General features: G+C 50.8%; 1 protein-coding gene across 9 annotated transcripts; it reads right to left on the bottom strand.

Moving 5' to 3' along the window:
- Window positions 1-32,397: 32,397 nt before the first annotated feature.
- LOC140720762 (NACHT, LRR and PYD domains-containing protein 3-like) lies at window positions 32,398-115,391 on the bottom strand. Of its 9 annotated transcripts, none has more exons than XM_073035596.1 (16): window positions 115,284-115,391; window positions 113,120-113,323; window positions 111,911-112,142; window positions 110,028-110,231; window positions 106,041-106,137; window positions 103,283-103,714; window positions 102,548-102,714; window positions 95,104-95,275; window positions 94,944-95,009; window positions 91,656-93,390; window positions 34,376-34,462; window positions 34,051-34,221; window positions 33,725-33,895; window positions 33,399-33,569; window positions 33,076-33,243; window positions 32,398-32,911 (listed from the first exon to the last, which is right to left on the bottom strand). In XM_073035596.1, exons 5-16 carry the CDS (start codon window positions 106,048-106,050, stop codon window positions 32,824-32,826), a joined length of 3,438 nt encoding a protein of 1,145 aa, XP_072891697.1. In that variant the 5' UTR covers window positions 106,051-106,137; window positions 110,028-110,231; window positions 111,911-112,142; window positions 113,120-113,323; window positions 115,284-115,391; the 3' UTR covers window positions 32,398-32,823. The 9 variants fall into 9 exon arrangements, with proteins under 9 accessions (XP_072891697.1, XP_072891699.1, XP_072891701.1 ...); XM_073035598.1 differs by having other exon boundaries at window positions 113,120-113,320; window positions 115,284-115,356; XM_073035600.1 differs by having other exon boundaries at window positions 113,120-113,320; window positions 115,313-115,328.
- Window positions 115,392-141,602: the final 26,211 nt, after the last annotated feature.

Below are 141,602 nucleotides of genomic sequence, written 5' to 3'. Positions count from 1 at the left end.
CTGAAATACCTTAAAAAGAGAGAATAACATGACAGGTAAAGGAACGGCAGTAGAGATTCTGAGCAAAAAATTCCCGTTAATTAAAAATGAGATCACAAAAACTTCAGAAAAATGGGAAAAATGAACCAAAAACCTGGTCACAAAGTGGCCAAGAGAAGGAACGTTTGATGTAAGTTTGTGCGAAGAAATGGAGGGACTAATTAAAAATTACAAACCAAAAGATAAATCTAAGAAAAGAGGGCAAAAAAGAGAACGAGAAATGGAAGTGCTAAAACTCTTCAGAACGGAGGGGGAAAGGCTGAGGAGGACAGGTAGAATATTGATTACAAGCGAGGAAGGCACTAAGGTGCTGGAGAAACAGCCTGTTAGAGAGAGAGGAGAGTACGGTGAGAAGTTGGCTTCAGCTCCGTACCCGGATGCGAAAGAAACAGAAAAGCCCCCTCCCTATAATGAGGAAGGAACCCCTAAGCAGTGCCCTCTGCTGACGGGAACAGTAAACATGCAGGGAGAAGTACAAGTTTGGGATAATGAGGAGGAAAAAAAAACAATACGAGAAGGAAAAAGCGGCGATATGGAAGGAGATACAGGCAGAAAGGATAAAGATAGAACAGGTACAGAGAGAAATGGAAGAAGGGATTGAACGGATGAAATACTTAAGAGAGAAAAAGGAATATGAGGAGTATCGGTTATACTATAGAAATAAACAGACTAAAAAGGAAAGTGGCTCATCAGGGCAGGAAGAGATGAGACATTCAAGAGGAAGTGGAAAAAAGATAGGAGATGAGAGTCTTGGAGAAACACAAGAGAGAAGGGAATCAAGCACGAGTAAGGATCATGAGGAGTCCCTGCCACAGGTGTACAGACACAGACAGGAAGAAAGAGAAGGTGACTCATTGGAGGGGCAAGAGTTAAGTGGAAAGAGAGAGGATGCGAGAATCTGTGGGGAAGAGGTAGGAGGCAGAAGCCTAGAAGAGCAGAAGGAGGCGGTAGGGAAGTGACTTGCGGAAGTAGAGAGAGAGCTAGATAAGTTACTGAGAGGGGATTGCCAGAGGAGATGCGAAAAATACTCCAGGGGCCAACCAAGTATTGAATCAGGACAGAAAGGAAGGACTCCACAGGGAGACCGAGGGAAGACGAGGACCCCGGAGACATTTGTGTGAGAGGCAGTAAAGACATACCCTGAGACAGATGGGGAGTCAGGCGAGGAGGAGAGCCAGGGCAGGTGGGAAGAAGGAGGAAAAATGATGCCGTTGTTAGTTAAAGGATCAGGACAAGTGCAGTATACTCCTTGGGGATCCCAGGACCTAGAAGGGCTGAAAAACACTCTGCCCAATCTACATGAATGAGCAGGGAAATGGATTAGAGCCTTTGAAGAAGAAACGGCGGGACTATTATTGGCTATGGGAGATTTGAAGGCACTGTTGATAGGGTTGATGGGAACCTCCAAATTTAACGAACTAATGGAAATGGTTGGCCTAGTGAACTCGAACGACCCGAGAACTGATGGAGACGGGTTTGACAGAGTGAGGCAGAGGGTTTGGCAGGCCCTCAGGAAGCTTTATCCACCCAAAGTGGACCCCGAAGCCTTAAAGGGGGAGCCACTGGGAGACACTGAAAACCCAGCAGCCAACGTAGAAAACCAGTTGAAAAGGTGGAGACTGGAGACTGAGCAAGAGGTGGAGAATAGCTTATTCATCACCACACTGTTCCAACATAGCATTCTGGATGCAATGCCTCCGCAAGTTAAATCCAAACTAGAGGAAGTGGTTGGGCTGACGTCAATGACCCCACAAGAATTTAGAGACCACGTAATCCATGCGGTTGAGAAATACCGGAAAGACAAACGAAGGTTGGCTGAGCAGCAGGAAGAGGTGCAAAGAAAGTTAATACAAATGCAGCTCGAAGAACTCAAAAAGAAGGAAAAAGAGAAAAACAAAAAGATGCTGCCAGCAACCACCGGTTCGAGTACAGCCATCGAACTGGATGAAGCACCGCTATATGGAGGGACCGATCATACTGTTAGACAAGGGCTGGAAAACCCCATGCCAATAATTGTCTTTGAGGGAGCATTCCCACAAATGCCCTATCAGGAACAGGCTAAATTCAAACAGCCCAGACAGGACTGGAAGTCCCAAGGAGGGGGACAGAGGAGCTATGGGCAAAGGAGACCAGTGAGAAAACAGTGGGAAAGAGAGGTAGAGAGATTGTGCTGGGAATGTAATCAGCCAGATCACATGAGAAGAGATTGTCCGTTTATACTATGGCCTGTCACACACCAGCAGGAACCGATAAGAAGGGAACCAAAGTTTAGCCAAGGACCAGCCCCCACAGGCCCAAGCGGACCTGTGAACCCCTATGCGAGGTATTAGGGGTGCCCCGAGAACTTGAGTGGGAAGGGACATTACCCAATGATAACAAGGGAGGCAGACGAGGAACCCATTGTTCAGGTTATGTTGGAAGGGCAACTGACACCAATGATGATAGATACTGGAGCCACGTACACTTGCGTACAGCCACAGTATGCCCTTCACCTTCCCATGTCAGGAAAGTTTATTAAGACGGTAGGGTTCTCGGGGAAAACACAGCTGACACAGTGCACGGCTCCAGTGCGGTTGAGAATGGGAAATAAGGGAATTGTTTTGCCGGTGCTAGTATTTAAAGGAACTCCGATTAATTTGTTAGGCAGAGATGCCTTATTGAAACTGGAATTAAAATTAGAATGCACCAGAAATGGGCTGAGTGTGGAAAGAGCAGGGGCTCAATTGATAGTGCAAGAAGACAAGGCTAATGTCTTTTGGATAGGAGACATCGCAGATCAGATTCAGGAAACCTGGGAAAAATGGAAAAAGGACGTGCAGGCTATATTACCCAGGGCTGTCATGCCCAAATCTGAGCTACATTGTACAGTGATTTTTGACGAGACTCAGAACAGGGAGTTAGAGGAGAGATGGCACCCGGAGGCATGTACCCAACAGCACCTGGAAGGGGAGGCTGTGATAATTGGAAAGCCAGGGGCAACTTTACAAGTTAAGTGGAACACCTTTTTAGAAAAATGGTACAGGATACCGGAGGCTGCGCCCCACGTAACGTTGTTGGTAAACAAGGGATATCAGTCTAAAGACTTAGGACCCTTAGTTAAGAGTGCTGAAACCGTAACAGTGTGGAGGAAAATCACGCCAGAGGTGTGGATATCAGAAGACAACAATTGCATTAAAATAATGGTAAGTGTAGATATGGTAGGGACAGTGAGAGAGGTCGAAATAACTCCCCAACCACACATGCCATTGCTGGGAAAGGAAAGAGGCCAGCAGAAAGATAAAAGGTTAGATGAGTTGCCGTCTATTCTGTGGTCACAGCATGACACGGACGTAGGGAAAATAAAAACAGCTAGTCCGGTGGAAATAAGGCTGAGAAGGGGAGCAATTCCACCCAGGAGACCACAATACCCTCTAAGATCAGAAGCAGAAGAGGGAATAGCATCGACAGTGCAGGGGTTGTTTGGAATAGGAGTGCTTAAAAGAACAAACAGTCCATGCAATACCCCGTTGCTGCCGGTCTTAAAAGCAGATAAATCTAAGTGGTGATTGGTGCATGATTTGCGAGCGGTAAATGATGTGGTAGAGGACTGGCCAGCGGTAGTCCCCAACCCACACACGCTTTTGACTAATGTTCCACCAGAAGCAAGTTACTTTTCAGTGATTGATTTGTGTTTGGCTTTCTTCAGCATTCCGCTGGCCGACCAGTGTCAGTATCTGTTTGCATTTACTTACAGAGGTGCTCAGTATACCTATACCAGAATGCCACAAGGGTTTAAACATTCACCACACGTTTTTAATCAGGTGTTGAAGGCAGACCTAGAGGGCATACCATTGCAAAGTACATTGATACAGTATGTGGATGACCTGTTGATTTGCTCCCACAGTAAGGAACAGTGTGAGCAAGACACTATAACTCTGTTAGAGAAGCTGGCGCACGGAGGACATAAAGTATCCAAAAAGGAACTGCAATTTTGCACGCAGCAAGTGGAATACTTAGGCAGGGTAATATCCAAGGGAGTGAAGGCGATAGGACCAGATCAGATTGAGGCAATAACTAAGGCCCCAAAACCCCAGACTGTAGGGCAGATGATGACGTTTTTGGGAATGGCAGGGTACAGCTCAGATTGGATAGGAGAATATGCTGAGATTGTGGCACCTTTGAGAAAGATAATGAAAGAAGCAGGACATACAAATTTGAAGAACGGATTACAGTGGAATGGAGAGGCGGAGATAGCTTTCAATACTATTAAGCAGGAATTGCAGTCAGCACCAGCATTAGCTTTGCCTGACTACGAGAAGGTTTTTCATTTGTATGTATCCAACCGACAGGAGGGTTATGTCACAGCGGTTCTAACACAAGAGACAGGCACAGGAAAAGCAAAGCAGCCGATAGCATACTACAGTACGAGACTAGATGAGGTGGCTCAGGGGTATCCACCCTGTTATCAGGGATTGGCGGCGCTGTACTATGCATATGAAAAGGCATCATCTGTAACCCTGGGCTATCCTGTAACTCTGTACACACACCACAAAGTAGCAGAATTGCTGGAAAGAGGGAAATTTGCGCTGACGCCAGCCAGGATAGCAGCGTATCAGATGCTATTGACATTTCCAGACATAACAATACAGAGATGCACTACCAGTAATATAGCCGATTTTGTCCCTTTGGGCTATGAAGGAGAACCCCATGATTGTGTAGGGAAGACGATGGCCAAATTGAGAGCAGATGTACGGTCAGAACCACTAGAGGATGCAGATAAAAAGGTTCTGGTCGTAGCTGGCTCTTGTTATAGGGATTACGATGGAAATCATGCAGGGTTCTCAGTAGTGCAGCGGGATCAGTCGAGCTATAAGATTATTAGGATGGAGTCCTGTCCCCAACCGTGTTCCGCCCAACTAGCGGAAATCAAAGCCCTGACAGCTGCGTGTGAAATGATGGAAGGTGAGAAAGTAGACATCTACACTGATTCGGCATATGCTCATGGAGTATGCCATTTGTTCGGGGCAGTGTGGAAGCAGAGAGGTTTTAAAAAAAGGTAATGGAGATCCCATACAACAATGTCAGCAAATTCTAGACTTAATAAAAGCCATAATGAAACCTAAAGCATTGGCTATAGTAAAATGCCAGGCACATAAAAAGGGAAATGATGTAATAACAAAGGGAAATCAAGCTGCGGACGAGGCAGCCAGAAAAGCGTCTGGGTGTACGTCAGTTGTCATTGCCCCCCAGGTAAGCCTATCTCCAGAACCTGTGGTAGAGGACCTAATTGAAATACAAGGTAAGGCAACTTTGGCAGAACAGACAATGTGGAGACGAAGGGGGGCCAAGCAGAACCCGGAAGGATTGTGGAGCACGGAAGACGGTTTGTTGGTAGCGCCCACCCCTCTACTGACGGTCCTGATTTCAGAAGCGCATGGGATTGACCATTGTGCAAGGGGGGAAGTGATAAATAAAATAAAGAAGGATGGTTTTTGGTCGCCTTATATCCAGGCTTCAGTGGACTTTGTCTTGTCACAGTGCAAGGTATGCACACAGAATAATGTTCGGAAGGGAATTACAACCCCAATAGGTCACATTCCTGTACCTGAAGGACCATTTAAACATCTAGTGATCGATTACGTAGACATGATAAAGACAGTGAGAGGGAAGAGGTACATGCTGGTAGTAATTGATCGATTTAGCAGATGGGTGGAGGTGGTACCTTCAAGAGATCAAGGGGCAAAGACAGGGGTAAAATTTCTGACAACTGAAGTGATCCCAAGGTTTGGAATACCTACAGAAGTTAGCTCAGACAATGGTTCAGCTTTTATCCAGAAAGCGGTCAAATTGGTATTACAGGCGCTGAGGATAAAGCAAAGATTTGGATGTGAATACCACCCTCAGTTGCAGGGCATGGTAGAGAGAATTAATGGAACCCTGAAAGCCAAACTGAACAATATCTGTGCAGACACTAAACTTAATTGGGTCGGTGCTTTACCGTTAGCATTGATGAGTTACCGCACGCAAACTAATCGAATGACATGCCTGACACCGCATGAGATGCTCACTGCGAGGCCCATGCCTGTGCCCCAGTGGAGAGGGCCGTATAAGGGACCTAGTTTGGAACAATTGGAAATAGAATTGAGACAATACCTGCAGCAGCTAACTATGATACATAGGTCTATTTATGCACAGGAAAAACAGAAAGAGCCGGAGACCGTACAAGGGGAAGGACCGATCAAACCAGGAGACCAGGTTTACGTGCGAGTTTTTCTGAGAAAGTGGAACGAGCCGAGAAGGGGGAAGGACCCTTTACGGTGACCAAGGCGTCACCCACCGCAGTTCAGGTAGAAGGACGCTCCCACCCGGTACCATCTGAACCACTGCACGAGGGCAGCCCCGCAAGGGCAATCAGGTGAGGTGTCCGAGGTAAGTGATGCGGACGAGCAGTTAGGAGGAGACAGACGGGGGAACAAGAAGCTGACACTGCACCTCAGGAGTCTGATCAGTTGGTAAGGGAAATTTTTGGTCCTGAGGACGGGCCTGAAGACCCTCAGGATGTGGTGGTGGACAGTAGGGCTTCTTCAGATAATGGGGATGAGCTGGGAACGACCGGTCGTACCCCTGGGGACAAAGCACCCACATACTCCAGTGCAGACTTGGGAACCATTAGTGTGGCAGATACGGAATGGGACCGTTAAGTCCCCACAGAACCTACAGAAAAGAAGTAAGAGGAGCACAACACTTACCTCCTCGTCATGGTTACAGACACGTACTAATCAGTGGTATCAATGGGCAGCTTACACGGCAGGAATGATGGAGAGACAGAATTGTTACCTGTGCTCAAGGGAAAGCCCCACTCAGCATGTAGTTCCCATGCCTTATAACTCCCCCACTTGCACGCGGTGGCGAAGAGAGCACAGGGGAGCAATGTGAACGACAGTGTCCAGGTCCGATTAAGGCTTGCTTCCTGAAGCTTTGTGTTATAACAGACCCCTGCTATCAAAGCTGTATGGGGAACGCACCAGTGTGCCCATATTGGTGTATGTTCTATCAGGCTTCCTCGCAGTTTGTGTGATGTTTGGAGAGAAGTGCTGTACTTTTATACCAAATAACACTAGTCCGGAAGGATCGGTTACTAAGGCAATGTATAAGTTGAAAAGTCTAAGAAAGGAAGTTAAACAGAATGCAGGGACCGGACATCAGTTATTTGACTGGTTAGACAGTAGACTCGGAGGATGGGGAGCATGGCTGACTAAGATGGCAAAAACTGTCAGTATTGTATTGTTGAGCTGTGCTGTTTTCCTCCTTGTCTCAAGTCTCTTGTAGTGCGTGCTGCAACCAAACAATTTCCGATGCTCGTGGCAATTACTGAAGCAAGCTTAGTGGAGAAAGACACACCGAAAATGTATCGTTACAGCCTACAACACCTGCAGGATGAACAGGAGCAAAACGACAGTGTGGGAGTAGATTGCAAGAGCTTCTGAGTTTTTTCCCCCTGTCTCAGGTACAAAGGGACAGGTTTTTGGCTCAGCGGCCCAGGGTAACGGGGAGAGAATACTTTGAGGTCTTGGCGCAGAAAATTATAGTTTAACCCGAGATTTGGGAGTAAGTGCTTGAGTATATTGGGGCTTTTGTGCGCGGGCTGTTAGTCATCTTTCTCTGTGTGAGACCCTATGGGTCTCAAAGGGGGGATATACTGGAGTATAAAAGTTGCATTGTTTGCTGTGTAATCAATACTATGTAGTTAGCTTTGAACTTGCTAGTTGCTATGCATGTATCCAATTTAGTAGGAGAATGAAATATTAAGAATGTAGAAGACAATGGTGTGTTAATGAGAAGCAGCTAAGAGATGTAGATTAGCAAACACGAGGAAATCTGCAGAAGCTGGAAATTCAAACAACAACACACAGAGAATGCTGGTAGAACACAGCAAGCCAGGCAGCATCTATAGGGAGAAGCGATGTCGACGTTTCGGGCCGAGACTCTTCGTCACGACTAACCTATCTTTCCTATCGGATAGTCCTGACGAAGGGTCTCGGCCCGAAACTTCGACATCGCTTCTCCCCATAGATGTAGATTAGAACAGGATTAAGTCAATGGGTAGAGACAATAGTGGCGGATGTACTTGTGATACGCAACTGTAGACCGATTGGATATGCTAATACAACTAAACCAGGAGATTGCTATAAAAAATGCTATGCACAAGGATCGGTGGGCAATCGGCGACTAGCTCAACGACTGTCTCAGCTTTGATTTGCAAATTAAAGTTCAACACTTCTTGAAGAACCTTCTGCGTCTCCTGGTCGTTTGTGAGGCAAGAAAAACCACGACAAAATTGGCGACCGCGGCACGACCGGAACGAGACCCGCGGAAAGGAAACGGCAGATTGGGGACGCTTCCCAGTCCTCTAGGGACCCCCACAAGGCTAACAGAATTAAGGGTGCACCCAAACAAAAGGTAAGCGCTTTTTGCGACAATTTGGACTAAGAATTCTGTTGGCTTTGGGAGGGGTCTTGGAGTCTCAGAAGTGTGGAACCACTGCCGAAGTGTCTCTCCGGTCCAAAGAATCTGGCAGAATTGGGGGTTAACAGGAGGCTCAGAGGATTGCTCAAGAACACTGCAGTGAGGGTAAGTACAAATAAGTTAATAAGACGTAAAGAAAAAGTCCACGTGGTGTTGGTAAATCCCTGTGGGTACCGCTTCGTATAAAACGAAGGGCTGAACGGGCAGGGAAAGGAAAATAGACTAGGCGTAGAATCAGAGTAAGTTTAGTTAAGAAAAAGTCCACGTGGTGTTAGACTAGAGTAAATAATATTATCCAGTAAACAAACTGTGAATCTCTGAAATACCCTAAAAAGAGAGAATAACATGACAGGTAAAGGAACGGCAGTAGAGATTCTGAGCAAAAAATTCCCGTTAATTAAAAATGAGATCACAAAAACTTCAGAAAAATGGGAAAAATTAACCAAAAACCTGGTCACAAAGTGGCCAAGAGAAGGAACGTTTGATGTAAGTTTGTGCGAAGAAATGGAGGGACTAATTAAAAATTACAAACCAAAAGATAAATCTACGAAAAGAGGGCAAAAAAGAGAACGAGAAATGGAAGTGCTAAAACTCTTCAGAACGGAGGGAGAAAGGCTGAGGAGGACAGGTAGAATATTGATTACAAGCGAGGAAGGCACTAAGGTGCTGGAGAAACAGCCTGTTAGAGAGAGAGGAGGGTACGGTGAGAAGTTGGCTTCGGCTCCGTACCCGGATGCGAAAGAAACAGAAAAGCCCCCTCCCTATAATGAGGAAGGAAACCCTAAGCAGTGCCCCCTGCTGACGGGAACAGTAAACATGCAGGGAGAAGTACAAGTTTCAGATAATGAGGAGGAAAAAAAAACAATATGAGAAGGAAAAAGCGGCGATATGGAAGGAGATACAGGCAGAAAGGATAAAGATAGAACAGGTACAGAGAGAAATGGAAGAAGGGATTGAACGGATGAAATACTTAAGAGAGGAAAAGGAGTATGAGGAGTATCGGTTATACTATAGAAATAAACAGACTAGAAAGGAAAGTGGCTCATCAGGGCAGGAAGATATGAGGCATTCAAGAGGAAGTGGAAAAAAGATAGGAGATGAGAGTCTTGGAGAAACACAAGAGAGCAGGGAATCAAGCACGAGTAAGGATCATGAGGAGTCCCTGCCACAGGTGTACAGACACGGACAGAAAGAAAGAGAAGGTGACTCATTGGAGGAGCAAGAGTTAAGTGGAGAGAGAGAGAGGATGCGAGAATCTGTGGGGAAGAGGTAGGAGGCAGAAGCCTAGAAGGGCAGAAGGAGGCGGTAGGGGAGCGACTTGCGGAAGTAGAGAGAGAGCTAGATAAGTTACTGAGAGCGGATTGCCAGAGGAGATGCGAAAAATACTCCAGGGGCCAACCAAGTATTGAATCAGGACAGAAAGGAAGAACTCCACAGGGAGACCGAGGGAAGACGAGGACCCCGGAGACATTTGTGTGAGAGGCAGTAAAGACATACCCTGAGACAGATGGGGAGTCAGGTGAGGAGGAGAGCCGGGGCAGGTGGGAAGAAGGAGGAAGAATGATGCCGTTGTTAGTTAAAGGATCAGGACAAGTGCAGTATATCCCTTGGGGATCCCAGGACCTAGAAGGGCTGAAAAACACTCTGCGCAATCTACATGAAGGAGCAGGGAAATGGATTAGAGCCTTTGAAGAAGAAACGGCGGGACTATTATTGGCTATGGGAGATTTGAAGGCACTGTTGATAAGGTTGATGGGAACCTCCAAATTTAACGAACTAATGGAAATGGTTGGCACAGTAAACTCGAACGACTCGAGAACTGATGGAGACAGGTTTGACAGAGTGAGGCAGAGGGTATGGCAGGCCCTCAGGAAGCTTTATCCACCCAAAGTGGACCCCGAAGCCTTAAAGGGGGAGCCACTGGGAGACACTGAAAACCCAGCAGCCAACGTAGAAAACCAGTTGAAAAGGTGGAGACTGGTGACTGAGCAAGAGGTGGAGAATAGCTTATTCATCACCACACTGTTCCAACATAGCATTCTGGATGCAATGCTTCCACAAGTAAAATCCAAACTGGAGGAAGTGGTTGGGCTGACGTCAATGACCCCACAAGAATTCAGAGACCACGTAGTCCATGCGGTTGAGAAATACCGGAAAGATAAACGAAGGTTGGCTGAGCAGCAGGAAGAGGTGCAAAGAAAGTTAATACAAATGCAGCTCGAAGAACTCAGAACAAAGGAAAAAGAGAAAAGCAAAAAGATGCTGCCAGCAATCACCGGTCCGAGTACAGCCATCGAACTGGATGAAGCACCGCTATATGGAGGGACCGATCATACTGTTAGACAAGGGCTGGAAAACCCCATGCCAATAATTGTCTTTGAGGGAGCATTCCCACAAATGCCCTATCAGGAACAGACTAAATTCAAACAGCCCAGACAGGACTGGAAGTCCCAAGGAGGGGGACAGAGGAGCTATGGGCAAAGGAGACGAGTGAGAAGACAGTGGGAAAGAGAGGTAGAGAGATTGTGCTGGGAATGTAATCAGCCAGGTCACATGAGAAGAGATTGTCCGTTTATACTATGGCCTGTCACACACCAGCAGGAACCGATAAGAAGGGAACTAAAGTTTAGCCAAGGACCAGCCCCCACAGGCCCAAGCGGACCTGTGAACCCTTATGCGAGGTATTAGGGGTGCCCCGAGAACTTGAGTGGGAAGGGAGTTTACCCAATGATAACAAGGGAGGCAGAGGAGGAACCCATTGTTCAGGTTATGTTAGAAGGGCAACTGACACCAATGATGATAGATACTGGAGCCACGTACACTTGTGTACAGCCACAGTATGCCCTTCACCTTCCCATGTCAGGAAAGTTTATTAAGATGGTAGGGTTCTCGGGGGAAAACACAGTTGACACAGTGCACGGCTCCAGTGCGGTTGAGAATGGGAAATAAAGAAATTGTTTTGCCGGTGCTAGTATTTAAAGGAACTCCGATTAATTTGTTAGGCAGAGATGCCTTATTGAAATTGGAATTAAAATTAGAATGCACCAGAAATGGGCTGAGTGTGGAAAGAGCAGGGGCTCAATTGATAGTGCAAGAAGACAAGAAGGCTAATGTCTTTTGGATAGGAGACATCGCAGATCAGATTCAGGAAACCTGGGAAAAATGGAAAAAGGGCGTGCAGGCTATATTACCCAGGGCTGTCATGCCCAAATCTGAGCTACATTGTACAGTGATTTTTGACGAGACTCAGAACAGGGAGTTAGAGGAGAGATGGCACCTGGAGGTATGTACCCAACAGCACCTGGAAGGGGAGGCTGTGATAATTGGAAAGCCAGGGGCAGCTTTACAAGTTAAGTGGAACACCTTTTTAGAAAAATGGTACAGGATACCGGAGGCTGCGCCCCACTTAACGTTGTTGGTAAATAAGGGATATCAGTCTAAAGACTTAGGACCTTTAGTTAAGAGTGCTGAAACCGTAACAGTGTGGAGGGAAATCACGCCAGAGGTGTGGATATCAGAAGACAACAATTGCATTAAAATAATGGTAAGTGTAGATATGGTAGGGACAGTGAGAGAGGTCGAAATAACTCCCCAACCACACATGCCCGTGCTGGGAAAGGAAAGAGGCCAGCAGAAAGATAGAAGGTTAGATGAGTTGCCATCTATTCTGTGGTCACAGCATGGCACAGACGTAGGGAAAATAAAAACAGCTAGTCCGGTGGAAATAAGGCTGAAAAGGGGAGCAATTCCACCCAGGAGACCACAATACCCTCTAAGACCAGAAGCAGAAGAGGGAATAGCATCGACAGTGCAGGGGTTGCTTGAAATAGGAGTGCTTAAAAGAACAAACAGTCCATGCAATACCCCGTTGCTGCCGGTCTTAAAAACAGATAAATCTAAATGGAGATTGGTGCATGATTTGCGAGCGGTAAATGATGTGGTAGAGGACTGGCCAACCCACACACGCTTTTGACTAATGTTCCACCAGACGCAAGTTACTTTTCAGTGATTGATTTGAGTTCGGCTTTCTTCAGCATTCCTCTAGCCGATCAGTGTCAGTATTTGTTTGCATTTACTTACAGAGGTGCTCAGTATACCTATACCAGAATGCCGCAAGGATTTAAACATTCACCACACATTTTTAATCAGGTATTGAAGGCAGACCTAGAGGGCATGCCGTTGGAAAGTACATTATTACAGTATGTGGATGACCTGTTGATTTGCTCCCACAGTAAGGAACAGTGTGAGCAGGACACTATAACTCTGTTAGAGAAGCTGGCGCACGGAGGACATAACGTATCCAAAAGGTAACTGCAATTCTGCACGCAGCAAGTGGAATACTTAGGCAGGGTAATATCCAAGGGAGTGAAGGCGATAGCACCAGATCAGATTGAGGCAATAACTAAGGCCCCCAAACCCCAGACTGTAGGGCAGATGATGACGTTTTTGGGAATGGCAGGGTACAGCTCAGATTGGATAGGAGAATATGCTGAGATTGTCGCACCTTTGAGAAAGATAATGAAAGAAGCAGGACATACAAATTTGAAGAGCGGCTTACAGTGGAATGGAGAGGCGGAGATAGCTTTCAATACTATTAAGCAGGAATTGCAGTCAGCACCAGCATTAGCTTTGCCTGACTACGAGAAGGTTTTTCATTTGTATGTATCCAACCGACAGGAGGGTTATGTCACAGCGGTTCTAACACAGGAGACAGACACAGGAAAAGCAAAGCAGCCGATAGCATACTACAGTACGAGACTAGATGAGGTGGCTCAGGGGTACCCACCCTGTTATCAGGGATTGGCGGCGCTGTACTATGCATATGAAAAGGCATCATCTGTAACCCTGGGCTATCCTGTGACTCTGTACACACACCACAAAGTAGCGGAATTGCTGGAAAGAGAGAAATTTGTGCTGACGCCAGCCAGGATAGCAGCGTATCAGATGCTATTGACATTTCCAGACATAACCATACAGAGATGCACTACCAGTAATATAGCCGATTTTGTCCCTTTGGGATATGAAGGAGAACCCCATGATTGTGTAGGGAAGACGATGGCATTTGCCAAATTGAGAGCAGATTTACGGTCAGAACCACTAGAGGATGCAGATAAAAAGGTTCTGTTCGTAGATGGCTCTTGTTATAGGGATTATGATGGAAATCATGCAGGGTTCTCAGTAGTGCAGCAGGATCAGTCGAGCTATAAGATTATTAGGATGGAGACCTGTCCCCAACCGTGTTCTGCCCAACTAGCGGAAATCAAAGCCCTGACAGCTGCGTGTGAAATGATGGAAGGTGAGAAAGTAGACATCTATACTGATTCGGCATATGCTCATGGAGTATGCCATTTGTTCAGGGCAGTGTGGAAGCAAAAAGCTTTTAAAAAATGTAATAGAGATCCCATACAACATTGTCAGCAAATTCTAGACTTAATAAAAGCCATGATGAAACCTAAAGCATTGGCTATAGTAAAATGCCAGGCACATAAAAAGGGAAACGATGTAATAACAAAGGGAAATCAAGCTGCGGACGAGGCAGCCAGAGAAGCGTCTGGATGTACATCAGCTGTCATTGCCCCCCAGGTAAGCCTAGCTCCAGAACCTGTGGTAGAGGACCTAATTGAAATACAAGGTAAGGCAACTTTGGCAGAACAGACAATGTGGAGAAAAAGGGGGGCCAAGCAGAACCCGGAAGGCTTGTGGAGCACGGAAGACGGTTTGTTGGTAGCGCCCACCCCTCTACTGACGGTTCTGATTTCAGAAGCGCATGGGATTGACCATTGTTCAAGGGGGGAAGTGATGAGGAAAATAAAGAAGAATGGTTTTTGGTTGCCTTATTTACAGGCTTCAGTGGACTTTGTCTTGTCACAGTGCGAGGTATGTGCACAGAATAATGTTCGGAAGGGAATTACAACCCCAATAGGTCACATTCCTGTACCTGAAGGACCATTTAAACATCTAGTGATCGATTACGTAGACATGATAAAGACAGTGAGAGGGAAGAGATACATGCTGGTAGTAATTGATCGATTTAGCAGATGGTTGGAGGCGGTACCTTCAAGAGATCAAGGGGCAAAGACAGGGGTAAAATTTCTGACAACTGAAGTGTTCCCAAGGTTTGGAATACCTACAGAAGTTAGCTCAGACAATGGTTCAGCTTTTATCCAGAAAGCGGACAAATTGGTACTACAGGCGCTGAGGATACAGCAAAGATTTGGATGTGTATACCACCCTCAGTCGCAGGGCATGGTAGAGAGAATTAATGGAACCCTGAAAGCCAAACTGAACAAGATCTGTGCAGACACTAAACTTAATTGGGTCGATGCTTTACCGTTAGCATTGATGAGTTACCGCATGCAAACTAATCGAATGACATGCCTGACACCGCATGAGATGCTCACTGGGAGGCCCATGCCAGTGCCCCAGTGGAGAGGGCCGTATAAAGGACCTAGTTTGGAACAATTGGAAATAGAATTGAAACAATACATGCAGCAGCTAACTATGATACATAGGTCTATTTATGCCCAGGAAAAACAGAAAGAGCCGGAGACCGTACAAGGGGAAGGACCGATCAAACCAGGAGACCAGGTTTACGTGCGAGTTTTTCGGAGAAAGTGGAACGAGCCGAGAAGGGAAGGACCCTTTACGGTGACCAAGGCGTCACCCACCGCAGTTCAGGTAGAAGGACGCTCCCACCCGGTACCGTCTGAACCACTGCATGAGGGCAGCCCCGCAAGGGCAATCAGGTGAAGTGTCCGAGGTAAGTGATGCGGAGGAGCAGTTAGCAGGAGACAAACAGGAGGAACAAGAAGCTGACACTGCACCTCAGGAGTTTGATCAATTGGTAAGGGAAATTTTTGGTCCTGAGGACGGGCCTGAAGACCCTCAGGATGTGGTGGTGGACAGTAGGGCTTCTTCAGATAATGGGGATGAGCTGGGAACGACCAGTCGTGCCCCTGGGGACAAAGCACCCACATACTCCAGTGCAGACTTGGGAACCGTTAGTGTGGCAGATACGGAATGGGACTGTTCAGTCACCACAGAACCTACAGAAAAGAAGTAAGAGGAGCACAACACTTACCTCCTCGCCATGGTTACAGACACGTACTAATCAGTGGTATCAATGGGCAACTTACACGGCAGGAATAATGGAGAGACAGAATTGTTACCTGTGCTCAAGGGAAAGCCCCACTCAGCATGTAGTTCCCATGCCTTATAACTCCTCCACTTGCACGCGGTGGCGAAGAGAGCACAGGGGAGCAATGTGAACGACAGTGTCCAGGTCCGATTAAGGCTTGCTTCCTGAAGCTTTGTGTTATAACAGACCCCTGCTATCAAAGCTGTATGGGGAACGCACCAATGTGCCCATATTGGTGTATGTTCTATCAGGCATCCTCGCAGTTTGTGTGATGTTTGGAGAGAAGTGCTGTACTTTTATACCAAATAACATTAGTCCGGAAGGATCGGTTACTAAGGCAATGTATAAGTTGAAAAGTCTAAGAAAGGAAGTTAAACAGAATGCAGGGTCCGGACATCAGTTATTTGACTGGTTAGAAAGTAGACTCGGAAGTTGGGGGGCATGGCTGACTAAGATGGCAAAAACTGTCAGTATTGTATTGTTGAGCTGTGCTGTTTTCCTCCTTGTCTCAAGTCTCTTGTAGTGCGTGCTGCAACCAAACAATTTCCGATGCTCGTGGCAATTACTGAAGCAAGCTTAGTGGAGAAAGAAACACCGAAAATGTATCGTTACAGCCTTCAACACCTGCAGGATGAACAAGAGCAAAACGACAGTGTGGGTGTAGATTGCAAGGGCTTCTGAGTTTTTTCCCCCTGTCTCAGGTACAGAGGGACAGGTTTTTGGCTCAGCGGCCCAGGGTAACAGGGAGAGAATACTTTGAGGTCTTGGCGCAGAAAATTATAGTTTAACCCGAGATTTGGGAATAAGTGCTTGAGTTTATTGGGGCTTTTGTGCGCGGGCTCTTAAGTCATCTTTCTCTGTGTGAGACCCTATGGGTCTCAAAGGGGGGATATACTGGAGTATAAAAGTTGCATTGTTTGCTGTGTAATCAATACTATGTAGTTAGCATTGAACTTGCTATTTGCTATGCATGTATCCAATTTAGTAGGAGAATGAAATCTTAAGAATGTAGAAGACAATGGTGTGTTAATGAGAGGTAGCTAAGAGATGTAGATTAGCAAACACGAGGAAATCTGCAGATGCTGGAAATTCAAACAACAACACACACAGAATGCTGGTAGAACACAGCAGGCCAGGCAGCATCCATAGGGAGAGGCGATGTCGACGTTTCGGGCCGAGACCCTTCGTCACGACTAACCTATCTTTCCTTTCGGTTAGTCCGGACGAAGGGTCTCGGCCCGAAACGTCGACATCGCTTCTCCCTATAGATGTAGATTAGCACAGGATTAAGTCAATGGGTAGAAACAATAGTGGCGGATGTACTTGTGATACGCAACTGTAGACCGATTGGATATGCTAATACAACTAAACCAGGAGATTGCTATAAAAAAATGCTGTGTACAAGGATCGGTGGGCAATCGGCGACTAGCTCAACGACTGTCTCAGCTTTGATTTGCAAATTAAAGTTCAACACTTCTTGAAGAACCTTCTGCGTCTCCTGGTTGTTTGTGGGGCACGAGAAACCACGACAGTCAGCAGTCGGCAGATTTGAGCCTTGGTTTCGTTGAGAGTTCTGTACTTCAATTCCAGGTCATTGAATCTGTCTCGGAGATGAGTTTGCGCTGGATGCTGAACAGAGAGATCGGTGCTCAGGACCGAGAGGTTCCTCCGCAGGGCGAACAATTCGTTTTCGAGGGTGGAGCGGTGGCTTTCGGGGACAAACAGTTTGCTCTCGGGGGTGGAGGCGTTGTGGTTGAGGGCCGGAACATTCCTGAGACGGGGATCCGGGCGGGAATCCTCGCCTGTCCTGGATTCAAGGGCTGAGATCGTCTCGTCGATCTGCGGTCGACATGGGCGCTGGCTCCTGTTCGCCTCCTGATATTGTTCCCAAAGGCTCCGGTATTTTTGATCGGGGGCGATCAGAGACTGACGGATCTGTAACTCTGAGGGAGACGGTGAAGGGGGTGTCGGTGATGCTACAGAGAGCGGGGTGTCGGTATCACGGTGAGGGCTGTGAGTGGGAATAAAAGGATCCTTTTCTGGTCGGCTGCCAGTGACCGGTGATGTTCTGCCGGGGCCGGTGTTGGGACCGCTTCTCTTTATGCTGTGTTCCAGTGATTTAGATGATGGAATAGATGGCCTTGGTGACAAGTTTGCAGCTATGGAGAGGGTGCAGAGGAGATTTACCAGGATGTCGCCTGGTTTGGTAGAGAAGTCATATGAAGCAAGGTTAGCAGAGCTGGGACTTTTCTCTTTGGAGCGAAGAATGAGAGGGGCCTTGATGGAGGTCTAGACGATTATGAGAGGCATAGATAGGGTGGATAGTCACTACCCGTTTCCCAGGGCAGCAATAGCAAACACCAGAGGGCATAGGCACAAAATTAAGGAAGGGAAGTTTAGGGGAGACATCGGGGGTAGATTTTTTACACAGAGGGCTGGGAGTGCCTGGAATGATTTGCCAGGGATGGTGGTGGAGGCTAAAACATTAGGGGTGTTTAAGAACCTCTTAGACAGGCACACGGATGAAAGAAAAACAGAGGGTTACGGGGTAGTACTTTTTTTAAAGGATTATATGGGTCAGCACAACATGGAGGGCTGAAGGGCCTGTACTGTTCTATGGTGTGTCAGTGGGAACATAATGGGACACGGGACTGTGGGGTAAGCGATTAGTTTGGGGACTGACATAAGCCTGAGGGAGAGTGTGGGTCAGTGGGTGTATTCCGGAGGCTGACACAGGGCTGTGTTGGGGAAGTGGGAGATGTTGGGGTCTGCTACAGGTCAGTGGTGAGGGAGGGTGTCAGTGACTTTGGGGACTGACACAGGGCTGTGTTGGGAAAGTGGGAGATGTTGGGGTCTGCTACCGGTCAGTGGTGAGGGAGGGTGTCAGTGACTTTGGGGACTGACACAGTGCGGTGTTGGGGAAGTGGGAGATGTTGGGGTCTGCCACAGGTCAGTGGTGAGGGAGGGTGTCAGTGACTTTGGGGACTGACACAGGGCGGTGTTGGGTAAGTGGGAGATGTTGGGGTCTGCTACAGGTCAGTGGTGAGGGAGGGTGTCAGTGACTTTGGGGACTGACACGGGGCTGTCTGCCGGAGTTGTCATTTGAGGTGGTTTTCCCCTCCTTGACGGAAAAGTAGCCTCTCAGGTCGTGTACGGGAAGAACGCTGGAGAGTTCGAATGCAAAGGATGTACATGGTACACTCATCTCTCCCGCTGCAGTCCGGTTCGCCATCGTTCCATCTGTGAGAAGCCTGCACCTCTGTGCCCGGATATTCCTGAAAAGATCCGGGATCTCAGTCAACAGCCCGTGGGTCCGACTCCAATCACATGACAACACCCTCGTTCCCCCCATCTCCCTCTCCGACTCTCACTAACCCATCCTCTCTGCCCCTCGTCCCTAACCTATACTCCTCCCTCCCTCTATCGCTCTCTTACTGGCCATCTTGCTTTCTCTTTACCCTCGTTCCTCTAAACTCTCTCTCTCTTTCTCATCCTCCACCCCTCCTCCCCTCCGCTGTTACATCCTCATTTTCCTTCCTCTCGCTACCTTGCCTCCATTTCCCCCAACTCTTCCCCCTTCCGATCATTCTCTCTCTTCCCATTCTCTACTCCCTCCCGACCCCGCTCTCCCTTTTATCCAACCCCTCTCGCTCTCCCGCTCCCCTCTTCAGCTGCTGTCACCTCAATCACGTGCGCTGCTGCTCTCGATACCCCAGTCCCGGGGGAAATAAAGCGCACGCATTCGCCTGATCTGTGCCCCCCGCGTGCTTTCATACGTCTCTGAAATGTCACAGAACAGATCCTCAAAATTCCCGAGCTCTCTCCGTATCCCAGTCCCCCGAGTCCTGGCAAGTTCCTCGCAAATCTGCCCCCGCACTCCCTCCAGCTCAGGGGCATCTTTCCCCCAACAGGGCGACCAGAACCGAACACCGGACTCCGAGTGCGGCCTCACCCACGTCTTGTACAGCTGGGACGTGACCCCACCGGCTCCCGTACTCAGTGTCCCGACTGACGGACGCCGGCGTGTCGAATGTCCAGTCCCCATGTGTCGCATCTCTTCTGCCGGATTCACGGTCCGATTTACCATCGGTGATTTACACGACCTGAGATTTGTTCTTTTGCGCAACCGGTAAAGCAAAAAGGATGTAAAGTTAATGGACGGAGGGGGGATATAAAGAGAAGGGTGGGGCAAAGGAGTGGAAGAAGGGGATTAGAGGAGAGGTGAAATACAGTGGGGTATGTATCACTCATGCTGAGCCTTGTTGTCCTGGGGAACTGTGTCCCATCGACGCACACCCCCCCCCCCCAACCCACCCGCGGTCGGTTCCTGGTTTGATCTTCTGACCCTCCCACTGATCTGCTCATCGCCGGGGATTCAGACCCTCTGTGCGGGGGAAATCACGACCCCAGGGACAAACACCCGACACCCACCGAAGCAAGCGAGCACTCTCCCTCCGAGTGAAATGAACAACTCCTCACAGTCTCTGTCTCCCCCTCCCTCCGAGTGAAATGAACAACTCCTCAGTCTCTCTCACCCCCTCCCTCCGAGTGAAATGAACAACTCCTCAGTCTCTGTCTCCCCCTCCCTCCGAGTGAAATGAACAACTCCTCAGTCTCTCTCACCCCCTCCCTCCGAGTGAAATGAACAACTCCTCAGTCTCTGTCTCACCCTCCCTCCGAGTGAAATGAACAACTCCTCAGTCTCTCTCACCCCCTCCCTCCGAGTGAAATGAACAACGCCTCAGTCTCTCTCACCCCCTCCCTCCGAGTGAAATGAACAACTCCTCAGTCTCTCTCACCCCCTCCCTCCGAGTGAAATGATCAACTCCTCAGTCTCTCTCACCCCCTCCCTCCGAGTGAAATGAACAACCCCTCAGTCTCTCTCACCCCCTCCCTCCGAGTGAAATGAACAACTCCTCAGTCTCTCTAACCCCCTCCCTCCGAGTGAAATGAACAACTCCTCAGTCTCTCTCACCCCCTCCCTCCGAGTGAAATGAACAACTCCTCAGTCTCTCTCACCCCCTCCCTCCGAGTGAAATGAAAAACTCCTCAGTCTGTCTACCCCTCCCTCCGAGTGAAATGAACAACTCCTCAGTCTCTCTCACCCCCTCCCTCCGAGTGAAATGAACAACTCCTCAGTCTCTCTCACCCCCTCCCTCCGAGTGAAATGAAAAACTCCTCAGTCTGTCTACCCCTCCCTCCGAGTGAAATGAACAACTCCTCAGTCTCTCTCACCCCCTCCCTCTGAGTGAAATGAACAACTCCTCAGTCTCTCTCACCCCCTCCCTCCGAGTGAAATGAACAACTCCTCAGTCTCTCTCACCCCCTCCCTCCGAGTGAAATGAACAACGCCTCAGTCTTTCTCACCCCCTCCCTCCGAGTGAAATGAACAACGCCTCAGTCTCTCTCACCCCCTCCCTCCGAGTGAAATGAACAACTCCTCAGTCTCTCTCACCCCCTCCCTCCGAGTGAAATGAACAACTCCTCAGTCTCTCTCACCCCCTCCCTCCGAGTGAAATGAACAACTCCTCAGTCTCTCTCACCCCCTCCCTCCGAGTGAAATGAACAACTCCTCAGTCTCTCTCACCCCCCTCCCTCCGAGTGAAATGAACAACTCCTCAGTCTCTCTCACCCCCTCCCTCTGAGTGAAATGAACAACGCCTCAGTCTCTCTCACCCCGTCCCTCCGAGTGAAATGAACAACTCCTCAGTCTCTCTCACCCCCTCCCTCCGAGTGAAATGAACAACGCCTCAGTCTCTCTCACCCCCTCCCTCCGAGTGAAATGAACAACTCCTCAGTCTCTCTCACCCCCTCCTTCCGAGTGAAATGAACAACTCCTCAGTCTCTCTCACTCCCTCCCTCTGAGTGAAATGAACAACTCCTCAGTCTGTCTACCCCTCCCTCCGAGTGAAATGAACAACTCCTCAGTCTCTCTCACCCCTCCCTCTGAGTGAAATGAACAACTCCTCAGTCTCTCTCACCCCCTCCCTCCGAGTGAAATGAACAACTCCTCAGTCTCTGTCTCCCACTCCCTCCGAGTGAAATGAACAACTCCTCAGTCTCTCTCAACCCTTCCCTCCGAGTGAAATGAACAACTCCAGTCTCTCTCACCCCCTCCCTCCGAGTGAAATGCACAACTCCTCAGTCTCTGTCTCCCCCTCCCTCCGAGTGAAATGAACAACTCCTCAGTCTCTCTCACCCCCTCCCTCCGAGTGAAATGAACAACTCCTCAGTCTCTCTCACCCCCTCCCTCCGAGTGAAATGAACAACTCCTCAGTCTCTGTCTCCCCCTCCCTCCGAGTGAAATAAACAACTCCTCAGTCTCTCTCACCCCCTCCCTCCGAGTGAAATGAACAACTCCTCAGTCTCTCTCACCCCCTCCCTCCGAGTGAAATGAACAACTCCTCAGTCTCTCTAACCCCCTCCCTCCGAGTGAAATGAACAACGCCTCAGTCTCTCTCACCCCCTCCCTCCGAGTGAAATGAACAACTCCTCAGTCTTTCTCACCCCCTCCCTCCGAGTGAAATGAACAACTCCTCAGTCTCTCTCACCCCCTCCGAGTGAAATGAACAACTCCTCAGTCTCTCTCACCCCCTCCGAGTGAAATGAACAACTCCTCAGTCTCTCTCACCCCCTCCCTCCGAGTGAAATGAACAACTCCTCAGTCTCTCTCACCCCCTCCCTCCGAGTGAAATGATCAACTCCTCAGTCTCTCTCACCCCCTCCCTCCGAGTGAAATGAACAACCCCTCAGTCTCTCTCACCCCCTCCCTCCGAGTGAAATGAACAACTCCTCAGTCTCTCTAACCCCCTCCCTCCGAGTGAAATGAACAACTCCTCAGTCTCTCTCACCCCCTCCCTCCGAGTGAAATGATCAACTCCTCAGTCTCTCTCACCCCCTCCCTCCGAGTGAAATGAACAACCCCTCAGTCTCTCTCACCCCCTCCCTCCGAGTGAAATGATCAACTCCTCAGTCTCTCTCACCCCCCTCCCTCCGAGTGAAATGAACAACCCCTCAGTCTCTCTCACCCCCTCCCTCCGAGTGAAATGAACAACTCCTCAGTCTCTCTAACCCCCTCCCTCCGAGTGAAATGAACAACTCCTCAGTCTCTCTCACCCCCTCCCTCCGACTGAAATGAACAACTCCTCAGTCTCTCTCACCCCCTCCCTCCGAGTGAAATGAAAAACTCCTCAGTCTGTCTACCCCTCCCTCCGAGTGAAATGAACAACTCCTCAGTCTCTCTCACCCCCTCCCTCTGAGTGAAATGAACAACTCCTCAGTCTCTCTCACCCCCTCCCTCCGAGTGAAATGAACAACTCCTCAGTCTCTCTCACCCCCTCCCTCCGAGTGAAATGAACAACGCCTCTGTCTTTCTCACCCCCCTCCCTCCGAGTGAAATGAACAACGCCTCAGTCTCTCTCACCCCGTCCCTCCGAGTGAAATGAACAACTCCTCAGTCTCTCTCACCCCCTCCCTCCGAGTGAAATGAACAACTCCTCAGTCTCTCTCACCCCCTCCCTCTGAGTGAAATGAACAACTCCTCAGTCTCTCTCACCCCCTCCCTCCGAGTGAAATGAACAACTCCTCAGTCTCTGTCTCCCACTCCCTCCGAGTGAAATGAACAACTCCTCAGTCTCTCTCAACCCCTCCCTCCGAGTGAAATGAACAACTCCTCAGTCTCTCTCACCCCCTCCCTCCGAGTGAAATGCACAACTCCTCAGTTTCTGTCTCCCCCTCCCTCCGAGTGAAATGAACAACTCCTCAGTCTCTCTCACCCCCTCCCTCCGAGTGAAATGAACAACTCCTCAGTCTCTCTCACCCCCTCCCTCCGAGTGAAATGAACAACTCCTCAGTCTCTCTCACCCCCTCCCTCTGAGTGAAATGAACAACTCCTCAGTCTCTCTCACCCCCTCCCTCCGAGTGAAATGAACAACGGCTCAGTCTTTCTCACCCCCTCCCTCCGAGTGAAATGAACAACGCCTCAGTCTCTCTCACCCCCTCCCTCCGAGTGAAATGAACAACTCCTCAGTCTCTCTCACCCCCTCCCTCCGAGTGAAATGAACAACTCCTCAGTCTCTCTCACCCCCTCCCTCCGAGTGAAATGAACAACTCCTCAGTCTCTCTCACCCCCTCCCTCTGAGTGAAATGAACAACTCCTCAGTCTCTCTCACCCCCTCCCTCCGAGTGAAATGAACAACTCCTCAGTCTCTGTCTCCCACTCCCTCCGAGTGAAATGAACAACTCCTCAGTCTCTCTCACCCCCTCCCTCCGAGTGAAATGAACAACTCCTCAGTCTCTCTCACCCCCTCCCTCCGAGTGAAATGAACAACTCCTCAGTCTCTGTCTCCCCCTCCCTCCGAGTGAAATGAACACCTCCTCAGTCTCTCTCACCCCCTCCCTCCGAGTGAAATGAACAACTCCTCAGTCTCTCTCACCCCCTCCCTCCGAGTGAAATGAACAACTCCTCAGTCTCTCTCACCCCCTCCCTCCGAGTGAAATGAACAACTCCTCAGTCTCTCTCACCCCCTCCCTCCGAGTGAAATGAACAACTCCTCAGTCTCTCTCACTCCCTCCCTCCGAGTGAAATGAACAACTCCTCAGTCTCTCTCACCCCCTCCCTCCGAGTGAAATGAACAACTCCTCAGTCTCTCTCACTCCCTCCCTCCGAGTGAAATGAACAACTCCTCAGTCTCTCTCACCCCCTCCCTCCGAGTGAAATGAACAACTCCTCAGTCTCTCTCACCCCCTCCCTCCGAGTGAAATGAACAACTCCTCAGTCTCTCTCACTCCCTCCCTCCGAGTGAAATGAACAACTCCTCAGTCTCTCTCACTCCCTCCCTCCGAGTGAAATGAACAACTCCTCAGTCTCTCTCACCCCCTCCCTCCGAGTGAAATGAACAACTCCTCAGTCTCTCTCACCCCCTCCCTCCGAGTGAAATGAACAACTCCTCAGTCTCTCTCACCCCCTCCCTCCGAGTGAAATGAACAACTCCTCAGTCTCTCTCACCCCCTCCGAGTGAAATGAACAACTCCTCAGTCTCTCTCACCCCCTCCCTCCGAGTGAAATGAACAACTCCTCAGTCTCTCTCACCCCCTCCCTCCGAGTGAAATGAACAACTCCTCAGTCTCTCTCACCCCCTCCCTCCGAGTGAAATGAACAACTCCTCAGTCTCTGTCTCCCCCTCCCTCCGAGTGAAATGAACACCTCCTCAGTCTCTCTCACCCCCTCCCTCCGAGTGAAATGAACAACTCCTCAGTCTCTCTCACCCCCTCCCTCCGAGTGAAATGAACAACTCCTCAGTCTCTCTCACCCCCTCCCTCCGAGTGAAATGAACAACTCCTCAGTCTCTCTCACCCCCTCCCTCCGAGTGAAATGAACAACTCCTCAGTCTCTCTCACTCCCTCCCTCCGAGTGAAATGAACAACTCCTCAGTCTCTCTCACCCCCTCCCTCCGAGTGAAATGAACAACTCCTCAGTCTCTCTCACCCCCTCCCTCCGAGTGAAATGAACAACTCCTCAGTCTCTCTCACCCCTCCCTCCGAGTGAAATGAACAACTCCTCAGTCTGTCTACCCCTCCCTCCGAGTGAAATGAACAACTCCTCAGTCTCTCTCACCCCCTCCCTCCGAGTGAAATGAACAACTCCTCAGTCTCTCTCACCCCCTCCCTCAGAGTGAAATGAACAACTCCTCAGTCTCTCTAACACCCTCCCTCCGAGTGAAATGAACAACTCCTCAGTCTCTCTCACCCCCTCCCTCCGAGTGAAATGAACAACTCCTCAGTCTCTCTCACCCCCTCCCTCAGAGTGAAATGAACAACTCCTCAGTCTCTCTAACACCCTCCCTCCGAGTGAAATGAACAACTCCTCAGTCTCTCTAACCCCCTCCCTCCGAGTGAAATGAACAACTCCTCAGTCTCTCTCACCCCCTCCCTCCGAGTGAAATGAACAACTCCTCAGTCTGTCTACCCCTCCCTCCGAGTGAAATGAACAACTCCTCAGTCTCTCTCACCCCCTCCCTCTGAGTGAAATGAACAACTCCTCTGTCTCTCTCACTCCCTCCCTCCGAGTTAAATGAACAACTCCTCAGTCTCTCTCACCCCCTCCCTCCGAGTGAAATGAACAACGCCGCAGTCTTTCTCACCCCCTCCCTCCGAGTGAAATGAACAACGCCTCAGTCTCTCTCACCCCCTCCCTCCGAGTGAAATGAACAACGCCTCAGTCTCTCTCACCCCCTCCCTCCGAGTGAAATGAACAACTCCTCAGTCTCTCTCACCCCCTCCCTCCGAGTGAAATGAACAACTCCTCAGTCTCTCTCACCCCCTCCCTCCGAGTGAAATTAACAACTCCTCAGTCTCTCTCACCCCCTCCCTCTGAGTGAAATGAACAACTCCTCAGTCTCTCTCACCCCCTCCCTCCGAGTGAAATGAACAACTCCTCAGTCTCTGTCTCCCACTCCCTCCGAGTGAAATGAACAACTCCTCAGTCTCTCTCACACCCTCCCTCCAAGTGAAATGAACAACTCCTCAGTCTCTCTCAGCCCCTCCCTCCGAGTGAAATGAACAACTCCTCAGTCTCTGTCTCCCCCTCCCTCCGAGTGAAATGAATAACTCCTCAGTCTCTCTCACCCCCTCCCTCCGAGTGAAATGAACAACTCCTCTGTCTCTGTCTCCCCCTCCCTCCGAGTGAAATGAACAACTCCTCAGTCTCTCTCACCCCCTCCCTCCGAGTGAAATGAACAACTCCTCAGTCTCTCTCACCCCCTCCCTCCGAGTGAAATGAACAACTCCTCAGTCTCTCTCACCCCCCTCCCTCCGAGTGAAATGAACAACTCCTCAGTCTCTCTCACCCCCTCCCTCCGAGTGAAATGAACAACTCCTCAGTCTCTGTCTCCCCCTCCCTCCGAGTGAAATGAACAACTCCTCAGTCTCTCTCACCCCCTCCCTCCGAGTGAAATGAACAACTCCTTAGTCTCTGTCTCCCCCTCCCTCCGAGTGAAATGAACAACTCCTCAGTCTCTCTCACCCCCTCCCTCCGAGTGAAATGAACAACTCCTCAGTCTCTGTCTCCCCCTCCCTCCGAGTGAAATGAACAACTCCTCAGTCTCTCTCACCCCCTCCCTCCGAGTAAAATGAACAACTCCTCAGTCTCTCTCACCCCCTCCCTCCGAGTGAAATGAACAACTCCTCAGTCTCTCTCACCCCCTCCTTCCGAGTGAAATGAACAACTCCTCAGTCTCTGTCTCCCCCTCCCTCCGAGTGAAATGAAGAACTCCTCAGTCTCTCTCACCCCCTCCCTCCGAGTGAAATGAACAACTCCTCAGTCTCTCTCACCCCCTCCCTCCGAGTGAAATGAACAACTCCTCAGTCTCTCTCACCCCCTCCCTCCGAGTGAAATGAACAACTCCTCAGTCTCTGTCCTCCCCTCCCTCCGAGTGAAATGAACAACTCCTCAGTCTCTCTCACCCCCTCCCTCCGAGTGAAATGAACAACTCCTCAGTCTCTCTCACCCCCTCCCTCCGAGTGAAATGATCAACTCCTCAGTCTCTCTCACCCCCTCCCTCCGAGTGAAATGAACAACTCCTCAGTCTCTCTCACCCCCTCCCTCCGAGTGAAATGAACAACTCCTCAGTCTCTCTCACCCCCTCCTTCCGAGTGAAATGAACAACTCCTCAGTCTCTCTCACCCCCTCCCTCCGAGTGAAATGAACAACTCCTCAGTCTCTCTCACCCCCCTCCCTCCGAGTGAAATGAACAACTCCTCAGTCTCTCTCACCCCCTCCCTCCGAGTGAAATGAACAACTCCTGAGTCTCTCTCACCCCCTCCCTCCGAGTGAAATGAACAACTCCTCAGTCTCTCTCACCCCCTCCCTCCGAGTGAAATGAACAACTCCTCAGTCTCTCTCACCCCCCTCCCTCCGAGTGAAATGAACAACTCCTCAGTCTCTGTCTCCCCCTCCCTCCGAGTGAAATGAACAACTCCTCAGTCTCTCTCACCCCCTCCCTCCGAGTGAAATGAACAACTCCTCAGTCTCTCTCACCCCCTCCGAGTGAAATGAACAACTCCTCAGTCTCTCTCACCCTCTCCCTCCGAGTGAAATGAACAACTCCTCAGTCTCTCTCACCCCCTCCCTCCGAGTGAAATGAACAACTCCTCAGTCTCTCTCACCCCCTCCCTCCGAGTGAAATAAACAATTCCTCAGTCTCTCTCACCCCCTCCCTCCGAGTGAAATGAACAACTCCTCAGTCTCTCTCACCCCCCTCCCTCCGAGTGAAATGAACAACTCCTCAGTCTTTCTCACCCCCTCCCTCCGAGTGAAATGAACAACTCCTCAGTCTCTCTCACCCCCTCCCTCCGAGTGAAATGAACAACTCCTCAGTCTCTGTCTCCCCCTCCCTCCGAGTGAAATGAACAACTCCTCAGTCTCTCTCACCCCCTCCCTCCGAGTGAAATGAACAACTCCTCAGTCTCTCTCACCCCCTCCGAGTGAAATGAACAACTCCTCAGTCTCTCTCACCCTCTCCCTCCGAGTGAAATGAACAACTCCTCAGTCTCTCTCACCCCCTCCCTCCGAGTGAAATGAACAACTCCTCAGTCTCTCTCACCCCCTCCCTCCGAGTGAAATGAACAACTCCTCAGTCTCTCTCACCCCCTCCCTCCGAGTGAAATGAACAACTCCTCAGTCTCTCTCACCCCCTCCCTCCGAGTGAAATGAACAACTCCTCAGTCTCTCTCACCCCCCTCCCTCCGAGTGAAATGAACAACTCCTCAGTCTTTCTCACCCCCTCCCTCCGAGTGAAATGAACAACTCCTCAGTCTCTCTCACCCCCTCCCTCCGAGTGAAATGAACAACGCCTCAGTCTCTCTCTCCCCCTCCCTCCGAGTGAAATGAACTGCTCAGTCTTTCTCTCTCCTCCCTAATATCTCTCCCTTCCTTCTCTCTCCCTCCCTCCCTCTCCATCCCTCCTTCTCTCCCCCCCCTCTCTCCGAGTGAAATGAACTGCTCAGTCTCTCTCTCTTCCCTAATATCTCTCCCTTCCTTCTCTCTCCTTCCCTCCCTCTCCATCCCTCCTTCTCTCTCCCCCCTCTCTCCGAGTGAAATGAACTGCTGTCCCTCTCTCTATTCCCTAATAGCGCTCCCCCTCCCTCTCCATCTCTCCTCTCTCTCTCCCTACCTCTATCTCTTCTCTTTATATCCCCCTTTCCTATTTTAAAGGATGTAAGGTTAATGTAAATTACAAATATATATATATATAATAAATACGGCAGAAATGTCGGTGGTGCTCTGACGCATCCAAACACCTGATGGCGGAGGGGAAGAAGGTGTTGCTGAATCGTCGAGTTTTCAGGCTCCACTCCCTTCCCCGATGGTGGCAGTGAGCCGGGAGCCTGTCCCGGTGCTGAGGGAGTCACGGTGATGAGGATCTCCATCATCCAGTTCCAGAGGGAGGTTCGCTGGCCCAGGATCCGGAGCCTGTGGATCAGAACGGAGGGGAGGATGATGCTGAACGCCGAGCTGGTCTCAGTCATCAGCAGCCTGGCGTCGGTGTTATAATGCCCAGGGACCAGGGGAGAGCGAGTGAGATCGTATCCGCGGTAGACCTTTCGTCGAGTTTCCCCAAATCACAGCGGGCCCACGTCCTCTCTGGAGAAGGGGTCGGCTCTGGGTATGACCAGCCTCTCAACCAGATCCCCACACTTGATTCCCAATCGTTCCCAATTCCTCTCAATCACCAGCACCTGGTTTCCATTCGCCACCAGAGGATAAGACTCCGACAGCTCCGGTCAGCCCTTGCCGGATTGTTGGTCGACTCTCAGAGAGAGAGGAACCTTGCTCCAAGTCATGACACAAACCTGGGTGGCAGTGTGAAATGTATGGAAGATGTTATGAGAATGCAGTGTGACTTGGACAGGTTGGGTGAGTGGGCAAATGTATGGCAGATGCAGTTTAATGTGGGTAAATGTGAGGTTATCCGCTTTGGTGGCAAGAACAGGAAGGCAGATTACTATGTAAATGGAGTCAAGTTAGGAAAAGGGGAAGTACAGCGAGATCTAGGTGTTCTTGTACATCAGTCAATGAAAGCAAGCATGCAGTGAAGAAAGCTAATGGCATGCTGGCCTTTATAACAAGAGGAATTGAGTATAGGAGTAAAGAGGTCCTTCTGCAGCTGTACAAGGCCCTGGTGAGACCCCACCTGGAGTATTGTGTGCAGTTTTGGTCTCCCGATTTGAGGAAGGACATTCATGCTATTGAGGGAGTGCAGCGTAGGTTCACAAGGTTCATTCCCGGAATGGCAGGGCTGTCATATGTTGAAAGATTGGATCGACTGGGCTTGTATACACTGGAGTTTAGAAGGATGAGAGGGGATCTGATTGAAACATATAAGATTATTAAGGGATTGGACACGCTGGAGGCAGGAAGCATGTTCCCGATGTTGGGGGGGTCCAGAACCAGAGGCCACAGTTTAAGAATAAGGGGTAGGCCATTTAGAACGGAGATGCGGAAAAACTCTTTCACCCAGAGAGTGGTGGATATGTGGAATGCTCTGCCCCAGAAGGCAGTGGAGGCCAAGTCTCTGGATGCATTCAAGAGAGAGTTAGATAGAGCTCTTACAGATAGCGGGGTCAAGGGATATGGGGAGAGGGCGGGAACGGGGTACTGATTGTGTATGATCAGCCATGATCACAGTGAATGGTGGTACTGGCTAGAAGGGCCGAATGGCCTACTCCTGCACCTACTGTCTATTGTCAAAGCAGTTAATCCCAGTAGGTGTGAGTGTCTCTGGGCGATTGTTGTCGAGGCAGCTCTCCCTACTCTTCTCCGGCACTGGTGTGATTGTCGCCTTTTGAAGCGGGGGGGGGGGGGGGGGAAATTCAGACTGCAGCGGAGAGACACGTCCTCGGATACTCCAACCTCCGCTGCTGTTCTCCTCACATCAGTCGACACATCCCTCACCTGCACGCCTCTCCGTCTCCTTCGACCCTTTCAACATCTACCACATTCCCCTTCTCCGTCATCGCCTCCCTCCCCGACACCCACCACAGCCCCCTCGTCTCTGTCACACCCCCTCTCTCCCCAAACGCCTCCCTCTCTGTGTTGACAGGGATTTGTGGAGAGAATGGGGGAGAGTTGAATTCCGGAGTTAGACTCCCCCCTTCAACCGCATTTCAATCTCTCAGTTCTGAGCCTATACTGAATGGTCAGAGAGGGAGATTGGGCAGAGAGGGAGATTCGCTGTTTCATAATACCTCACTGTGTAATCGGACCGTGTGGAGGGAGATTCACTCTGTGTCTGACCCCGGGTGTAAGTGTGATGGGACAGTGTGGAGGGAGCTGCACTCTATGTCTGACCCCGGGAGTGTGTGATGGGACGGTGCGGAGGGAGATTCACTCTGTGTCTGACCACAGGAGTGTGTGATTGGACGGTGTGGAGGGAGATTCACTCTGTGTCTGACCCCGGGAGTGTGTGATGGGACGGTGTGGAGGGAGATTCACTCTGTGTCTGACCCCGGGAGTGTGTAATGGGCCGGTGCGGAGGGAGATTCACTCTGTGTCTGACCCCGGGAGTGTGTGATGGGACGGTGTGGAGGGAGATTCACTCTGTGTTTCACGCCGGTATTCCATCCTCCATCCGTCTCGTACTCCGGACCTCAGTGACTCACGTCTGATATTCGAGCCGATATTAACTGTCTGCGGGGTACAGGAGGGGGACGGTTAGCCAGGAAGGGGGTTAATTTGAGACGAGATGCTGGGCACCCAGACTCTGCCAGTCCGACCTCCCTCAGCCTGGAGCTGAGACGCTACTGTGTCAGTGTGAGGAGCTCCGACCCACTGTTACAGTGCACAGGGTGCGGGGGGCAGCGGAAACCTCAAACAAACTCAAGTCCGACACCAAGGCAGGAAGTTACAGCGGTTTATTGATTGCATCATGATAAATGCAAATTAAACAGTATGTGAGCTGCTGACTTGCGGGAATAAATACACTGTTGTAGCGATGTACTACGTACAGAGTTAGAGACAACGACACGCAGTCGGTGAGTCTGTTCCAGACTAGTTTATTCAAACTTCTCGGCGCTGGTATTTAATCCCGGGCTATTTGTGAGCCGATGCGCCTGCGCATTTAATCCCGAGCGCCCGCCCTCTCCGAGCGGAAATGACGTCAGAGGTGCTCACCGCGCTGGCTATTTGTGAGTCCATGCGCCTGCGCAGAAAGTGGGTCGCCACACTGTTCCCGACTCACTCACAATTAACTGACCGGTAACAACGGGTGACCGGTAGATTAATCAGTCCCGTGTATCACCGTCACTCTGCATCCAATCACACTTCAGGGCCGTGTCCGGGATCGCTGCGGATCCGAGGCCATTGCCGAGGGATTTGTCAATTTAACACCATTATATCGGCCAGACTGCCGAATGCACCGTCCTCGGCAACGGGAGCAAAAGGATTCTCTCCCGGGACACCGGAGTCCCAGACTGAGCCCCCCCCCCCCCCCCCCCCCCGGGACACCGGTGTCCCAGACTGAGCCCCGGACCCCCCGGGACACCGGTGTCCCAGACTGAGCCCCGCCCCCCCGGGACACCGGTGTCCCAGACTGAGCCCCGGACCCCCCGGGACACCGGTGTCCCAGACTGAGCCCCGCCCCCCCTGGACACCGGTGTCCCAGACTGAGCCCCCCCCCCCCCCCCCTGGACACCGGTGTCCCAGACTGAGCCCCCGCCCCCCCTGGACACCGGTGTCCCAGACTGAGCCCCGGCCCCCCGGGCTCCTCCTGTCCGGGTAATTCCCCGGGGTGTCACGCGGGAGAGTCTCGATCCCGCACATCCGGCGGAAGTGCGTCACCGCGGGAGCGCTTCCGATATCACCGAGCTCGAGACCGCAGCCAGTTCCGTTAAAACCGTTGGGAATCAGCCCCGGCGCGCGGCCGTTAAAGGTAAGGGCGGGAGTTAAAGGGGAGGTGTAATTAAAGGGGAGGGGTAGTTAAAGGGGTGGGGGAGTTAAAGCGGATGGGGAGTTAAAGGGGTGGGGGAGTTAAAGGGGAGGGGGAGTTAAAGGGGTGGGGGAGTTAAAGGGGAGGGGGGATTTAAAGGGGAGGGCGGGGAATCGGCTCCATCCCGCGGGCGGGGATGTTCACACATTCAGATGTTCACAGATCCACTCTCAGTCCGGGTCTGACTTCCCGCAGAGATCTCAGTTCCTTCCTCCCGGTCTCACTGAACCGATTCCCGTCCAGCCTGAAACAGACGGGAGAATGAAGATGGAATAAACAGATTACACAACAGTGTCAGTAACAGGGGACCGGGGTTAATGTTTCAACAACACTCACAGACAAATATCACCAGAAAACCCGCGGATCCGCTGACATTTTATCACATTGAACATTAACACAAACACTCACCAGATCAGCTTCAGACTCGGGAGGGTCAGTATGAGGCGGCGGAGACCGGGGACAGATCCGTCTGTCAGAGAGTTGTATCCCAGGTTCAGCTCCGTCAGTGATGGTTTTGTACTGAGAGCGGAGACGAGATCCTCGGCCCCAGAATCTGTGAGACCGACATTGTACAGCCTGGAGATGAGAGAGAGTGAGGGTGAAGGACACAGAGAGACAGGAGACGGTACAAATCCCCAGTGTTTATCAGTAACACTATTACTGATTACATTAATATTCAGTGTCAGACACCCAGTGACTGTAAACACAATCTCCCACAGTCTGGTACTTACCGTAGTCTCTGTATTTTACACTCCGGGTTCCTCAGAGCTGCAGAGACCAGTTTCACTCTTGAATCTTGCAGTTTATCACCACTCAGGTACAGCTCCGTCAGTGATCGATTTGTACTGAGAGCGGAGGCGAAATCCTCGGCCCCAGAATCTGTGAGACCGACATTGTTCAGCCTGGAGATGAGAGAGAGTGAGGGTGAAGGACACAGAGAGACAGGAGACGGCACAGCTCCCCAGTGTTTATCAGTAACACTATTACTGATTACATTAATGTTCAGTGTCAGACACCCAGTGACTGTCAACACAATCTCCCACAGTCTGGTACTTACCGCAGTTTCTGTATTTTACACTCCGGGTTCCTCAGAGCCGAAAACACCAGTTTCACTCCAAAATATCCCAGTTTATAACAATTCGAGTCCAGCTCCGTCAGGGATGGGTTTGTACTGAGAGCGGAGACGAGATCCTCGGCCCCAGAATCTGTGAGACTGACATCTAACAGCCTGGAGATGAGAGAGAGTGAGGGTGAAGGACACAGAGAGACAGGAGACAGTACAAATCCCCAGTGTTTATCAGTAACACTATTACTGATTACATTAATGTTCATTGTCAGACACACAGTGACTGTAAACACAATCTCCCACAGTCTGGTACTTACCACAGTTTCTGTATTTTACACTCTGAGATTCTCAGAGCCGACAACACCAGTTTCACTCCTGAATCTCCCAGTTTATTACAACTCAGGTCCAGCTCCGTCAGTGATGGTTTTGTACTGAGAGCGGAGGTGAAATCCTCGGCACCAGAATCTGTGAGACCGACATTGTTCAGCCTGGAGATGAGAGAGAGTGAGGGTGAAGGACACAGAGAGACAGGAGACGGTACAAATCCCCAGTGTTTATCAGTAACACAATTACTGATCACATTAATGTTCAGTGTCAGACACCCAGTGACTGTAAACCAATCTCCCACAGTCTGGTACTTACCCCAGTTTCTGTATTTTACACTCCGGGTTCCTCAGAGCCGCAGAGACCAGTTTCACTCCTGAATCTCCCAGTTCATTCTCCCCAAGTCTAAACACAAACAGACAAATTGATGAACAAAGTGATACAAACCGTGGGTCTGAGGGAAATTCTCTCAAGCGGATATTTCAGGAAACATTAAACCCTTCCGTAAATCACTGATCAGAGTTCCCATCACTGTCAATGTCCCTCACTGCCCAGCTCCAGGGTATTCACCCAATGTCAGTCATTTAGTCTGTTGCTGTGACCCTGTGAACTCCACATATTCTGTGTCGTTCTCCGTTGGCTAGAAAAGTGTTACTGACCACAGAGTGTCAGAAGGGGCAGGGATGAAGGTGATATAGCCCCACAGTGAGGAAGCTTTGTGAATTGGGAAATGTCGATGGGAGATGGAGGAAGAGACCCCACCTGAGGGAACGGATGGAAAGACACAAGAGGAAAGTGATGGGGAAACGAGATCCCACAGGAGGAAGTGGGATGGGGAAAAGAGATACCACAGTTATGGGGGGATGGGGAAGAGAGATCCCACAGGAGGAAGGGGATGGGGAAGAGAGATCCCACAGGAGGAAGTGGGATGGGGAAAGAGAGATCCCGCAGGACGAAATGGGATGGGGAAAAGCGATACCACAGTTATGGGGGTATGGGGAAGGAGAGATCCCACCGCGGGATGGGAAAGAGAGATCCATCAGGAGAAAGGGGGATGGGGATGAGAGATCCCACAGGAGGAAGAGGATGGGAAAGAGATATCCCACAGGAGGAAGAGGAAAGGGGAAGAGAGATCCCAGAGGAGGAAGTGGATGGGGACGAGAGATCCCGCAGTAGAAAGCTGAATCAGGAAAAGAGATCCCACAGGAGAAAGGAGATTGGGAAAAGAGATCTACAGAAGGAAGGAGATGGGCAAGAGATATCCCACAGGAGGGAGGGGATGAGGAAATGAGATCCGGCAGGAAGAAGTGGGATGGGGAAAAGAGATCCTACAGGTGTTTGGGGTATTGGGAAGGAGAGATCCCATAGGAGGAAGGAGATGGGGAAGAGAGATCCAACAGGGGGACAGGGATGGGGAAGAGAGATCCCACAGGAGGAAGGGGGAAGGGGAAGAGAGATCCCACAGGAGGAAGGGGGATGGGAAAGAGAGATCCCACAGTAGGAAATGGATGGGGAAAAAGAGATCCCACAGGAAGAAGGGGGATGGGGAAAACCGATCCCACAAGAGGAATGTGATGGGGAAACGAGTTCCCACAGGAGGAAGGGGGATGGGGAAAAGTGATCCCAAAGGAAGGAAGGGATGAGGAAAGGAGATACCGCAGGAGTTGGGGGGATGGGGAAGAGAGTTCCCACAGGTGGAAGGGGTTAGGAAAGAGAGATCCTATGGGAGGAAAGGGAATGGGAAGGAGAGATCCCACAGGAGGAAGGTGGATGGGGAAGAGAGATCCCACAGGAGGAAGGGGAATGGGGAAGAGGTCCCATAGGAGGAAGGAGGATGGGGAAGAGAAATCCAACAGGGGGACGGGGATGGGGAAGAGATCCCACAGGAGGAAGGAGGATGGGGAAGAGAAATACAACAGGGGGACAGGGATGGGGAAGAAAGATCCCACAGGAGGAAACGGAATCAGCAGGAGAGATCCCACAGGAGAAGGGGAAGGCAATGAGAGATCCCGCAGGAGCAAGTTTGGAAGAGAGATCCCACAGGTGGAAGGGGGATGGGGAAGAGAGATCCCATAGGAGGAAGGGAGATGGAGAAGAGAGATCCCTCAGGAGAAAGGGGGATGGGGAAGAAATTTCCAGCAGGAGAAAGTGGATGGGGAAGAGTGATCCCACAGTAGGAAACAGAATCAGGAAGAGAGTTCCAACAGGAGGTAGGGGGGTGGGGAAAAGAGATCCCACAGGAGGCAGGGGACTGGGATGGCATATCAAACAGCAGTAAGGGGAATGGGGAAGAAACATCCCACAGGAGGGAGGGGGATGGGCAAGAGGTCCCATAGGTGGAAGGCGATGGGGAAGAGAGATCACACAGTAGGGAAGAGAGATCCCACATGAGGAAGGGGGATGGGGAAGAGAGATCCCACAGGAGGAAGAAAATGGGAAGAGATCCCACAGGAAGAAGGAGATAGGGAAAGAGAGATCCCACAGGAGGAAGGGTGTTGGGGAAGAGAGATCCCTCAAGAGGAGGGGGATGTGGAAGAGAGATCCGACAGGAGGAAGGGGACTGGGAAGAGAGATCCGACAGGAGGATGGAGAATGGGTAAGAGAGATCTGACAGGCAGAAGGGGGATGGGGAAAAGTGATCCCAAACGAGGAAGGGGGACTGGGAAGACAGATCCCACCGAAGGAAGAGGATTGGAGGGAGATATCCCACAGGAGGAAGAGTGATGTGGAAGAAACATCCCACAGGAGGGAGGGGAATAGGAAAGAGATCCTATGGGAGGAAGGGGAATGGGAAGGAGAGATCCCACAGGAGGAAGGCGGTTGGGGAAGTGAGATCCCTCTGGAGGAAGGGGGATGGGGAAGAGAGATCCCACAGGAGAAAGGGAGATGTGGAAGAGAGATCCCACAGGAGGAAGGGGAATGTGGAAGAGAGATCCCACAGGAGGAAGGGGATGAAGAAGAGAGATCTCACAGGAGGAAGGGGAATGTGGAAGAAATATCCCACAGGAGGAAGGGGATGAAGAAGAGAGATCTCACAGGAGGAAGAGGAATGTGGAAGAGATATCCCACAGGAGGAAGGGCGTTGGGGAAGTGTGATCCCTCTGGAGGAAGGGGGAAGGGGAAGAGAGATCCCACAGGAGGAAGGGGATGAAGAAGAGAGATCCCACAGGAGGAAGGGGGTGGGGAATTTAAACATGCAGGTGAACTGGGAGAAACAGTTTGGTGCTGGACCCCAGGATAGGGAGTTTGTAGAGTGCCTACGGGATGCATTCTTGGAACAGCTTATACGAGAGCCGACCACGGACAAGGCTATTCTGGATTTAGTCTTTTGTAATGAACAGGATTTGATAAGCGACTTTGAAGTAAAGGAGCCATTAGGGGGTAGTGACCATAACATGATATGTTTTTATCTACAGTTTGAGAAGGATAAGGGCAGATCGGAGGTGTCAGTGTTGCAGCTGAACAGGGGAAACTATGGGGCCATGAGGGAGGAGCTGGCCAAAGTTGACTGGAAGGATAGCCTAGCAGAAAGGACAGTGGAACAGCAATGGCAGGTATTCTTGTGAATAATGCACAAGGTGCAAAATCAGTTCATCCCCAGAGAAGGAAGGATTCAAAGGGAGGAAAGGGGCCACAGTGGTTGACAAAGGAAGTAAGAGATTGCATAGCATTAAAAAAAAGGAAGTATGACAGAGCTAAGGTGAGTGGGAGGACAGATGATTGGGAAGTTTTTAAGGAACAACAGAACTTAACTAAAAAGGCAATACGGGTACGAACGCAAGCTAAACAGGAATATAAAGGAATAGCAAGAGCTTTTTTAGGTATGTGAAGAGAAGGAATATAGTTAAGAACAATGTTGGGCCCTTGAAGAATGAATTGGGTGAAATTGTTATGGGAAACAGAGAAATGGCAGAAGAATTTAATGAGTACTTTGGATCTGTTTTCACTAAGGAAGACACAAGCAATCTCCCAGATGTATGGATGGGCCAAGGACATAGGGTAACAGAGGAAATGAAACAGATTGACATTCGGAAGGAAACGGTGATGAGTAGACTGATGGGACTGAAGGCTGACAAATCCCCAGGTCCAGATGGTCTGCATCCTAGGGTACTAAAGGAGTTGGCCCTGGAAATTGCGGATGCATTGGTAATCATTTTCCAAAGTTCCTTAGATTCAGGATCAGTTCCTGAGGGTTGGAGAATGGCTAATGTTATCCCATTTTTTAAGAAAGGAGGGAGGGAGAAAACAGAAGTATCGACCTGTCAGCATGACATCGGTGGTGGGGAAGATGCTAGAGTCCATTATTAAGGGTGAAATAGTGGCATATCTGGATAGCAGTGATAGGATTGGGCCGAGCCAGCATGGATTTACCAAGGGTAAATCATGCTTGACTAATCTGTTGGAGTTTTTCGAGGACGTAACCAGGAAGTTAGATGGGTGAGATCCAGTGGATGTAGTGTACCTCGATTTTCAGAAGGCATTTGATAAGGTACCACATAGGAGATTGTTGGGTAAAATCAAAGCTCAGGGCATCGGGGGGAAGACATTGACATGGATAGAAAACTGTTTGGCAGATAGAAAGCAAAGGGTAACGGTGAATGGGTGTTTCTTGGAATGGCAGGTGGTGACCAGTGGGGTGCCACAGGGCTCGGTATTGGGACCACAGCTGTTTACAATTTACATCAACGATTTAGATGAAGGCATTGAGAATAACATCAGCAAATTTACTGATGATACTAAGCTGGGTGGCAGTGTGACATGTGATGAGGATGTTAGGAGAATTCAGGGTGACTTGAATAGGCTGGGTGAGTGGGCAGATACTTGGCAGATGACATTTAATGTGAATAAGCGTAAGGTTATCCTCTTTGGGAGTAAGAACAGGAAGGCAGATTATTATCTGAACGGTGTAGAGTTAGGTAAGGGAGAAATACAAAGAGATCTAGGAGTCCTTGTTCATCAGTCACTGAAGGTGAATGAGCAAGTGCAGCAGGCAGTGAAGAAGGCTAATGGATTGTTGGCCTTTATTACAAGGGGAATTGAGTACAAGAGCAAGGAAATCCTCTTGCATTTGTACAGAGCCCTGGTGAGACCACACCTGGAGTATTGTGTACAATTTTGGTCTCCAGGGTTAAGGAAGGACATCCTGGCTGTAGAGGAAGTGCTGCGTAGATTCGCGAGGTTAATTCCTGGGATGTCTGGACTGTCTGCCGCAGAGAGGTTAGAGAGACTGGGCTTGTACACGCTGGAATTAAGGAGATTGAGAGGGGATCTGATTGAAACATATAAGGTTATTAAGGGATTGGATAAGATAGAGGCAGGAAATATGTTCCAGATGCTGGGAGAGTCCAGTATCAGAGGGCATGGTGTGAGAATAAGGGGTAGGTCATTTAGGACAGAGTTAAGAAAAAACTTCTTCTCCCAGAGAGTTGTGGGGGTCTGGAATGCACTGCCTCGGAAGGTAGTGGAGGCCAATTCTCTGGATGCTTTCAAGAAGGAGCTAGATAGGTATCTTATGGATAGGGGAAGCAAGGGATATGGGGACAAGGCAGGAACCGGGTATTGATAGTAGATGATCAGCCATGATCTCAAAATGGCGTTGCAGGCTCGAAGGTCCGAATGGTCTACTTCTGCACCTATTGTCTATTGTCCATTGTCCCACAGGAGGAAGGGGGCTGCGGAAGAGAGATGGCACAGGAGGATGGGGGATGTGGAAGAGAGATCCCACAGGAGGATGGGGGATGTGGAAGAGAGATCCAACAGGTGGTAGGGGGATGGGAAAGAGAGATACCACAGAGGAAGGGGATTCAGAAGAGAATTCCCTCAGAAGGAAGGGAGATGGGGAAGAGAGATCCCACAAGAGGATGGGGGATGGGGAAGAGAGATCCCACAGGAGGAAGGGGGATGTGGAAAAGAGATCCCACAGGAGGTAGGGGTATGGGGAAAGTGATCCGACAGGAGGAAAGGGATCGGGAAGATAGATCACACAGAAGGCAGGGGGATGGGGAAGAGAAATCCCACAGGAGGAAGGGGGTTGGGGAAAGTGATCCGACATGAGGAAGGGGATGGAGAAGAGAGATCCCATAGGAGGAAGGGGGTTGGGGAAAGTGTTCTGACAGGAGGAAGGGGGATGGGGAAAGTGTTCCGACAGGAGGAAGGGGGATGGGGAAAGTGTTCCGTCAGGAGGAAGGGGATGGAGAAGAGAGATACCACAGGAGGAAAGGGTTCGGGAAGTGAGATCCCATAGGAGGAAGGTGGATGGGGAAGAGAGATCCCACAGGAGGAAGGGGGATCTGGAAGAGAGATCACACAGGAGGAAGGAGTTGGGAAGAGAGATCCCACAGGAGGAAGTGGTTGGGAAGAGAGATCCCACAGGAGGAAGTGGTTGGGAAGGGAGATCCCACAGGAGAAAGGGGGATGGGAAGAGAGATCCCACAGGAGGAAGGGGTTGGGAAGAGAGATCCCACAGGAGAAAGGGGGATGGGAAAGAGAGATCCCACAGGAGGAAGAGGATGGGGAAGAGAGATCCCACAGGAGGAAGTGGATATAGTAGAGAAATCCCGAAGTAGGAAGCTGAATCAGGAAGGGAGATCGAAGGGGAGGAAGGAGATCGGGAAAATAATTCTACATGGGGAAGCGGATGGGGAAGAGAGATCCCACAGGAGGAAGGAGATCGCGAAAAGAGATCCCTCTAGAGGAAGGTGAATGGGGAAGAGAGATCCCACCGGAGGAAGCTGGATGTTGATAAGTGATCCCGCAGTAGGAAATGGGATGGGGAAAAGAGATACTACAGTTATGGGGGGATTGGGAAGAGAGATCCCACAGGAGGAAGGGGATGGGGAAGAGAGATCCCACAGAAGGAAGTGGGATAGGGAAGAGAAATCCCACAGAAGGAATTGGGATGGGGAACAGAGTTCCCACAGGTCGAAGGGCTATAGAAAAGAGAGATCCTACGGGAGAAAGGGGAATGGGAAGGAGAGATCCCACAGGAGGAAGGCGGATGGTGAAGGGAGAACCAACAGGAGGAAGAGGGATGGGGAAGAGAGATCCTATAGGAGGAAGGGGGATGGGTAAAGGAGATCCTACACGAGGAAGGGGATGGGGAAGAGAGATCCCATAGGAGGAAGGGGGATGGGGAAGTGAGATCCCACAGGAGGAAGGGGGATGGGGAAGAGAGATCCCACAGGAGCAAGTGGGATGGGGAACAGAGTTCCTACAGGTCGAAGGGGGATGGAAAACAGAGATCCTACGGGAGAAAGGGGAATGGGTTGGAGAGATCCCACAGGAGGAAGGCGGATGGGGAAGAGAGATCCTACAGGTGGAAGGGGGATGGGGAAGAGAGATCCTACAGGAGGAAGGGGATGGGGAAGAGAGATACCACAGGAGGAAGGGGGATGGGGAAGAGAGATCCTATAGGAGGAAGAGTGATGGGGATGAGAGATCCCATAAGAGGATGGGAATGGGGAAGAGAGATCCCACAGTAAGGGGGATGGGGAAAGTGATCCGACAGGAGGAAAGGGATCGGGAAGACAGATTACACAGAAGGCAGGGGAATGGGGAAGAGAGATCACACAGAAGGCAGGGGGATGGGGAAGAGAAATCCCACAGGAGGAAGGGGGATGGTGAAAGTGTTCCGACAGGAGGAAGGGAATGGAGCAGAGAGATACCACAGGAGGAAAGAGTTCGGGAAGTGAGATCCCATAGGAGGAAGGTGGATGGGGAAGAGAGATCCCACAGGAGGAAGGGGGATCTGGAAGAGAGATCACACAGGAGGAAGGAGTTGGGAAGAGAGATCCCACAGGAGGAAGTGGTTGGGAAGAGAGATCCCACAGGAGGAAGGGGTTGGGAAGAGAGATCCCACAGGAGAAAGGGAGATGGGGAAGAGAGATCCCACAGGAGGAAGGGGGATGGGGAAGAGAGATCCCACAGGAGAATGGGGGATGGGGAAGAGAGATCCCACAGGAGGAAAGGGGATGGGGAAGAGAGATCCCACAGGAGGAAGTGGATGGGGAAGAGAGATCCCACAGGAGGAAGGAGATCGCTAAAAGAGATCCCTCAGGAGGATGGTGAATGGGGAAGAGATATCCCACAGGAGGAAGCTGGATGTTGAGAAGTGATCCCGAAGTAGGAAATGGGATGGGGAAAAGAGATACTACAGTTATGGGGGGATTGGGAAGAGAGTTCCCACAGGTGGAAGGGGGATAGGAAAGAGAGATCCTGCAGGAGGAAAGGTGATGGGGAAGTGAGTTCCCACAGGAGGAAGGGGATGGGGAAGAGAGATCCCACTCGAGGAAGGGGGATAGGAAAGAGTGATCCTACGGGAGGAATGGGGATGTGAAGGAGAGATCTCACAGGAGGAAGGCGGATGGGGAAGACAGATCCCACAGGAGGAAGTGGGATGGGGAACAGAGTTCCCACAGGTCGAAGGGGTTGGAAAAGAGAGATCCTACGGGAGAAAGAGGAATGGGAAGGAGAGATCCCACAGGAGGAAGGCGGATGGGGAAGAGAGATCCTACAGGAGGAAGGGGATGGGGAAGAGAGATCCCACAGGAGGAAGGGGGATGGGGAAGAGAGATCCTATAGGAGGAAGGGGGATGGGGAAAAATGATCGCTTGGGAGGAAGGGGGATGGGTTAAGGAGATCCCACACGAGGAAGGGGGATGGGGAAGGGAGATTGCACAGTAGGAAGGGGATGGGGAAGAGAGATCCCACAGTAAGGGGGATGGGGAAAGTGATCCGACATGAGGAAAGGGATCGGGAAGATAGATCACACAGAAGGCAGGGGGATGGGGAAGAGAAATCCCACAGGAGGAAGGGGGTTGGGGAAAGTGATCCGACAGGAGGAAGGGGATGGAGAAGAGAGATACCACAGGAGGAAAGGGTTCGGGAAGTGAAATCCCATAGGAGGAAGGTGGATGGGGAAGAGAGATCCCACAGGAGGAAGGGGGATCTGGAAGAGAGATCACACAGGAGGAAGGAGTTGGGAAGAGAGATCCCACAGGTGGAAGTGGTTGGGAAGAGAGATCCCACAGGAGGAAGTGGTTGGGAAGGGAGATCCCACAGGAGAAAGGGGGATGGGAAGGGAGATCCCACAGGAGGAAGGGGTTGGGAAGAGAGATCCCACAGGAGAAAGGGGGATGGGAAAGAGAGATCCCACAGGAGGAAGGGGGATGGGGAAGAGAGATCCCACAGGAGGAAGAGGATGGGGAAGGGAGATCCCACAGGAGGAAGTGGATATAGTAGAGAAATCCCGCAGTAGGAAGCTGAATCAGGAAGGGAGATCGAAGGGGAGGAAGGAGATCGGGAAAAGAATTCTACATGGGGAAGCGAGATCCCACAGGAGGAAGGAGATCGCGAAAAGAGATCCCTCTAGAGGAAGGTGAATGGGGAAGAGAGATCCCACCGGAGGAAGATGGATGTTGATAAGTGATCCCGCAGTAGGAAATGGGATGGGGAAAAGAGATACTACAGTTATGGGGGGATTGGGAAGCGAGATCCCACAGGAGGAAGGGGATGGCGAAGAGAGATCCCACAGAAGGTTAGTGGGATAGGGAAGAGAAATCCCACAGAAGGAATTGGGATGGGGAACAGAGTTCCCACAGGTCGAAGGGGGATGGAAAAGAGAGATCCTACGGGAGAAAGTGGAATGGGAAGGAGAGATCCCACAGGAGGAAGGCGGATGGTGAAGGGAGATCCAACAGGAGGAAGAGGGGTGGGGAAGAGAGATCCTGTAGAAGGAAGGGGGATGGGTAAAGTGATCCGACAGGAGGAAAGGGATCGGAAAGAGAGATTACACAGAAGGCAGGGGGATGGGGAAGAGAGATCACACAGTAAGGGGGATGGGGAAAGTGATCCGACAAGAGGAAAGGGATCGGGAAGAGAGATCACACAGAAGGCAGGGGGATGGGGAAGAGAGATCACACAGAAGGCAGGGGAATGGGGAAGAGAAATCCCACAGGAGGAAGGGGGATGGTGAAAGTGTTCCGACAGGAGGAAGGGGATGGAGAAGAGAGATACCACAGGAGGAAAGGGTTCGGGAAGTGAGATCCCATAGGAGGAAGGTGGATGGGGAAGAGAGATCCCACAGGAGGAAGGGGGATCTGGAAGAGAGATCACACAGGAGGAAGGAGTTGGGAAGAGAGATCCCACAGGAGGAAGTGGTTGGGAAGAGAGATCCCACAGGAGGAAGGGGTTGGGAAGAGAGATCCCACAGGAGAAAAGGAGATGGGGAAGAGAGATGCCACAGGAGGAAGGGGGATGGGGAAGAGAGATCCCACAAGAGAATGGGGGATGGGGAAGAGAGATCCCACAGGAGGAAAGAGGATGGGGAAGAGAGATCCCACAGGAGGAAGTGGATGGGGAAGAGAGATCCCACAGGAGGAAGGAGATCTCTAAAAGAGATCCCTCAGGAGGATGGTGAATGGGGAAGAGAGATCCCACAGGAGGAAGCTGGATGTTGAGAAGTGATCCCGCAGTAGGAAATGGGATGTGGAAAAGAGATACTACAGTTATGGGGGGATTGGGAAGAGAGTTCCCACAGGTGGAAGGGGGATAGGAAAGAGAGATCCTGTAGGAGGAAAGGTCACGGGGAAGAGAGATCCCACAGGAGGAAGGGGATGGGAAAGAGAGATCCCACTCGAGGAAGGGGGATAGGAAAGAGTGATCCTACGGGAGGAATGGGGATGGGAAGGAGAGATCCCACAGGAGGAAGGCGGATGGGGAAGAGAAATCCCACAGAAGGAATTGGGATGGGGAACAGAGTTCCCACAGGTCGAAGGGGGATAGAAAAGAGAGATCCCACAGGAGGAAGGCGGATGGTGAAGGGAGATCCAACAGGAGGAAGAGGGATGTGGAAGAGAGATATTATAGGAGGAAGGGGGATGGGGAGGAGAGATCCCACAGGAGGAAGTGGGATGGGGATCAGAGTTCCTACACGTCGAAGGGGGATGGAAAACAGAGATCCTACGGGAGAAAGGGGAATGGGAAGGAGAGATCCCACAGGAGGAAGGCGGATGGGGAAGAGAGATCCTACAGGTGGAAGGGGGATGGGGAAGAGAGATCCTACAGGAGGAAGGGGATGGGGAAGAGAGATACCACAGGAGGAAGGGGGATGGGGAAGAGAGATCCTACAGGAGGAAGGGGGATGGTGGAGAGAGATCCCACAAGCGGATGGGGGATGGGGAAGAGAGATCCTACAGGTGGAAGGGGGATGGGGAAGAGAGATCCCACAGGAGGAAGGGGATGGGGAAGAGAGATCCCACAGGAGGAAGGGGGATGGGGAAGAGAGATCCTGTAGAAGGAAGGGGGATGGGTAAAGTGATCCGACAGGAGGAAAGGGATCGGAAAGAGAGATTACACAGAAGGCAGGGGGATGGGGAAGAGAGATCACACAGTAAGGGGGATGGGGAAAGTGATCCGACAGGAGGAAAGGGATCGGGAAGAGAGATCACACAGAAGGCAGGGGGATGGGGAAGAGAGATCACACAGAAGGCAGGGGAATGGGGAAGAGAAATCCCACAGGAGGAAGGGGGATGGTGAAAGTGTTCCGACAGGAGGAAGGGGATGGAGAAGAGAGATACCACAGGAGGAAAGGGTTCGGGAAGTGAGATCCCATAGGAGGAAGGTGGATGGGGAAGAGAGATCCCACAGGAGGAAGTGGTTGGGAAGAGAGATCCCACAGGAGGAAGGGGTTGGGAAGAGAGATCCCACAGGAGAAAAGGAGATGGGGAAGAGAGATGCCACAGGAGGAAGGGGGATGGGGAAGAGAGATCCCACAAGAGAATGGGGGATGGGGAAGAGAGATCCCACAGGAGGAAAGAGGATGGGGAAGAGAGATCCCACAGGAGGAAGTGGATGAGGAAGAGAGATCCCACAGGAGGAAGGAGATCTCTAAAAGAGATCCCTCAGGAGGATGGTGAATGGGGAAGAGAGATCCCACAGGAGGAAGCTGGATGTTGAGAAGTGATCCCGCAGTAGGAAATGGGATGTGGAAAAGAGATACTACAGTTATGGGGGGATTGGGAAGAGAGTTCCCACAGGTGGAAGGGGGATAGGAAAGAGAGATCCTGTAGGAGGAAAGGTCACGGGAAAGAGAGATCCCACAGGAGGAAGGGGATGGGAAAGAGAGATCCCACTCGAGGAAGGGGGATAGGAAAGAGTGATCCTACGGGAGGAATGGGGATGGGAAGGAGAGATCCCACAGGAGGAAGGCGGATGGGGAAGAGAAATCCCACAGAAGGAATTGGGATGGGGAACAGAGTTCCCACAGGTCGAAGGGGGATAGAAAAGAGAGATCCCACAGGAGGAAGGCGGATGGTGAAGGGAGATCCAACAGGAGGAAGAGGGATGTGGAAGAGAGATATTATAGTAGGAAGGGGGATGGGGAGGAGAGATCCCACAGGAGGAAGTGGGATGGGGATCAGAGTTCCTACACGTCAAAGGGGGATGGAAAACAGAGATCCTACGGGAGAAAGGGGAATGGGAAGGAGAGATCCCACAGGAGGAAGGCGGATGGGGAAGAGAGATCCTACAGGTGGAAGGGGGATGGGGAAGAGAGATCCTACAGGAGGAAGGGGATGGGGAAGAGAGATACCACAGGAGGAAGGGGGATGGGGAAGAGAGATCCTACAGGAGGAGGGGGGATGGTGGAGAGAGATCCCACAAGCGGATGGGGGATGGGGAAGAGAGATCCTACAGGTGGAAGGGGGATGGGGAAGAGAGATACCACAGGAGGAAAGGGTTCGGGAAGTGAGATCCCATAGGAGGAAGGTGGATGGGGAAGAGAGATCCCACAGGAGGAAGGGGGATCTGGAAGAGAGATCACACAGGAGGAAGGAGTTGGGAAGAGAGATCCCACAGGAGGAAGTGGTTGGGAAGAGAGATCCCACAGGAGGAAGGGGTTGGGAAGAGAGATCCCACAGGAGTAAGGGAGATGGGGAAGAGAGATCCCACAGGAGGAAGGGGGATGGGGAAGAGAGATCCCACAGGAGAATGGGGGATGGGGAAGAGAGATACCACAGGAGGAATGGGGATAGAAAAGAGAGATCCTACGGGAGAAAGGGGAAAGGGAAGGAGAGATCCCACAGGACGAAGGCGGATGGGGAAGAGAAATCCCACAGAAGGAAGTGGGATGGGGAAGACAGATCCCACAGGAGGAAGAGGGATGGGGAACAGAGTTCCCACAGGTCGAAGGGGATAGAAAAGAGAGATCCTACGGGGGAAAGGGGAATGGGAAGGAGAGATCCCACAGGAGGAAGGCGGATGGTGAAGGGAAATCCAACAGAGGAAGAGGGATGGGGAAGAGAGATCTTATCGGAGGAAGGGGGATGGGGATAAATGATCGCTTGGGAGGAAGGGGGATGGGTAAAGGAGATTCCAGACGAGGAGGGGGGATGGGTAAAGGAGATCCCACACGAGGAAGGGGGATGGGGAAGAGAGATTCCACAGGAGGAAGGGGGATGGGGAAGAGAGATCCCACAGGAGGAAGTGGGATGGGGAACAGAGTTCCCACAGGTCGAAGGGGGATGGAAAAGAGAGATCCTACGGGAGAAAGGGGAATGGGAAGGAGAGATCCCACAGGAGGAAGGCGGATGGGGAAGAGAGATCATATAGGAGGAAGGGGGATGGGGAAAGGAGATTCCACACGAGGAAGGGGATGGGGTAGAGATATCCCAAAGGAGAAAGGGGGGTGCGTAAAGGAGATCCCACACGAGGAAGGGGGATGGGTAAAGCAGATCCCAGAGGAGGAATGGGGTGGGGAAGAGAGATCCCACAGGAAGAAGAGTGATGGGGATGAGAGATCCCATAAGAGGATGGGAATGGGGAAGAGAGATCCCACAGTAAGGGGGATGGGGAAAGTGTTCCGACAGGAGGAAAGGGATCGGGAAGAGAGATCACACAGAAGGCAGTGGGATGGGGAAGAGAGATCCCACAGGAGGAAGGGGGATGGGGAAAGTGATCCCACAGGAGGAAGGGGGATGGAGAAGAGAGATACCACAGGAGGAAAGGGTTCAGGAAGTGAGATCACATAGGAGGAAGGGGGATGGGGAGGAGAGATCCCACAGGAGGAAGGTGGATGGGGAAGAGAGATCCCACAGGGGGAAGGGGGATGGGGAAGAGAGATCCCACAGGAGGAAGGGGGATCTGGAAGAGAGATCACACAGGAGGAAGAGGGATGTGTAAGAGAGATCCCACAGGAGGAAGGTGGATGGGGAAGAGAGATCCCACAGGGGGAAGGGGGATCTGGAAGAGAGATCACACAGGAGGAGGGAGTTTGGAAGAGAGATCCCACAGGAGGAAGTGTTTGGGAAGAGAGATCCGACTGGAGGAAGGGGTTGGGAAGAGAGATCCCACAGGAGAAAGGTGGATGGGGAAGAGAGATCCCACAGGAGGAAGGGGTTGGGAAGAGAGATCCCACAGGAGGAAGGGGTTGGGAAGAGAGATCCCAGAGGAGAAAGGTGGATGGGGAAGAGAGATCCCACAGGAGGAAGGGGGATGGGGAAGAGAGATCCCACAGGAGGAAGGGGTTGGGAAGAGAGATCCCACAGGAGAAAGGTGGATGGGGAAGAGAGATCCCACAGGAGGAAGGGGGATGGGGAAGAGAGATCCCACAGGAGGAAGGGGATGGGGATGAGAGATCCCACAGGAGGAAGGAGATCGCGAAAAGAGATCCCTCAGGAGGAAGGTGAATGGGGAAGAGAGATCGCACAGCAGGAAGCTGGATGTTGATAAGTGATCCCGCAGTAGGAAATGGGATGGGGAAAAGAGATACTACAGTTATGGGGGGATTGGGAAGAGAGTTCCCACAGGTGGAAGGGGGATAGGACAGAGAGATCCTGCAGGAGGAAAGGTCACGGGGAAGTGAGATCCCACAGGAGGAAGGGAATGGGGAAGTGAGATCCCATAGGAGGAAGGGGGATAGGAAAGAGTGATCCTACGGGAGGAATGGGGATGGGAAGGTGAGACCCCACCGGAAGAAGGCGGATGGGGAAGAGAAATCCCACAGAAGGAAGTGGGATGGGGAAGACAGATCCCACAGGAGGAAGTGGGATGGGGAAAAGAGTTCCCACAGGTCGAAGGGGGATAGAAAAGAGAGATCCTACGGGAGAAAGGGGAATGGGAAGGAGAGATCCCACAGGAGGAAGGCGGATGGTGAAGGGAGATCCAACAGGAGGAAGAGGGATGGTGGAGAGAGATCCCACAGGAGGAAGGGGATGGGGAAGAGAGATCCCACAGGAGGAAGGGGGATGGGGAAGAGAGATCCCACAGGAGGAAGGGGATGGGGAAGAGAGATCCTATAGGAGGAAGGGGGATGGGGAAAAATGATCGCTTGGGAGGAAGGGGGATGGGTAAAGGAGATTCCACACGAGGAAGGGGATAGGGTAGAGATATCGCACAGGAGGAAGGGGGATGGGTAAAGGAGATCCCACACGAGGCAGGGGGATGGGGAAGAGAGATTCCACAGGAGGAAGGGGGATGGGGAAGGGAGATTCCACAGGAGGAAGGGGATGGGTTATCGAGATCCCACAAGAGGAAGGGGATGGGGAAGAGAGATCCCACTCGAGGAAGGAGGATAGGAAAGAGTGATCCTACGGGAGGAATGGGGTTGGGAAGGAGAGATCACACAGGAGGAAGGCGGATGGTGAAGGGAGATCCAACAGGAGGAAGAGGGATGGTGGAGAGAGATCCCACAGGAGGAAGGGGATGGGGAAGAGAGATCCCACAGGAGGAAGGGGGATGGGGAAAAATAATCGCTTGGGAGGAAGGGGGATGGGTAAAGGAGATTCCACACGAGGAAGGGGATAGGGTAGAGATATCGCACAGGAGGAAGGGGGATGGGGAAGAGAGATTCCACACGAGGAAGGGGATAGGGTAGAGATATCGCACAGGAGGAAGGGGGATGGGTAAAGGAGATCCCACACGAGGAAGGGGGATGGGGAAGAGAGATTCCACAGGAGGAAGGGGATAGGGTAGAGATATCGCACAGGAGGAAGGGGGATGGGTAAAGGAGATCCCACACGAGGAAGGGGGATGGGGAAGAGAGATTCCACAGGAGGAAGGGGGATGGGGAAGGGAGATTCCACAGGAGGAAGGGGATGGGTTATCGAGATCCCACAAGAGGAAGGAGATGGGGAAGAGAGATCCCACAGGAGGAAGGGGGATGGGGAAGAGAGATTCCACAGGAGGAAGGTGGATGGGTAAAGGAGATCCCACACGAGGAAGGGGGATGGGGAATAGTGATTCCACAGGAGGAAGGGGGATGGTTGAAGGAGATCCCACACGAGGAAGGGGGATGGGGAAGAGAGATTCCACAGGATGAAGGGGATGGGTTATCGAGATCCCAGAGGAGGAAGGGGATGGGGAAGAGAGATCCCACAGGAAGAAGAGTGATGGGGATGAGAGATCCCATAAGATGGGAATGGGGAAGAGAGATCCCACAGTAAGGGGGATGGGTTATGTGATCCGACTGGAGGAAAGGGATCGGGAGGAGAGATCACACAGAAGGCAGGGGGATGGGGAAGAGAAATCCCACAGGATGAAGGGGGATGGGGAAAGTGATCCGACAGGAGGAAGGGGGATGGAGAAGAGAGATACCACAGGAGGAAAGGGTTCGGGAAGTGAGATCCCATAGGAGGAAGGGGGATGGGGAGGAGAGATCCCACAGGAGGAAGGTGGATGGGGAAGAGAGATCCCACAGGAGGAAGGGGGATCTGGAAGAGAGATCACACAGGAGGAAGAGGGATGTGTAAGAGAGATCCCACAGGAGGAAGGTGGATGGGGAAGAGAGATCCCACAGGGGGAAGGGGGATCTGGAAGAGAGATCACACAGGAGGAGGGAGTTTGGAAGAGAGATCCCACAGGAGGAAGTGTTTGGGAAGAGAGATCCGACTGGAGGAAGGGGTTGGGAAGAGAGATCCCACAGGAGAAAGGTGGATGGGGAAGAGAGATCCCACAGGAGGAAGGGGTTGGGAAGAGAGATCCCACAGGAGGAAGGGGTTGGGAAGAGAGATCCCACAGGAGGAAGGGGTTGGGAAGAGAGATCCCACAGGAGAAAGGTGGATGGGGAAGAGAGATCCCACAGGAGGAAGGGGGATGGGGAAGAGAGATCCCACAGGAGAAAGGTGGATGGGGAAGAGAGATCCCACAGGAGGAAGGGGATGGGGATGAGAGATCCCACAGGAGGAAGGAGATCGCGAAAAGAGATCCCTCAGGAGGAAGGTGAATGGGGAAGAGAGATCGCACAGCAGGAAGCTGGATGTTGATAAGTGATCCCGCAGTAGGAAATGGGATGGGGAAAAGAGACACTACAGTTATGGGGGGATTGGGAAGAGAGTTCCCACAGGTGGAAGGGGGATAGGACAGAGAGATCCTGCAGGAGGAAAGGTCACGGGGAAGTGAGATCCCACAGGAGGAAGGGAATGGGGAAGACAGATCCCACAGGAGGAAGTGGGATGGGGAAAAGAGTTCCCACAGGTCGAAGGGGGATAGAAAAGAGAGATCCTACGGGAGAAAGGGGAATGGGAAGGAGAGATCCCACAGGAGGAAGGCGGATGGTGAAGGGAGATCCAACAGGAGGAAGAGGGATGGTGGAGAGAGATCCCACAGGAGGAAGGGGATGGGGAAGAGAGATCCCACAGGAGGAAGGGGGATGGGGAAGAGAGATCCCACAGGAGGAAGGGGATGGGGAAGAGAGATCCTACAGGAGGAAGGGGGATGGGGAAGAGAGATCCCACAGGAGGAAGGGGATGGGGAAGAGAGATCCCACAGGAGGAAGGGGGATGGGGAAGAGAGATCCTATAGGAGGAAGGGGGATGGGGAAAAATGATCGCTTGGGAGGAAGGGGGATGGGTAAAGGAGATTCCACACGAGGAAGGGGATAGGGTAGAGATATCGCACAGGAGGAAGGGGGATGGGTAAAGGAGATCCCACACGAGGCAGGGGGATGGGGAAGAGAGATTCCACAGGAGGAAGGGGGATGGGGAAGGGAGATTCCAGAGGAGGAAGGGGATGGGTTATCGAGATCCCACAAGAGGAAGGGGATGGGGAAGAGAGATCCCACTCGAGGAAGGAGGATAGGAAAGAGTGATCCTACGGGAGGAATGGGGTTGGGAAGGAGAGATCACACAGGAGGAAGGCGGATGGTGAAGGGAGATCCAACAGGAGGAAGAGGGATGGTGGAGAGAGATCCCACAGGAGGAAGGGGATGGGGAAGAGAGATCCCACAGGAGGAAGGGGGATGGGGAAAAATAATCGCTTGGGAGGAAGGGGGATGGGTAAAGGAGATTCCACACGAGGAAGGGGATAGGGTAGAGATATCGCACAGGAGGAAGGGGGATGGGGAAGAGAGATTCCACACGAGGAAGGGGATAGGGTAGAGATATCGCACAGGAGGAAGGGGGATGGGTAAAGGAGATCCCACACGAGGAAGGGGGATGGGGAAGAGAGATCCTGTAGAAGGAAGGGGGATGGGTAAAGTGATCCGACAGGAGGAAAGGGATCGGAAAGAGAGATTACACAGAAGGCAGGGGGATGGGGAAGAGAGATCACACAGTAAGGGGGATGGGGAAAGTGATCCGACAGGAGGAAAGGGATCGGGAAGAGAGATCACACAGAAGGCAGGGGGATGGGGAAGAGAGATCACACAGAAGGCAGGGGAATGGGGAAGAGAAATCCCACAGGAGGAAGGGGGATGGTGAAAGTGTTCCGACAGGAGGAAGGGGATGGAGAAGAGAGATACCACAGGAGGAAAGGGTTCGGGAAGTGAGATCCCATAGGAGGAAGGTGGATGGGGAAGAGAGATCCCACAGGAGGAAGTGGTTGGGAAGAGAGATCCCACAGGAGGAAGGGGTTGGGAAGAGAGATCCCACAGGAGAAAAGGAGATGGGGAAGAGAGATGCCACAGGAGGAAGGGGGATGGGGAAGAGAGATCCCACAAGAGAATGGGGGATGGGGAAGAGAGATCCCACAGGAGGAAAGAGGATGGGGAAGAGAGATCCCACAGGAGGAAGTGGATGAGGAAGAGAGATCCCACAGGAGGAAGGAGATCTCTAAAAGAGATCCCTCAGGAGGATGGTGAATGGGGAAGAGAGATCCCACAGGAGGAAGCTGGATGTTGAGAAGTGATCCCGCAGTAGGAAATGGGATGTGGAAAAGAGATACTACAGTTATGGGGGGATTGGGAAGAGAGTTCCCACAGGTGGAAGGGGGATAGGAAAGAGAGATCCTGTAGGAGGAAAGGTCACGGGGAAGAGAGATCCCACAGGAGGAAGGGGATGGGAAAGAGAGATCCCACTCGAGGAAGGGGGATAGGAAAGAGTGATCCTACGGGAGGAATGGGGATGGGAAGGAGAGATCCCACAGGAGGAAGGCGGATGGGGAAGAGAAATCCCACAGAAGGAATTGGGATGGGGAACAGAGTTCCCACAGGTCGAAGGGGGATAGAAAAGAGAGATCCCACAGGAGGAAGGCGGATGGTGAAGGGAGATCCAACAGGAGGAAGAGGGATGTGGAAGAGAGATATTATAGTAGGAAGGGGGATGGGGAGGAGAGATCCCACAGGAGGAAGTGGGATGGGGATCAGAGTTCCTACACGTCAAAGGGGGATGGAAAACAGAGATCCTACGGGAGAAAGGGGAATGGGAAGGAGAGATCCCACAGGAGGAAGGCGGATGGGGAAGAGAGATCCTACAGGTGGAAGGGGGATGGGGAAGAGAGATCCTACAGGAGGAAGGGGATGGGGAAGAGAGATACCACAGGAGGAAGGGGGATGGGGAAGAGAGATCCTACAGGAGGAGGGGGGATGGTGGAGAGAGATCCCACAAGCGGATGGGGGATGGGGAAGAGAGATCCTACAGGTGGAAGGGGGATGGGGAAGAGAGATACCACAGGAGGAAAGGGTTCGGGAAGTGAGATCCCATAGGAGGAAGGTGGATGGGGAAGAGAGATCCCACTGGAGGAAGGGGGATCTGGAAGAGAGATCACACAGGAGGAAGGAGTTGGGAAGAGAGATCCCACAGGAGGAAGTGGTTGGGAAGAGAGATCCCACAGGAGGAAGGGGTTGGGAAGAGAGATCCCACAGGAGTAAGGGAGATGGGGAAGAGAGATCCCACAGGAGGAAGGGGGATGGGGAAGAGAGATCCCACAGGAGAATGGGGGATGGGGAAGAGAGATACCACAGGAGGAATGGGGATAGAAAAGAGAGATCCTACGGGAGAAAGGGGAAAGGGAAGGAGAGATCCCACAGGACGAAGGCGGATGGGGAAGAGAAATCCCACAGAAGGAAGTGGGATGGGGAAGACAGATCCCACAGGAGGAAGAGGGATGGGGAACAGAGTTCCCACAGGTCGAAGGGGATAGAAAAGAGAGATCCTACGGGGGAAAGGGGAATGGGAAGGAGAGATCCCACAGGAGGAAGGCGGATGGTGAAGGGAAATCCAACAGAGGAAGAGGGATGGGGAAGAGAGATCTTATCGGAGGAAGGGGGATGGGGATAAATGATCGCTTGGGAGGAAGGGGGATGGGTAAAGGAGATTCCAGACGAGGAAGGGGGATGGGTAAAGGAGATCCCACACGAGGAAGGGGGATGGGGAAGAGAGATTCCACAGGAGGAAGGGGGATGGGGAAGAGAGATCCCACAGGAGGAAGTGGGATGGGGAACAGAGTTCCCACAGGTCGAAGGGGGATGGAAAAGAGAGATCCTACGGGAGAAAGGGGAATGGGAAGGAGAGATCCCACAGGAGGAAGGCGGATGGGGAAGAGAGATCATATAGGAGGAAGGGGGATGGGGAAAGGAGATTCCACACGAGGAAGGGGATGGGGTAGAGATATCCCAAAGGAGAAAGGGGGGTGCGTAAAGGAGATCCCACACGAGGAAGGGGGATGGGTAAAGCAGATCCCAGAGGAGGAATGGGGTGGGGAAGAGAGATCCCACAGGAAGAAGAGTGATGGGGATGAGAGATCCCATAAGAGGATGGGAATGGGGAAGAGAGATCCCACAGTAAGGGGGATGGGGAAAGTGTTCCGACAGGAGGAAAGGGATCGGGAAGAGAGATCACACAGAAGGCAGTGGGATGGGGAAGAGAGATCCCACAGGAGGAAGGGGGATGGGGAAAGTGATCCCACAGGAGGAAGGGGGATGGAGAAGAGAGATACCACAGGAGGAAAGGGTTCAGGAAGTGAGATCACATAGGAGGAAGGGGGATGGGGAGGAGAGATCCCACAGGAGGAAGGTGGATGGGGAAGAGAGATCCCACAGGAGGAAGGGGGATCTGGAAGAGAGATCACACAGGAGGAAGAGGGATGTGTAAGAGAGATCCCACAGGAGGAAGGTGGATGGGGAAGAGAGATCCCACAGGGGGAAGGGGGATGGGGAAGAGAGATCCCACAGGAGGAAGGGGGATCTGGAAGAGAGATCACACAGGAGGAGGGAGTTTGGAAGAGAGATCCCACAGGAGGAAGTGTTTGGGAAGAGAGATCCGACTGGAGGAAGGGGTTGGGAAGAGAGATCCCACAGGAGAAAGGTGGATGGGGAAGAGAGATCCCACAGGAGGAAGGGGTTGGGAAGAGAGATCCCACAGGAGGAAGGGGTTGGGAAGAGAGATCCCAGAGGAGAAAGGTGGATGGGGAAGAGAGATCCCACAGGAGGAAGGGGGATGGGGAAGAGAGATCCCACAGGAGGAAGGGGTTGGGAAGAGAGATCCCACAGGAGAAAGGTGGATGGGGAAGAGAGATCCCACAGGAGGAAGGGGGATGGGGAAGAGAGATCCCACAGGAGGAAGGGGATGGGGATGAGAGATCCCACAGGAGGAAGGAGATCGCGAAAAGAGATCCCTCAGGAGGAAGGTGAATGGGGAAGAGAGATCGCACAGCAGGAAGCTGGATGTTGATAAGTGATCCCGCAGTAGGAAATGGGATGGGGAAAAGAGATACTACAGTTATGGGGGGATTGGGAAGAGAGTTCCCACAGGTGGAAGGGGGATAGGACAGAGAGATCCTGCAGGAGGAAAGGTCACGGGGAAGTGAGATCCCACAGGAGGAAGGGAATGGGGAAGTGAGATCCCATAGGAGGAAGGGGGATAGGAAAGAGTGATCCTACGGGAGGAATGGGGATGGGAAGGTGAGACCCCACCGGAAGAAGGCGGATGGGGAAGAGAAATCCCACAGAAGGAAGTGGGATGGGGAAGACAGATCCCACAGGAGGAAGTGGGATGGGGAAAAGAGTTCCCACAGGTCGAAGGGGGATAGAAAAGAGAGATCCTACGGGAGAAAGGGGAATGGGAAGGAGAGATCCCACAGGAGGAAGGCGGATGGTGAAGGGAGATCCAACAGGAGGAAGAGGGATGGTGGAGAGAGATCCCACAGGAGGAAGGGGATGGGGAAGAGAGATCCCACAGGAGGAAGGGGGATGGGGAAGAGAGATCCCACAGGAGGAAGGGGATGGGGAAGAGAGATCCTATAGGAGGAAGGGGGATGGGGAAAAATGATCGCTTGGGAGGAAGGGGGATGGGTAAAGGAGATTCCACACGAGGAAGGGGATAGGGTAGAGATATCGCACAGGAGGAAGGGGGATGGGTAAAGGAGATCCCACACGAGGCAGGGGGATGGGGAAGAGAGATTCCACAGGAGGAAGGGGGATGGGGAAGGGAGATTCCACAGGAGGAAGGGGATGGGTTATCGAGATCCCACAAGAGGAAGGGGATGGGGAAGAGAGATCCCACTCGAGGAAGGAGGATAGGAAAGAGTGATCCTACGGGAGGAATGGGGTTGGGAAGGAGAGATCACACAGGAGGAAGGCGGATGGTGAAGGGAGATCCAACAGGAGGAAGAGGGATGGTGGAGAGAGATCCCACAGGAGGAAGGGGATGGGGAAGAGAGATCCCACAGGAGGAAGGGGGATGGGGAAAAATAATCGCTTGGGAGGAAGGGGGATGGGTAAAGGAGATTCCACACGAGGAAGGGGATAGGGTAGAGATATCGCACAGGAGGAAGGGGGATGGGGAAGAGAGATTCCACACGAGGAAGGGGATAGGGTAGAGATATCGCACAGGAGGAAGGGGGATGGGTAAAGGAGATCCCACACGAGGAAGGGGGATGGGGAAGAGAGATTCCACAGGAGGAAGGGGATAGGGTAGAGATATCGCACAGGAGGAAGGGGGATGGGTAAAGGAGATCCCACACGAGGAAGGGGGATGGGGAAGAGAGATTCCACAGGAGGAAGGGGGATGGGGAAGGGAGATTCCACAGGAGGAAGGGGATGGGTTATCGAGATCCCACAAGAGGAAGGAGATGGGGAAGAGAGATCCCACAGGAGGAAGGGGGATGGGGAAGAGAGATTCCACAGGAGGAAGGTGGATGGGTAAAGGAGATCCCACACGAGGAAGGGGGATGGGGAATAGTGATTCCACAGGAGGAAGGGGGATGGTTGAAGGAGATCCCACACGAGGAAGGGGGATGGGGAAGAGAGATTCCACAGGATGAAGGGGATGGGTTATCGAGATCCCAGAGGAGGAAGGGGATGGGGAAGAGAGATCCCACAGGAAGAAGAGTGATGGGGATGAGAGATCCCATAAGATGGGAATGGGGAAGAGAGATCCCACAGTAAGGGGGATGGGTTATGTGATCCGACTGGAGGAAAGGGATCGGGAGGAGAGATCACACAGAAGGCAGGGGGATGGGGAAGAGAAATCCCACAGGATGAAGGGGGATGGGGAAAGTGATCCGACAGGAGGAAGGGGGATGGAGAAGAGAGATACCACAGGAGGAAAGGGTTCGGGAAGTGAGATCCCATAGGAGGAAGGGGGATGGGGAGGAGAGATCCCACAGGAGGAAGGTGGATGGGGAAGAGAGATCCCACAGGAGGAAGGGGGATCTGGAAGAGAGATCACACAGGAGGAAGAGGGATGTGTAAGAGAGATCCCACAGGAGGAAGGTGGATGGGGAAGAGAGATCCCACAGGAGGAAGGTGGATGGGGAAGAGAGATCCCACAGGGGGAAGGGGGATCTGGAAGAGAGATCACACAGGAGGAGGGAGTTTGGAAGAGAGATCCCACAGGAGGAAGTGTTTGGGAAGAGAGATCCGACTGGAGGAAGGGGTTGGGAAGAGAGATCCCACAGGAGAAAGGTGGATGGGGAAGAGAGATCCCACAGGAGGAAGGGGTTGGGAAGAGAGATCCCACAGGAGGAAGGGGTTGGGAAGAGAGATCCCAGAGGAGAAAGGTGGATGGGGAAGAGAGATCCCACAGGAGGAAGGGGGATGGGGAAGAGAGATCCCACAGGAGGAAGGGGTTGGGAAGAGAGATCCCACAGGAGAAAGGTGGATGGGGAAGAGAGATCCCACAGGAGGAAGGGGGATGGGGAAGAGAGATCCCACAGGAGGAAGGGGATGGGGATGAGAGATCCCACAGGAGGAAGGAGATCGCGAAAAGAGATCCCTCAGGAGGAAGGTGAATGGGGAAGAGAGATCGCACAGCAGGAAGCTGGATGTTGATAAGTGATCCCGCAGTAGGAAATGGGATGGGGAAAAGAGATACTACAGTTATGGGGGGATTGGGAAGAGAGTTCCCACAGGTGGAAGGGGGATAGGACAGAGAGATCCTGCAGGAGGAAAGGTCACGGGGAAGTGAGATCCCACAGGAGGAAGGGAATGGGGAAGTGAGATCCCATAGGAGGAAGGGGGATAGGAAAGAGTGATCCTACGGGAGGAATGGGGATGGGAAGGTGAGACCCCACCGGAAGAAGGCGGATGGGGAAGAGAAATCCCACAGAAGGAAGTGGGATGGGGAAGACAGATCCCACAGGAGGAAGTGGGATGGGGAAAAGAGTTCCCACAGGTCGAAGGGGGATAGAAAAGAGAGATCCTACGGGAGAAAGGGGAATGGGAAGGAGAGATCCCACAGGAGGAAGGCGGATGGTGAAGGGAGATCCAACAGGAGGAAGAGGGATGGTGGAGAGAGATCCCACAGGAGGAAGGGGATGGGGAAGAGAGATCCCACAGGAGGAAGGGGGATGGGGAAGAGAGATCCCACAGGAGGAAGGGGATGGGGAAGAGAGATCCTATAGGAGGAAGGGGGATGGGGAAAAATGATCGCTTGGGAGGAAGGGGGATGGGTAAAGGAGATTCCACACGAGGAAGGGGATAGGGTAGAGATATCGCACAGGAGGAAGGGGGATGGGTAAAGGAGATCCCACACGAGGCAGGGGGATGGGGAAGAGAGATTCCACAGGAGGAAGGGGGATGGGGAAGGGAGATTCCACAGGAGGAAGGGGATGGGTTATCGAGATCCCACAAGAGGAAGGGGATGGGGAAGAGAGATCCCACTCGAGGAAGGAGGATAGGAAAGAGTGATCCTACGGGAGGAATGGGGTTGGGAAGGAGAGATCACACAGGAGGAAGGCGGATGGTGAAGGGAGATCCAACAGGAGGAAGAGGGATGGTGGAGAGAGATCCCACAGGAGGAAGGGGATGGGGAAGAGAGATCCCACAGGAGGAAGGGGGATGGGGAAAAATAATCGCTTGGGAGGAAGGGGGATGGGTAAAGGAGATTCCACACGAGGAAGGGGATAGGGTAGAGATATCGCACAGGAGGAAGGGGGATGGGGAAGAGAGATTCCACACGAGGAAGGGGATAGGGTAGAGATATCGCACAGGAGGAAGGGGGATGGGTAAAGGAGATCCCACACGAGGAAGGGGGATGGGGAAGAGAGATTCCACAGGAGGAAGGGGATAGGGTAGAGATATCGCACAGGAGGAAGGGGGATGGGTAAAGGAGATCCCACACGAGGAAGGGGGATGGGGAAGAGAGATTCCACAGGAGGAAGGGGGATGGGGAAGGGAGATTCCACAGGAGGAAGGGGATGGGTTATCGAGATCCCACAAGAGGAAGGAGATGGGGAAGAGAGATCCCACAGGAGGAAGGGGGATGGGGAAGAGAGATTCCACAGGAGGAAGGTGGATGGGTAAAGGAGATCCCACACGAGGAAGGGGGATGGGGAATAGTGATTCCACAGGAGGAAGGGGGATGGTTGAAGGAGATCCCACACGAGGAAGGGGGATGGGGAAGAGAGATTCCACAGGATGAAGGGGATGGGTTATCGAGATCCCAGAGGAGGAAGGGGATGGGGAAGAGAGATCCCACAGGAAGAAGAGTGATGGGGATGAGAGATCCCATAAGATGGGAATGGGGAAGAGAGATCCCACAGTAAGGGGGATGGGTTATGTGATCCGACTGGAGGAAAGGGATCGGGAGGAGAGATCACACAGAAGGCAGGGGGATGGGGAAGAGAAATCCCACAGGATGAAGGGGGATGGGGAAAGTGATCCGACAGGAGGAAGGGGGATGGAGAAGAGAGATACCACAGGAGGAAAGGGTTCGGGAAGTGAGATCCCATAGGAGGAAGGGGGATGGGGAGGAGAGATCCCACAGGAGGAAGGTGGATGGGGAAGAGAGATCCCACAGGAGGAAGGGGGATCTGGAAGAGAGATCACACAGGAGGAAGAGGGATGTGTAAGAGAGATCCCACAGGAGGAAGGTGGATGGGGAAGAGAGATCCCACAGGGGGAAGGGGGATCTGGAAGAGAGATCACACAGGAGGAGGGAGTTTGGAAGAGAGATCCCACAGGAGGAAGTGTTTGGGAAGAGAGATCCGACTGGAGGAAGGGGTTGGGAAGAGAGATCCCACAGGAGAAAGGTGGATGGGGAAGAGAGATCCCACAGGAGGAAGGGGTTGGGAAGAGAGATCCCACAGGAGGAAGGGGTTGGGAAGAGAGATCCCACAGGAGGAAGGGGTTGGGAAGAGAGATCCCACAGGAGAAAGGTGGATGGGGAAGAGAGATCCCACAGGAGGAAGGGGGATGGGGAAGAGAGATCCCACAGGAGAAAGGTGGATGGGGAAGAGAGATCCCACAGGAGGAAGGGGATGGGGATGAGAGATCCCACAGGAGGAAGGAGATCGCGAAAAGAGATCCCTCAGGAGGAAGGTGAATGGGGAAGAGAGATCGCACAGCAGGAAGCTGGATGTTGATAAGTGATCCCGCAGTAGGAAATGGGATGGGGAAAAGAGACACTACAGTTATGGGGGGATTGGGAAGAGAGTTCCCACAGGTGGAAGGGGGATAGGACAGAGAGATCCTGCAGGAGGAAAGGTCACGGGGAAGTGAGATCCCACAGGAGGAAGGGAATGGGGAAGACAGATCCCACAGGAGGAAGTGGGATGGGGAAAAGAGTTCCCACAGGTCGAAGGGGGATAGAAAAGAGAGATCCTACGGGAGAAAGGGGAATGGGAAGGAGAGATCCCACAGGAGGAAGGCGGATGGTGAAGGGAGATCCAACAGGAGGAAGAGGGATGGTGGAGAGAGATCCCACAGGAGGAAGGGGATGGGGAAGAGAGATCCCACAGGAGGAAGGGGGATGGGGAAGAGAGATCCCACAGGAGGAAGGGGATGGGGAAGAGAGATCCTACAGGAGGAAGGGGGATGGGGAAGAGAGATCCCACAGGAGGAAGGGGATGGGGAAGAGAGATCCCACAGGAGGAAGGGGGATGGGGAAGAGAGATCCTATAGGAGGAAGGGGGATGGGGAAAAATGATCGCTTGGGAGGAAGGGGGATGGGTAAAGGAGATTCCACACGAGGAAGGGGATAGGGTAGAGATATCGCACAGGAGGAAGGGGGATGGGTAAAGGAGATCCCACACGAGGCAGGGGGATGGGGAAGAGAGATTCCACAGGAGGAAGGGGGATGGGGAAGGGAGATTCCAGAGGAGGAAGGGGATGGGTTATCGAGATCCCACAAGAGGAAGGGGATGGGGAAGAGAGATCCCACTCGAGGAAGGAGGATAGGAAAGAGTGATCCTACGGGAGGAATGGGGTTGGGAAGGAGAGATCACACAGGAGGAAGGCGGATGGTGAAGGGAGATCCAACAGGAGGAAGAGGGATGGTGGAGAGAGATCCCACAGGAGGAAGGGGATGGGGAAGAGAGATCCCACAGGAGGAAGGGGGATGGGGAAAAATAATCGCTTGGGAGGAAGGGGGATGGGCAAAGGAGATTCCACACGAGGAAGGGGATAGGGTAGAGATATCGCACAGGAGGAAGGGGGATGGGGAAGAGAGATTCCACACGAGGAAGGGGATAGGGTAGAGATATCGCACAGGAGGAAGGGGGATGGGTAAAGGAGATCCCACACGAGGAAGGGGGATGGGGAAGAGAGATTCCACAGGAGGAAGGGGATAGGGTAGAGATATCGCACAGGAGGAAGGGGGATGGGTAAAGGAGATCCCACACGAGGTAGGGGGATGGGGAAGAGAGATTCCACAGGAGGAAGGGGGATGGGGAAGGGAGATTCCACAGGAGGAAGGGGATGGGTTATCGAGATCCCACAAGAGGAAGGAGATGGGGAAGAGAGATCCCACAGGAGGAAGGGGGATGGGGAAGAGAGATTCCACAGGAGGAAGGTGGATGGGTAAAGGAGATCCCACACGAGGAAGGGGGATGGGGAATAGTGATTCCACAGGAGGAAGGGGGATGGTTGAAGGAGATCCCACACGAGGAAGGGGGATGGGGAAGAGAGATTCCACAGGATGAAGGGGATGGGTTATCGAGATCCCAGAGGAGGAAGGGGATGGGGAAGAGAGATCCCACAGGAAGAAGAGTGATGGGGATGAGAGATCCCATAAGATGGGAATGGGGAAGAGAGATCCCACAGTAAGGGGGATGGGTTATGTGATCCGACTGGAGGAAAGGGATCGGGAGGAGAGATCACACAGAAGGCAGGGGGATGGGGAAGAGAAATCCCACAGGATGAAGGGGGATGGGGAAAGTGATCCGACAGGAGGAAGGGGGATGGAGAAGAGAGATACCACAGGAGGAAAGGGTTCGGGAAGTGAGATCCCATAGGAGGAAGGGGGATGGGGAAGAGAGATCCCACAGGAGGAAGGTGGATGGGGAAGAGAGATCCCACAGGAGGAAAGGGGATCTGGAAGAGAGATCACACAGGAGGAAGGGGGATGTGGAAGAGAGATCCCACAGGAGGAAGTGGTTGGGAAGAGAGATCCCACAGGAGGAAGGCGGATGGGGAAGAGAAATCCCACAGAAGGAATTGGGATGGGGAACAGAGTTCCCACAGGTCGAAGGGGGATAGAAAAGAGAGATCCCACAGGAGGAAGGCGGATGGTGAAGGGAGATCCAACAGGAGGAAGAGGGATGTGGAAGAGAGATATTATAGTAGGAAGGGGGATGGGGAGGAGAGATCCCACAGGAGGAAGTGGGATGGGGATCAGAGTTCCTACACGTCAAAGGGGGATGGAAAACAGAGATCCTACGGGAGAAAGGGGAATGGGAAGGAGAGATCCCACAGGAGGAAGGCGGATGGGGAAGAGAGATCCTACAGGTGGAAGGGGGATGGGGAAGAGAGATCCTACAGGAGGAAGGGGATGGGGAAGAGAGATACCACAGGAGGAAGGGGGATGGGGAAGAGAGATCCTACAGGAGGAGGGGGGATGGTGGAGAGAGATCCCACAAGCGGATGGGGGATGGGGAAGAGAGATCCTACAGGTGGAAGGGGGATGGGGAAGAGAGATACCACAGGAGGAAAGGGTTCGGGAAGTGAGATCCCATAGGAGGAAGGTGGATGGGGAAGAGAGATCCCACAGGAGGAAGGGGGATCTGGAAGAGAGATCACACAGGAGGAAGGAGTTGGGAAGAGAGATCCCACAGGAGGAAGTGGTTGGGAAGAGAGATCCCACAGGAGGAAGGGGTTGGGAAGAGAGATCCCACAGGAGTAAGGGAGATGGGGAAGAGAGATCCCACAGGAGGAAGGGGGATGGGGAAGAGAGATCCCACAGGAGAATGGGGGATGGGGAAGAGAGATACCACAGGAGGAATGGGGATAGAAAAGAGAGATCCTACGGGAGAAAGGGGAAAGGGAAGGAGAGATCCCACAGGACGAAGGCGGATGGGGAAGAGAAATCCCACAGAAGGAAGTGGGATGGGGAAGACAGATCCCACAGGAGGAAGAGGGATGGGGAACAGAGTTCCCACAGGTCGAAGGGGATAGAAAAGAGAGATCCTACGGGGGAAAGGGGAATGGGAAGGAGAGATCCCACAGGAGGAAGGCGGATGGTGAAGGGAAATCCAACAGAGGAAGAGGGATGGGGAAGAGAGATCTTATCGGAGGAAGGGGGATGGGGATAAATGATCGCTTGGGAGGAAGGGGGATGGGTAAAGGAGATTCCAGACGAGGAAGGGGGATGGGTAAAGGAGATCCCACACGAGGAAGGGGGATGGGGAAGAGAGATTCCACAGGAGGAAGGGGGATGGGGAAGAGAGATCCCACAGGAGGAAGTGGGATGGGGAACAGAGTTCCCACAGGTCGAAGGGGGATGGAAAAGAGAGATCCTACGGGAGAAAGGGGAATGGGAAGGAGAGATCCCACAGGAGGAAGGCGGATGGGGAAGAGAGATCATATAGGAGGAAGGGGGATGGGGAAAGGAGATTCCACACGAGGAAGGGGATGGGGTAGAGATATCCCAAAGGAGAAAGGGGGGTGCGTAAAGGAGATCCCACACGAGGAAGGGGGATGGGTAAAGCAGATCCCAGAGGAGGAATGGGGTGGGGAAGAGAGATCCCACAGGAAGAAGAGTGATGGGGATGAGAGATCCCATAAGAGGATGGGAATGGGGAAGAGAGATCCCACAGTAAGGGGGATGGGGAAAGTGTTCCGACAGGAGGAAAGGGATCGGGAAGAGAGATCACACAGAAGGCAGTGGGATGGGGAAGAGAGATCCCACAGGAGGAAGGGGGATGGGGAAAGTGATCCCACAGGAGGAAGGGGGATGGAGAAGAGAGATACCACAGGAGGAAAGGGTTCAGGAAGTGAGATCACATAGGAGGAAGGGGGATGGGGAGGAGAGATCCCACAGGAGGAAGGTGGATGGGGAAGAGAGATCCCACAGGAGGAAGGGGGATCTGGAAGAGAGATCACACAGGAGGAAGAGGGATGTGTAAGAGAGATCCCACAGGAGGAAGGTGGATGGGGAAGAGAGATCCCACAGGGGGAAGGGGGATGGGGAAGAGAGATCCCACAGGAGGAAGGGGGATCTGGAAGAGAGATCACACAGGAGGAGGGAGTTTGGAAGAGAGATCCCACAGGAGGAAGTGTTTGGGAAGAGAGATCCGACTGGAGGAAGGGGTTGGGAAGAGAGATCCCACAGGAGAAAGGTGGATGGGGAAGAGAGATCCCACAGGAGGAAGGGGTTGGGAAGAGAGATCCCACAGGAGGAAGGGGTTGGGAAGAGAGATCCCAGAGGAGAAAGGTGGATGGGGAAGAGAGATCCCACAGGAGGAAGGGGGATGGGGAAGAGAGATCCCACAGGAGGAAGGGGTTGGGAAGAGAGATCCCACAGGAGAAAGGTGGATGGGGAAGAGAGATCCCACAGGAGGAAGGGGGATGGGGAAGAGAGATCCCACAGGAGGAAGGGGATGGGGATGAGAGATCCCACAGGAGGAAGGAGATCGCGAAAAGAGATCCCTCAGGAGGAAGGTGAATGGGGAAGAGAGATCGCACAGCAGGAAGCTGGATGTTGATAAGTGATCCCGCAGTAGGAAATGGGATGGGGAAAAGAGATACTACAGTTATGGGGGGATTGGGAAGAGAGTTCCCACAGGTGGAAGGGGGATAGGACAGAGAGATCCTGCAGGAGGAAAGGTCACGGGGAAGTGAGATCCCACAGGAGGAAGGGAATGGGGAAGTGAGATCCCATAGGAGGAAGGGGGATAGGAAAGAGTGATCCTACGGGAGGAATGGGGATGGGAAGGTGAGACCCCACCGGAAGAAGGCGGATGGGGAAGAGAAATCCCACAGAAGGAAGTGGGATGGGGAAGACAGATCCCACAGGAGGAAGTGGGATGGGGAAAAGAGTTCCCACAGGTCGAAGGGGGATAGAAAAGAGAGATCCTACGGGAGAAAGGGGAATGGGAAGGAGAGATCCCACAGGAGGAAGGCGGATGGTGAAGGGAGATCCAACAGGAGGAAGAGGGATGGTGGAGAGAGATCCCACAGGAGGAAGGGGATGGGGAAGAGAGATCCCACAGGAGGAAGGGGGATGGGCAAGAGAGATCCCACAGGAGGAAGGGGATGGGGAAGAGAGATCCTATAGGAGGAAGGGGGATGGGGAAAAATGATCGCTTGGGAGGAAGGGGGATGGGTAAAGGAGATTCCACACGAGGAAGGGGATAGGGTAGAGATATCGCACAGGAGGAAGGGGGATGGGTAAAGGAGATCCCACACGAGGCAGGGGGATGGGGAAGAGAGATTCCACAGGAGGAAGGGGGATGGGGAAGGGAGATTCCACAGGAGGAAGGGGATGGGTTATCGAGATCCCACAAGAGGAAGGGGATGGGGAAGAGAGATCCCACTCGAGGAAGGAGGATAGGAAAGAGTGATCCTACGGGAGGAATGGGGTTGGGAAGGAGAGATCACACAGGAGGAAGGCGGATGGTGAAGGGAGATCCAACAGGAGGAAGAGGGATGGTGGAGAGAGATCCCACAGGAGGAAGGGGATGGGGAAGAGAGATCCCACAGGAGGAAGGGGGATGGGGAAAAATAATCGCTTGGGAGGAAGGGGGATGGGTAAAGGAGATTCCACACGAGGAAGGGGATAGGGTAGAGATATCGCACAGGAGGAAGGGGGATGGGGAAGAGAGATTCCACACGAGGAAGGGGATAGGGTAGAGATATCGCACAGGAGGAAGGGGGATGGGTAAAGGAGATCCCACACGAGGAAGGGGGATGGGGAAGAGAGATTCCACAGGAGGAAGGGGATAGGGTAGAGATATCGCACAGGAGGAAGGGGGATGGGTAAAGGAGATCCCACACGAGGAAGGGAGATGGGGAAGAGAGATTCCACAGGAGGAAGGGGGATGGGGAAGGGAGATTCCACAGGAGGAAGGGGATGGGTTATCGAGATCCCACAAGAGGAAGGAGATGGGGAAGAGAGATCCCACAGGAGGAAGGGGGATGGGGAAGAGAGATTCCACAGGAGGAAGGTGGATGGGTAAAGGAGATCCCACACGAGGAAGGGGGATGGGGAATAGTGATTCCACAGGAGGAAGGGGGATGGTTGAAGGAGATCCCACACGAGGAAGGGGGATGGGGAAGAGAGATTCCACAGGATGAAGGGGATGGGTTATCGAGATCCCAGAGGAGGAAGGGGATGGGGAAGAGAGATCCCACAGGAAGAAGAGTGATGGGGATGAGAGATCCCATAAGATGGGAATGGGGAAGAGAGATCCCACAGTAAGGGGGATGGGTTATGTGATCCGACTGGAGGAAAGGGATCGGGAGGAGAGATCACACAGAAGGCAGGGGGATGGGGAAGAGAAATCCCACAGGATGAAGGGGGATGGGGAAAGTGATCCGACAGGAGGAAGGGGGATGGAGAAGAGAGATACCACAGGAGGAAAGGGTTCGGGAAGTGAGATCCCATAGGAGGAAGGGGGATGGGGAGGAGAGATCCCACAGGAGGAAGGTGGATGGGGAAGAGAGATCCCACAGGAGGAAGGGGGATCTGGAAGAGAGATCACACAGGAGGAAGAGGGATGTGTAAGAGAGATCCCACAGGAGGAAGGTGGATGGGGAAGAGAGATCCCACAGGGGGAAGGGGGATCTGGAAGAGAGATCACACAGGAGGAGGGAGTTTGGAAGAGAGATCCCACAGGAGGAAGTGTTTGGGAAGAGAGATCCGACTGGAGGAAGGGGTTGGGAAGAGAGATCCCACAGGAGAAAGGTGGATGGGGAAGAGAGATCCCACAGGAGGAAGGGGTTGGGAAGAGAGATCCCACAGGAGGAAGGGGTTGGGAAGAGAGATCCCACAGGAGGAAGGGGTTGGGAAGAGAGATCCCACAGGAGAAAGGTGGATGGGGAAGAGAGATCCCACAGGAGGAAGGGGGATGGGGAAGAGAGATCCCACAGGAGAAAGGTGGATGGGGAAGAGAGATCCCACAGGAGGAAGGGGATGGGGATGAGAGATCCCACAGGAGGAAGGAGATCGCGAAAAGAGATCCCTCAGGAGGAAGGTGAATGGGGAAGAGAGATCGCACAGCAGGAAGCTGGATGTTGATAAGTGATCCCGCAGTAGGAAATGGGATGGGGAAAAGAGACACTACAGTTATGGGGGGATTGGGAAGAGAGTTCCCACAGGTGGAAGGGGGATAGGACAGAGAGATCCTGCAGGAGGAAAGGTCACGGGGAAGTGAGATCCCACAGGAGGAAGGGAATGGGGAAGACAGATCCCACAGGAGGAAGTGGGATGGGGAAAAGAGTTCCCACAGGTCGAAGGGGGATAGAAAAGAGAGATCCTACGGGAGAAAGGGGAATGCGAAGGAGAGATCCCACAGGAGGAAGGCGGATGGTGAAGGGAGATCCAACAGGAGGAAGAGGGATGGTGGAGAGAGATCCCACAGGAGGAAGGGGATGGGGAAGAGAGATCCCACAGGAGGAAGGGGGATGGGGAAGAGAGATCCCACAGGAGGAAGGGGATGGGGAAGAGAGATCCTACAGGAGGAAGGGGGATGGGGAAGAGAGATCCCACAGGAGGAAGGGGATGGGGAAGAGAGATCCCACAGGAGGAAGGGGGATGGGGAAGAGAGATCCTATAGGAGGAAGGGGGATGGGGAAAAATGATCGCTTGGGAGGAAGGGGGATGGGTAAAGGAGATTCCACACGAGGAAGGGGATAGGGTAGAGATATCGCACAGGAGGAAGGGGGATGGGTAAAGGAGATCCCACACGAGGCAGGGGGATGGGGAAGAGAGATTCCACAGGAGGAAGGGGGATGGGGAAGGGAGATTCCAGAGGAGGAAGGGGATGGGTTATCGAGATCCCACAAGAGGAAGGGGATGGGGAAGAGAGATCCCACTCGAGGAAGGAGGATAGGAAAGAGTGATCCTACGGGAGGAATGGGGTTGGGAAGGAGAGATCACACAGGAGGAAGGCGGATGGTGAAGGGAGATCCAACAGGAGGAAGAGGGATGGTGGAGAGAGATCCCACAGGAGGAAGGGGATGGGGAAGAGAGATCCCACAGGAGGAAGGGGGATGGGGAAAAATAATCGCTTGGGAGGAAGGGGGATGGGTAAAGGAGATTCCACACGAGGAAGGGGATAGGGTAGAGATATCGCACAGGAGGAAGGGGGATGGGGAAGAGAGATTCCACACGAGGAAGGGGATAGGGTAGAGATATCGCACAGGAGGAAGGGGGATGGGTAAAGGAGATCCCACACGAGGAAGGGGGATGGGGAAGAGAGATTCCACAGGAGGAAGGGGATAGGGTAGAGATATCGCACAGGAGGAAGGGGGATGGGTAAAGGAGATCCCACACGAGGTAGGGGGATGGGGAAGAGAGATTCCACAGGAGGAAGGGGGATGGGGAAGGGAGATTCCACAGGAGGAAGGGGATGGGTTATCGAGATCCCACAAGAGGAAGGAGATGGGGAAGAGAGATCCCACAGGAGGAAGGGGGATGGGGAAGAGAGATTCCACAGGAGGAAGGTGGATGGGTAAAGGAGATCCCACACGAGGAAGGGGGATGGGGAATAGTGATTCCACAGGAGGAAGGGGGATGGTTGAAGGAGATCCCACACGAGGAAGGGGGATGGGGAAGAGAGATTCCACAGGATGAAGGGGATGGGTTATCGAGATCCCAGAGGAGGAAGGGGATGGGGAAGAGAGATCCCACAGGAAGAAGAGTGATGGGGATGAGAGATCCCATAAGATGGGAATGGGGAAGAGAGATCCCACAGTAAGGGGGATGGGTTATGTGATCCGACTGGAGGAAAGGGATCGGGAGGAGAGATCACACAGAAGGCAGGGGGATGGGGAAGAGAAATCCCACAGGATGAAGGGGGATGGGGAAAGTGATCCGACAGGAGGAAGGGGGATGGAGAAGAGAGATACCACAGGAGGAAAGGGTTCGGGAAGTGAGATCCCATAGGAGGAAGGGGGATGGGGAAGAGAGATCCCACAGGAGGAAGGTGGATGGGGAAGAGAGATCCCACAGGAGGAAAGGGGATCTGGAAGAGAGATCACACAGGAGGAAGGGGGATGTGGAAGAGAGATCCCACAGGAGGAAGTGGTTGGGAAGAGAGATCCGACAGGAGGAAGGGGATGGGTTATCGAGATCCCAGAGGAGGAAGGGGATGGGGAAGAGAGATCCCACAGGAAGAAGAGTGATGGGGATGAGAGATCCCATAAGTTGGGAATGGGGAAGAGAGATCCCACAGTAAGGGAGATGGGTTAAGTGATCCGACTGGAGGAAAGGGATCGGGAGGAGAGATCACACAGAAGGCAGGGGGATGGGGAAGAGAAATCCCACAGGATGAAGGGGGATGGGGAAAGTGATCCGACAGGAGGAAGGGGGATGGAGAAGAGAGATACCGCAGGAGGAAGGTGGATGGGGAAGAGAGATCCCACAGGAGGAAGGGGGATTTGGAAGAGAGATCACACCGGAAGAAGGGGGATGTGGAAGAGAGATCCCACAGGAGGAAGTGGTTGGGAAGAGAGATCCGACAGGAGGAAGGGGATGGGGAAAGAGTTCCGACAGGAGGAAGGGGGATGGGGAAAGTGTTCCGACAGCAGGAAGTGGGATGGTGGAGAGAGATCCTACAGTAGGAAGGGGGATGCGGAAGAGAGATCCTATAGGAGGAAGGGGGATGGGTAAAGGAGATTCCACACGAGGCAGGGGATAGGGTAGAGATATCGCACAGGAGGATGGGGGATGGGTAAAGGAGATCTCACACGAGGAAGGGGAATGGTGAAGAGAGATTCCACAGGAGGAAGGGGGATGGGGAAGGGAAATTCCACAGGAGGAAGGGGATGGGTTATCGAGATCCCAGAGGGGGAAGGGGATGTGGAAGAGAGATCCCTCAGGAAGAAGAGTGATCGGGATGAGAGATCCCACAAGAGGAAGGGGATGGGGAAGAGAGATCCCACAGGAGGAAGGGGGATGGGGAAGAGAGATCCCACAGGAGGAAGGGGGATGGGGAAGAGAGATCCCACAAGAGGAAGCTGGATGTTGATAAGTGATCCCGTAGTAGGAAATGGGATGGGGAAAAGAGATACTACAGTTATGGGGGGATTGGGAAGAGAGTTCCCACAGGTGGAAGGGGGATAGGACAGAGAGATCCTGCAGGAGGAAAGGTCACGGGGAAGTGAGATCCCACAGGAGGAAGGGGATGGGGAAGTGAGATCCCATAGGAGGAAGGGGGATAGGAAAGAGTGATCCTACGGGAGGAATGGGGATGGGAAGGAGAGACCCCACCGGAGGAAGGCGGATGGGGAAGAGAAATCCCACAGAAGGAAGTGGGATGGGGAAGACAGATCCCACAGGAGGAAGTGGGATGAGGAACAGAGTTCCCACAGGTCGAAGGGGGATAGAAAAGAGAGATCCTACGGGAGAAAGGGGAATGGGAAGGAGAGATCCCACGGGAGGAAGGCGGATGGTGAAGGGAGATCCAACAGGAGGAAGAGGGATGGTGGAGAGAGATCCCACAGGAGGAAGGGGATGGGGAAGAGAGATCCCTCAGGAGGAAGGGGGATGGGGAAGAGAGATCCCACAGGAGGAAGGGGATGGGGAAGAGAGATCCTACAGGAGGAAGGGGGATGGGGAAGAGAGATCCCACAGGAGGAAGGGGATGGGGAAGAGAGATCCCACAGGAGGAAGGGGGATGGGGAAGAGAGATCCTATAGGAGGAAGGGGGATGGGGAAAAATGATCGCTTGGGAGGAAGGGGGATGGGTAAAGGAGATTCCACACGAGGAAGGGGATAGGGTAGAGATATCGCATAGGAGGAAGGGGGATGGGTAAAGGAGATCCCACACGAGGAAGGGGGATGGGGAAGAGAGATTCCACAGGAGGAAGGGGGATGGGGAAGGGAGATTCCACAGGAGGAAGGGGATGGGTTATCGAGATCCCACAAGAGGAAGGGGATGGGGAAGAGAGATCCCACTCGAGGAAGGAGGATAGGAAAGAGTGATCCTACGGGAGGAATGGGGTTGGGAAGGAGAGACCCCACCGGAGGAAGGCGGATGGGGAAGAGAAATCCCACAGAAGGAAGTGGGATGGGGAAGACAGATCCCACAGGAGGAAGTGGGATGGGGAACAGAGTTCCCACAGGTCGAAAGGGGATAGAAAAGAGTGATCCTACGGGAGAAAGGGGAATGGGAAGGAGAGATCCCACAGGAGGAAGGCGGATGGTGAAGGGAGATCCAACAGGAGGAAGAGGGATGGTGGAGAGAGATCCCACAGGAGGAAGGGGATGGGGAAGAGAGATCCCACAGGAGGAAGGCGGATGGGGAAGAGAGATCCTATAGGAGGAAGGGGGATCGGGAAGAGAGATCCTATAGGAGGAAGGGGGATGGGGAAAAATGATCGCTTGGGAGGAAGGGGGATGGGTAAAGGAGATTCCACACGAGGAAGGGGATAGGGTAGAGATATCGCACAGGAGGAAGGGGGATGGGGAAGAGAGATTCCACACGAGGAAGGGGATAGGGTAGAGATATCGCACAGGAGGAAGGGGGATGGGTAAAGGAGATCCCACACGAGGAAGGGGGATGGGGAAGAGATATTCCACAGGAGGAAGGGGATGGGTTATCGAGATCCCACAAGAGGAAGGAGATGGGGAAGAGAGATCCCACAGGAGGAAGGGGGATGGGGAAGAGAGATTCCACAGGAGGAAGGTGGATGGGTAAAGGAGATCCCACACGAGGAAGGGGGATGGGGAATAGAGATTCCACAGGAGGAAGGGGGATGGTTGAAGGAGATCCCACACGAGGAAGGGGGATGGGGAAGAGAGATTCCACAGGAGGAAGGGGATGGGTTATCGAGATCCCAGAGGAGGAAGGGGATGGGGAAGAGAGATCCTACAGGAAGAAGAGTGATGGGGATGAGAGATCCCATAAGATGGGAATGGGGAAGAGAGATCCCACAGTAAGGGGGATGGGTTAAGTGATCCGACTGGAGGAAACGGATCGGGAGGAGAGATCACACAGAAGGCAGGGGGATGGGGAAGAGAAATCCCACAGGATGAAGGGGGATGGGGAAAGTGATCCGACAGGAGGAAGGGGGATGGAGAAGAGAGATACCACAGGAGGAAAGGGTTCGGGAAGTGAGATCCCATAGGAGGAAGGGGGATGGGGAAGAGAGATCCCACAGGAGGAAGGTGGATGGGGAAGAGAGATCCCACAGGAGGAAGGGGGATCTGGAAGAGAGATCACACAGGAGGAAGGGGGATGTGGAAGAGAGATCCCACAGGAGGAAGTGGTTGGGAAGAGAGATCCGACAGGAGGAAGGGGATGGGGAAAGTGTTCCGACAGGAGGAAGGGGGATGGGGAAAGTGTTCCGACAGCAGGTAGTGGGATGGTGGAGAGAGATCCTACAGTAGGAAGGGGGATGCGGAAGAGAGATCCTATAGGAGGAAGGGGGATGGGTAAAGGAGATTCCACACGAGGCAGGGGATAGGGTAGAGATATCGCACAGGAGGAAGGGGGATGGGTAAAGGAGATCCCACACGAGGAAGGGGAATGGTGAAGAGAGATTCCACAGGAGGAAGGGGGATGGGGAAGAGAGATCCTATAGGAGGAAGGGGGATGGGGAAAAATGATCGCTTGGGAGGAAGGAGAATGGGTAAAGGAGATTCCACACGAGGAAGGGGATAGGGTAGAGATATCGCACAGGAGGAAGGGGGATGGGGAAGAGAGATTCCACACGAGGAAGGGGATAGGGTAGAGATATCGCACAGGAGGAAGGGGGATGTGTAAAGGAGATCCCACACGAGGAAGGGGGATGGGGAAGAGAGATTCCACAGGAGGAAGGGGGATGGTTGAAGGAGATCCCACACGAGGAAGGGGATGGGGAAGAGAGATCCCACACGAGGAAGGGGGATGGGGAAGAGAGATTCCACAGGAGGAAGGGGATGGGTTATCGAGATCCCAGAGGAGGAAGGGTATGGGGAAGAGAGATCCCACAGGAAGAAGAGTGATGGGGATGAGAGATCCCATAAGATGGGAATGGGGAAGAGAGATCCCACAGTAAGGGGGATGGGTTAAGTGATCCGACTGGCGGAAAGGGATCGGGAGGTGAGATCACATAGAAGGCAGGGGGATGGGGAAGAGAAATCCCACAGGAGGAAGGGGTTCGGGAAGTGAGATCCCATAGGAGGAAGGGGGATGGGGAAGAGAGATCCCACAGGAGGAAGGTGGATGGGGAAGAGAGATCCCACAGGAGGAAGGGGGATCTGGAAGAGAGATCCCACAGGAGGAAGGAGGATAGGACAGAGAGATCATGCAGTAGGAAAGGTCACGGGGAAGAGAGATCCCACAGGAGGAAGGGGATGGGGAATAGAGATCCCACTCGAGGAAGGGGGATAGGAAAGAGTGATCCTACGTGAGGAATGGGGATGGGAAGGACAGATCCCACCGGAGGAAGGCGGATGGGGAAGAGAAATCCCACAGAAGGAAGTGGGATGGGGAAGACAGATCCCACAGGAGGAAGTGGGATGCGGAACAGAGTTCCCACAGGTCGAAGGGGGATAGAAAAGAGAGATCCTACGGGAGAAAGGGGAATGGGAAGGAGAGATCCCACAGGAGGAAGGCGGATGGTGAAGGGAGATCCAACAGGAGGAAGAGGGATGGTGGAGAGAGATCCCACAGGAGGAAGGGGATGGGGAAGAGAGATCCCACAGGAGGAAGGGGGATGGGGAAGAGAGATCCCATAAGTTGGGAATGGGGAAGAGAGATCCCACAGTAAGGGAGATGGGTTAAGTGATCCGACTGGAGGAAAGGGATCGGGAGGAGAGATCACACAGAAGGCAGGGGGATGGGGAAGAGAAATCCCACAGGATGAAGGGGGATGGGGAAAGTGATCCGACAGGAGGAAGGGGGATGGAGAAGAGAGATACCGCAGGAGGAAGGTGGATGGGGAAGAGAGATCCCACAGGAGGAAGGGGGATTTGGAAGAGAGATCACACCGGAAGAAGGGGGATGTGGAAGAGAGATCCCACAGGAGGAAGTGGTTGGGAAGAGAGATCCGACAGGAGGAAGGGGATGGGGAAAGAGTTCCGACAGGAGGAAGGGGGATGGGGAAAGTGTTCCGACAGCAGGAAGTGGGATGGTGGAGAGAGATCCTACAGTAGGAAGGGGGATGCGGAAGAGAGATCCTATAGGAGGAAGGGGGATGGGTAAAGGAGATTCCACACGAGGCAGGGGATAGGGTAGAGATATCGCACAGGAGGATGGGGGATGGGTAAAGGAGATCTCACACGAGGAAGGGGAATGGTGAAGAGAGATTCCACAGGAGGAAGGGGGATGGGGAAGGGAAATTCCACAGGAGGAAGGGGATGGGTTATCGAGATCCCAGAGGGGGAAGGGGATGTGGAAGAGAGATCCCTCAGGAAGAAGAGTGATCGGGATGAGAGATCCCACAAGAGGAAGGGGATGGGGAAGAGAGATCCCACAGGAGGAAGGGGGATGGGGAAGAGAGATCCCACAGGAGGAAGGGGGATGGGGAAGAGAGATCCCACAAGAGGAAGCTGGATGTTGATAAGTGATCCCGTAGTAGGAAATGGGATGGGGAAAAGAGATACTACAGTTATGGGGGGATTGGGAAGAGAGTTCCCACAGGTGGAAGGGGGATAGGACAGAGAGATCCTGCAGGAGGAAAGGTCACGGGGAAGTGAGATCCCACAGGAGGAAGGGGATGGGGAAGTGAGATCCCATAGGAGGAAGGGGGATAGGAAAGAGTGATCCTACGGGAGGAATGGGGATGGGAAGGAGAGACCCCACCGGAGGAAGGCGGATGGGGAAGAGAAATCCCACAGAAGGAAGTGGGATGGGGAAGACAGATCCCACAGGAGGAAGTGGGATGAGGAACAGAGTTCCCACAGGTCGAAGGGGGATAGAAAAGAGAGATCCTACGGGAGAAAGGGGAATGGGAAGGAGAGATCCCACGGGAGGAAGGCGGATGGTGAAGGGAGATCCAACAGGAGGAAGAGGGATGGTGGAGAGAGATCCCACAGGAGGAAGGGGATGGGGAAGAGAGATCCCTCAGGAGGAAGGGGGATGGGGAAGAGAGATCCCACAGGAGGAAGGGGGATGGGGAAGAGAGATCCTACAGGAGGAAGGGGGATGGGGAAGAGAGATCCCACAGGAGGAAGGGGATGGGGAAGAGAGATCCCACAGGAGGAAGGGGGATGGGGAAGAGAGATCCTATAGGAGGAAGGGGGATGGGGAAAAATGATCGCTTGGGAGGAAGGTGGATGGGTAAAGGAGATTCCACACGAGGAAGGGGATAGGGTAGAGATATCGCATAGGAGGAAGGGGGATGGGTAAAGGAGATCCCACACGAGGAAGGGGGATGGGGAAGAGAGATTCCACAGGAGGAAGGGGGATGGGGAAGGGAGATTCCACAGGAGGAAGGGGATGGGTTATCGAGATCCCACAAGAGGAAGGGGATGGGGAAGAGAGATCCCACTCGAGGAAGGAGGATAGGAAAGAGTGATCCTACGGGAGGAATGGGGTTGGGAAGGAGAGACCCCACCGGAGGAAGGCGGATGGGGAAGAGAAATCCCACAGAAGGAAGTGGGATGGGGAAGACAGATCCCACAGGAGGAAGTGGGATGGGGAACAGAGTTCCCACAGGTCGAAAGGGGATAGAAAAGAGTGATCCTACGGGAGAAAGGGGAATGGGAAGGAGAGATCCCACAGGAGGAAGGCGGATGGTGAAGGGAGATCCAACAGGAGGAAGAGGGATGGTGGAGAGAGATCCCACAGGAGGAAGGGGATGGGGAAGAGAGATCCCACAGGAGGAAGGCGGATGGGGAAGAGAGATCCTATAGGAGGAAGGGGGATCGGGAAGAGAGATCCTATAGGAGGAAGGGGGATGGGGAAAAATGATCGCTTGGGAGGAAGGGGGATGGGTAAAGGAGATTCCACACGAGGAAGGGGATAGGGTAGAGATATCGCACAGGAGGAAGGGGGATGGGGAAGAGAGATTCCACACGAGGAAGGGGATAGGGTAGAGATATCGCACAGGAGGAAGGGGGATGGGTAAAGGAGATCCCACACGAGGAAGGGGGATGGGGAAGAGATATTCCACAGGAGGAAGGGGATGGGTTATCGAGATCCCACAAGAGGAAGGAGATGGGGAAGAGAGATCCCACAGGAGGAAGGGGGATGGGGAAGAGAGATTCCACAGGAGGAAGGTGGATGGGTAAAGGAGATCCCACACGAGGAAGGGGGATGGGGAATAGAGATTCCACAGGAGGAAGGGGGATGGTTGAAGGAGATCCCACACGAGGAAGGGGGATGGGGAAGAGAGATTCCACAGGAGGAAGGGGATGGGTTATCGAGATCCCAGAGGAGGAAGGGGATGGGGAAGAGAGATCCTACAGGAAGAAGAGTGATGGGGATGAGAGATCCCATAAGATGGGAATGGGGAAGAGAGATCCCACAGTAAGGGGGATGGGTTAAGTGATCCGACTGGAGGAAACGGATCGGGAGGAGAGATCACACAGAAGGCAGGGGGATGGGGAAGAGAAATCCCACAGGATGAAGGGGGATGGGGAAAGTGATCCGACAGGAGGAAGGGGGATGGAGAAGAGAGATACCACAGGAGGAAAGGGTTCGGGAAGTGAGATCCCATAGGAGGAAGGGGGATGGGGAAGAGAGATCCCACAGGAGGAAGGTGGATGGGGAAGAGAGATCCCACAGGAGGAAGGGGGATCTGGAAGAGAGATCACACAGGAGGAAGGGGGATGTGGAAGAGAGATCCCACAGGAGGAAGTGGTTGGGAAGAGAGATCCGACAGGAGGAAGGGGATGGGGAAAGTGTTCCGACAGGAGGAAGGGGGATGGGGAAAGTGTTCCGACAGCAGGTAGTGGGATGGTGGAGAGAGATCCTACAGTAGGAAGGGGGATGCGGAAGAGAGATCCTATAGGAGGAAGGGGGATGGGTAAAGGAGATTCCACACGAGGCAGGGGATAGGGTAGAGATATCGCACAGGAGGAAGGGGGATGGGTAAAGGAGATCCCACACGAGGAAGGGGAATGGTGAAGAGAGATTCCACAGGAGGAAGGGGGATGGGGAAGAGAGATCCTATAGGAGGAAGGGGGATGGGGAAAAATGATCGCTTGGGAGGAAGGAGAATGGGTAAAGGAGATTCCACACGAGGAAGGGGATAGGGTAGAGATATCGCACAGGAGGAAGGGGGATGGGGAAGAGAGATTCCACACGAGGAAGGGGATAGGGTAGAGATATCGCACAGGAGGAAGGGGGATGTGTAAAGGAGATCCCACACGAGGAAGGGGGATGGGGAAGAGAGATTCCACAGGAGGAAGGGGGATGGTTGAAGGAGATCCCACACGAGGAAGGGGATGGGGAAGAGAGATCCCACACGAGGAAGGGGGATGGGGAAGAGAGATTCCACAGGAGGAAGGGGATGGGTTATCGAGATCCCAGAGGAGGAAGGGTATGGGGAAGAGAGATCCCACAGGAAGAAGAGTGATGGGGATGAGAGATCCCATAAGATGGGAATGGGGAAGAGAGATCCCACAGTAAGGGGGATGGGTTAAGTGATCCGACTGGCGGAAAGGGATCGGGAGGTGAGATCACATAGAAGGCAGGGGGATGGGGAAGAGAAATCCCACAGGAGGAAGGGGTTCGGGAAGTGAGATCCCATAGGAGGAAGGGGGATGGGGAAGAGAGATCCCACAGGAGGAAGGTGGATGGGGAAGAGAGATCCCACAGGAGGAAGGGGGATCTGGAAGAGAGATCCCACAGGAGGAAGGAGGATAGGACAGAGAGATCATGCAGTAGGAAAGGTCACGGGGAAGAGAGATCCCACAGGAGGAAGGGGATGGGGAATAGAGATCCCACTCGAGGAAGGGGGATAGGAAAGAGTGATCCTACGTGAGGAATGGGGATGGGAAGGACAGATCCCACCGGAGGAAGGCGGATGGGGAAGAGAAATCCCACAGAAGGAAGTGGGATGGGGAAGACAGATCCCACAGGAGGAAGTGGGATGCGGAACAGAGTTCCCACAGGTCGAAGGGGGATAGAAAAGAGAGATCCTACGGGAGAAAGGGGAATGGGAAGGAGAGATCCCACAGGAGGAAGGCGGATGGTGAAGGGAGATCCAACAGGAGGAAGAGGGATGGTGGAGAGAGATCCCACAGGAGGAAGGGGATGGGGAAGGGAGATCCCACAGGAGGAAGGGGGATTGGGAAGAGAGATCCCACAGGAGGAAGGGGATGGGGAAGAGAGATCCTACAGGAGGAAGGGGGATGGGGAAGAGAGATCCCACAGGAGGAAGGGGATGGGGAAGAGAGATCCCACAGGAGGAAGGGGGATGGGGAAAAATGATCGCTTGGGAGGAAGGGGGATGGGTAAAGGAGATTCCACACGAGGAAGGGGATAGGGTAGAGATATCGCACAGGAGGAAGGGGGATGGGTAAAGGAGATCCCACACGAGGAAGGGGGATGGGGAAGAGAGATTCCACACGAGGAAGGGGATAGGGTAGAGATATCGCACAGGAGGAAGGGGGATGGGTAAAGGAGATCCCACACGAGGAAGGGGGATGGGGAAGAGAGATTCCACAGGAGGAAGGGGGATGGGGAAGGGAGATTCCACAGGAGGAAGGGGATGGGTTATCGAGATCCCACAAGAGGAAGGGGATGGGGAAGAGAGATCCCACTCGAGGAAGGAGGATAGGAAAGAGTGATCCTACGGGAGGAATGGGGATGGGAAGGAGAGATCCCACCGGAGGAAGGCGGATGGGGAAGAGAAATCCCACAGAAGGAAGTGGGATGGGGAATACAGATCCCACAGGAGGAAGTGGGATGGGGAACAGAGTTCCCACAGGCCGAAGGTGGATAGAAAAGAGAGATCCTACGGGAGAAAGGGGAATGGGAAGTAGAGATCCCACAGGAGGAAGGCGGATGGTGAAGGGAGATCCAACAGGAGGAAGAGGGATGGTGGAGAGAGATCCCACAAGAGAATGGGGAATGGGGAAGAGAGATCCTACAGGAGGAAGGGGGATGGGGAAGAGAGATCCCACAGGAGGAAGGGTATGGGGAAGAGAGATCCCACAGGAAGAAGGGGAATGGGGAAGAGAGATCCTATCGGAGGAAGCGGGATGAGGAAAAATGATCGCTTGGGAGGAAGGGGGATGGGTAAAGGAGATTCCACACGAGGAAGGGGATAGGGTAGAGATATCGCACAAGAAGAAGGGGGATGGGTAAAGGAGATCCCACACGAGGAAGGGGGATGGGGAAGAGAGATCCCACAGGAGGAAGGGGATGGGGAAGAGAGATCCCACAGGAGGAAGGGGGATGGGGAAGAGAGATCCTATAGGAGGAAGGGGGATGGGGAAAAATGATCGCTTGGGAGGAAGGGGGATGGGTAAAGGAGATTCCACACGAGGAAGGGGATAGGGTAGAGATATCGCATAGGAGGAAGGGGGATGGGTAAAGGAGATCCCACACGAGGAAGGGGGATCGGGAAGAGAGATTCCACAGGAGGAAGGGGGATGGGGAAGGGAGATTCCACAGGAGGAAGGGGATGGGTTATCGAGATCCCACAAGAGGAAGGGGATGGGGAAGAGAGATCCCACTCGAGGAAGGAGGATAGGAAAGAGTGATCCTACGGGAGGAATGGGGTTGGGAAGGAGAGACCCCACCGGAGGAAGGCGGATGGGGAAGAGAAATCCCACAGAAGGAAGTGGGATGGGGAAGACAGATCCCACAGGAGGAAGTGGGATGGGGAACAGAGTTCCCACAGGTCGAAAGGGGATAGAAAAGAGTGATCCTACGGGAGAAAGGGGAATGGGAAGGAGAGATCCCACAGGAGGAAGGCGGATGGTGAAGGGAGATCCAACAGGAGGAAGAGGGATGGTGGAGAGAGATCCCACAGGAGGAAGGGGATGGGGAAGAGAGATCCCACAGGAGGAAGGCGGATGGGGAAGAGAGATCCTATAGGAGGAAGGGGGATCGGGAAGAGAGATCCTATAGGAGGAAGGGGGATGGGGAAAAATGATCGCTTGGGAGGAAGGGGGATGGGTAAAGGAGATTCCACACGAGGAAGGGGATAGGGTAGAGATATCGCACAGGAGGAAGGGGGATGGGGAAGAGAGATTCCACACGAGGAAGGGGATAGGGTAGAGATATCGCACAGGAGGAAGGGGGATGGGTAAAGGAGATCCCACACGAGGAAGGGGGATGGGGAAGAGATATTCCACAGGAGGAAGGGGATGGGTTATCGAGATCCCACAAGAGGAAGGAGATGGGGAAGAGAGATCCCACAGGAGGAAGGGGGATGGGGAAGAGAGATTCCACAGGAGGAAGGTGGATGGGTAAAGGAGATCCCACACGAGGAAGGGGGATGGGGAATAGAGATTCCACAGGAGGAAGGGGGATGGTTGAAGGAGATCCCACACGAGGAAGGGGGATGGGGAAGAGAGATTCCACAGGAGGAAGGGGATGGGTTATCGAGATCCCAGAGGAGGAAGGGGATGGGGAAGAGAGATCCTACAGGAAGAAGAGTGATGGGGATGAGAGATCCCATAAGATGGGAATGGGGAAGAGAGATCCCACAGTAAGGGGGATGGGTTAAGTGATCCGACTGGAGGAAACGGATCGGGAGGAGAGATCACACAGAAGGCAGGGGGATGGGGAAGAGAAATCCCACAGGATGAAGGGGGATGGGGAAAGTGATCCGACAGGAGGAAGGGGGATGGAGAAGAGAGATACCACAGGAGGAAAGGGTTCGGGAAGTGAGATCCCATAGGAGGAAGGGGGATGGGGAAGAGAGATCCCACAGGAGGAAGGTGGATGGGGAAGAGAGATCCCACAGGAGGAAGGGGGATCTGGAAGAGAGATCACACAGGAGGAAGGGGGATGGGGAAGAGAGATTCCACACGAGGAAGGGGATAGGGTAGAGATATCGCACAGGAGGAAGGGGGATGGGTAAAGGAGATCCCACACGAGGAAGGGGGATGGGGAAGAGAGATTCCACAGGAGGAAGGGGGATGGGGAAGGGAGATTCCACAGGAGGAAGGGGATGGGTTATCGAGATCCCACAAGAGGAAGGGGATGGGGAAGAGAGATCCCACTCGAGGAAGGAGGATAGGAAAGAGTGATCCTACGGGAGGAATGGGGATGGGAAGGAGAGATCCCACCGGAGGAAGGCGGATGGGGAAGAGAAATCCCACAGAAGGAAGTGGGATGGGGAATACAGATCCCACAGGAGGAAGTGGGATGGGGAACAGAGTTCCCACAGGCCGAAGGTGGATAGAAAAGAGAGATCCTACGGGAGAAAGGGGAATGGGAAGTAGAGATCCCACAGGAGGAAGGCGGATGGTGAAGGGAGATCCAACAGGAGGAAGAGGGATGGTGGAGAGAGATCCCACAAGAGAATGGGGAATGGGGAAGAGAGATCCTACAGGAGGAAGGGGGATGGGGAAGAGAGATCCCACAGGAGGAAGGGTATGGGGAAGAGAGATCCCACAGGAAGAAGGGGAATGGGGAAGAGAGATCCTATCGGAGGAAGCGGGATGAGGAAAAATGATCGCTTGGGAGGAAGGGGGATGGGTAAAGGAGATTCCACACGAGGAAGGGGATAGGGTAGAGATATCGCACAAGAAGAAGGGGGATGGGTAAAGGAGATCCCACACGAGGAAGGGGGATGGGGAAGAGAGATCCCACAGGAGGAAGGGGATGGGGAAGAGAGATCCCACAGGAGGAAGGGGGATGGGGAAGAGAGATCCTATAGGAGGAAGGGGGATGGGGAAAAATGATCGCTTGGGAGGAAGGGGGATGGGTAAAGGAGATTCCACACGAGGAAGGGGATAGGGTAGAGATATCGCATAGGAGGAAGGGGGATGGGTAAAGGAGATCCCACACGAGGAAGGGGGATCGGGAAGAGAGATTCCACAGGAGGAAGGGGGATGGGGAAGGGAGATTCCACAGGAGGAAGGGGATGGGTTATCGAGATCCCACAAGAGGAAGGGGATGGGGAAGAGAGATCCCACTCGAGGAAGGAGGATAGGAAAGAGTGATCCTACGGGAGGAATGGGGTTGGGAAGGAGAGACCCCACCGGAGGAAGGCGGATGGGGAAGAGAAATCCCACAGAAGGAAGTGGGATGGGGAAGACAGATCCCACAGGAGGAAGTGGGATGGGGAACAGAGTTCCCACAGGTCGAAAGGGGATAGAAAAGAGTGATCCTACGGGAGAAAGGGGAATGGGAAGGAGAGATCCCACAGGAGGAAGGCGGATGGTGAAGGGAGATCCAACAGGAGGAAGAGGGATGGTGGAGAGAGATCCCACAGGAGGAAGGGGATGGGGAAGAGAGATCCCACAGGAGGAAGGCGGATGGGGAAGAGAGATCCTATAGGAGGAAGGGGGATCGGGAAGAGAGATCCTATAGGAGGAAGGGGGATGGGGAAAAATGATCGCTTGGGAGGAAGGGGGATGGGTAAAGGAGATTCCACACGAGGAAGGGGATAGGGTAGAGATATCGCACAGGAGGAAGGGGGATGGGGAAGAGAGATTCCACACGAGGAAGGGGATAGGGTAGAGATATCGCACAGGAGGAAGGGGGATGGGTAAAGGAGATCCCACACGAGGAAGGGGGATGGGGAAGAGATATTCCACAGGAGGAAGGGGATGGGTTATCGAGATCCCACAAGAGGAAGGAGATGGGGAAGAGAGATCCCACAGGAGGAAGGGGGATGGGGAAGAGAGATTCCACAGGAGGAAGGTGGATGGGTAAAGGAGATCCCACACGAGGAAGGGGGATGGGGAATAGAGATTCCACAGGAGGAAGGGGGATGGTTGAAGGAGATCCCACACGAGGAAGGGGGATGGGGAAGAGAGATTCCACAGGAGGAAGGGGATGGGTTATCGAGATCCCAGAGGAGGAAGGGGATGGGGAAGAGAGATCCTACAGGAAGAAGAGTGATGGGGATGAGAGATCCCATAAGATGGGAATGGGGAAGAGAGATCCCACAGTAAGGGGGATGGGTTAAGTGATCCGACTGGAGGAAACGGATCGGGAGGAGAGATCACACAGAAGGCAGGGGGATGGGGAAGAGAAATCCCACAGGATGAAGGGGGATGGGGAAAGTGATCCGACAGGAGGAAGGGGGATGGAGAAGAGAGATACCACAGGAGGAAAGGGTTCGGGAAGTGAGATCCCATAGGAGGAAGGGGGATGGGGAAGAGAGATCCCACAGGAGGAAGGTGGATGGGGAAGAGAGATCCCACAGGAGGAAGGGGGATCTGGAAGAGAGATCACACAGGAGGAAGGGGGATGTGGAAGAGAGATCCCACAGGAGGAAGTGGTTGGGAAGAGAGATCCGACAGGAGGAAGGGGATGGGGAAAGTGTTCCGACAGGAGGAAGGGGGATGGGGAAAGTGTTCCGACAGCAGGTAGTGGGATGGTGGAGAGAGATCCTACAGTAGGAAGGGGGATGCGGAAGAGAGATCCTATAGGAGGAAGGGGGATGGGTAAAGGAGATTCCACACGAGGCAGGGGATAGGGTAGAGATATCGCACAGGAGGAAGGGGGATGGGTAAAGGAGATCCCACACGAGGAAGGGGAATGGTGAAGAGAGATTCCACAGGAGGAAGGGGGATGGGGAAGAGAGATCCTATAGGAGGAAGGGGGATGGGGAAAAATGATCGCTTGGGAGGAAGGAGAATGGGTAAAGGAGATTCCACACGAGGAAGGGGATAGGGTAGAGATATCGCACAGGAGGAAGGGGGATGGGGAAGAGAGATTCCACACGAGGAAGGGGATAGGGTAGAGATATCGCACAGGAGGAAGGGGGATGTGTAAAGGAGATCCCACACGAGGAAGGGGGATGGGGAAGAGAGATTCCACAGGAGGAAGGGGGATGGTTGAAGGAGATCCCACACGAGGAAGGGGATGGGGAAGAGAGATCCCACACGAGGAAGGGGGATGGGGAAGAGAGATTCCACAGGAAGAAGAGTGATGGGGATGAGAGATCCCATAAGATGGGAATGGGGAAGAGAGATCCCACAGTAAGGGGGATGGGTTAAGTGATCCGACTGGCGGAAAGGGATCGGGAGGTGAGATCACATAGAAGGCAGGGGGATGGGGAAGAGAAATCCCACAGGAGGAAGGGGTTCGGGAAGTGAGATCCCATAGGAGGAAGGGGGATGGGGAAGAGAGATCCCACAGGAGGAAGGTGGATGGGGAAGAGAGATCCCACAGGAGGAAGGGGGATCTGGAAGAGAGATCCCACAGGAGGAAGGAGGATAGGACAGAGAGATCATGCAGTAGGAAAGGTCACGGGGAAGAGAGATCCCACAGGAGGAAGGGGATGGGGAATAGAGATCCCACTCGAGGAAGGGGGATAGGAAAGAGTGATCCTACGTGAGGAATGGGGATGGGAAGGACAGATCCCACCGGAGGAAGGCGGATGGGGAAGAGAAATCCCACAGAAGGAAGTGGGATGGGGAACAGAGTTCCCACAGGTCGAAGGGGGATAGAAAAGAGAGATCCTACGGGAGAAAGGGGAATGGGAAGGAGAGATCCCACAGGAGGAAGGCGGATGGTGAAGGGAGATCCAACAGGAGGAAGAGGGATGGTGGAGAGAGATCCCACAGGAGGAAGGGGATGGGGAAGGGAGATCCCACAGGAGGAAGGGGGATTGGGAAGAGAGATCCCACAGGAGGAAGGGGATGGGGAAGAGAGATCCTACAGGAGGAAGGGGGATGGGGAAGAGAGATCCCACAGGAGGAAGGGGATGGGGAAGAGAGATCCCACAGGAGGAAGGGGGATGGGGAAAAATGATCGCTTGGGAGGAAGGGGGATGGGTAAAGGAGATTCCACACGAGGAAGGGGATAGGGTAGAGATATCGCACAGGAGGAAGGGGGATGGGTAAAGGAGATCCCACACGAGGAAGGGGGATGGGGAAGAGAGATTCCACACGAGGAAGGGGATAGGGTAGAGATATCGCACAGGAGGAAGGGGGATGGGTAAAGGAGATCCCACACGAGGAAGGGGGATGGGGAAGAGAGATTCCACAGGAGGAAGGGGGATGGGGAAGGGAGATTCCACAGGAGGAAGGGGATGGGTTATCGAGATCCCACAAGAGGAAGGGGATGGGGAAGAGAGATCCCACTCGAGGAAGGAGGATAGGAAAGAGTGATCCTACGGGAGGAATGGGGATGGGAAGGAGAGATCCCACCGGAGGAAGGCGGATGGGGAAGAGAAATCCCACAGAAGGAAGTGGGATGGGGAATACAGATCCCACAGGAGGAAGTGGGATGGGGAACAGAGTTCCCACAGGCCGAAGGTGGATAGAAAAGAGAGATCCTACGGGAGAAAGGGGAATGGGAAGTAGAGATCCCACAGGAGGAAGGCGGATGGTGAAGGGAGATCCAACAGGAGGAAGAGGGATGGTGGAGAGAGATCCCACAAGAGAATGGGGAATGGGGAAGAGAGATCCTACAGGAGGAAGGGGGATGGGGAAGAGAGATCCCACAGGAGGAAGGGTATGGGGAAGAGAGATCCCACAGGAAGAAGGGGAATGGGGAAGAGAGATCCTATCGGAGGAAGCGGGATGAGGAAAAATGATCGCTTGGGAGGAAGGGGGATGGGTAAAGGAGATTCCACACGAGGAAGGGGATAGGGTAGAGATATCGCACAAGAAGAAGGGGGATGGGTAAAGGAGATCCCACACGAGGAAGGGGGATGGGGAAGAGAGATCCCACAGGAGGAAGGGGATGGGGAAGAGAGATCCCACAGGAGGAAGGGGGATGGGGAAGAGAGATCCTATAGGAGGAAGGGGGATGGGGAAAAATGATCGCTTGGGAGGAAGGGGGATGGGTAAAGGAGATTCCACACGAGGAAGGGGATAGGGTAGAGATATCGCATAGGAGGAAGGGGGATGGGTAAAGGAGATCCCACACGAGGAAGGGGGATGGGGAAGAGAGATTCCACAGGAGGAAGGGGGATGGGGAAGGGAGATTCCACAGGAGGAAGGGGATGGGTTATCGAGATCCCACAAGAGGAAGGGGATGGGGAAGAGAGATCCCACTCGAGGAAGGAGGATAGGAAAGAGTGATCCTACGGGAGGAATGGGGTTGGGAAGGAGAGACCCCACCGGAGGAAGGCGGATGGGGAAGAGAAATCCCACAGAAGGAAGTGGGATGGGGAAGACAGATCCCACAGGAGGAAGTGGGATGGGGAACAGAGTTCCCACAGGTCGAAAGGGGATAGAAAAGAGTGATCCTACGGGAGAAAGGGGAATGGGAAGGAGAGATCCCACAGGAGGAAGGCGGATGGTGAAGGGAGATCCAACAGGAGGAAGAGGGATGGTGGAGAGAGATCCCACAGGAGGAAGGGGATGGGGAAGAGAGATCCCACAGGAGGAAGGCGGATGGGGAAGAGAGATCCTATAGGAGGAAGGGGGATCGGGAAGAGAGATCCTATAGGAGGAAGGGGGATGGGGAAAAATGATCGCTTGGGAGGAAGGGGGATGGGTAAAGGAGATTCCACACGAGGAAGGGGATAGGGTAGAGATATCGCACAGGAGGAAGGGGGATGGGGAAGAGAGATTCCACACGAGGAAGGGGATAGGGTAGAGATATCGCACAGGAGGAAGGGGGATGGGTAAAGGAGATCCCACACGAGGAAGGGGGATGGGGAAGAGATATTCCACAGGAGGAAGGGGATGGGTTATCGAGATCCCACAAGAGGAAGGAGATGGGGAAGAGAGATCCCACAGGAGGAAGGGGGATGGGGAAGAGAGATTCCACAGGAGGAAGGTGGATGGGTAAAGGAGATCCCACACGAGGAAGGGGGATGGGGAATAGAGATTCCACAGGAGGAAGGGGGATGGTTGAAGGAGATCCCACACGAGGAAGGGGGATGGGGAAGAGAGATTCCACAGGAGGAAGGGGATGGGTTATCGAGATCCCAGAGGAAGAAGGGGATGGGGAAGAGAGATCCTACAGGAAGAAGAGTGATGGGGATGAGAGATCCCATAAGATGGGAATGGGGAAGAGAGATCCCACAGTAAGGGGGATGGGTTAAGTGATCCGACTGGAGGAAACGGATCGGGAGGAGAGATCACACAGAAGGCAGGGGGATGGGGAAGAGAAATCCCACAGGATGAAGGGGGATGGGGAAAGTGATCCGGCAGGAGGAAGGGGGATGGAGAAGAGAGATACCACAGGAGGAAAGGGTTCGGGAAGTGAGATCCCATAGGAGGAAGGGGGATGGGGAAGAGAGATCCCACAGGAGGAAGGTGGATGGGGAAGAGAGATCCCACAGGAGGAAGGGGGATCTGGAAGAGAGATCACACAGGAGGAAGGGGGATGTGGAAGAGAGATCCCACAGGAGGAAGTGGTTGGGAAGAGAGATCCGACAGGAGGAAGGGGATGGGGAAAGTGTTCCGACAGGAGGAAGGGGGATGGGGAAAGTGTTCCGACAGCAGGAAGTGGGATGGTGGAGAGAGATCCTACAGTAGGAAGGGGGATGCGGAAGAGAGATCCTATAGGAGGAAGGGGGATGGGTAAAGGAGATTCCACACGAGGCAGGGGATAGGGTAGAGATATCGCACAGGAGGAAGGGGGATGGGTAAAGGAGATCCCACACGAGGAAGGGGAATGGTGAAGAGAGATTCCACAGGAGGAAGGGGGATGGGGAAGAGAGATCCTATAGGAGGAAGGGGGATGGGGAAAAATGATCGCTTGGGAGGAAGGAGAATGGGTAAAGGAGATTCCACACGAGGAAGGGGATAGGGTAGAGATATCGCACAGGAGGAAGGGGGATGGGGAAGAGAGATTCCACACGAGGAAGGGGATAGGGTAGAGATATCGCACAGGAGGAAGGGGGATGTGTAAAGGAGATCCCACACGAGGAAGGGGGATGGGGAAGAGAGATTCCACAGGAGGAAGGGGGATGGTTGAAGGAGATCCCACACGAGGAAGGGGATGGGGAAGAGAGATCCCACACGAGGAAGGGGGATGGGGAAGAGAGATTCCACAGGAGGAAGGGGATGGGTTATCGAGATCCCAGAGGAGGAAGGGTATGGGGAAGAGAGATCCCACAGGAAGAAGAGTGATGGGGATGAGAGATCCCATAAGATGGGAATGGGGAAGAGAGATCCCACAGTAAGGGGGATGGGTTAAGTGATCCGACTGGCGGAAAGGGATCGGGAGGTGAGATCACATAGAAGGCAGGGGGATGGGGAAGAGAAATCCCACAGGAGGAAGGGGTTCGGGAAGTGAGATCCCATAGGAGGAAGGGGGATGGGGAAGAGAGATCCCACAGGAGGAAGGTGGATGGGGAAGAGAGATCCCACAGGAGGAAGGGGGATCTGGAAGAGAGATCCCACAGGAGGAAGGAGGATAGGACAGAGAGATCATGCAGTAGGAAAGGTCACGGGGAAGAGAGATCCCACAGGAGGAAGGGGATGGGGAATAGAGATCCCACTCGAGGAAGGGGGATAGGAAAGAGTGATCCTACGTGAGGAATGGGGATGGGAAGGACAGATCCCACCGGAGGAAGGCGGATGGGGAAGAGAAATCCCACAGAAGGAAGTGGGATGGGGAAGACAGATCCCACAGGAGGAAGTGGGATGCGGAACAGAGTTCCCACAGGTCGAAGGGGGATAGAAAAGAGAGATCCTACGGGAGAAAGGGGAATGGGAAGGAGAGATCCCACAGGAGGAAGGCGGATGGTGAAGGGAGATCCAACAGGAGGAAGAGGGATGGTGGAGAGAGATCCCACAGGAGGAAGGGGATGGGGAAGGGAGATCCCACAGGAGGAAGGGGGATTGGGAAGAGAGATCCCACAGGAGGAAGGGGATGGGGAAGAGAGATCCTACAGGAGGAAGGGGGATGGGGAAGAGAGATCCCACAGGAGGAAGGGGATGGGGAAGAGAGATCCCACAGGAGGAAGGGGGATGGGGAAAAATGATCGCTTGGGAGGAAGGGGGATGGGTAAAGGAGATTCCACACGAGGAAGGGGATAGGGTAGAGATATCGCACAGGAGGAAGGGGGATGGGTAAAGGAGATCCCACACGAGGAAGGGGGATGGGGAAGAGAGATTCCACACGAGGAAGGGGATAGGGTAGAGATATCGCACAGGAGGAAGGGGGATGGGTAAAGGAGATCCCACACGAGGAAGGGGGATGGGGAAGAGAGATTCCACAGGAGGAAGGGGGATGGGGAAGGGAGATTCCACAGGAGGAAGGGGATGGGTTATCGAGATCCCACAAGAGGAAGGGGATGGGGAAGAGAGATCCCACTCGAGGAAGGAGGATAGGAAAGAGTGATCCTACGGGAGGAATGGGGATGGGAAGGAGAGATCCCACCGGAGGAAGGCGGATGGGGAAGAGAAATCCCACAGAAGGAAGGAAATTGGATGGGGAATACAGATCCCACAGGAGGAAGTGGGATGGGGAACAGAGTTCCCACAGGCCGAAGGTGGATAGAAAAGAGAGATCCTACGGGAGAAAGGGGAATGGGAAGTAGAGATCCCACAGGAGGAAGGCGGATGGTGAAGGGAGATCCAACAGGAGGAAGAGAGATGGTGGAGAGAGATCCCACAAGAGAATGGGGAATGGGGAAGAGAGATCCTACAGGAGGAAGGGGGATGGGGAAGAGAGATCCCACAGGAGGAAGGGTATGGGGAAGAGAGATCCCACAGGAAGAAGGGGAATGGGGAAGAGAGATCCTATCGGAGGAAGCGGGATGAGGAAAAATGATCGCTTGGGAGGAAGGGGGATGGGTAAAGGAGATTCCACACGAGGAAGGGGATAGGGTAGAGATATCGCACAAGAAGAAGGGGGATGGGTAAAGGAGATCCCACACGAGGAAAGGGGATGGGGAAGAGAGATCCCACAGGAGGAAAGGGGATGGGGAAGAGAGATCCCACAGGAGGAAGTGGATGGGGAAGAGAGATCCCACAGGAGGAAGGGGGATGGGGAAGAGAGATCCCTCAGGAAGAAGTGATGGGGATGAGAGATCCCACAAGAGGATGGGAATGGGGAAGAGAGATCCCACAGGAGGAAGGGAGATGGGGAAAGTGATCCGACAGGAGGAAGGGGATGGAGAAGAGAGATACCACAGGAGGAAAGGGATCGGGAGGTGAGATCCCATACGAGGAAGGGGGATGGGGAAGAGAGATGCCACAGGAGGAAGGGGGATCTGGAAGAGAGATCACACAGGAGGAAGGGGTTGGGAAGAGAGATCCCACAGGAGGAAGGTGTTCAGAAGAGAGATCCCACAGGAGGAAGTGGATAGGGAAGAGAGATCCCACAGCAGGAACAGGGGTGTGGAAGAGAAATCTGACAAGAGGAAGGGTAATGGCTAAGAGAAATCCAACAGGAAAAAGGGGGATTGGGAAGAGTGATCGCACAGGATGAAGGGGGATGGGGGAGAGTGATTGCACAGGATGAAGGGGGTGGCATTTGTCACAATTCATCTCAATCTGATTTACTGCAGTTTTACCCAAATCCGTTTACTTTGAAACAGCACAATGGAACAGTGTCACAGTTCTGAGTGAAAGATAAATCAAGTTACCTCAACTCCTGGCACTTGTGCAGCCCGGGTCCCAGCCGCTGGATTCCTTCACACTGAATGTTGCATTTCTCCAGGTTGAGATATTTTATTGTATCACAGAGTCCGATGGCATGAGACAGGACCGCGCAGTCAACTGGGGTCAGTGTCGTTCCACTGAATGACAATGTTTCCACAGATCCCAGTGCGGCCTGAGCCAGTACACGATTCTGAGACTCAAACAGGTAGTGCAATGTGTTCAGGAGTCTCCTTCTACCAATGTCACCCGTGTTTCTACTCTGGCGTTTAACCTTGTTCTTCAACCAGTCAATCACCCGGCAGGTTGTTTCATGAGGAAATGGACCCAGAAACTCCTCCAGGCCCTGAGCTGTCATTGGGTTGGAGAGACCAGCAACAAAACGGAGAAATACCTCAAATCGCCCATCTTTTGTCTTGTGGGCTTCAGTGAGGAATTTCAGGATATTCTCGGGATGTACAGTCAGGAATTGTGCGACTGCAGCTACAAACTCTTGAATGGTGAGGTGTGGGAATGTGTACACCACACTCTGGGCAGAATCCTCTCTCTCCAAAAGCTCCATCAGGAACCCGGACAGGAACTGGGAAGGCTGCAGATTGAACTTGATCAAATCTCCGTCTGCAAACACAATCTTCTTCTCGGAAACTCCTCTGTAGGCCATCTGACCCACCCTGAGTAACACATCACGGGGTCTCTCAATCTCACGGCCGTGATTTTTCAGGATGTTGTAAATATAGTAGGAGTACAGTTGAGTGATGGTCTTGGGAACTCGCTGCGGGTCCCTGACTCTTTGTGTGAAGAAGGGGCCCAGTGCCAGAGCGAGGATCCAGCAGTAGGAGGGGTTGTAGCTCATGGTGTACAGGATCTCGTTCTCCTGCACGTGTTTGAAAACAGCTGCTGCCACCGTCTGATCTTCAAAATGCCTGATGAAATATTCCTTCCGTTCCTCACCAACAAATCCCAGGATTTCAGCCCAGACACCGATATTCGCTTTTTCCAAGAAATGTAACACAGTGGGGCGGGTGGTCACCAACACTGAACACCCTGGGAGCAGCTTGCCCTGAATTAAACTGTACACTATGTCAGACACCTTGCACCGGAATTCAGGATCTGTGCATGAGTCCTGAGGGTCCGTGTTTCTCCGGCTGTCAGCAAAATCAATTGTGTCGTTGAATTCATCCAAACCATCGAATATAAACAGCAATCCCTCTGGGTTCTTCCAGACTTCTCTCAGGATATTCCCAAAGTAAGGATACTGATCCAGAATCAGTTCCCTCAGGTTTATTCTGCAGTTGATAGAGTTTAAATCCCGGAATTTGAAACTGAAGACAAACTGGAACTGTTGGAATATTTTCCCCTCGGCCCAGTCATAAACAATCTTTTGAACCATTGTTGTTTTCCCGATTCCTGGCACGCCGGCTACTGCTGCGGAACTGCCAGATTTGGATTTACTGCGGGAAAAACTGCTGTGGAATAACTGAGCAGTCTGTATTTTTTCTAACGCTCTACGGAGATGTTTCTCTCTATAATCCTCGTGATCTCTGCCTCTTGCCAGCAGCTCGTGTTCCACCAGTCTCCGATCTCGAAGAGTTGAAATGACCGTGAGCTTTGTGTATCGATCAACCAGCTGGAAAACCTTCACCTTCTCCCTCATCAGGATCGTGTTCACTCTCAGTGTTTCAGTTTGTGCCCGCAGAGTCTCCTTGTGTTTCTGTTGAACATCTTCATGGGAACAAAAACATATTCAAAATGTTAACTAGCTCAACTGACAAAGAACTTTATAACTACATTCCAATATTCAGTGTTTGAGATTACATGAATTAATTCAATGCTTCCATGGATATTAGGACAGAAAGTAAAATTCTGTTCACAGACACAGGAACTAACAGCAATGATTGTCTCAGAAAAATGTCCAATCCTGATATTCTGACACTAATTACTGATGAAGGTGAACGTTCCCCGGATATCCTATTGCAATCCTGACTGCACTCCCGTTACAACATTTCACTATATTTAAAGCATTGTTTGCATCATTAACAGACGATGTTATTGCTGACCTGGTGAGGAAATACGGAGAGCAGGACACTGTGCATTTTGGCAAAGCTACACACTGGGGTGTCACAGGTGTCCACTGCAAACACCAATGGTGTCAAAACAGGAACAGAACATGCGGGAAATGGAGGTTTCTTTACTCAGAGATGTTCCTGAATCGGAAGAGCGTCGGCATTTAGAGAAGGCAGGATAATGGGGTTGAGAAGAATTGCGGAGCAAATTCACTGAGCTGAATGGCTTCATTATCTTCCTAAGACTTATGGTTTTAGGGAGTATCTAGAGTATTGTGTTCACTTCTGATTGTCCAGCACTGGGGATGATTGGAGAGGGTGCAGAACAGGTTCACCAGGATGTTGCTTGGATTCGGTGCCATGTGAGGTAAGTAGTGGTTTGAGAAACTTGGATTGTTTATTCTGGAGTTAGAATAGAGATCTGACAGATGTTTATAAGATTGAGAGATCAGATTTGGGGTAGAGAGCCTGTATTTTACTTTCAACTTGGGATTCATGGCTCATACCAGAGGGCATTTGGTTAAGGTGAAATGGGGTAAATTTAGTGTACATGTGGGCAGATTTTTCACAGCCTGGGTCATGTTGGAGGCAACTATGTTATAGGTTCTTCAAGGGATACGTGAATGTGCAGGAAATGTGAGGGTATGGTTAATAGCATAAGAGAGGATAACAAAGTGTTTTTTTTGTTCTTTCCCAGATATATAAAGAGTAAAACAAGTAGAGGGTTGATATCGGACCGCTGGAAAATATGTTGTAGATTTAGTAACGGATGCAAAAGGAAATGTCAGACATACTCTGTGGAAGTCACTAGCAGAATTCCAAATTGTAAAGAGCATCAGCGGACAGAATTGAGTGCAGCTGCTATTACGAAGGAGAAGGTGCTTCGGAATCTGAAAGGTCTGAAGAGAGAAAGGTCACCTGGACTGGGTCATACAGTGTGTCAGGAGCCTGTCTGGGGTGTGTGGGGATTTCCAGAGCGTTAGGACCCGGAGTGGAGGGTTCAGAGACACAAGGACTGGATTAATACATCAACAGCTGGAACAGCTGGAAAAATACGCTTTACAATGTTCAGGCTGCAACGAGAGATGATCTGAATTGTAACCTGAAACCAGAGATCGGCGAATGATTGATGGTGGATTTTCGTTCCCAGATTCTGCCAAGTCACAGTCTAACATTTGAGATGTGGTTTGAACTGAGCATTTCATCACTCACCTATCAGTTCAGTGGGTAACTCAGACAACCCTTGTGCGATGTTTATGTATTCCTCTGGGTCAGGACCTGTTTAAATCAAAAAAAGAGTTCATGAAAACAGAACTAAAATAATTGCAACCATTTAATGTGCCTTTGGGTTCAGTGCGTGGTTTTAACATACCGAGCTCCTGTATTTCCCTCAGTATCCTGTCCAACTTCGGTAACTCAGTCCTCCACATCACAAAGGATTCCCACATCGCCCTCCGGGCCCGGGAGCCTTTGCCCATCACCAAACTGAGGAAGAGTCTGGAGCTCTCTGTCCGGTTTCCCTTCTCTGTCAGTTCAGTGACTTTCTATAAAAGCAAACAATTAATTTATTGTGGAGTAGATGGACAGACATGGCGAATCTCACAGATTAATATTCATCCTGGATTAATGAGCTGAGGTGAATTTGACCGACGGTCCTGATAAGATGCAAAATTAATTTTAGACTGAATGCCTGTTCAACAGTCCAGATATGCAGCCCTTGCACTTATGTCATACAACGATATGACTATTACAGCACAGTAACACAGTCCGTGCCGAGCGCTTACTCTCACCTAGTTCCATCTACCTGCACTCAGCCCATAACCCTCCATTCCCTTCCTGTCTATGTACATATCCATTTTTTAAAATGACAATATTGAACCTGTCTTTGCCACTTCTACTGGAAGCTCATTCCACACAGTTACCACTCTCTGAGTAAAGAAGTTCCCCCTCGTGTTACCCCTTAACTTTTGCCCCCAACTCTCAACTCATGTCCATTTGTTTGAATCTCGCCTACTCTCAATGGAAAAAGCCTATCCATATCAACACTATCCCCTCATAATTTTAAATGCCTCTATCAAATGCCCCCCCTGAAACTTCAACGCTGTAAAGAATAAAGACTTAACTTGTTCAACCTTTCTCTGTACTTAGGTGCTGAGACCCAGGTAACATTCTAGTAAATCTCCTCTGTACACTCTATATTTTGTTGACATCTTTATGAATAATTCGGTGGCCAGAACTGTACACAATACTCCAAATTTGGCCTTACAAATGCCTTGTACAATTTATCTTTACTTCCCAACTCCTGCACTCAATGCTCTGATTTAAAAAGGCCAGCATACCAAAAGCTTTCTTCACCACCCTATCCACATGAGATTCCACCTTCAGGGAACTATGCACCATTATTACTAGTTCACTGTGTTATACTGCACTCTTCAACGCCCTACCATTTACCATGTATGTCCTATTTTGATTAGTCCTACAAAAATAAAGCACCTCAAACTTATCAGCATTAAACTCAATCTGCAAACTTTCAGCCCACTCTTCTAACTGTCCTAGATCTCTCTGTAAGATTTGAAAACTACTTCATTTTCCACAACGCCACCTATCTTAGTATCATCTGTATACTTAGTAATCCAATGTACCACCCCATCATCCAGATCATTAATGTATATGACAAACAACATTGGACCCAGTACAGATCCCTGAGGCACACCACTAGTCAACGGCCTCCAACCTGACAAACAGTTATCCACCACTACTCTCTGGCATCTCCCATCCAGCCACTGTTGAATCCATTTATTACTTCAATATTAATACCTAACGATTGAACCTTCCTAACTAACCTTCCGTGCGGAACCTTGTCAAAGGTCTGACTGAGGTCCGGTACACTGATAAATACAGCAGGTGTGAGAGGAGAAGGTGACTCTGAACCTGCAGTTCCCAGTGCTCCCCACCTGAACAGCCGAAACAGATCTACTGAAGACAAAGGTCTTACTGAGGTCCGGTACACGGATAAATACAGCAGGTGTGAGAGGAGAAGGTGACTCTGAACCTGCAGTTCCCAGTGCTCCCCACCTGAACAGCTGAAACAGATCTACTGAAGACAAAGGTCTGACTGAGGTCCGGTACACTGATAAATACAGCAGGTGTGAGGGGAGAAGGTGACTCTGAACCTGCAGTTCCCAGTGCTCCCCACCTGAACAGCTGAAACAGATCTACTGAAGACAAAGGTCTGACTGAGGTCCGGTACACGGATAAATACAGCAGGTGTGAGAGGAGAAGGTGACTCTGAACCTGCAGTTCCCATTGCTCCACACCTGAACAGCTGAAACAGATCTACTGAGGACAAAGGTCTGACTGAGGTCCGGTACACTGATAAATACAGCAGGTGTGAGAGGAGAAGGTGACTCTGAACCTGCAGTTCCCAGTGCTCCCCACCTGAACAGCCGAAACAGATCTACTGAAGACAAAGGTCTGACTGAGGTCCGGTACACTTATAAATACAGCAGGTGTGAGAGGAGAAGGTGACTCTGAACCTGCAGTTCCCAGTGCTCCCCACCTGAACAGCTGAAACAGATCTACTGAAGACAAAGGTCTGACTGAGGTCCGGTACACTGATAAATACAGCAGGTGTGAGAGGAGAAGGTGACTCTGAACCTGCAGTTCCCAGTGCTCCCCACCTGAACAGCTGAAACAGATCTACTGAAGACAAAGGTCTGACTGAGGTCCGGTACACGGATAAATACAGCAGGTGTGAGAGGAGAAGGTGACACTGAACCTGCAGTTCCCAGTGCTCCCCACCTGAACAGCTGAAACAGATCTACTGAAGACAAAGGTCTGACTGAGGTCCGGTACACTGATAAATATGTACAATGTCCTGTGTATGTTACTAAAAAGGGCTTCTGTGGTTTATTACGAGTAGGAATGCTTCTTTGTCTGTTACAAGTTTCTCTTGCCGTTGTTTCACTTTAGAATGGCTGATATGGTAATTGTATTCATTTGTTAATCAATGGGGAATGTTATTGTGTTTTGTGAGGCTGGGACCTTGGGGGAGGGGTTGCGCGGGCTTGGAGAGTCCGGAGGGAGACGCCGAGGAAGGAGGACGTGCAGCAGCACCTGCGCAAGTTGAAGGAGGCCGGAATCATAGCTGAGTCCCGAAGTCCTTATGCGTCCCCAATAGTGGTGGCACGGAAGAAGAATGGGCGAGTGCGCATGTGTGTTGACTACAGGACGTTGAATCGGCGAACTGTCCCTGATCAATATACTGTCCCAAGAGTCGAGGATGCGCTGGCCTGCCTGAGCGGTGCGAAGTGGTTCAGTGTGCTGGATTTAAGAAGTGGGTATTACCAGATCCCAATGAGTGCGGGCGATAAGGAGAAGACCGCTTTTATCTGCCCGCTGGGGTTCTTTCAGTTCGAACGAATGCCCCAAGGCATATCGGGAGCCCCAGCCACCTTCCAGAGGCTCATGGAGAGAACTGTGGGGGATATGAATCTGTTAGAGGTGCTGGTGTACCTGGACGATTTGATAGTGTTTGGATCGACTTTGGAGGAACATGAGGAGAGGCTGTTGAAGGTGTTGGGCCGGCTTAATGAAGAAGGGTTGAAGCTTTCCCTGGACAAATGCCAGTTCTGCAAGTCGTCGGTTAGCTACGTTGATCATATCATTTCGCGAGAGGGAGTGGCTACTGATCCAACCAAGATAGAGGCCGTGACCACCTGGCCAAGACCCCAGAAAGTGGGCGCTCTGCGCTCATTTTTGTGGTTCTGTGGGTATTACCGGCGATTTGTGAAAGGATACGCCAAAGTGTGTCATCCGTTGACTCAGCTGTTGTGTGGCTATCCCCCGGTGGGAAAGAAACGGACGGGGGACCAGAGGCAGGACGCTGGAGGATACTGGAACCCAGCGGAACCTTTTGGCTCGAGATGGGATGATCAATGTGAAGAAGCGTTCTGATCTTTGAAAAGGGCACTGACCCAGGCCCCGGTGTTGGCTTTTGCCGATCCCCAGAAGCCATATGTGCTGCACACGGATGCCAGCCGAGAGCGTCTCGGGGCTGTTCTGTACCAGGAGCATGGCAAAGCATTGAGGCCGGTGGCCTTTGTCAGCTGAAGCTTGTCGCCATCGGAGAGAAACTATCCCACTCACAAGTTGGAGTTCCTGGCGCTGAAGTGGGCGGTGGTGGACAAGTTGGGCGATTACCTGTACGGAGCCAAGTTTGAGGTGCGAACGGATAACAATCCGCTCACTTATATTTTGACTTCGGCAAAGCTGGATGCCACAGGACATCAGTGGCTGGCGGCCTTGTCGGTATATGATTTCAGCCTGAGGTACCGGCCCGGAAGTAAGAATGTCGATGCGGATGCTTTGTCTCGTCGGGAGCCGGGGGAACAGGAGAGGGATGAGGAGTGGGAGAGTGTCCCTGCCCCTGGAGTGAAGGCGATGTGCCAGTTTGCTATCACCATGAAGGCCGAGGGAAGAGGGAGGCTGGAACGAGCCGTGGACCATTTGGGGGGTTTTGACGACGCCATACCCCTAACTTACTGTGACCTGACCGCACTACGGACTAAACAGTTGCCGGAACTGAGTCCGGGGGAAGTGGCCGCTGCTCAGCAAAATGGCCCGGGCATTGGCACAGTGTGGAGAGCAGTCGAGAGGGGGGATGGGGCGTTGGCTGAGAAGGAGAAACACCCATTCGTGCCCCTGTTGTTGAAGGAGTGGTCTCGGTTGAAGTTAAAGAACAAAATCTTGTACCGGGTAACGGCGCCTCCGGACCAACCCCACTGTTGGCAACTGGTCCTGCCGGAGGAGTATCGGCAGGCTGTACTCCAGGCCCTACATGATGATTCTGGACACTTGGGGGTGGAAAAGACCTATGGATTACTCAAAGACCGGTTCTACTGGCCCCGGATGAGGGGGGAAGTCGAAGAATACTGTAGGGGCTGCAGTCGTTGCATCCGGAGGAAGACCCTGCCCGCGTTGGCGGCTCCACTGTCGCACTTGCAGAGTGCGGGACCTCTGGACCTGGTATGTATGGATTTTCTGTCGATTGAACCTGACACCAGCAACACCGCGAATGTCTTAGTCATTACCGATCATTACACTCGCTATGCTCAGGCATTTCCCACTAATGATCAGAAGGCAACGACAGTGGCGAAGGTGTTATGGGAGAAGTATTTTGTTCATTACGGCCTTCCCAGGCGAATCCATAGCGATCAGGGGCGGGACTTTGAGAGCCGCCTTATCCATGAATTACTGACTATGCTTGGGGTTGAGAAATCCAGGACTACCCCGTATCACCCACAGGGAGATCCGCAGCCAGAGAGGTTCAACCGGACCCTGTTGGATATGCTCGGGACGCTGGAGATTGGGCAGAAAAGCAGGTGGAGTCGTCATATTGGACAATTGGTTCACTGTTACAATTGTACTCGCAATGATGCTACAGGATATTCGCCCTATTATCTGATGTTCGGGCGGGAAGCGAGGTTGCCCATTGACTTGTGTTTTGGGGGTGAAGTGGGTGAATTACCCGGGAAGTCCCATCTAAAGTATGTGTCCGACATGAAGAGGGAGTTACAGCGGGCGTACGAGTTGGCCGAGGCGGCGGCTACCAAACAAAATCAGAGGAATAAGATGCGGTATGATCGAAAGGTGAAGTTTGTTCAATTATTGCCGGGCGACCGGGTCCTTTTACGGAATTTGGGACTCCCTGGTAAGCACAAGTTGGCAGACCGATGGGCGGCCAGCCCCTATGTAATAGAGAGCCAGATGCCGAACCTGCCAGTTTACCGGGTGAAACCTGAGGATGGGAAAGGGCCTATCAAGGTACTCCATCGGAATCACCTGCTGCCGCTGGGTCAAGCGGTGCAGGTGGATACGGAGCCAGAGTGGGAGGTTACGCCCAGTACAAGGACTCTGCGAGGACACAGAGAAAGGGAAGAGACCACTGCTGAAGAGCGGGGACGGGTCCCTCGCCCGGAAATGGCTACTGATTCGGAAGAGGATGACTCAGATGAGTGGCCCCTGTTCCCTTTCGCTGGTGCTCCAGTACCCGGAGAGGAGGCTCCTGGCCCTTCCCATACTGAATTGGGTGAGAGGAGGGAAGGTCTTGAGGGCCAGATGGAGAGGCAGCCAACATTGGTGGGAGAGAGGGTGGAGCCTGAGCGTGAGCCGGAGAGATCTCAGGTGAGGGAGGACCCCTGTGAGGAAGGGGGTGAGGGTCTGTCAGGAAGACCTGGGGTGTCCGAGACAGTGGGTTCGCAGGTGGAGAGGGAGCCCAGGGGGGCAGAAGGGGTATGGAGATCTCAGAGGATTAGGCGCCCCCCAGGCTCCCCACCTGAACAGCTGAAACAGATCTACTGAAGACAAAGGTCTGACTGAGGTCCGGTACACTGATAAATACAGCAGGTGTGAGAGGAGAAGGTGACTCTGAACCTGCAGTTCCCAGTCCTCCCCACCTGAACAGCTGAAACAGATCTACTGAAGACAAAGGTCTGACTGAGGTCCGGTACACTGATAAATACAGCAGGTGTGAGAGGAGAAGGTGACATTGAACCTGCAGTTCCCAGTGCTCCCCACCTGAACAGCTGAAACAGATCTACTGAAGACAAAGGTCTGACTGAGGTCCGGTACACTGATAAATACAGCAGGTGTGAGAGGAGAAGGTGACTCTGAACCTGCAGTTCCCAGTGCTCCCCACCTGAACAGCCGAAACAGATCTACTGAAGACAAAGGTTTGACTGAGGACCGGTACACTGATAAATACAGCAGGTGTGAGAGGAGAAGGTGACTCTGAACCTGCAGTTCCCAGTGCTCCCCACCTGAACAGCTGAAACAGATCTACTGAAGACAAAGGTCTGACTGAGGTCCGGTACACTGATAAATACAGCAGGTGTGAGAGGAGAAGGTGACTCTGAACCTGCAGTTCCCAGTGCTCCCCACCTGAACAGCCGAAACAGATCTACTGAAGACAAAGGTCTTACTGAGGTCCGGTACACGGATAAATACAGCAGGTGTGAGAGGAGAAGGTGACTCTGAACCTGCAGTTCCCAGTGCTCCCCACCTGAACAGCTGAAACAGATCTACTGAAGACAAAGGTCTGACTGAGGTCCGGTACACTGATAAATACAGCAGGTGTGAGAAGAGAAGGTGACTCTGAACCTGCAGTTCCCAGTGCTCCCCACCTGAACAGCTGAAACAGATCTACCGAAGACAAAGGTCTGACTGAGGTCCGGTACACTGATAAATACAGCAGGTGTGAGAGGAGAAGGTGACTCTGAACCTGCAGTTCCCAGTGCTCCCCACCTGTACAGCTGAAAATGATCTACTGAAGACAAAGGTCTGACTGAGGTCCGGTACACTGATAAATACAGCAAGTGTGAGAGGAGAAGGTGACTCTGAACCTGCAGTTCCCAGTGCTCCCCACCTGTACAGCTGAAACAGATCTACTGAAGACAAAGGTCTGACTGAGGTCCAGTACACTGATAAATACAGCAGGTGTGAGGGGAGAAGGTGACTCTGAACCTGCAGTTCCCAGTGCTCCCCACCTGAACAGCTGAAACAGATCTACTGAAGACAAAGGTCTGACTGAGGTCCGGTACACTGATAAATACAGCAGGTGTGAGAGGAGAAGGTGACGTTGAACCTGCAGTTCCCAGTGCTCCCCACCTGAACAGCTGTAACAGATCTACTGAAGACAAGTCAGAGATCAAAGTCTCCATTGCCATGTAGAACTCCTAGAACGTGCAGGAGATTAATATCGATCACTATTCCCTCTGATACCAGCAGTTCAGTGACAATACACTAAATACACTCACCTCATTTTCTTCTCTACTGAAATGTCCCTCCTTTGTCAACATCCAACCGAGTCTTTCAACTTTTTCTTCAATTGCATGTTTGAGTCTGTTCCTGTAGAACTTGGTCAGTTGGTACAGTCGATACTCGCCCCCCTCTGCCAGGAGGTCGAAAATTGTAAACTCTGGCTCTGCGAATATAAAATGTGAATGTAGTCACAAACTCAAATATCGCTTGTCTCCACCGCTCTCACCCAGCCCTAACAAACCAGTCATGTCTTGAACCTCAGTGTTTACCTGCTTTCAGCTGGAAACACGTATTTTGCCCTAATCTCCAACACTGGTCTTAAAAAACCGACCCATCAATGCGCTGTGCTAGACGTTCCCAGAAGGAACCCATTCACCAGAAACCTGTCTCTCCCACCGTCCCACCCACTCACCGATTTCAGTTTAAAATGGACAATAAATGTTGGGACTGTCGCTTCCCAGAGATACTCTCTCTATCCTGGCGAATGCATTTCCCATAACTCATATCCTGGAAATACTCCCTTACCCGGATAGCTGCATTTCCTCCGATACACATCCTGGAAATCCTCAGAGCAGGTAGTACATTTCCTGTAGTGCGGTAACCGGTGCCACACTACACCGCATGCACCACGCCCACACTTTTCCTCTCTCTGACCAACCCTCCAACAAGGAATCACATTTACCCACTTCCCACCTCATTCTGCGAACACATCACCCTCATGTTTTACTCACCCACTCCCTGTTGGGCACTTGACAATTCCGTGTTTAATGAGTTTCCGAGCTGACAGGCAGTCGCCTCACTTGTGCCGGTTCCAGGGTCCTGCTCAGTGTCTCTGACGTCACTGTCTCTGGGCTGACAGGCAGTCGCCTCACTTGTGCTGGGTCCAGGGTCCTGCTCAGTGTCTCTGACGTCACTGTCTCTGGGCTGACAGGCAGTCGCCTCACTTGTGCCGGTTCCAGGGTCCTGCTCAGTGTCTCTGACGTCACTGTCTCTGGGCTGAATTTGCTTCTCCTCCTCTGCGGCTGGACCGCATTCCATTGGGACATTGCTCTCAATCTGACCCTGCTTTGGAACCTTGCTTCCCGTGTCCCGATCATCTTCCCCAGATGAGCTGCCTGGTAGAAGCCTCTTGAGTACTTTCTGTAACCGATTTAATTTCCCACCTGCAGTAAATGATGAATTGCAGGTTTAGAGTGATTTGTGCTCGAACAAGGATTCACAACGGGTGTCTGCAATGGGGCCGGGACTCCGGCTGACCGGATTTGGAGTGGGACTGTGCTGGTGAATGTGAACCACACCTCCTGCCAGGTGACCATCCCGGTAAGCCAGTGAGTGGACACATCCACTCCCAGAAAAAGAACTGGATAGACACAGTAATACTGATCACCGACTACGTATTAACTGAACACACCGATAACCAGCGGTTATTAATGGAAAGGCATTAGGTGATAGCAGGAATTATCACTGGGATTATTTCCCACAAACTTAAATCTCCCTGGATCACAAACTGTCCAGTCACCTGTGTCACTCACAGACAAGCCACTGGATTACTCGTGGTCCGATCCTCCAGATCAAACGTTCTCCGGTTGCTTTGTCACACACTGTCTTGTCCCCTGGGTCAAAGACTGACCACTGCCTTGAGATAGACAACGTCCAGTCCCCTGGGTTACAGATTGAACATAACCTTGATGCCCATGATGCCTGGTCCCCTGGGTCCCATCCCGTCTCCTGGATAATAATTGTCACGTAGCAACGATACAAGTCATTGGCAAAGGGAGAGTCTTGCGTGCAGTTCCAGTAGCTAAACATAGTCTCGCTGAGAGAGCTTTGCATTTGCTAAGGATGCAGTTGCCAACAATCTACAGGATGGATGTGACTCAGCTGGGAAGAGTGTCGGGGAGATTCACAAGTACGTTACCGGATGGGGTTGTTTGTTATCTGGTTCGGCTGGGACAGTTTGCCCCGGAACACGGGAGCTTGAAGGGTAAACTTGCACACGTAAAACAGAATCAGAATCAGGTTTATTATCACCGGCATGTGACGTGAAATTTGTTAACTTAGCAGCAGCAGTTCAATGCAATAGGTAATCTAGCAGAGAAAAAAATAATAATGAATAATTTTTTTTAAAAAAAGTAAACAAGTAAACCAATTACGTATATTGAATAGATTTTTTTTTAAATGTGCAAAAACAGAAAGACTGTGTATTTTGAACAAAGTTAGGTAGTGTCCAAAGATTCAATGTCCATTTAGGAATGGGATGGCAGAGAGGACGAATCTGTTCCTGAATCGCTGAGTGTGTGCATTCAGGCTTCTGTACCTCCTCCCTGATGGTAACAGTGAGAAAAGGGCATGCCCTGGGTGCTGGACGTCCTTAATAATGGACGCTGCCTTTCTGAGACACCGCTCCCTGAAGATCTACAACTTCCGGCAGCTTCTCTCGGTCCTGTGCAGTAGCCCCTCCATACCAGACAGTGACAAACCGATGCAGACCACAAATGAAGTGTCTCCTGATCCTCAGCCATTTCCAAGGCTAGCAATGTTCTCGGCTCGGCTACAGAAAACAGAGTTCGGAAAACTCCCCTCATCTACTTTGCGCAGAGAGGGGGGAGTTGAGAGCTGCCCTGACAAAACATGAAATGTTGTATTATCGCACAATCTTTGAAATCCACGAAATGCTCTTGTCACCTGCCTCTGAATTTTGTAAATGAAAGTTGGAGATGTCTTTCACCTCTAAACAGGCCCTGATGTGCAACAAACCCTGAACCTAGATAATGTTGTAGGGGTGGAACTGGACTCTCTGACGGTGGTGTCTGAAAAGAGGATGCGGTCCAAGTTGCATGCCATCTTGGAAAATACTCCCCTCCACTCCATAATGTACTGGTTAGGCACAGGAGTACATTCAGCCAGAGACTCATTCCACCGAGATGCAACACTGAGCGTCATAGGAAGTCATTCCTGCCTGTGGCCATCAAACTTTACAACTCCTCCCTCGGAGTGTCAGACACCCTGAGCCAATAGGCGGGTCCTGGACTTATTTCCACTTGGCATGATTAACTTATTATTATATATGGTTTTATATTGCTATATTTCTACACTATCCGTGGTTGGTGCGACTGTAACGAAATCCAATTTCCCTCGGGATCAATAAAGTATGTCCGTCTGTCTGTAGACTTTTACATAACAAACAACACCGCTGTCACATTCCTGTTTGTGTTTCACTCTCAACCTGCTGATTCAGGGTCTCCGGCTCCTTTCACTCAGGTGAAGCTTTGCCTGGTGAGTGGAGTCATTCGACCATTACTGGTGTCAGGTCCCTGCGCTGGAACTGTTGGACCGATCCATTACACAAATCACTTTACCAGTGGGATCAATGACACTGCTTGATGAAACTTTTTCTCTGCCCTGTTAGCGCCTGTGTAAGCTTCTTCATCTGAACTATTGTGCACCAACAGGGCAGAAGTTTAGTTATAAAGGTCCAGGTGAACATACCTGTAGCCATTCTGATTCTGACTGATGGTTGTTGATTGTCGTCGTCTTGTTTACACTCTGATCCCGGTGCAGGACAGCTCCACTTGCTGGTGATGCCCTGAATTAAACACAACAAGCAGACAGTGAGTCAGAGAGAGTTGGATTACTTTGCAAATGTGACAGTACAGCCATTCACTGTATCAGAGCCGCAGTTCGCATCAACTCCCAAACCATGTCTGTATGTCTGTCCAGTGATATCTAGAGCATCCTTCCGATAGAGGCACAGAGAAACAGAGCACAGATACTGACCCTTCAGCCCATCGAGACAATGCTGACCACAGTGTACACTGAGATGGTCCTAATTTTCTAAGTTGGGCCCGTTTTCCTCCTGGCCTCTTCCTTCCATCTTCACATCCCAACTGCTTCTGGAATTATATAATTGTGTCTACCTCATCCACTTCCTCTGGCAGTTCCCGCCACATAATCACCAGCCTCTGCATGAAACCGTTGCTGCTCGGGTTGGTTTTGGAATCTATTTACCATCCTCTGCCCATTTAGATCCCCTATAAGCGACGATAATATTCACCGTGAGTACCATCTACTAATTGTCTGTCATCGGTGAAATTTCTGGTCAAGCCTTGTGCACTTGCATTCTGATCATTGCTATCAAATAATGAAAATCAAATGTCCCAACCTGTAGCCTCGCGGTACACCACTAGTTACCCGCCTCCACTCTGAGGAGAAACCTTCATCCACCACTCTTTGCTTGCTAGCTGCAAGGCAACTTTTGAACCCAACTAGCTCTGTCTCTGTACCGCATGGGATGTTATCTTCCAGACCAAGCTGTCATGAGGCAGCTTGCCAATGTACAATACCCACTCCCCCACACTCATTGACAATCATCTTCAAAAATGTTAAAAAAGTATTGTTGAACACAACTTTCCATGCACAATGCCATGGTGACTCATGATCGGTCTTTGTTGAACTATGTAGATATTCTGTGTGTGACTGGTCCATATTGTGGAAAATTGTCTCCGGCACCTCACTTTTTTTGCTTATTTCGGGTTACCAGGCAAGGTTGTCCTCTTAGTCCATTATTATTTGATATTGCGCTGGAACCTTTGGCAATTGCTATTAGAGAATCACCTAACATTTTTGGCATTAATCGCGGGATGGATATCCGTAAGTTATCATAATATGCAGACAACTTGTTATTATACATTTCTGATCCTGAGAAATCCATTACTGCAGTTATATCATTGTTGGCTCAGTTTAGTAATTCTTCCGGGTATAAATTGAATCTTAATAAGAGTGAATTGTTCCCCCTAAATAGGCAGGTTCCAATTTACAGAAATTTGCATTTTAAATTAGTTACTGTTTATTTTATATACTTAGAGATTAAAATTACAAGAAAAAGCATAGGATTTTTTTAAGGTTAATTTTTTACCCTTAATTGATCACATTAAATATTTGTTTACAAAATGTTCACCATTGTCTTTATCATTGATAAGTCGGATTAATGGTTTTAAGGTGATTTTTTACCTATGTTCTTATATATATTTCAAGCGGTACCAATTTTTATTCTGAAATCTTTTTTTGACAATGTTCATTGAAAAATTTCTTCATGTATTTCTGGCAGAATAAAAATTCTAGGTTAGGTAAAAGACATTTACAGAAGTTAAAAAAGGACGGTGGATTGGCATTGCCAAATTTTAGATTTTATTGCTGGGCAATTAATATCCCATATTTGATATACTGGTCAGCGACAGTTCGCCGGTTGAAAGTCCGATAGTCCGCACACATGCGTACCCTTCTCATCTTCTTCCGGGCCACTACTATTGGGGACGCATAGGGGCTTCGAGACTCAGTGATGATTCCAGTTTCCTTCAACTTGCACAAGTGTTGCTGCACGCCTTCCACATCTGCAGGGGCCAGTCGCCGTGACCTCTCTCTGAACGGGGTGTCCTCAGTCACTCGAATGATATGGCGAGTGCTCTTGGAGCAACCCACATCGAATTCGCCAAGAGAAAAAACATCTTCCAGCTTCAAAGTCTTCTCCGCCAGCCTGCGTTTCTGCTCCGGCGACACAGGAGAATCCCCAAAGTTAAAGGCCTCAGCGGTCAGCTTTCCTCTGTTTTCCAATCCATCCCCCTCGTGGGCCTCACAGGGGCGTTAGACATTACCGTCACCGGGAACAAATGCGCCAGCGGGATCCCTCTCTTAAAGGTGATTTCTCCTGCCGTAGTGTTCCTGACACTGACGGCCATCCGTCTCGCAGGTACCACCGCTGGCCTCTGCACTTCGGGCCTCACCAGCACCCCCGCCGGAAATCGTGTCTCCCCCTCGAGATCGTGCGGGGCGTCTACTATCAGGGCTTCGCCCGCCGGCACTCCGGGGAATCTGAGGGTCCCCATCACTAGTGCCACCTCCCCTGCCGTATCACTTTAGACCTCCCTTGCGTACACCACACCGACACTCGTTTGCACTCAGGATCCAGCTCGAAACACCGCTTGAAACACTGGGTGTACCGAGAGGGTCTCCAGAAAGTTCTCCAGCGCCTTCTCCTTACCGGCTCCCAGGAGCCGTTCACAAGAGGGGAGTTAGTCCCCAGCAGAAGGGCAGAGCGACACCTGTTTCCACCGGGTCCGGACAAACCAACACCGGCGTCTCAATGGCTTCAGACACTCCCTCATCGCCCTCCGAGAATTCCAATCTCACTGACAGGTACACGGATAATCACTGTCTCTTACACCCGAAATCTCCAGTGCCTCAAATGGGGTTACTGACAAGTGCTTTAGATATTTGTTGTAGAACGGCCGGTGCAATAAGGTAACCTGACATCCTGTGTCGAGGATGGCTTTTGCGTAAACTCCCTCTATCGGTAGGCCCACGCTTGGGCTTTCGGTGGTCCCCTGGCTGATTTCTAGCAATGTGTTCCTCCAGAGACCCCAGTCCGTTCCCTCACTGAGTCTCTCCTAAGTTTCCCGACTCCTCTCCGTTCTTATTCGCCCGGGGGCTTGCCTACCTCGGGACGTCTTGTCTCTCACAATCCCTCCGAAAGTGTCCCCCTTCGCCACAGCTGTAGCACACCCCTGACTGTTCACATTCCCGCCGGAAATGCCCCTCTTTCCCACAGTTATAGCACACGCTACCAGTCGCCCCTCCTCTCCCGGGACGCCCGCCACTACCAGCCCACTGCGCTGGTCGTCCCCCGAAGGCTTACTCTCCCTGTCCATCCCCTCAAACAGGGGTCCCTACTCCCCTGGGACCCCTTGGGTTTCTCGGACCTCAAACCGGCCAGCACTTCCTGCAACGTTGAGGATCGCCCCCGGTGGCCCGACCCCATTTACGGCCCAACGCGCTCTCTTCCTTCCTGTACTACAGTAAACAATGTTACAGTAATTCTGGAGTTCGACATTTACTATCTGGAGTCAGATCTTTACCGGAAATATACCAAAAATCGGCTACTCAGCCCATCCATCGTTCTGCCCGGTACAATAAAATCATGGCTTTCGCACCGTAATGTCGCCTGCCGCCTGTCTCTTTCTGTAACCGGTCAGCCCCCCAACCCCTTTTCCCACCACCGCCCCCACACCCGCTGTTCACTGTGTGCCGTGGCCTTGAACAGAGTCAAAATCTTTGCTTCTACAGGATGTCGAGCGGATCCGTTGGAAGCACCCAGAATAAACACAGTCTCAAAGGAAAAGATAACATGAATTCATCTGAAATGCCAAGTTTTCGAAACGGGAAACGTGTTGTCCTAACAGAGTTTTGACACACTTGCTTTGAAATCGGAACCCTTGGTTTCAGATCCGTTTTTAATCGTGGCAGAAGCTGTGAAAAATCTCAGTAATGCTGACAAGAAAGTGTAGGATCACAAATCATATCGCCGCCGGAAGGGGGTTAAAATGGAGCGAATAAGTTATTGATCACCGATGCAAAACACAGATCATGGATCGATTTGAAATAAAGATCGGAAACAAATATCAGAAGCTGAATTATTCTCACCTGAATTCGCTAAGAATATTCAGTCTCCGTGTGGATATATTTTCAAGTCGTTTTCTTCCAACTTCATAGCAGAGAATCGGGCGAGGAGCCGGTGCTGCTGTTCTGTGAGACTCACAGCGCGACTTTCTGTGCGCAAGCTGCTGCCCGTCCGCAGGACGGATTCCGAGACGCAGACATTCCTCGGATCAGGGAGCGGCGTTTCTGCTGAAAACAAATCCAAACGGTTCAACATTCCTCCCCTCCCTTCAACTGTCAGCAAAGCAGGCTTAATGTTGTAGTCAAATCTTACTGTTCCAGGGGGATATCAATAAGACTCGGTGACAGAGGAGAGAAAGTTCCCCAGTGTCAGCAATCTGAATGCCGACTTGTCACAATTGTTATCAGACTTTGTGAGTTTCCAGTATTCTAATTTATCTCAACACTTAATCATCTGTGGCTTTAATATCTTTCTTTCTAAGAAAAATAAAAATAATGGAATTAGCCGATCTGCCGCATTCTTAACTGAGACAATCCAAACAGTAAAATCTCACGTTTTCTCTGTTGTTTTGAGTAGTTAGTTTTAGTGTGTGTGTGTGTCTGTGTGTGTGTGTGTGTGTGTGTGTGTGTGTGTGTGTGTGTGTGTGTGAGTGAGTGTGTGTGAGTGTGTGTGCGTGTGTGTGTGAGTCTGTGTGTGTGTGACTGTGTGTGTGTGTGTGTGTGTGTGAGTGTGTGTGTGAGTCTGTGTGTGTGTCTGTGTGTGTGACTGTGTGTGTGTGTCTGTGTGTCTGTGTGAGTGTGTGTGTGTGTGTGTGAGTGTCTGTGTGTCTGTGTGAGTCTGTGTGTGTGTGTGACTGTGTGTGTGTCTGTGGGTGTGAGTGTGTGTGTGTCTGTGTGTGTATGTGTGTGTGACTGTGTGTGTGTGTCTGTGTGTGTGAGTGTGTGTGTCTGAGTCTGTGTGAGTGTGTGTCTGTGTGAGTGTATGTGTGTGTGTGTGTGTGACGGTGTGTGAGTGTGTGTGTGTGTGAGTCTGTGTGTGTGTGTGTGACTGTGTGTGTGTGTGTGTCAGTGTGTGTGTGAGTCTGTGTGTGTGTCTGTGTGTGTGACTGTGTGTGTGTGTCTGTGTGTGAGTGTGTGTGTCTGTGTGTGTGTGTCTGTGTGTCTGTGTGAGTGTGTGTGTGCGTGAGTGTGTGTGTGTGTGAGTCTGTGTGTGTGACTGTGTGTGTGTCTGTGTGTGTGAGTGTGTGTGTGTCTGTGTGTGTATGTGTGTGTGACTGTGTGTGTGTGAGTGTGTGTGTCTGAGTCTGTGTGAGTGTGTGTCTGTGTGAGTGTATGTGTGTGTGTGTGTCTGTGTGTGTGTGACGGTCTGTGTGTCTGTGTGTGTGAGTGTGTGTGTCTGTGTGTGTGTGTGTCTGTGTGTGTGTGTGAGTGTATGTGTGTGTGTGTGTCTGTGTGTGTGAGAGTGTATGTGTGTGTGTGTGTGTGTGTGTGTGTGTGTGTGTGTGAATGTGTGTGTGTGACGGAGAGAGAGATAGAGATGAGAGGGAGAGGGAGGGAGAGAGAGAGAGAGAGAGAGAGAGAGAGAGAGAGAGAGAGAGAGAGAGAGAGAGAGAGAGAGAGAGAGAGAGAGAGAGAGAGAGAGAGAGAGATCAGAGACGGAACTCTGCCCCGTGGGACATTTCGGATATCACTGTCGGTGTGTAACGTTGTACAGTACTGACTCAGTAGAAACCAACAGGACAATGTTTTGATTGAAGGTAATGACATCGCTTCTCCTAATCCGTTTGCTCAGTGATTAATTCGTTAACTTGAACATTTCAGAGCTGCTTCCAGCCATTGAATTCCCTCCCGGTCCGAACCCCGCTGTGAACGCTCCCTGGTTCTGAGGAATCGGAGACAACACTTACTGCGATGTTGAAACCGGACGGAGTTCAGTGTGGTCCCGGGTGAGCGGTGTGCTCACCATGTACAGAGATTTCAGTCTAAGCTGCTCCCTCCGAGGCTATTTGTTTATACAGTGTCCGTCGGGCATTACAGATACACTGGTCCGATTGAGCTGGAATAAGCGTACATGGCCGCAGTTCTGGTGCGCGCACCCTCGGCGGCCCGGGGTATGTCCGACAGCGGGGGGAGACGGAACTGCGGGCAAATAGAGGAAACACAGACAGGAATATCAAAGGCCGCGTTAACCGTCTCTCGCGGACGCAGGTAGGTTCTGTGTGAACTTCCGCGTAGGTCAAACAATTTCCCTCCTTGCAGTTCCATCACAACCAATGAGGCGGAGGTTCTTTGTTTAATTCAGCCAATCCCAGACCGAGGATCTGATCCATCTCGGGTTCTAGGAGGTTCTGAGCTCCACCCTGTGTGAGAACGGGGCTTCCCAGCTCAGGACGAGTTTCAACTCGAACATCCCTCACCTGTCCCGATGCAGGGCGTCGCCTTCTGCCTTCAATGTTTGTTTTTATTTCAGCGACAGGTACTTTATATATGTGATGGTTCGTAATTGTTATATAGTTTTCCAGTAACTCTGGAGTCAGATCTTTACTGTCAATATACCACGCAGAAATCGGCCACTCGGCCCATCCAGCCTTCTGCCCCGTACAATAAAATCATGGTTTTCGCTCCGTAATGCAGCCTGCCGCCTGTCTCTTTCTGTAACCGGTCACCCCGCCCACCCCCCTTTTCCCAGCACCGCCCCCACCCCCGCTGTTTACTGTGTGCCGTGGCCTTGAACAGAATCAAAATCTTTGCTTCTACAGGATGTCGAGCGGATCAGTTGGAAGCACCCACAATAAACACAGTCTGAAAGGGAAAGATAACATGCATTCATCTGAAATGACAAGCTTTGGAAGCGGGAAACGTGTTGTCCAAACAGATTTTTCACACGCTTGCTTTGAAATCGGAACCCTTGGTTTCAGATCTGTTTTTAATCGTGGCATAAGCTGTGGAAAATCTCAGTAATGCTGACAAGGAAGTGTAGGATCACAAATGATATCGCCGCCGGAAGAGGGTTAAAATGGTGCGAATGAGTTATTGATCACCGATGCAAAACGCAAATCATGCATCGATTTGAAATAAAGATCGGAAACAAATATCAGAAGCTGAATTATTCTCACCTTAATTCGCTAAGAATATTCAGTCTCCGTGTGGATATATTTTCAAGTCGTTTTCTTCCAACTTCATAGCAGAGAATCGGGCGAGGAGCCGGTGCTGCTGTTCTGTGAGACTCACAGCGCGACTTTCTGTGTGCAAGCTGCTGCCCGTCCGCAGGACGGATTCCGACACGCAGACATTCCTCGGATCAGGGAGCGGCGTTTCTGCTGAAAACAAATCCAAACGGTTCAACATTCCTCCCCTCCCTTCAACTGTCAGCAAAGCAGGCTGAATATTGTAGTCAAATCTTACTGTTCCAGGGGGATATCAATAAAACGCGCTGACAGAGGAAAGAAAGTTCCGCAGTGTCAGCAATCTGAATGCCGACTTGTCTCAATCGCTATCAGACTTTGTGAGTTTCCAGTATTCTAATTTATCTCAACACCTAATAATTTGTGGCTATAATATCCTTTTTTTAAAAAAATGGAATTAGCCGATCTGCCACATTCTTAACTGAGACAATCCAAACAGTAAAATCTCACGTTTTATCTGTTGTTTTGAGTAGTTAGTTTTAGTGTGTGTGTGTGTGTGTGTGTGACAGGGAGAGAGAGAGATCACAGAGAGAGAGAGAGAGAGAGAGAGAGAGAGAGAGAGAGAGAGAGAGAGAGAGAGAGAGAGAGAGAGATCAGAGACGGAACCCTGCCCCGTGGGACATTTCGGATGTCACTGTCGGTGTGAAACGTTCTACAGTGCTGGCTCAGTAGAAACCAGCAGGAGAATGTTTTGATTGAAGGTAATGACGTCGCTTCTCCTAATCCGTTTGCTCAGTAATTAATTCGTTAACTTGAACATTTCAGAGCTCCTTCCTGCCATTGAATTCCCTCCCGGTCCGAACCCCGCTGTGAACGCTCCGTGGTTCTGACGAATCGGAGACAACACTTACTGCGATGTTGAAACCGGACGGAGTTCAGTGCGGTCCCGGGTGAGCGGTGTGCTCACCATGTACAGAGATTTCAGTCTAAGCTGCTCCCTCCGAGGCTATTTGTTTATACAGTGTCCGTCGGGCATTACAGATACACTGGTCCGATTGAGCTGGAATAAGCCTACATGGCCGCAGTTCTGGTGCGCGCACCCTCGGCGGCCCGGGGTATGTCCGACAGCGGGAGGAGAGGGGACTGGGGGCAAATGGAGGAAACACAGACAGGAATATCAAAGGCTGCGTTAACCGTCTCTCGCGGACGCGGGTAGTTTCTGTCTGTACTTCCGCGTAGGTCAAACAATTTCCCTCCTTGCCGTTCCATCACAACCAAAGGGGTTCTTTGTTTAATTCAGCGAATCCCAGGCTGTGGATTTGATCCATCCCGGGTGATTCACTCAATCGTGGTGGAAAGGGGAATGGGGTGGTGAAGTTGTGGGAAATTGCGAAATTGCCGCCCGCTGAGGATAAGATGGATCCGAATAAGGGAATGGGAGAGAGAGCTCTGAGCGACGGGATGGCGAGGTTGTGGGCGTCTCACGCCATGCTGTATGCAAACTGTTTTCACGCGCGTGGAGGAAGTTTGCTCTGAGGAGAAGCTGGCAACCTTATCCCGTCTCCAAACCCCGTCCCGAGTGTTTCCGCCCTCTCAGAACGCAGGGTCGGTCAAGTTCAGGATGTCGTACGGGAACGGTGTTATCAATTGGCCAGCAAATGCAGGAGTGGGGTCGGAATTGCTGGAGAAATGCAGACCAGGCCTACGGCTGCGAGCTAGTCAGCATCGAGCCTCGTTAACTTTTGTAGGTGAACAAGGTGTGAAGAAAGGAGGGGCATGAGTTCAGAGATAGGGCAGCAATGTTTGATGAGTTAAGGGAGGGGAGGAGGAGAAAGGGTAACTGTAACCATCTTTACCCTTGTGCTGTCCTTCTCCCTCGCCGTACCCCTCCATGCCCCTCTAACTCTCTCTCAGCGCCTTGTTCTAAGCCTTCGAAATAATCGTTGCTCACCACTCCTCTCTCATTTGAACGACTTTTCACCCCTTCTTTTTCTCTGGCCGCTCTACTCCTTTTTCTTCCCCTTCCATGTCATTTCTCCCAAACTTCCCTCACCCCTCTCCTCTCCCACCTGCCCCCACTCCTCATGTTCCGGCCTAACGAACTAATCTCCCTCCTGTCACTCAGCTCTGTGAACGGCCAGAACTCTGCACCTACCAGTCCTTCCAAGTGAGGCAACACTTCACCTGCGAATCGGCTTGTGCTCATCTCTTGTATCCTGTGGTCCAGATGTGCCCTCCTCTGTATTGCCGAGATTAGTCTTAAATGTCATGCGGGAGACAATAAAAAAACAATTTGCATCTTTACTTATTCAGTACAATGACACAGTCTATAAAAGTGAGGCAAAGTGACATCAACTTACATAGAACATAGAACTTAGCATAGTACAGCACATTTCAGGCCGTACGGCCCACAGTGCTGTGCCGACCCTCAAACCCTGCCTCCCATATAACCCCCACTTTAATTTCCTCCATATGCCTGTCTAGTAGTCTCTTAAACTTCACTAGTTTATCTGCCTCCCCCACTGACTCAGGCAGTACATTCCACGCACCAACCACTCTCTGAGTGAAAAACCTTCCTCTAATATCCCCCTTGAACTTCCCCCCTCTTACCTTAAAGCCAGGTCCTCTTGTACTGAGCAGTTGTGCCCTGGGGAAGAGGCGCTGGCTATCCACTCTACCTTTTCCTGTTAATATCTTGTATACCTCTATCATGTCTCCTCGCATCCTCCTTTTCTCCAAAGAGTAAAGCCCTATCTCCCTGAATCTCTGATCATAATCCATACTCTCTAAACCAGGCAGCATCCTGGTAAATCTCCTCTGTACCCTTTCTAATGCTTCCACATCCTCCCTATAGCGAGGCGACCAGAACTGGATACAGTACTCCAAGTGTGGCCTAACTAGAGTTTTAAAGAGTTGCATCATTACATCTCGTCTATTGAACACTATTCCTTGACTTATGAAAGCTAACACCCCATAAGCTTTCTTAACTACCCTATCTCCCTGTGAAGCAACTTTCAGGGATCTGTGGACATGTACCCCCAGGACTCTCTGCTCCTCCACACTACCAAGTATCCTGCCATTTACCTTGTACTCTGCCTTGGAGTTTGTCCTTCCAAAGTGTCCCACCTCACACTTCTCCGGGTTGAACTCCATCTGCCACTTCTCAGCCCACTTCTTCATCCTATCAATGTCTCGCTGTAATCTTCGACAATCCGCTACACTATCTACAACATCACCAACCTTTATGTCCTCTGCAAACTTGCCAACCCACACTTCTACCCCCACATCCAGGTCGTTAATAAAAATCAGAAAAAGTAGAGGTCCCAGAACAGATCCTTGTGGGACACCATTAGTCACAACCCTCCAATCTGAATGTACTCCCTCCATCACAACCCTCTGCCTTCTGCAGGCAAGCCAATTCTGAATCCACCTGGCCAAACTTCACAGAGTGGCTGGGAGAGGTAAGGCTGCGGAGTTTCAGGTGGTGAGGTATGAGGTGCTATGGCGGATACGCTCGTATGGTGAAGCCAGATTAATCTGGCCCATGCCTTTCACTAACGTGGTCCGACACCAGTTGGTTCAATGAACCGGGTGTGCAGTGGGACACATCATCAGTAATGCATCCCCGGATCATTGACTGTTTCGTGTCTTTAGTCATTAGAGATCTTCCCAAGGTGGCCCAGACCGGGCTGAACAGACCAGGCTTGTGTTTTTCCCGTGGACCAGTATAATGAGAGGCATGTAATTCTGAGTGTAATATATTTTTAAGCATCATTACCTGGCGTCCTTATTTTTGGGATTGCATGGGTTAAATTGACAGTGTTTAGTGGGAATTCAGTATCACTGCACCTGAGCTCAGTTGAGACTTGTTTTCTGTGGCTCCATCTTGGGTTTAACTTACTGCTTCTCACTCGACCTTTGCTTATCTGGGCTTTTTTTGCCAGTTCTAAGTTAGGGACATGTTTGACACAGATTAGTGGGCCGAAGGGCCTGTATTGTGCTGCAGGTTCTCTATGTTTCTGTCACATTAAAATTGGCCTTTCTCCAAATTAGAATCTCAACCCACTGACTAGACCGGTTATATTTTTGCAAACAATGCTGGGGCCGCACAACAGGACCGGTCAGGATTTATGTAACGTAGTAAGCAGCTGAAGTTTCGTGCAAGAACAATCAGCATGACTGGAAAAAAAAAGATCAAAAGTTCGAGCAAGACAATCAGAGAAAAATTATTTATTCTGCATGGAAGCCCCGAAGATGCTGCATGGATCTAAGAAATTTAGTGGGCAATGGGAAACTCCTATGTAGTTCTAAACCAAACCATGCAGCATTAACAAACTATCCCTCCAGGATATTAGTCCCCTTCCTGGGAAGGTTCAAACTGTCTCTCTGTAGAAATTCCACCTCCCCAATGATCCAAAGAGCCTTATTCCCTCATTCCATACAAACTGCTCAGCCACGTAGAAACTGAATAATCACTCCCGTGATCACATCCCTGGAGGTCCTGCTATTCAGCATTTGACTCACGGAGGTCTGTTTACAGAACCTCATCCATCATCTGATCCACATCGTTAGAGTCATTAAGGGACTCCTAGATAGGTACATGGAGCTTAGAAAAATAGAGGGCTAAGGGCATCACTTGGTAATCGTTAAAGGAAGTACATGTTCGGCAGAGCGTTGTGGTCCGAAGGCCTGTATTGTCCTGTAGGTTTTCTGTGTTTTTTCTGACAGATGTATGTCCCATATTTCGGTGTTGTAAACTAGACAAGTTGTCTCACAGAGTATTGGTACGTGGGGATAGTAGTATTCAAGTTCTAAGCTGTGGGCCCGGTTTCAACAGACTTACGTTGTTTTTTTCTGCAGAGGCAATATGCGAGGTTCGATTAATTACAAATTGTGTAGTGAATTTCATAACCTAGTTCCGTTGATAAATGGTCAATAGACCCAGCACTTATTCCTGTGGCACGCCAGTAGACAAGAGGCTTCCAGTCCCTGGGCAATCATCTACTAATGCACTCTGGAAACTCTCAGAAACCGATGTCTAATCTAATTAACTATCTCATCCTGAATACTTAGTGACTGAATCTTCCTGAGCAGCCTCGCTGGGGACTTTGTGAAAAGCCTTACTGAGGTTCATGTAGGCAACATCCACAACTTCGCCTTCATTCACTTTCCTGGTATGTTCAGAGAAAAACTCCATCCATAATCAGTGACAGCCCTTCATCATTACATGTCTATGCAGATACATTACGTCCGGTCACTTAGAATTTCCTCAAATAACTTTCCCACAACTGATGTCTGTCTGACTGCTGTACAATTCCCTGGTTTATGTTTAGAGGCATTTTCAAAGAGTGGGGCAACATTAGGTACTCTCCGAAACTGTGGCATCTTTACTTTCCCTAAGGATGATCTAATTATCTCTGCTAGGGCCCTGGTAATTTCTGAACTTACATCGTGCTGGCTCCGAGAAAACAACTTGTCAGGCTGTGGGGATTTATCACCTAAACTTTTGCTTATGAAATTCTAATCAAATTAGAATTCGTTCTAATCTAATTAGCTATCTCATTCTGAACACTGAGTGTCTGAATCTTCTCGAGGAGCCTACAAGGGGAGTTTGTGAAAGAGATTACTGAAGTCCATGTACACTACGAGCACAACCATGTCTTCATTCACTTTCCGGGTAAGTTCATTGCCAAATTCCTTACATTTGACCATCAATAATCATTACATGACTATGCAAATGCTTTATGTCCTGTCACTTAGAATATCTTACAATCACATTCCCACAACCGATGTCAGATTCACCAGTGTAAATTTTTCTGATGTTCCCTTATTCAAGAAAGGTAGTAGGGAGAGCCCAGGATGTGATAGGCCAGTGTGTCTTACCTCAGCGTTTGGTAAGTTGATGGAGAAGATGCAGAAATGTAGATTTTATGAACATTAGGGGAGGTATAAAATTATTAGGAAAAGTCAGGATGGCTTTGGCAAAGGCAGGTTGTCCCTTTCGAGCCTGATTTGAAAATTTAAGAGTGTGACTAAACATATTGACGTAGGTACAGCGGTCGATGCAGTGCGTATGGTTTTCAGCAAGGCATTTAGTATGTCCATGCAAGGCTTATTGAGAGAGTAAGGAGGCTTCGGAACCAAGGGGGTAGTGCTTTGTGCATCCAGAACTAGCTTACTGGCTTGATCAGAGAAGGCAACGAGTGGCTCTAAAAGGGTCATATTCTGAAAGGATGAGGCCTGTGCCGTGTGGTGTGCCTCAGGGATCTGTTCTGGGACCGCTGTTTTTTTTAATGGATTTTGTTAATGGCGTGGATGAGGAAGTGGAGCGATGGGTTAGGAAATTTGCTAATGACACAAAGGTGGTCTGTGTGGTTGGACAGTGTGGAGGACTGTCAGGGGTTACAACGGGCCGTTGATAGTATGCAGAACTGGGCTGAGAAATGGCAGATTGAGTTCAAGCCAGATAACTCTGAGGTGGTTCATTTTGGTTGTTCAAGTATTATGGCAGCATACAGCTCATACAGAGGACATGTCAGGCGTAAGTATTTTAATCAGATACTGTTGAGTGTGTGGAATGACATGCAGGTGACAGTGTTGGAGCCGGAAAAGATAGTTGATTTTAAGGAACTATCGGATGGCGACATGGATCAAAGAAATTTAGAGGGCTATGGGAAAAGCTTATGTAGTTCTACGGTAGGTACATGCCTGGCACAGCTTTGTGGGACGAGGTGCCAGTATAGTGCTGAAGGTTTTCTATGCTTCCATAACATTAAAATTGGAAACTTTCCAACTTAGAATCTCCACCCACGGACTCGAACTGGTTTATTTGCATGAAATGCTGGCGCAGCTCAGCATGCCCGGGCAGGATCTTTGCCAAGTAGCCAGCAGCGGAGGTTTCGGGCCAAGATCCGTCATCATGACTCGAACAGATAATATGAAAATTTAGAGCAAGACAATGAGAGAGGGGTGCAAGATGAGCAAAGCGGTGGGTGATAGGGAACACAAGGAGATGGGGATAGGTGTATTAAAAAGATGGAAGATGCTAGATGTAAGTGTTGAAGTGCAGCAGAGGGGGCTATCTGATAGACAGGGCTGAAGAGCATGGAACATGGGGAAGTGGGTGGACCCCAGGGTTATGTGATGGTCAGGGTCACAGAATTGATCAGAGGGGGAAATGCTAATTTTAAAGTGGGAATTATTACCGGAAGTTCGAGGTATCTCTGTTGTCATGTTTGTATTTGATCTTTGATTTCTGTAGTTGGAGTAATTGCCTCCTTTGGCCTTAAGCGTGGATTTCACGCATCGGCATGTTTCTCATCGATCATTTTGCATGAGAACAATCAAAGGAATGGCACTGTGGCCAGTGGGTGTCAAGTGTTCCCCTACACAAAATGCTGTCATTTTGCAGTCTCATTCCCTGATAGCAGATCGGCACTCTAATCGGGATTTCAAAATTGTGATGTGCTAAACCGTTTTCAACACATTTGCAAACAATGTCTCATCTAGTCCTGATTCGGGAGGGAACTCCCAGTGAATATATTGAAAGTTTAAAATCCTACTATAAAGACGTTATGTTTGTTAAAACTTTGACCTCTTGGCAAATTTACTCCTCCAAATCTCAATCTCTTGGAATATTGTGTAGTCAGTAACGTGGCCCCATTAAAACGTTTCTTATTTCTCACTTGCACCCATATCAACACACTAGAAGAGCTCTTCAGTCGGTCCTGATGGAGCACTGCCATCACAATATCTCTGATTAGCAACGCCACACATCCCCCTTTAGTCCCTCACGGTTTGTCACATCAAAAACAACAGAAACTCCGAAAACTGAACTATCTATTGAGTAAATACAGAAGAAGAAAATATTTAGGGTCTTCCACCATTTATTTTGACTCTCCAAATGCATTAGCTTTCTTATATTCCAGAGGACAAAATTTGTCACTAACAAAGTTGATCAGGTATCTCAGCTTTCCGACGACCATTCTGAAGGTCAGGACACTATTTACACCGTTTGATTCCTGACATTGCTTGAGGTCATCAGCATCTGTTTCACAACTTCTCCACTAACTGCTCCGGCACTCTGGTTCCTATCAAACTGCAACAATCGTTTAAACATCACTATGCGACTTTAAAAATCTATCCCTCCAGGATATTAGTCCACTTCCAGAGAAGGTTCAAACTGTCCCTTTCGTATTGATTGCACCTACCCATTGATCCAAATAGCCTTATTCCTTCATCCCACACTAACTGCTCAGCCACGTTGAAACTGAATAATCTTCCAAATTCTGCACTCATTACTTCGGGGCACAGCGATCATTCCCGAGATTGCAACTCTGGTAGTCCTGCTCTTCAGCATCTGACTCACTGAAGTCCTTTTACAGAGCCTCATTCCTCATCTGATCCATATCATTAGAGTCATAATGAACAGAATGAGGCTTTTCAGCCCACCTAATTGCGGTTGAGAACGATTGCTGTTGATGAACCTCCAAGCCATAATCTGGACGAAAAAAAAAATAATCGAAGACTTGAAGGGCACGGTTTTATGGTGCTGGGAAGTATGTATTGAGGAGAGGTCAGGGGTGTGTTTTCTTTTTACTCACAGAGAGTGTGTGTGCTTGGAATAGGTTGTCTGCAATGGTTCTGGAGGCAGATATGATAGGGTTTTTTCAAGCTACTCCTAGATAGGTACATGGAGCACAGAAAAATAGAGGGCTATGTGTATCACTTGGTAATTTTTAAAGGGAGTACATGTTCGGCGGAGCGTTGTGGTCCGAAGGCCTGTATTGTTCTGTAGGTGCTCTATGTTTTACTGACAGATGTATATCCCGTATTTCAGTGTTGTAAACTAGACAAGTTGTCTCACAGAGTGGGGATAATAGTATTCAAGTTCTAAGCTGTTGGCCCGGTTTCAACAGAGTTTAGTTGTTGTTTCTGCAGAGTCAATATGCGAGCTTCGATTAATTACAAGTTGTGTAGTGAATTTCATAACCTAGTTCCGTTGATAAATGGTCAATAGTCCCAGCACTTATTGCTGTGGCACTCCAGTAGACACGGGCATCCTGTCCCTAGGCAATCATCTACTAATGCAATCTGGATTCTCTCAGAAACCAATGTCTAATCTAATTTACTATCTCATCCTGAATACTGAGTGACTGAATCTTTCTGAGCAGCCTCCCAGGGGACTTTGTGAAAAGCCTTACTGAGGTCCATGTAGGCAACATCCACAACTTCGCCTTCATTCACTTTCCTGGTAACTTCAGTGAAAAACTCCATTCATAATCAGTGAGCAGCCATTCATCATTACATGTCTATGCAAATGCGTTACGTCCGGTCACTTAGAATTTCTTCAAATAACTTTCCGACAACTGTTGTCAGTCTGACTACTGTACAATTCCCTGGTTTATGCTTAGAGGCATTTTCAAAGAGTGCGGCAACATTAGGAAATCTCCGAAACTCTGGTAGCTTTACTGTCCCTAAGGATGATCTCATTATCTCTGCTAGGGCCCTGGCAATTTGTGAACTTGCAACTTGCAGGCTCCGAGAAAACACCTTGTTAGGCTGTGGGGAATTATCGCCTAAACCTTTGCTTATGAAATTATAATCTAATTAAAATTAGTTCCATCTAATTAGCTATCTCAGCCTGAATACTGAGTGACTGAATCTTCTGGACCAGCCTCCCAAGGGACTTTGTGAAAGAAATTGCTGAGGTCCATGTACATAACGAGCACAACTTCGCCTTCATTCACTTTCATGGTAAGTTCATTGCCAAATTCCTTACATTTGACCATCCATAATTATTACATGACCATGCAAATGCTTTATGTCCTGTCACATAGAATATCTTACAATAACGTTCCCACAACTGATATCAGATTCACCAGTGTAAATTTTTCTGATGTTCCCTTATTCAAGAAAGGTGGTAGGGAGAGTCGAGGATGTTATAGGCCAATGTGTCTCACCTCAGTGGTTGGTAAGTTGATGGAGAAGATGCTGAGATGCAGGATTTATGAACAGTAGGTGAGGCATAGAATGATTAGGAATAGTCAGGATGGCTTTGTCAAAGGCTGGTTGTCCCCTTCGAGCCTGATTGAAAATTTGAGAGAGTGACTAAACATACTGATGTAGGTCCAGGCGTAGATGTAACGCATATGGTTTTCAGCAAGGCATTAGGTATGTCAATGCAAGGCTTATTGAGAAAGTAAGGAGGTATCGGAACAAGGGGATAGTGCTTAGTGCATCCAGTAGTGGCCTGATCAGAGAAGGCAAAGAGTGGCTCTAGAAGGGTCATATTCTGAATGGAGGAGTCTGTGCCATGTGGTGCGACTCAGGAATCAGTTCTGGGACCGCTGTTTTTTTAATGGATTTTGTTCACGGCTTGGATTAGGAAGTGGAGCGATGGGTTAGGAAATTTGCTAATGACACAAAGGCGGTCTGTGTTGTTGGACAGTGTGGAGGACTGACAGGGGTTACAACGGGCCGTTGATAGTATGCAGAACTGGGCTGAGAAATGGCAGATTGAGTTCAAGCCAGATAAGTCTGAGGTGGTTCATTTTTGTAGGTCAAATATGATCGCAGCATTAGCATATACAGAGGACATGTCAGTAGAAAGTATTTTAATCAGATACTGTTGAGTGTGTGGAATGACCTGCAGGTGATAATGTTGGAGCCGAAAAAGATAGTTGATTTTAAGGAACTACCGGATGGCGACATGGATCAAAGAAATTTAGAGGGCTATGGGAAGAGCCTATGTAGTTCTAAGGTAGGTACATGCCTGACACAGCTTTGTGGGCCGAAGGGCCTGTATTGCGCTGAAAGTTTTCTATGTTTCGATAACATTAAAATTGGAACTTTTCCAACTTAGAGTCTCAATCCACGGACTAGAACTGGTTTATTTGCATGAAATGCTGGTGCAGCTCAGCATGCCCGGGCAGGATCTTTGCCAAGTAGCCAGCAGCGGAGGTTTCGGGCCAAGATCCGTCATCATGACTGGAACAGATAATATGAACAGTTAGAGCAAGATAATGAGAGAGGGGTGCAAGATTTTCAAAGTTGTGAATGATAGGGAACACAAGGAGATGGGGATAGGTGTATTAATTTGATGGAAGATGCTAGATGTAAGTGTTGAAGTGCTGCAGAAGGGGCTATCTGATAGGAGAGGCTGAAGAGCATGGAACATGGGAAAAAGGGTGGACCACAGGGTTATGTGATGGGCAGGGTCACAGAATTTATGAGAGGGGGAAATGGTAATTTTAAAGTGGGAACTATTACGGGAAGTTGGACGTATCGCTGTTGTAATGTTTGTATTTGATCTTTGATTTCTGGAGTTGCAGTAATTGCCTCCTTTGGCCTTAAGTGTGGATTTCCCGCATCGGCAGGTTTATCATCGATCTTTCTGCATGAGAACAATCAAAGGAATGGCACTGTGGCCAGTGAGTGCAAAATGTTCCCCTACACAAAATTCTGTCATTTTGCTGTCCCATTCCCTAATAGCAGATCGGCACTCTAATCGGGATTTCAAAATTGTGATGAGGAAAACCTTTTTCAAAACATTTGCAAACACTCTCTCATCTAGTCCTGTTTCGGTATGGGCCTCCGAGTGAATATATGGGAAGTTAAATCCCAACTATAAAAACGTTATGTTTGTAAAAACTTGGATCTCTTTCAAATTTATTCCTCTAAATTTCCTGGAGTATTGTGTGGTCAGTAACTTTGCCCCATTAAAACCTTTCTTATTTCTCACTTGCACCCATATCAACACACTAGAAGAGCTCCTCAGTCTGTCCTGATGGAGCACTGCCATAACAATATCCCTGATTAGCAATGCCACACATCCCACTTTATACCTTCACGGTCTGTCACATCAAAAACAACAGAAACTCCGAAAACTGATCTATCTGTTGAGTAAATACAGAAGAAGAAAATATTTAGGGTCTTCCACCATTTATGATGACTCTCCAAACGCATTAGCATTCTTGTCATCCAGAGGACAGCATTTGTCACCAACAAAGTTGATCAGGTATCTCAGCTTACCGACGACAATTCTGAAGGTCAGGACACTATTTACACCATGCTTAACCGTTTGATTCCTAACGTTGCTTGAGGACATCAGCATCTGTTTCACAACTTCTCCACTAACTGTTCCGGCAGTCTGGTTCCTATCAAACTGCAACACTCGTTTAAACATCACTATGCAGCATTAACCAACTATCCCTCCAGGATATTAGTCCACTTCCAGAGAAGGTTCAAACTGTGCGTTCCGTAAAGATTCCACCTACCCATTGATCCAAATAGCCTTATTCCCTCATCCCGCACGAACTGCTCAGCCTCGTAGAAACTGAATAATCTTCCAAATTCTGCACTCTTTACTTCGGGGCACAGCGATCATTCCCGAGATCGCAACCCTGGATGTCCTGCCCTTCAGAATCTGACTCACTGAAGTCCGTTTACAGAGCCTCATCCCTCATCTGATCCACATCATTAGAGTCATAATGAACAGAATGAGGCTTTTCAGCCCACCAAATTGCGGTTGAGAACGATTGCTGTTGATGAACCTCCAAGCCATAATCTGGACGAAACAAAAATAATCGAAGACTTGAAGGGCACGGTTTTATGGTGCTGGGGAGTAGGTATTGAGGAGAGGTCAGGGGTGTGTTTTTTTTTACTCAGAGAGAGTGTGTGTGCATGGAATAGGTTGTCTGCAATGGTGCTGGAGGCAGATATGATAGGGTTTTTTCAAGCTACTCCTAGATAGGTACATGGTGCTCAGAAAAATAGAGGGTTTATGGTATCACTTGGTAATTTTTAAAGGAAGTACATGTTCGGCAGAGCGTTGTGGTCCGAAGGCCTGTATTGTTCTGTAGGTTTTCTATGTTTTTCTGACAGATGTACATCCCCTATTTCGGTGTTGTAAACTAGACAAGTTGTCTCACAGAGTATTGGTACGTGGGGATAATAGTATTCAAGTTCTAAGCTGTTGGCCCGGTTTCAACAGAGTTTCGTTGTTGTTTCTGCAGAGGCAATACGCGAGCTTCGATTAATTACAAGTTGTCTAGTGAATTTCATAACCTAGTTCCGTTGATAAATGGTCAATAGACCCAGCACTTATTCCTGCGGCACTCCAGTAGACACGGGCTTCCAGTCCGTGGGCAATCATCTACTAATGCACGCTGGATTCTCTCAGAAACCAAAGTCTAATATAATTAACTACCTCACCCTGAATACTGAGTGACTGAATCTTTCTGAGCAGCCTCCCAGGGGACTTTGTGAAAAGCCTTGCTGAGGTCCATGTAGGCAACATCCACAACTTCGCCTTCTTTCACTTTCCTGGTAATTTCAGTGAAAAACTCCATCCGTAATCAGTGAGCAGCCCGTAATCATTAGCTGTCTATGCAAGTTCGTTACGTCCGGTCACTTAGAATTTCTTCAAATAACTTTCCCACAACTGTTGTCAGTCTGACTACTGTACAATTCCCTGGTTTATGTTTAGAGGCACTTTCAACGAGTGGGGCAACATTAGGATCTCTCCGAAACTCTGGTAGTTTTACTGTCCCTAAGTATGATCTCATTATCTCTGCTAGGGCCCTGGTAATTTCTGAACTTGCAACGTGTAGGCTCCGAGAAAACACCTTGTTCGGCTGTGGGGAATTATCGCCTATACTTTTTCTTATGAAATTATCATCTAATTAGAATTAGTTCTAATCTAATCAGCTATCTCAGCCTGAATACTGCGTGACTCAATCTTCTGTAGCTGCCTCCCAGGGGATTTTGTGAAATAAATAGCTGACGTCCATGTACAGAACGAGAAAATCCTCGCCTTCATTCACTTTCCTGGTAAGTTCATTGCCAAATTTCTTACATTTGACCATCCATAATCATTACATGACTACGCAAATGCTTTATGTCCTGTCACTTAGAATATCTTACAATACCTTTCCCACAACTGATGTCAGATTCACCATGTAAATTTTTCTGACGTTCCCTTATTCAAGAAAGGTGGTAGGGAGAGTCGAGGATGTTATAGGCCAATGTGTCTCACCTCAGTGTTTGGTAAGTTGATGGAGAAGATGCTGAGATGCAGGATTTATGAACAGTAGGTGAGGCATAGAATGATTAGGAATAGTCTGGATGGCTTTGTCAAAGGCTGGTTGTCCCTTTCGAGCCTGATTGAAAATTTGAGAGTGTGACTAAACATACTGATGTAGGTACAGCCGTAGGAGTACTGCATATGGTTTTCAGCAAGGCATTTGGTATTTCCATGCAAGGCTTTTTGAGAAAGTAAGGAGGTATCGGACCAAGGGGATAGTGCTTAGTGCATCCAGAACTGGCTTGATCAGAGAAGGCAAAGAGTTGCTCTAGAAGGGTCATATTCTGAAAGGAGGAGGCCTGTGCCGTGTGGTGCGACTCAGGGATCTGTTCAGGGACAGCTGTTTTTTTTAAATGGTTTTCGTTAATGGCGTGGATGATGAAGTGGTGCGATGGGTTAGGAAATTTGCTGTTGACACGAAGGTGGGGTGTGTTGTGGAGAGTGCGGAGGACTGTCAGGTGTTACAACGGGCCGTTGATAGTATGCTGAACTGGGCTGAGAAATGGCAGATTGAGTTCAAGCCAGATAAATCTGAGGTGGTTCATTTTTGTAGGACAAATATGATCGCAACATTAGCGTACAGAGAGGACATGTCAGCAAAAAGTATATTAATCAGATACTGTTGAGTGTGTGGAATGACCTGCAGGTGATAGTGCTGGAGCCGGAAAAGATAGGTGATTTTAAGGAACTATCGGATGGCTACATGGATCTAAGAAATTTAGAGGGCTATGGGAAGAGCCTATGTAGTTCTAAGGTAGGTACATGCTTGGCACAGCTTTGTGGGCCGAAGGTCCTGTATTGTGCTGAAGGTTTTCTATGTTTCGATAACATTAAAATTGGAACCTTTCCAATTTAGAATCTCCACCCACGGACTCGAACTGGTTTATTCGCATGAAATGCTGACGCAGCTCAGCATTCCCGGGCAGGATCTTTGCCAAGTAGCCAGCAGCGGAGGTTTCGGGCCAAGATCCGTCATCATGACTCGAACAAATAATATGAAAATTTAGAGCAAGACAATGGGAGAGGGGTGCAAGATGTGCAAAGCGGTGGGTGATAGGGAACACAAGGAGATGGGGATAGGTGTATTAAAAAGATGGAAAATGCTAGATGTAAGTGTTGAAGTGCTGCAGAAGGGGCTATCTGATAGGAGAGGGCTGAAGAGCATGGAGCATGGGGAAGTGGGTGGACCCCTGGGGTATGTGATGGGCAGGGTCACAGAATTGATGAGAGGGGGAAATGGTAATTTTAAAGTGGGAACGATTACCGGAAGTTCGATGTATCGTTGTTGTCATGTTTGTATTTGATCTTTGATTTCTGGAGTTGCAGTAATTGCCTCCTTTGGCCTTCACCATGGATTTCCCGCATCGGCAGGTTTCTCATCGAACTTTTTGCATGAGAAGAATCAAAGGATTGGCACTGAGGCCAGTGGGTGCAAAGTGTTCCCCTACAGAGAATTCTGTCATTTTGCATTCTCATTCCCTAACAGCAGATCGGCACTCTAATCGGGATTTCAAAATTGTGATGAGGAAAACCTGTTTCAACACATTTGCAAAAACAATCTCATCTAGTCCTGCTTCGGTGGGGGACTCCGAGTGAATATATGGAAAGTTAAATCCCTACTATAAAAACGTTATATTTGTAAAAACTTTGACCTCATGGCAAATTTACTCCTCTAAATCTCTTGGAATATTGTGTGGTCAGTAACTTGGCCCCATTAAAACCTTTCTTATTTCTCACTTGCAGCCATATCAACACACTAGAAGAGCTCTTCTGTGAAGAGACTAGAAGAGACATCTGACTCACTGAAGTCCGTTTACAGAGCCTCATCCCTCATCTGATCCACATCATTAGAGTCATAATGAACCGAATGAGGCTTTTCAGCCCACCTAATTGCGGTTGAGAACGATTGCTGTTGATGAACCCCCAAGCCAGAAATTGGACGAAGAAAGAAACGAAGACTTGAAGGGCACGGTTTTATGGTGCCGGGGAGTAGGTATTGAGGAGAGGTCAGGGGTGTGGTTTTTTTTTACTCAGACAGAGTGTGTGTGCATGGAATAGGTTGTCTGCAATGGTTCTGGAGGCAGATATGATAGCGTTTTTTCAAGCTACTCCTAGATAGGTACATGGAGCTCAGAATAATAGAGGGCTAAGTGTATCACTTGCTAATTTTTAAAGGAAGTACATGTTCGGCAGAGCGTTGTGGTCCGAAGGCCTGTATTGTTCTGTAGGTGTTCCATGTTTTTCTGACAGATATACATCCCCTATTTCAGTGTTGCAATTTAGACAAGTTGTCTCACAGAGAATTGGTACGTGGGAATAGTAGTATTCAAGTTCTAAGCTGTTGGCCCGGTTTCAACAGCCTTACGTTGTTGTTTCTGCAGAGGCAATATGTGAGCTTCGATTAATTACAAGTTGTGTAGTGAATTTCTTAAGTTAGTTCGGTTGATAAATGGTCAGTAGAATCAGTACATATTCCTGTGGCACTCCAGTAGACACGGGCATCCAATCCGAGGGCAATCATCTAACAACGCTCTCTGGATTCTCAGAGACAGATGTCTAATCTAATTAACTATCTCATCCTGAATACTGAGTGACTGAATCTTCTGGGATCGCTACTCTTTGTGAATTTTGTTAATGACATGGAACATGAAGTGGAGGGATCGGTTAGTAAACTTTTTGATGACGCTATGGTGGGGTGTGTTGTGGACAGAGTGGACGGCTGTCAGAGTTTACACGGGCCATTTATAGTATGCAAAACTCTACTGAGAAGTGTCATATGGAGTAAGATCCTGATAAATTTGAAGTGGTTCATTTTGTTACGGTAGGCATGATGGCAGAACATAGCGTTAATGGCAAGGCTTTTGGCAGTGTGGGGGATCAGAGTGATCGTGGGGTCCGAGTCCTCAGGACATTCACAGCCGCAACGCAGGTTGACAGTATGGTTAAGAAGACATGCGGTGCAGTGGGTTTCATCAGTCGTGGGTTTTATTTTAAGGGCCGAGAGGTAGTGTTTCAGCTAAATAGGACCATGGTCAGACCCAACTTGCAGTACTGTGCTCAGTGCTGGACGCCTCACTACAGGATGGACTTGAGAAGCATTGAAAACGCACAGACAGATGATCAAGAATGTTGCCTCGATTGGGGAGCATGCCGAAGGAGATTAGGTCGCGTGAGCTCGACCTATTCTCCTTTCAGCGACGGAGGATGAGAGGTGAACTGAAAGAGGTGTACAAGATAATAAGAGGCATTCATCGTGTGGATAGTCAGAAGCCTTTACCCAGGGCTGAAATGTCCAACACGAGAGGGCACAGTTTTTAACGTGCTTGAAAATAGGCACAGAGGAGATGTCCGAGGTAAGTCTTTATTTTAATCATAGAGTGGTGCGTGCCCGGTATGTGCTGCCGGACAAATTGGTGGAGGCTGAAACGATCGGGTCTTTCATGAGACTCCAAGATGGCTACATGGAGCTATGATAATTATAGGGCAATGGGAGAAGCCCAGGTAGTTCTATGTTAGGGACAAGTTTGGCACAGCTTTGTGGGCCGAACTGCCTGTATTGTGCTGTAGGTTTTCTATGTTTCTGTAACTTTAAAAATGTCCTTTCTCCAAATTAGAATCTCAACCCAGGGAGCTGACCTGCTGTTTATTTGCATAAAGTGGTGGAGCGGCGCAGCAGGCCCGGACAGGACCTATGCAAAGTAGTAAGCAGCTGAAGTTTCGTGCCAAGAACAGTCATCATGACTGGAAAAACAGGTCGAAAGTTAGAGCAAGACAATCAGGGAGGGGAGGAAGAACTGCAAAGCGGTGGGTGATAGGTAAAACCAGGAGATGGGGTACGGAGTATTAAAGAGATGGAAGATGATAGATATGTGATAAAGTGCTGCAGAAGAGTCTATCTGAAAGGAGGGTTTGAAGATCATGGAACGGGGGCAGTTCGTAGATGTCAAGGGGTATCTAATGGCTGGGACACAGATGGGATGAGAGGGGCGAATTATAATTGTAAAGTGGGAACAATTATCGGGATTTCCAGGGATCGTTGTTCTCAAGTTCCCATTTGATCTTTGGTTTCTGGAGATTCAGTAATTGCCCCCTTTGGCCTTCACCATGGATTTCCCGCATCGGCAGGTTTCGCATCGATCTTTTTGCATGAGTGCTTTCAAATGAATGACAATGTGGGCGCTGGATGAAAAGTGTTCCCCTACACCAACTTCACTCACTTTTCTTGTCTCATTCCCTAATGGCAGATCTGCATCTTGATCGGGACTTCTACATTGCGAGGAAGTACCAGTGACGATATAGAAACATGAATTCCCCTTTTATAACATCCTTATGCTTGTAAACCCTGACTTCTTGAAAAATTTGCCCCTCTAAATCTCTTGGACATCTGGGTCGTCGGCAGCTTGGCCACAGTAATATTGTGACACCTTTCTTTTTACTTATTTGCTCCTATTTCACCACACCAGAAGAACTCTTTAGTCTGTCCTGATGTTGTACGGCCCTCACAATATCCCTGATTAGCAATGCCACTCTTCCTCCTTTAATCCCTCACGCTCTGCACATCAAATACAACTGAACCTCAGAAAACTGACCCACCTCACCTGCCCCTCCTGCTACCAATTCTCGATCATAGCCAAAATGTCATCATTCCAGCTGTTGATCCGGGATCTGAGCTCATTCACCTTCCCTACGATCATTCTGAAGGTCAGGACATTAGTTACACCATGTTCAAACATTCGATTCCTGACTTTGCTTGAGGTCATCAAGGTCTGTTTCCGCAACCTCTCCACTAACTGTTCCGGCACTCTGATTCCTATCACCCTGCAACTCTCTTTTAATCTCCACTATGCAGCCTTAATAAACCATCCCTGCAGAATATTAGTCCCCTTCCAGATAAGGTGCAAACTGACTCTCTGTAAAATTTACACCCCCCCCCCCCAGTGATCCAAAACGTCTTGTTCACTCATCCCACACTAACTGCTCAACTACATCGATTATTCAACTGAATATTCTTCCTAATTCTGCACTCATTACTTCGGGGCACAACTACCACTCCCGAGGTCACAACCCTGGAGGTCCTGCCCTTAGAATCTGACACACTGAGGTCCGTTTGCAGAGCATCATCTCTCATCGGATACACATCATTAGAGTCATAAAGAACAGAATAAGGCTTTTCAGCTCACCTAATTATTGTTGAGAAAGATTGCTGTTGATTAACCGCCAAGCCAGAAGCTGGACGAAGAAAGGATCGATTACTTGAAGGGCACGGTTTTATGGTGCTGGGGAAAAGATACAGAGAAGAGGTCAGGGGTAAGTTATTTTACTCAGAAAGAGGTGAGTGCATGGACTAGGTTTGCCTGCAAGAGTGCTGTAGGCAGAGGTGATAGGGGTTTTAAGGGACTCCTGGATAGGTACATGGAGCTTAGAAAAATAGAAGGCTAAGGGCAGCCACTGGTAATATCTAAATGAAGTACATGTTCGGCAGAGCTATGTGGTCCGAAGGGCCTGTATTGTTCTGTAGGTTTTCTATGTTTATATCTGACCAATGGACATCCCCTATATCAGTGTTGTAAACTGGACATGCAAGTCTCTTGAAAAAGATGGGTACATGCAAGTTGTGATCTTTGATTCTGTCAGGCAGGACAAGTTTGTCCTCTGAAAAGAATCTCACTCCTGAAGGCCTAATTGCTACCAAGTACACCTTTGCCAACTAGATAGCCGGTCCTCATCCACACTTGCAAGATCATTTCTGATAATCATCATCAATGAGGACGAGAGAGGTTCTGGAGGTTTGGAGGTTTGCCGGTGTTGTTCCGTTATTCAAGAAAGGTAGTATGTAGAGCCTAGGAAATTATTGGCCAGTGTGTCTTGCTTCAATGTTTGCTGAAGTTGATGGAGAAGATACTGAGAGGCTGAATTTATGAACATTTGGACATGTATAATATGATTACGAATAGTCAGCATGGCTTTGTCAAATTCAGTTTGTGCCTTATGTGCCATATTGAATTTTTTGAGGATGTTACGAAGCATATTGATGAAGGTAGAACTGTAGATGAGTGCATATGGATTTCAGCAAGGAATTTGATAAGGTAACACTATGCAAGGTTTATTGGGAAAGAAAGGGGCAGGTGAACCAAGAGGACATTGACTTGTGCAGTCAAAACAGGCTTGTCCCCAGAGAGCAAAGACTGGTTGCAGCCGGGTCATATTCTGCATGGAGGCCTGGGACGAGTTCTGTGCCTCAGGGATCTGTTCTGGGACCCCTACCCTTTGTGATTTTTGTTAACGACGTGGATGACGAAGTGGAGAGATGGGTGAGTAAATTTGCTGATGACACCAAGTTGGGGTGTTTTGTGGACAGTGTCAGAGTTGTCAGAGTTTACACGGGCCTTTGATAGTATGCAAACCTGTGCTGAGAAATGGCAGATGGAGTTCAACCCAGATGTTTGAAGTGGTTCATTTTGGTAAGGCAAGCAAGATGGCAGAACATAGCGTTAATGGCAAGACTATTGGCAGTGTGGGGGATCAGAGGGATCGTGGGGTCCAAGTCCTTAGTCCATTCACAGCTGCTAAGCAGTTTGACTCTATGGTTAAGAAGGCATGCGGTGCATTGGGCTTCATCAGTGGTGGGATTAATTTTAAAAGCCGAGAGGTAGTGTTGCAGCTCATTAAACCATGGTCAGATCCCACTTGGAGTACTGTGCTCAATGCTGGACGCTTCACTACAGGAAGGACGTGTGAACCAATGAAAAGGTGCAGAGCAGATGATCAAGAATGTTGCCTCGATTGGGGAGCATGTCCAAGGGGATTAGGTCGCGTGAGCTCCACCTATTCTCATTTGAGCGACTGAGGATGAGAGGTGACCTGACAGAGGTGTACAAGATAATAAGAGGCATTCATGGTGTGGATAGTGAGAGGTCTTTGCCCAGGACTGAAATGTCTTCCACGAGAGGGCACAGTTTTAATGTGCTTGGAAATAGGCACAGAGGAGTTGTCCGGGATATGTTTTTTTTTTAATCAGAGAGTGGTGAGTGCGTGGAATGCGCTGCCTAAGAAATTGAAGGAGGCTGAAACGATAGGGGCTTTTTAGGAGAATCCTGGATGGCTACCTGGAGCTTAGAAAATCATTGGGCAATTGGACAATCTTAGGTAGTTCTAAATTTGGGAGATGTTTGGCACTGCTTTTTGGGCCGAAGGGCGTGTATTGTGCTGTAGGCTTTCTATGTTTCTGTAACATTAAAACTGGGCTTTCTACAAATTAGAATCTCAACCCACGGAGCAGACCTGTTACTTTTTTGCATTGTTACGTACCCTGTAACTGGGTGTCTTACCAGCAAAAATAGAAGTATCCTTTGGAGTCTGGTACTATTTTCAAAACAGTGTTTATTAGTAAAATATACAAATCAATATCAACAATGCAAATATACAAATGATACACGTTAGCAATACTAAACCTAAAAGTGTGGGTATAATAATAATCAATAATAAACAAGCTCTATCGTTGTCTAGGGGATAATGAATTGTCATATGTGAGTATAAAGTTCAGTTCAGTTCATACAGGCTGAGGTAGTTGTTGGTCGATGTGTTGTAATTGTTGGAGAGAGAGAGAGAGAGAGAGAGAGAGAGAGAGAGAGAGAGAGAGAGAGAGAGAGAGAGAGAGAGAGAGAGAGAGAGAGAGAGAGAGAGAGAGAGAGAGAGAGAGAGAGAGAGAGCAAACAGTGACAGCTATTGCCTTGCAAACCTTCCTTTACGATCCTGATCCGTCGATGTGTTGTTGTGGCCATTCAGGTATGACCCCTCTGTCCTTTAGCTAGACCGTTCTTCTATTGTGGACTCGTCACCCAGGCAAGAGTGGACACACACACAAGCCCCCACCGGCCTCGCTATAAACACTGTGAGTTAAAATTGACCGATCCTTCGTTCGTTCACCGATGCCCCACAGTTTTCTCGTGGGTTCCAACACTTAAACAGTGCTCACTAGTGTGTCTCTTGGCGCGTCTGAGGGGTGTCTCCCCACACCTCACTTTTATCCCTGCTCACGGGGTCTCAGGTGACAATCAATTTTGAATGGCTTAGCCCATCAAACCAGCCCACTCCGGCTGTCCACTGAGGAATTTTAATGAACAGAATAGTACCAAGTAAACAGCCCTGTCCGGAGCCGTGAGTCTTACAGGAATCATAATATGGTCTCTCTCCCCTGGTGTTATCTCGCCCTTGTCTGAAGCAAATGTTCCAGTCCCAGTATGTTTTGTTCCATCTCTTTCTCTCTCATTAACAGCCTGGCAACAGTAACGGTTTGTAATTCTCCCAGGGGAGGGGGACATGGGTAACCTTGCACCCTTCTGCCCATCAGAGCTGTTCATCCTTCGTAACAGCATAAAATGGTGGAGCCGCGCAGCAGGCCCGGACAGGATCTATGCAAAGTAGTAAGCAGCTGAAGTTTCGTATCCAAGAACAGTCATCGTGACTGGATAAAAAAAAATCAGAAGTTAGAGCAAGACAATCAGAGAGAGGAGGAAGAAGCTCAAAGCTGTGGGTGATAGGTAAAACCAGGAGATGGGGTAAGCAGAATTAAAGAGATGGAAGATGACAAATTTTAGTGATAAAGTGCTGCAGAAAAGGGTATCTGACAGGAGGGGGTTGAAGAGTATGGAACATCGGGGAGTGGGTGGAAGTCCGGGGTATCTGATGGGCAGGGACACAGACGGGATGAGAGGGGGAAATGGTAATTGTAAAGTGGGAACAATTTCCGGAAGTTCTCATGAGACCGCTGACCTCTTGCCTAATTTGTTCTTCTAAATCTCTTGCACTTTTGGGTGTTCAGTAAGTTAGCCACATTAGTATGGTTAAACCTTACATCTTTCTCCGTTACACCCATTTCCCCACACTGGATGAGCTCCTCATCAGCAGTGAGACCCTGATCAGCAATACCACGCTTCCTTCTTTAATCCGGCAAGCTCTGTCACATCAAAAACAAAGGGACCTCAGAAAACTGACCTATCTCTTCAGTAAATACAGAAGAAAACAAATATTTAGTGTCTTCCACCATTTATTTTGATTCCCCAAATACATTAGCATTCTGATATTCAGAGGACCAACTTTGTCACTCACAATCTTTTTGCTCTTACCATATCCGTAGAATATTTAAGGAGACTACTTTACCTTGTCTGATCGAGCAACCTTATGCTTTCTTTTAGCCGTCATGATTCCTTTCTTAAGTGTTATCTTGCATTCCTTATACTCCATAAGTACCTCATTTGCTCCTACCTGTCTGGTCCTGCTAATCATCTCCTTATGTTTCTAAACCAGAGCATGAATGTTTCTTGAAAACAAACGGTAAATGCAGCTTGATATCTTAGCTTCCGTCAGGCAAGAAAAGTTTTTTCCTATGTAAAGAATCTCACAGCTGAAAGCCTCATTGCTACCAAGAACAGCTTTGCCACGTAAATAACCGGTCCTCGTCCACACATGCCAGATCATTTCTTATAATCATCATCAATGAGGACGGGAGAGGTTCTGGAGGATTGGAGGGTTGCCGATGTTGTTCACTTCTTCAAGAAAGCGAGTAGCGAGAGCCCAGGAAATTATACCGCAGTGTGTCTTACTTCAGTGGATGGTAAGTTGATGGAGAAAATCCTGAGAGGCAGGATTTATGAGCACTGGGAGAGGCATCATATGATTAGGAATAGTCAACATGGTTTTGTCAAAGGCAGGTTGTGCCTTACGAGCCTGATTCAATTTTCTGAGGGTGGGACAACATATTGATGAAGGTATAGCCGTAGATGTTGTGCAAATGCATTTCAGCAAGGCCTTTGATAAGGTAACCCCATGCAAGGCTTATTGAGAAAGGAAGGAGGCATGAGAATCAAGGAAACATTTCTTTGTGGATCCAGAACTGGCTTGCCCACAGAAGGCAAAGAGTGGTTGTAGAAGGGTGATAATCCGAATGGAGGCCTAAGTGATCTGTTCTGGGACCGCTCCGCTCTGTGATGGTAGGGCACTGAGGAGTGTTGTAGAACAGAGGGATCTGCAAATGCAGATACATAATTCCCTAAAGGTGGCGTCACAGGTAGATAGGGTAGTAAAGAGAGCCTTTGGTACTTTGGCTTTTATAAATCAAAGTATTGATTACAAGAGTTGGAATGTTATGGTGAGGTTGTTTAAGGCACTGGTGAGGCCGCATTTGGAATGTTATGTGCAGTTTTGGCACAGAATTACAGGAAGGATATTAGGTGAAAGAGTGCAGAGAACGTTTACAATGATGTTGCTGGGACTTGAGAAACTGAGTTACACAGAAAGATTGAATAGGTTAGGACTTTCTTCCCTGGAGCGTAGGAGAATGAGGGGTGATTTGATAGAAGTGTATAAATTTATGATGGGATGGATAGAGTGACTGCAAGCAGGCTTTTTAAATTGAGGCTCGGGGAGAAAAGGAAACAGAGGACGTGGTTTAATGATGAAAGGGAAAAAAATTAAGGGAACATTCGGGGGACGGGGCTTCTTCACACAGAGCGTGGTGGGAGTGTGGAATGAGCTGCCAGATGAAACGGCAAATGTGGACTAACTTTTAACATTTAAGAAAAACTTGGGCAGGTGCCCGTATGAGATAGATAGATAGATAGATACTTTATTCATCCCCATGGGGAAATTCAACATTTTTTCCAATGTCCCATACACTTGTTGTAGCAAAAGCTAATTACATACAATACTTAACTCAGTAATAATATGAAATGCATCTAAATCACTAACTCAAAAAGCATTAATAATAGCTTTAAAAAAAGTTCTTAAGTCCTGGCAGTTGAATTGTAAAGCCTAATGGCATTGGGGAGTATTGACCTCTTCATCCTGTCTGAGGAGCATTGCATCGATAGTAACCTGTCGCTGAAACTGCTTCTCTGTCTCTGGATGGTGCTATGTAGAGGATGTTCAGGGTTTTCCATAATTGACCGTAGCCTACTCAGCGCCCTTCGCTCAGCTACCGATGTTAAACTCTCCAGTACTTTGCCCACGACAGAGCCCGCCTTCCTTACCAGCTTATTAAGACGTGAGGCGTCCCTCTTCTTAATGCTTCCTCCCCAACACGCCACCACAAAGAAGAGGGCGCTCTCAACAACTGACCTATAGAACATCTTCAGCATCTCACTGCAGACATTGAATGACGCCAACCTTCTAAGGAAGTACAGTCGACTCTGTGCCTTCCTGCACAAGGCATCTGTGTTGGCAGTCCAGTCTAGCTTCTCGTCTAACTGTACTCCCAGATACTTGTAGGTCTTAACCTGCTCCACACATTCTCCATTAATGATCACTGGCTCCATATGAGGCCTAGATCTCCTAAAGTCCACCACCATCTCCTTGGTCTTGGTGATATTGAGACGCAGGTAGTTTGAGTTGCACCATATCACAAAGTCCTGTATCAGTTTCCTATACTCCTCCTCCTGTCCATTCCTGACACACCCCACTATGGCCGTGTCATCAGCGAACTTCTGCACATGGCAGGACTCCGAGTTATATTGGAAGTCTGATGTGTACAGGGTGGACAGTACCGGAGAGAGTACGGTTCCCTGCGGCGCTCCTGTGCTGCTGACCACCGTGTCAGACCTACAGTCTCCCAACCGCACATACTGTATGTGAGATATGGGCCAGGTGCAGGTCAGTGGGACCAGGCAGAAAAATGGTTCGGCACAGCCAAGAAGGGCCAAACGGCCTGTTTCTGTGCTGCAATGTCCTGTGGTTCTATAGTTGGAAGAAAGCATCCACCTTGGCTTAGTGCGGGAAGCCAGAGAGTGGTAGCAGACGGCTGTCGCTCTAACCGGTGGTGAACTGCAGCGATCAGTGCCAGGTCTGCTGATGTTTTTCATGTATAGTCAAGTCACGGCACCTCAAGTCAAGTCACTTTTATTGTCATTTCGACCATAACTGCTGCTACAGTACATAGTAAACAAATCTGCCTGCCTGCATCTTCGGTGGGACCCCAGCACCTCGTTAAAACTCTGGTGGCTGATGCTCTGAGCTGTCCGCATCATCGTCAGGATCAGTCCCACCTCCAGCTGTCTGCCCATATTCCTTCATCTTGCACCGCCCTGACATCCCAGCTACTCGAATCGGACACCGCCCACGCTTCACCAACCCTTCGAAACAACAACCTTGATTCTCAGGTATGGCCCCTCCCAAAGAGGGCCGCTCCTCCAAAGCGTGATTGGCTGATGGCTGCCATTGGTTATTTGACCGAACACTGGGGTGATTTAAACCCGAGAATCAGCTCTCGCTGCAGCTGTTCCTCTGTAAGCTCGTGGACGGAACTCGGCGCTCTAAGAAGATGAGTAAAATCATCCTGTACGAGGAGCCCGACTTTAAAGGGCAGGACAAGCAATTTCTGGACGATGTGAAAGATCTTGCTGTTGAGAACTTCACTAATACTGCCCGCTCGGTCAGAGTGATTGGCCGGCACTGGGTGGTGTACGCCGAAAGCAATCACAAGGGACATTTCAAGGTGTTTGGTCAAGGAGACCACGGAAACCTGGGCGATCTGGATCAGAAGATTACATCTTTGCGCCTGATGAAGGACGATTTGATCAACCCGGAGATCGTTCTGTACCGAGACGTCAACTACAAGGGCCCGAGCCGCAATATTCTGGAAACGACGGATGATCTGTCGAGATCCGGCTTCAACGACCTCGTCTCTTCCCATAAGGTGAAGCAAGGCGTGTGGATTCTGTACAGGCACACCAACCAGAGCGGGCCGCGACTCATCACCTTCCAGGGTGACGAATGGCAAAACTATTTTGATTTCGGCTGGAATGACAAGCTGTCTTCAGTCAGGGCCTTGCAGGGCAGCGACTTCGAGGTTTGAGGAGTCCCTACTGGTGTCCCGCTTTTAGCCGGAGCTCCAAACCCCAGAGTCTGTTTGGATGGATCTGGGCCATCGATTTGCTCTTGCTGAAGTAATGAAATAAAATCTTCTCTAAATGTTAATAACCTTCTGTGGGTCTCATTGTCCAGTTCTTTCTTCATTTAAACTGTCGACATGTCATTGGGGAACGCGGTGCGTGTGTAAGCGAGGGTGGCATCTTGGAGCGCCGGAAACGTTGGCAGTCAGTGGCGCTGATGATCAGCGGCCATCTCTCCACAGATGTGGACAAACCAGGTCGAACCAGGTCGGCCGGTGACGCAGTGAGTTCGGCGCCGGGCTCGAGAACGGAGGTTCCCGAGTTCGACCCAGTCACAGACCGCTCCCGAGGGTGCTCTCCATCCGTGCCGTGTTGATCTCGAGCTCGTATAAAATAAAACACTGCCACCTCCAGTTCATATTCCCACGCGGAATATTGTGGAGGATCAAATACCCAAACCCAAACCCGCTGCTTATTTGCAATTTCATGTATCCGAGCATTTCTGCTTTTCAAAGGCACTGGTCAAGGGTGGGTGAGGTCGGTGAGTTTCTAGAATGTGGGGGAGCTGGGAGAAGTGGGGAAAGCTGAATTCAGTGGGGCTTAATTACGATGTTTGTAAAATTTCTTTAAATTAATATTAATAATTATATAAATTATGTGCATTGAGAAAAACATCGGGGCAAAAGATCCAACTGGCCCGCGCCGTCACATGACAGCCCTATGACCAATTAACCTATTAACCTCATAGGTCTTTGCCATTAAGGAAGAAGCCGGAACGTCAGGTAGAAATCCAGATGTCCACTGGGGAAACTTAGAGACATCGGCGGGAATTGAACCTGGGGCGCTGGCCATGAAGAAGCGTCACACTGACTGCGAAGCTACCCTGCCGTCCGGATCGTTGTCGGGCAATGCTGTATCTGCTGCCCCCACGACCCATTTAATCCGAGACTGTTATCTCCCTTCACTCAGGAATCCCTTTACTGATTCACTTTCTGAGACTTAGAGTAATTGAAATGTATTTCCCACAACTCAGTGCCCCTTGTAGGGGAAGGGAGTAATTGCTTACTAACTGCATCTGCGTGAGATGCATCAGACTGCATCACCATGCAAACCATATCATGGAACTGGAGTTACAGCTACGGTTCACACGGGAGAATGGGGAAGATATCGATAAGATGGGCAGGGAGGTAGACACCCCTATCTTTCAGGAAACCGGTAACTGGGTGACTGTCAGGAAAGAAATCGATTACCCCAGTCCCTTCGATAACAATTGCTTAGAAAGAATTCCACATGGAGGCAAAATGGAAAAGATGTTAAACACAGGACTGAAGGTGTTATACCCGAATGCGCGCACTATACTGAATAAGACAGAGGACAGAGGACGCGCATTCAGAGTTTTACAAGTATGACATTCAGGGCAACACAGAGTTGGGGCTGGAGGAATATCGCAGTTGGGAATTTAGCTCAAAAGCACGGGCAGGTGGACAGAGCGTTCCGGTTGTCT

The sequence above is a fragment of the Hemitrygon akajei genome, unplaced genomic scaffold, assembly GCF_048418815.1.
Source record: "Hemitrygon akajei unplaced genomic scaffold, sHemAka1.3 Scf000046, whole genome shotgun sequence".
NCBI classification, from domain to species: Eukaryota; Metazoa; Chordata; class Chondrichthyes; order Myliobatiformes; family Dasyatidae; genus Hemitrygon; species Hemitrygon akajei.
The sequence above is the reverse complement of the archived record's forward strand: the minus strand, read 5'-3'. Positions and strand labels throughout refer to the sequence as shown.

Bases quoted from the DNA above. Each gene is read 5' to 3' on its own strand.
- LOC140720762 (XM_073035596.1), bottom strand. The intron at 95,010-95,103 runs GTATGTTAAAAC...TGATTTAAACAG, and splicing joins GAGGGAAATACAGGAGCTCG to GTCCTGACCCAGAGGAATAC. The intron at 34,222-34,375 runs GTAAGTACCAGA...TCTCATCTCCAG, and splicing joins TGTAAAATACAGAAACTGGG to GCTGAACAATGTCGGTCTCA.